Below are 116,908 nucleotides of genomic sequence, written 5' to 3'. Positions count from 1 at the left end.
CTTCCGAGAGCCGGCTCCTCCCCCACCCGCTCCCTCCCGGCGCGGGGACGTGGGACGCCGACCCCGGCTCGGCGCGCGGCCACGGTCGGCGGAGCCCCGGGAGCGTGTTTGTGTTTGGTCCGGTCTTTTGTGTGATGCTCTCCGCGCAGTGGCTCCTCGCGGGAGACCTGTTCGCGGTTTTGCCTTCCGTTTGGATTTGACAATTTGTAGCAACCCTCCTTTAACCCGAAAATGGTTGGCGCTCTTAGGCTGTTCAAGAATGGGCTGTTTATTGCCAGAAGGTAGTGTTTGTTTAGGTAACTTGGGTTCGGTCTGATGGGTATTGTTGTCAGTGGCCGGATTTGCTGTCTTTACCCCATTCTTTTGTAATTCGAAAATTCCCGTGATCTGCCCGGTACTGAAACTAATGAATGGGTGCTCCCCTGTTCTTCTTCTTTAGGTCTTTTTGGACTGTATCGCAAGTTTAAGCTCTTAACTCCAAGTGATGTAGAGTCCAGAGCTTGGAAAGTTGGGGCAACATTGGAAGCTGTAATACAGATACAGTATTTGTGATTGGGTTGTGGGGTCCTGTCTTTCTGACGTCTGAATTAGATTTTAACAGTACCTCCCAATACAATCTAGATTTGATGTTATTTGATGTCATTCAGTTAGGTGACAGAACATTTCTTCTCTAGATTTAATGCTGCAGACATATATGACAATTCTCAGTCAAAGTTTGAGAGCAAATCTGGTAGGGATACTTAAAAAAAAAAAGGGTTTAGGTATATAGTCTTAGGCCCAAGAGTGGACGAGGAGAATGAAGTTGCTGTTTGATACAGTTTTGTTTCGCAACTTGTATCGTCAGAGTTGCCTAAGGTGTTCATGGTCATAGGAAGAGGACTGGTTTGTAGAAAGGCGCTACTTTTGGCAGTCGTTTCCACCTCCACTCCCCAATCCCACGGCGATATTTGACCTATATATTATATACACAATAATTCATGGAGGAAAAGACATACATAATCAGGAGACAGAGAGAAAGGAAGTTTCCAGAGCCACCAGAAATGTGGGGCCTTCAGGTACTTCTCAGCCACAATATGAATAAGTAGAAGGATGATCATCTCTTGTTATTCTTTATTCTTCAGCCATTCCTAGATAGATACAGCTAAGGCTCTTAACTCTGTGAAGCTTTCTGGATATTCGTTTGGTCATTGACGATATATAATAGAAGTTCCCTCAAACTAGCATCCTGATATTGGTTTGTGGCAAAACAGGACATTATGGGGAAAATGGTAAAAAGTGGCCCGTCCGAGGAAGACATGTCTCTTTGTGTGCATCAGGGACATATGGAAACATCCACTTACAGGCACAGCCTTCCTTTGTCATGCATGTAGAAGTGTGTAGCAGCATGTGTAATCCACAAACGGATCTGATCACTTTCAGAGTCTGTTTAACTTAGTAGGTACTATCTTCCTGGCATTACTTACTTTAAAGAACCTGGCCTGGAAATGTAGTCCTTGCTCCATTTGCCTGTAAGATTCTCAACAAGGATATTGTTTCAGTAACTACATTTTTCTTCCTTTATGGGATGATATATAAACTCTTTGAGGGTAGTTACTGGGTCCTATATTTCCTTTGTAACTTTCTAGAGTACCTAATTCAGTGCTAAGTCAGTTAACATTGTCGACTGATTGAGGATGAGTAAACTAATGGATTCAGTTTTATGCTCCAGAGGAAGAAAAGGTGTCATGTAAATTGAAGGTGGGGGTATTTTGGTGGTAAGAGGAAATCTAAATTTCCAATTTAATTAATTTTCCTCCAATTTTATATACATAGAAATAAAGAAGAATACCATGAACAACAAGGTATATTCTTCAGAAGTTAGAGCTATTTTTAAACCACTTTTTAAAAAAAGACAGCAGAGGAAATTTTATTTCACTTAGTTTGAGAATTAGTTCAATCTGACTTATGTGTTTGAAAGAGGATAACTTAAAGAAGTAAACTAGCTAGGCAGATTTGAAGTGAAATTATGGAATATGTTTTGTATTTGCTGTTCAGTGAATAGGACTATTTGTTGGTAAAGTAGACGTGTATGTCTTTATCCTTTTGGATACAAATTTGAGGAAGATTTTTCTCTTTGTACTTGCGATTAGAATTACAAAAAGGCAAAGTGTGTGGGTATTTAAACAGTGCTGTATAGTAAACCACATTTTTTATTTTGGAATGACATGGGAATATATAGTGTTAGGTTAAGTCTATTTTTAAATTTATTTTTTGATTATAGCTTGCATTCAACATTTTTTGTGTTCCAGATGTACAGCACAGCGGATACATATTCATATAGGTTACCAGCTTAAATCTTAAATTTAAATGTGTTAAGTTTCTCTGTAGCAGTTTTGTAGCAGTTCACTTACAAAATGTAAAGGCATTATAGTTACCTTTAAATAATTTCAACTGATACTTTCAATTTGACTACTCCATCATATGCCAACAAATTAAAAATCTATGTACAAACTGTAGTAAAACTAGGTACAGACTATGGATTAGTTCACAGCTTTTTCTTAATCAATTTGGCCATTATTTTGAAGGTGTGTGTTCTGTGGGGGATTTTTCCTTCTTTTTAACACTCTCAGATGAGTCATGTTTTTTTAAAAGGTCAAGTACCTAGTAGGCCCACTGTTAAACAGTAGGTGTAATAGTAATGGTGGGATAGTAGAATCCTGGTGTGTGTGGGGGGTATGTTTGTGTGGGTGTAATTTAGTAGTTCTAGTTAATGGAAAAAAATATATAGTTTAGGGGAAAGGAAAAATACACTGTGGACTGTTTTAATAGATGGAGGAGTAGCAAGAGAAGGTACTCTCTAGTTAGTATTTAAAGAGAGAAGACATGCAACTGCGGTACGTGCCCTTGATGGGGAATTGAACCCATGACTTTTGAGAGTAATTTTAAAATACTTGGTGTATTTTGGGCTGAAATGTTGTATTTAGAAGTTTTAGATGGAGACATTGGTTCCTTAGGAGTTTATTAGTGCTGTGCATAGTTTTTCTTAGTTTTGTTGTTGTAAGTTTAAAAAAAAACTTTCTAATTTGTGAAATTTCAAACATGCACAGAAGTAGAGAGACTAGTATGATGTTCCATGTATGATCACTCAGCTTGAACTATCTTTTGGGGGTGTGTCACTGGGTTTGGGATACTGGCATATTTTAGCAAATCCCAGACACTATGCCATTTTTCTTTAATACTTCAATGTATGTCTCTGATAAGGACTTAAAAATAGAAAAAAATAAAATAAAACTAGAGGTCCAGATGGTTAGAGCATCTTCCCAATACACCAAGGTTGCTGGTTTGATCCTCGGTCAGGGCACATGCAAGAATCAACCAATGGCCCTGCCAGTGTTGCTCAGTAGAGTGTGGGCCCACGGACTCAAGGGCCATGGGTTCAATTCCCTGTCAAGGGCACGTACCGCGGTTGCAGGTTCCCCAGCTCCAGTAGGGGTGTGTGCAGGAGGCAACCAATTGATGTTTCTCTCTCTCTCTTCCTCCCCCACTCCTACTTCAATTGCATTCTCTCTAGAAATGGGAAAAATATCCTCAGGTGAGGATTAAAAAAAGAAGAAAGAAAACCTAGAACCTAAGTGTTATTTTTAGTAGTAAAAAGCATCATGCCCAGCCAGCGTGGCTCAGTTGTTGAGCATCGACCTATGATCCAGGAGGTCACGGTTCGATTCCTGGTCAGGGCACATGCCCAGGTTGTGTGCTCGATCCCCAGTGTGGGGCATGTAGGAGGCAGCTGATCAGTTATTCTCTGTCATCATTGATGTTTCTATCTCTCTCTCCCGTCCTCTCTGAAATAAAATAAAAATATTATTTTCTAAAAAAGCATAATGTGCCCTGGCCCATGCTGCTCAGTGGTTAGAACATCAGCCTGTGCACCAAAGGGTCTCAGATTCGATTCCAGGTCAAGGGCGCATAACTGGATTTCAGGTTGGCTCCTCACCCCCACCCTTACCCCCTGTCGGGGTGCGAGCAGGAGGCAACCAGTTGATGTATCTCTCTTATATCAATGTTCCTCTCTCTCTCTCTCTCTCTCTCTCTCTCTATCTCTATCTCTATCTCTATCTCTATCTCTATCTCTATCTCTCTTTTTCCTCTCCCTCTTTGCCTCCCTCCCACTCTCTCTGAAAAGCAATGGAAAAAATATTCTCCGGTGAGGATTAGCAAAAAAAAAATAGAGAGAGAGAGAAAGAGAGAGAGAGAGCACATTATGAAATATTTCTTTTGAATTTCTTGGTATCTTCCCTTGATATATCAATTTCAGATTATAATGTTTGTGGACCACTATGTCTAACTTATGCACAGAGTGTAAATATTTATTGGAGATGAACTATTTGATATATTGAACAGGAGTTAACATTTCAACATTATAAACTATAAACCCACTTTCAAACTCATAGATGAACATTTTTCTTACACTATTCTTAACCATCCACTTAACTATGTCCTAAGATAGTATACCACACTATTTGTGTTATCTCATTTAATACTTTTGATAGCCCTGGGAGGTGGATAGTATTATCTTGGTTGAGAAACAAGGCTCAGAGAGATGAAGCAATTTGTCCAACATAACATCCTGAGTGGCAGTGCTTGTATTCAGGAAGTTCTTTGTAACTTCAAAGACCATCCTTTTTCCAGTCTACCATGGTTGGCTGCAGCTGGGAAAATTAGTATGTGACTGTTGAGAATGCCAAGGGTTCATAAATGGACACAAAATAAAAAGGGTCACCTGGAATTAGAATCTTCTTTTCTTCATTACCAAAAACAGTTGGATTGCAACAGCTCCTATGCATTGAATTATTGTGGATTTCTTAGGCAGATAGGCCAGCATTATTAGACAAAGCTAATTCAATCACTAGTCTGAGTCTATGATGAGCAGACTTTCTGCTTAATGAAAAGATTTTTAAATTCCATCTTGCCTTAAGCAGGATTTGTGCTACTATAACGTAAGAATTGAGATAGGTCCTTCTACTCTATCTATTGAATCCATGGAACGGCACAAAGAGTAAATGAGAACTGGAGCTGGCATTGTCATTCACTAATTGTGTGGCTGTGGCAAGTCATTTTATCACTCTGAGTCTCGGTTTCCCTGTGTTAAATGAGAGATTTGGGTAATAGTACAATTTTAAGATCCCTGTTATTTAATCTGAGTTTTCCCCTGTATTATATTCTCTGTTTGTACCTCGGAGATATTGCGGGTTTGGTTCCAGACTACCACAATAAAGAGAGTGGTAATTTTTTTTGCTGGTGGAGGGTCTTGTTCTCAATTTGTAAAAAATGCAACATTTGTGAAGTGCAGTAAAAAAGGTGTGCCTGTAGTTTCTAGGATTTATGTGTGTACCATCTCCTGATTCCTTATTCATTCATGGGAGGAAATAAGTGATATGAATAATGCAAACAGCAATTAATCCAAACATTGTTTGGCTTCAGGATATGTTATGATTGCTATGTTTGAGCCATAGGAATTTCCTCCTATGCTAACTATCTCTCAGTGGTTGGAAATAGTCTAACCACATAATCAAGGCATTATTGATCTCCTATTCTGCACCTATTATTGTGGAGGAACACTTTAGACACCACCATTGCTTACAGTTGGTTTGATAAATGAGACTGTGATCAAGAAACAGTTATGTAAGAGAGTGTTAATCACTTGGTGTCATACAAACAGTAAGTTCTTTGGAGCAGCGGTTGCCAACTGGTGGTCCGCGGACCACTGGTGGTCTGTGAGGTCCGAAAGGTTGGCGACTGCTGCTTTAGAGCAATGAAAATAGCACAAAGTTAAGAGTTACACATGGGTGAAACTCAGCTCTACCACTCAGCTTAAAAATCATATCACTTTTTCATTCTTACATAGGGACTGTCTACTTTAGTCCTGTTGTAAGTGAAGATAATCCATGAATTCTTGAGCTTGTTGTATTGTTTTTCTAATGTATATTAAACAAAATATATGGCTATTGAAGTGCACAATTCTAACGCATACCATCTGAAATCATCTTGTTTACCACCTATAGTACATGCTTTGGAAAATACTAAGGCTGGATTGATTATCTCTTTAAAAAAATTATTATTATTACTAGAGGCCTGATGCACGAAATTCATGTGGAGGTGGGGGTGTCCCCTCAGCCCAGCCTGAACCCTCTCCAATCTGGGACCCCTTGGTGGATGTCCGACTGCCGGTTTAGGCCCTATCCCAGGGATTGGGCCTAAACCAGCAGTTGGACATCCCTCTCACAATCTGGGACCACTGGCTCCTAACTGATCACCTGCCTGATCGCCCCTAACTGCCCCCCCTCTGCTGGCCTGGTTGCCCGCCTGTCGCCACATGCAGCCTGCTGTCGTTTGGTCGTCGCTCACTAACCCCCCTGCCAGCCTGGTCGTCCCATGCAGCCTGCTGTTCAGTCGTTTGGTCATCCCTCATTAACCCCCCTACCGGCCTGGTCGCTTCACTCAGCCTGCTGTTTGGTCGTTACTGTGACAGCGTCCTGGACAATTTGCATATTCCTTTATTATTAGTATAGACTAGAGGCCCGGTGCACAAAAATTTGTGCACTCGGGGGGGAGGTGGGGGTCCCTCAGCCCGTCCTGTGTGCCCTCTCGCAGTCTGGGACCCCTCAGGAGATAATGACCTGCTGGCTAAGGCCTGCTCCCGGGTGGCAGAGGGCAGGCCCAATCCCTAGGTGCAGCCCCTGGTCAGGCTCAGAGCAGGGCGGATCGGGAGGTTGCGATGCCACCCCTAGTCACGCTCAGGTTACAGCCGATTGGGGGGTTGGGGCACCGCCCCCCTGTCACACACAGAGCAGGGTCGATAGGGAAGTTGCGGCGTTGCCCCCTGTCATGCACAGAGCAGGGCCCATCAGGGGGGTTGGGGCTCTGTACCCTGTCACACACAGAGCAGGGCCGATCAGGGGGTTGAGGAGCTCCCCCCTGTCACGCACAGAGCAGGGCCGATCAGGGGGTTGAGGAGCTCCCCCCTGTCACTCACAGAGTAGGGCCGATAGGGGAGTTGGGGCACCGCCCCCTGTCACACACAGAGCAGGGCGGATCAGGGGGTTGGGGCTGAGGGCCGTTTTCAGGCTGGCGGGTGACTGAAGCTCCCAACCGCTCCTTTTTTTCTTTTTCTTTTTTTATTCTGGGCCAGCTTTAGCTCTGAGGCCTCGGCTGCTGAAAGCAGGTTTCTGGACTTTGTTTACCTTCTGTATTTGATACAATGTTTCGGTCCGGCTGGCTGAAGCCCGGCTGAGGAACGCAGGTTTCTGGGGTTTTGTTTAGCTTCTATATTTGCAACATAGTTGCTTAGAGAGCAGCTGAGAGGCTGGCAAGTCAGGTGGGGAACATTGGAGTCCGCAGTCACTGGAGCAAGCAAGCCTCCCTGTTCGCTTCAGTGCATGGCTGCCGGCCGCCATCTTGGCTGGCAGTTAATTTGCATATCGCCCTGATTAGCCAATGGGAAGGGTAGCGGATGTACGGCTAATTACCATGTTTCTCTTTTATTAGATAGGATTTTTAGAGAGAGTGGAAGGGAGAGGGAGAGAGAAGGAGGGAAGAGGAAAGGAGGGAGAAACATCGGTTTGCCTCCTGCATGCACCCAGACTGGGGATCAAACCTGCAACCTGGGCATGTGCCCTGACTGGGAATCAAACTGGTGCATGAGGAGATGCTCAACCAACTGAGCCACAGCGGCCAGGGCTGGATTATCTCTTAAGATGTTTCCAGCTCTGGTACTTTGTGATTCTGTGACCTGTAGAAATACGAAACATTGCAATGGAATCATAAGCACAAGTGTAAAAGGAAGATGTTTATGATTAAGTATGATGAAGTTAAGGGAGCTATACTGACTAAAGTAGAGTTTGAGAATTTTTTCAGAGTCCAGATTATAAAGGGTCTTACATGCACCACTGGCTGGTTCTCTACGTAAAACCCAGAGATAGGATGTGTTTTTATCCCAACCTGAGATAAAAATATTCCTGCAGATAATTGAGAGTTACCTATAAAATAGTGCTGTCATTTATGGCAAATACTTTTTAACCAGCCGCTTGATAAAAAGTGCTTTACAGCATATAGTTGCTTAATAATTCATTGTTCTTTGGAAGAAAATAAAATACTTGAACAGTCCAAAAGATGAAATGGTATATTATTCTTTTGTACCATTTCTCCTAATATGTTCAAAACAAATTTAGTCAGCAACAATTGAAAAAGATCTTCTGTCTTTTTGAGATATTATATAGTATTTTTAAAAGAATAAGTTAAAATGACTTATAGGATGTCATGCAAATTAATTTTTCTTCAGCAAACATTTATTAAGTAACTACTATTTACAAAACACTGTGTTTAGTGTTAGAGGATACAAATATATGATAATAACTTTCTGTGTGCCTTTTCATAAGAGATCAGATGTTTTCTAGGCATTATATTGTATTTAATCTTATGAGATTTAATTGTATTATTATTTTTTTTGAAATATTTATTTTCATGAGGAATTTTCCTAGGGCAAGTAAGTAGTGGAATTAAGATTCAAAAGTAAGTCTGTCCAGCTGTAAAATAGCTGGACATTCCCCCTCTCCCTATTCCTGTAGTCGTCCAGTGTGGTAGTCACCAGCTAAATGTAGCTATTAAACAGTTAAAAATAGGTTATCTGAATTGAGATCTGCTGTAAGTGTAAAATATACACTTGATTGGGAAGACTTAGCATTCCTCCCATGCAAATGCAGAGTATTTCATTAATATTTATATTGATTACATGTTTAAATGCCAATATTTTGGATATATTAGGTTTTATTTGTTAATGTGACTACTAGAAAACATAAAATAATATATCTGGCTCACATTATATTTCTGTTGGACAGCACTGGCCTACAAGAAAAAGATATTTTAACTAAAAACCATAATGCAAGTTATAAAATAGTAAGTACTATAAGAGAAGGACAAATTAAATGCTATGGGCATACGGTAGAGGAAATGGTTGGGAGGATTAGAAATAAAAGCTCTTTAATACTTTTTATTCTTCTTAAGTTGGTGGCTCATATGAATTTCTTAATTTAGTTACCTTAAGATGCCTCCCAATCTGGTTAATGCATGGATTTCATCTTCAGCATGCCTAATTTATGAGGTATAATGGATTCTGTAGCTCGCTTTTTCAACTTGAGAGGAGCAATATTCTTATGAAACTGGAAGTCATAAGTGACTCATCTTTATTTGGTTGAATTAGATAAATTTGAAACTTAAGAAAGAATCTCAAGGATGGCCTTCAGAACTGTGCCAGTACTAACCCTTGTATCTGCATTAAAATAGTTTGTGGAGGAACAAGCAGTGTGGACTGGAATCTAAAAACAATGGATTAAAAGAACCAAGCATTTGTTTTAATTCACCTTTAATAACTGCTGAAATTAGAAAATTATGTTAGATTGAATAGATGGTATTTACAGAACCTATAAATTCTCCTATTGAAGGCTTGAATAACATGTATAACTCTTTATAGGGAGAGTCATGGTGAAAATAGGTGCTGACTTAAATTCCTGTATTTGTACACCTGTAAAACAGGACCACACTCTTAAAATGGTTTGAGGTTCCTTTGAAAAAATAATAAATGTGACATATATTTAAAATAATAAGTAAGGTAAACAGTGAAGTGAATGTGAATATAAGTTATAAATCAATTCAAATGCAAAGTTACAAAAAAGAAAAGAACCAAAGAAAATCATATTTAAAGAAATGTTCTGGTATCTAGGAAGGTTTCATTTGTAAATTAAGTTTAAATTAGCCTGTAAGTCTCTTAACAGAACTTCCAAAGTTCCTGCACTGACCAAATTAGCTCTGTAATATGATAAACAACATGAAGTGGACAAAACCTACAGGGAGCTGGGAGGGGATGTAATAGAGAGTTATAATCATGAACAAAACCTGCCACCTGTTAATTAGTGCCATCTACTGAGCACACCTATTACTATGAAATAAAAATCAGAAGAGGTAAGGTCCTATAATCATGTGGAGCCCATAGTGGTGAGTGGAAAAATAGAGTGGGCTTTGGAACTCTAATGTGCATAGATAAAAATCTATGTGTAGATAAAACTGTGTGTAGATAAAATCCTAGCTCACTTAATACTTACTGTGATCTTGCACAAGTTAATCTCTTTAATTTTCTTATTTATAAAACTAGTGACCCAGTGCATGAAATTCATGCACATTAGAAGGGAATTAGAGGAAATATTTTAATATTGCTATTTGCCCTTTCTCTATAATAGAAGTGTCAGAGATGAAAGAAAATTAGTAAAATGTATATGAAAATCTTTCTCCTGTCAGAGTCTGGAACACACCACGGGACCCAGAGTCAAGTCCCCGCCACCTGTGTGCGCCTCGAAATCGCGAGAGACCCAGACCCGGCTGGCCCCACCCGCATTGGGTGAGATCCAGACCCAGTCAGCCCCACCCCCATCAAGCCCCTGGGTGGGGGGGCGCAACCTCAAGTCCCCTGGCCCAGTGCTGGGCGGGGGGCGCAGCCTCAGGTCCCCCAGCCCGGCGCTGGGGCGGGGGCGCGGCCTGAGGTCCCTCGTCAAGCTCCGCTGGGTGGGGGGGCACGGCCTGAGATCCCCTGTCAAGCCTCGCTGGGGTGGGGGGCGCAGCCTCAGGTCCCCCACCCCGGTGCCACACAGCCTCAGGTCCCTGCTGATCGCTCGTTATGGCTCATTACCGGAACCCCGCCTCCGCTGTGGGCGCAGCCATCTTGTGTTGGTGTGATGGAGTGAGGGTCAATTTGCATATTGCTGTTTTATTATATAGGATTGAGGTATGAAATCTACTCCCAGCAGGGTTATGGAGTAGATGAAAACATTTTAAAATACAGGGTGTCCCAAAAATATGAAGATGTATACACACTTCGAATAATTATAAAGGCAGTGTTAATAAAGTACATTTCGATGTTTCTAACTCTCTATACCTCTTCCTTCCTCTCTGTAAAAAATCAATAAAACATATTTAAAAAAAAAAAACTTTAGTTGAACTTACTCAAAGAGTAAGATCAAAAACATTCATATAGTTTTACCAGGTATTTAAAATGTGTATACTTTCAGATTATGGAGTATAACGGGGTGAATTCTCTGGGTAAAAGAATTCAGTTCTACCAAATGTTTTTTAGTTCTTTTGGCCTACATAATGCCTAAATTTAGGCTACACTGCCTGTCAGACAAAGGGAAACTCCATTTTCTCGTATAAGAGGGAAAAAATAGTTTTTACATTCTGGGACTGCACTACATAAAACAGATCCTCCCTCCATTGAATGCAATGACTAAGAACATAGCTATTTTATCAGCTGAGAAAGAGCAGGCATTGATTGTATCTTTTTTGCCCTTTGTAAAACCACATAAATCTAAAAATTGTTGACGTAAGAAATGTCCAAACCTGTAGAGATATTTTAGGTTTATTTGAGCCAATGGACAATTGCTGAGAAGCAAAATCTCAGTCATTTAAGACAATGCTCCAAAGAATGGAATTCTTTAAGAGTGTGTCCTGTTTTACATGAAATTCATTGGTGGTAGATTAGGAAGATTGTATAAGGAGTATAAGGGAGAGATACATACTTCTTTTACATTGGTGGGTATAGAATAGTTAACATTTGCAGCACATGGGAAACAAGCTAACAATGAGGGTTCTGAGATTTCATGCTCTGGTGGGAGGTGCACCCAGTGGGATCCAGAAAAGGGGGATTACTCTGACATTCCAAGGTATGTTTACTTAGATGCCAAAAGACAATACACAGACTCTTAAGTTAAAGATTGACTTTTATCAAGGAAGCTACAGACCTAGGATGTGCCTACCTGCCATGACCCACTTTTACTTAGGAATTTTTATGTTCAGACAATCCTATGTGGTTACTTTTGGTCTCTGAGTTTGTAGGGCCTGCCATGCAGGCCTCCCTTGAACTTGTCAGGTTTAATATGTGGCCCTTTTCATCCAAAAAAATCACTGAAGTTTCCCCAAAAGTTGGCAGTTTTTCAGAGGAAAAGTAATGTGTAAAAGATTTTTATTCTTATATTGCTAAGATTGGGACATGTTCTGTCTTATGAAGCAGTCTGTATCAGAGTATAAATAAGTTTATGTATTAAGGACAGCACAAAATATTTTCAGTATGTAAGCCTTGTTTCTGAGTTAATTAGGTAGCAAAGTTAGTTTTAAAAATATATATATATTTTATTGATTTTTTACAGAGAGGAAGGGAGAGGGATAGAGAGTTAGAAACATCAATGAGAGAGAAGCATTGATCAGCTGCCTCCTGCACAGCCCCTATTGGGGATGTGCCCGCAACCAAGGTACATGCCCTTGACTGGAATCGAACTTGGTACCCTTCAGTCCCCAGGCCAATGCTCTATCCAGTGAGCCAAACCAGCCAGGGCTAGTTTTTAACAGTTTTGAAACAGTTAAAATTCTATAATCATATTAAATCTTAAATTTGATAGATTTATTAGGACCTGGCTATTATGTATGTAGATAAGAACTTTTGTCTGGTTGTTTTGTTTTTTTTTTAAAATTATTTATTGCTTAAAGTATTACAAAGAGTATTACATATGTCTCCTTTTTTTTCCTGCCCTTGACAATCCCCTGGCCTCCCCTACCCCCCAGTGTTTTATGTCCATTGGTTATGCTTATATTGTCTGGTTGTTTTTGTGTATTTTTTTCATTATGAGAAGTTTCAAGGATTTTTACTAGTGTGTGTGTGTGTGTATGCATATAATATATATATAATACATTTTTATTGATTTCAGAGAGGAAGGGAGAGGGAGAGAGAGATAGAAACATCAGTGATAAGAGAGAATCATTGATTGGCTGCCTCCTGCACACCCCCCACTGGGAATTGAGCCCACAACCCTGGGAATCAAACAGACCTTCTGATTCATAGGTCAATGCTCAACCACTGAGCCACGCTGGCTGGGCCTATTGTGTATTGATTTTTATCTTTATAGTGTACCTGAAATAGGAGAAATAAGGGCAGTGAAAGCAGATGTCAGAATAGATTGGTGTGGTTCTCTTCCTCTTACGGAAAAAAATTCACATTTTTAAGCTTTAGGGTCTCATCCTACATCTCCAACTCTGCAGTACTTCCCACTAGCTCTTTACACAACATCCTGCTTTCCCACCCCCACAGACACAGGAAGGAAGTACTGGTGTGGGCTTCCAGAGGGTACCGAGTTGCAGCATTTGAGTTTACAGGGTTTGTATGTAAATAGTAGTTGTTGGTAAAGATTTTAAATTTGAGAATTTTCTGCACCAAAATATTGTTCAATAGCTTTCCCTTTGTACAGCCCACTGCCCTTCTCCCCACTATCCTTTAAGCATTGTTTTCAGGCTTTCTTGCTTTTATTAGATTGAACCATAAGAAATTACCAATATTTGATTATGTTTGACCTATACAAGCAGCAGTTTCATATGGTTCAACCTGATTGTTCAGATTTTGAGTAAATAGTATCTCCTTTCCAGCAATTTTTTTGCTGCCTTTTATATCATCTTGAAAAATCTACAGTTATGAACTAGCAGATAGGAGAAATTAGTCATTTTAGTGTGGGGTTCTCACCTTGGGGGTCTTCCTGAAATTTTTTTTCCAGTTTCTCATGTGGCTTATTTGTCCCCAGGACCAACAGAAGAGAAGCAGTTACTTTTATACTTTTTACTTAACTCCTTTACAATAGGGGAAATGTAGGACCAGGTGTAAATATCAGAGAGAAACTCCAGTGGAACCCTTTGTATCTCATTTGCAGCTCTTGATATTGGTATGTAGTAGATAGGACAGATATCAGCCTTATTTCACAGATTTAAAAAAATGAATCAGATGGGTTGTGATTTGCATAAGTATTAAGAAACAGCTTAGACTCCAACCCAAGTCTTTTTAAATTCAAAGCCTCAGTTATTCCATGTACCAAATTGCTTTTCTTAAAACTTTTACATTTTATGTATAATGTAGTTTCTTTTTTTTATTATATACTAGAGGCCTGGTGCACAAAAATTTGTGCACTCGGGGGGGGGGGGTCCCTCAGCCCAGCCTATGCCCTCTTGCAGTCTGGGACCCCTCAGAGGATGTCCACCTGCTGGCTTAGGCCCACTCCCTGGGGGATCGGGCCCAAGCTGGCAGTCAGACATCCCTCTGGCAGCCCGGCAGCCCTCGGGGGATGTCCACTTGCCAGCAGGGAGCAGACCTAAGCTGCAGTCGGACATCCTTAGCACTGCTGAGGAGGCAGGAGAGGCTCTGCCACCACTGCTGTGCTGGCAGCCATCAGCCTGGCTTGTGGCTGAGCAGAGCTCCCCCTGTGGGAGCACACTGACCACCAGGGGGCAGCTCCTGCATTGAGCATCTGCCCCCTGGTGGTCAGTGTGTGTCATAGTGACCAGTCATTCCCAGTCGTTCTGCTGTTAGGGTCAATTTGCATATTACCCCTTTATTATATAGAATAGAGGCCTGGTGCACAGGTGGGGGCTGACTGGTTTGCCCTGAAGGGTGTCCTGGATCAGGGTGGGGGTCCTGCTGGAGTGCCTGGCCAGCCTGGGTGAGGGACTGAGAGCTCTTTTCAGGCTGCCCAAACCCCCTTCAGGGTGGGGGTCCCCACTGGGGTGCCTGGCCAGCCTGGGTAAGGGGCTGATGACTGTTTTCAGACTGAGCAAGCCCCCCAGCGACTGAAGCTCCCAGCTTTTCCTTTTTTTGTTTTTGTTTTTTATTTGCTCCAGCTCCGTGGCCATGGCGACTGGAAGCAGGTATCTGGGGTTTATTTATCTTCTATAATTGAAACTTTGTTGCCTTAAGAGGAGGCAGCAGCCGGCCTGGAAGCTTGGCTTCTTCTATCGCCAGGGCAACCAAGCCTCCTGCTTGCTCCAGCTCCGTGGCTGCCGGCCGCCATCTTGGTTGGTTTAATTTGCATATAATCACTCTGATTGGTGGGCATGGCTTGACTTAGCGAAGGTACGGTCAATTTGCATGTTTTTCTATTAGGTAAGATATGTGTATATATATATACACACACACATATTTTCTTACTGTTTTTCATATTTTTATATCTTTAGCTGTTTTGTTTTTGTTTGTTAATTTCAGAGAGGAAAGGAGAGAGAGAGAGAGAGAGAGAGAGAGAGAGAGAGAGAGAGAGAGAGAGGAAGAAAGAAACATCAATGATGAGAGAGAATCATCGAATGACTGCCCCTTGCATGCCCCACCCTGGGTATCGAGCCCTTAACCCAGATGTATATCCTGGACCAGGGAATCCAACTGTGACCTCCCTGCTCAGTAGGTGATGCTCAACCACTGAGCCATTCCAGCTGGGTGCAGAAAATTTTATGTTGTTACTCTTCACCCGAGGATATTTTTTCCATTGATTTTTTTAAGAGAATGGGAGGGAGGGGGAGAGACAGAGGAGAGAGAGAAAAACACATTGATTGCCTCCAGCATGCACCCTCAACTGGGCTCAGGATTGAGCCTGCAACTGAGGAAGGTACCTTTGACTGGAATTGAACCCGAGACCCTTCAGTCTGCAGGCCGGCGCTCATAACTACTGAGCCAAACCAGATAGGGCCTAGGATATTTTTTTCCATTGCTTTTTAGAGTAGGAGGGAGGGAGGGAAGTAAAGACATTGATGTGAGGGAGACACATTGATTTGTTGCCTCCCACATGCACCCTGGGGCCTGGGATGGAACTTGCATCCCAGGTACCTGTTCTTGGAATCGAACCTGAGACCCTTCTGTACTAGGGCCAACGTTCTAACCACTGAGCTGCATCAGCCAGGGCCCCTTTTGCATTTTTATATAAATCTGTCAACATATTTGAACACATACTGGGTGTCCATCATTTCTTCAAATATATATATATTTTCTTGTTTCTTCTCTCCTGGGCTCTAACCTTATATAGATTAAGTTGCTTGCTATGGACTCACAAATCATGAGGCTCTGTTCTTCACCCTCCTCTCCTCCCAAAAGTAGTTGCCCCACCCCCACCCCATCGACATTTCATTTTGGGTAATTACCACTGCTGTATCTTTATGTTCACTGATCTTTTCTTCTATAGTTTTCAGTCTGCTATTAATGCCATTCAATGTATTTTTAGATATTCTGTTTTTTCATCTGTAGAAGTTTGATTTAAATAATACGTTCCATTTCTCTCTTCATTATGTTCATGTTTTCCTTTACATCCTTGAATGTATTTGTAATAGCTTTTTTAAGGTCTTCATCTGCTAATTCTTTCATTGGTCATTTCTTGTTTTTTTCCTACTCATTAATTTTTCTTCTGGTGCTCACATTCACCATTTGAGTACATCTTTTGAGTACTGAAAATTTTGAATTCCTTTAGAGTGTTGTATTTTGTCTGGTACACAGATCAGTTTGATCCTTAAATGAACTGTTCCTTGCCTTGTGTGAGCTTCAGGAATTATTTGGCCTGTTGGCATTTGTGTTTCATTTTCCACTACACATACATAGGATAGGATTTGACTCAAAGGAATCTCTGAGATTTTTGTGCAGCTCTCTTTTCCAGGTCTCTGTCTTGCAAATTTTAGCATAGTTCCCCTGAACTTTGATTTCTCTCTTCTACTCTGCAAGAATACCATTTTCTGTTTGGGTTCTCCCTCCCTGTGCTATAGCCTAGAAACCTGTTTCCAGACTGGGGTAATCATCAGGTTCACCTTGTTTATTTCCCTTCTTTCAGGATTCATAGTCCTAGGCTGCCTGTTGTCCAATGACTGAAAATTATTTCTTATATTTTATCTAGTTAATTACTATGAGGACAATTTCTGTAATAATCCTTCATAAGTGGAAGTAGAAGTCACCATCTCTTGAATTTTAACTTATGTCATATCAAATGGAAATTACTGGGGAGAAATTGTTAGAAAAGGAGATTGAGAATTATTTATGAAAATTGCAGATATATGTATATATCCTTTGACCCAATAGTCCTACTTCTGAAAATGTATACATAACAGTATGATGAATATATCGGAGGTGTTTTATTGAAGCATTTTTTTGGTAATAGCAAATAATTGGAACAACCCAACATCCTTCAGTAAGGGAGTAAATAAATTATTGTGCACCTATACAATGAACTATTCTATAGTTAAATAAATTATAGTGCATCCATACAATAAACTATTATATTGCTGTGGAAAAGAAGCTCTTTGTGTCAGGTATGGAAAGATCTTCAAGATCTCTTTTACCACTCAATATAGTATACTGTCTTTTGTGTAATCAAGGAGGAAAATAAGAAAAAAATACTTTTTAATATTGAATATTCTGCATGGCTGCAGAAGAAACTAGGATAATGGAGGAATAAAGTAGGTGGGAGCCTGGCTGGTGTGGCGCAGTGGTTGAGCATTGACCCATGAACCAAGAGGTGGCTGGTTTGGTTCTTGGTCAGGTCACATGCCCTGGTTGGGGGCAGGAGCTACGGAGAGATCTGCAGGTTCCTCTTCCTTGTTTGGGTTTTGGAGGTGCCCAGATGAGGCCCAGCTGTGAAGCAATGCAAGCTGCTGTGGGGCCTTGGGCCTTCTTTTGGATGTTCTGGGTCTTTCTGACCCAGCTGCAGTTTGTTAGGTAATTTTAAATCTCAAAGGGCCAGGGCATTCATATGCAAAAGCCTCTGCGCACAGCTTGGATGGGGCGGGGTCTCAGGGAATCAACAGGGCGGAGCAAACAGCTATGGCTGATCCTCAGTCCTGCCCTAAGAGGTCCTGTGTCTCAGTGTCCTGGTAATCGCTGCAAACACCTCTGAGAGAAAGCTGCCCTCGAGTTCCGCCCGCTGCCAGACAGTCCAGTTTCTCCCCGTATGAGTCTGGGTCCCCAGAGACTCGCCCGGAACTGGAGTCAGGGCCGTCGGGAGCTTGTGCCTCCCTCCCGATTGCAAAAGACACCGGCGTCCTCTGTTGCCAGCCCCTTTCCGCGCGCGCTGGAGCCTCCATACCTCTGCACTTTACTTCCGCACCTCCTCTTGAGTCTCATTGTGCTTTTCTCTATCCTTCTCGTTGTAGAATTTCCACTCAGCCAGCCTTCCTGTGGTTCTGGATGATGTCTGTTTTGTCTTTTAGTTGTATTTTTGAAGTGGTTGTGCGAGGCAGCAATTTCAGGTGTTTACCTATGCCGCCATCTTGGTTTCTCCTATTATAGATTTTCCATACAAAAACTGTAAACCTCCTTTTGCCCCACCCACTATTTATATAACATATAATATTTCCCCTAGAATGGTTACTTATTTTTCTCGTAACACTTGAGAATTCATCAAATCTTTAGCAGAGAAAAAGAAAGAAGGCAGCCCTAGCTGGTTTGGCTCAGTGGATAGAGCGTTGGCCTGCAGACTGAAGGGTCTGGGGTTTGATTCTAGTCAAGGGCACATGCCCGGGTTGTGGGCTCCATCCCCAGTAGGGGGTGTGAAGGAGGCAGCCAATCAATGATTTTCTCTCATCACTGATGTTTCTCACTCTCCCTCTCCCTTCCTCTCTGAAATCAATAAAAACATATTTAAAAAAAAGAAAGAAAGAAAGCAAATTCAACCAAGGTGAATTTTTGCTATCAGCACGGAAACAGATTATTCTAGAAATAGTTGTGTGTATATTTTTTGCAGCAAAATTCGGTCATTTTGCACATATTAAAAGTGGTGATGCCTTACATTATCTAGTGTTTATATGTATTTGTGTTTTTTATTTTTCCCCAGCAAATTGAATAATTGCTGAGCAAACACTTAAAATTATTCACTGAAATGGACTCTTAATATCCAATTCTGGTGTCATACAACCTAGTTTAGAAAATTACTGCTTGTTCAGGCTGATATGCCTGTTCTGCTAGTGGTGCCTTATTTGTTGATGAAGTAAAGGAGCATAAATAGTAACATTGACAAGATGGTGTTCTTCAGGGAACTTAGAAAAAGGAGAGTCAAAGAGAAGACTCAGTGTATTTTAAAGTCATGGCTAAGGAGAGGCTGCCCAGAGTAGCTGACATTAATGTTCTTGGCAAATAGAGTTCTTTAGTGAAATGTCTAAACATTAGCTTAGATTTATTTTGGGGGGAAATAGGAAGTCACTGAAGATTATTGGGTAGGAGAATGGCATGGTAAAGTAATTAAGGAAATTATTCTTGTGGCAATGTGGAATGAAGTAAGGAAAATCTGAAGGAGCTTATTAAGTAAAATGCTTTTGTGATCAAACTGTGAAGTAAACATCTGAACTACAGTGGGCTAGTAGGAGTGGAGATGGAAATGGGATTGGTGGAAGATGCACTACCTAGGAAAAATTTGGAGTGTTTTTATTCATTCATTTGATAAGTTTTGGGTAAATATTATTTAATATATGTCTAAAACTTAATGGTAGGTGCTGGGGATATGGTAATTATCATACCCTTCACCTCCCGCTACTAAAGGACATGCCCAGTTCTCTCATTGACCCTGCCATCCATCTAGTGAAAAAGGTAGCCATTAAAGCAGTGATTCTCAACCTCTGGCCCTTTAAATACAGTTCCTCATGTTGTGACCCAACCATAAAATTATTTTCATTGCTACTTCATAACTGTAATGTTGCTACTGTTATAAATCGTAATGTAAATATCTGATATGCAGGATGGTCTTAGGCGACCCCTGTGAAAGGGTCGTTCGACCGCCAAAGGGGTCGCGACCCATAGGTTGAGAACCGCTGCATTAAAGAATCAGAAAATAAATGGAAAATTATAGCTCTGATAAGTGCTGTGAAAGAGAGGTGCATGGGCATTTGGCTAATTAGATTGTCAAGAAATTCCTTGAGAAAATGATGCTTGAGCTGAAGGAATGGTAGAACTTAACCAGGTGAAGAGAATTCAAAGTTGAACTGTTAGGCTACCTCTAGACATGTATAATCTTAGCTTGTGTGGAATTCTAAATGACAGCCAGGCACTTCGAGCAATTTCCTGTAAGATGATGTAAATTTGGAACTGAATCTTGAACCGAATCTAAATTTTAGAGTAATCCAGCTTAAGAGGCTATAGTTGGAGGTATGAAAATGGTTGAGCCCTCTTAAAGAATGTGTAAATAGAAGAGTATGATTCCAAGGATTGAGCCCTGGGGAATGCTCAAAATTAAGGGTTGGAAAGAGGCTTGTTGAGGAAATTACAGGGAACATGAGTGGTTGAAAGTTAAAAGAAGATTTAGAGGAGTTTAGTTGTGGAAGCCAAGGAGGAAAATTTTAGCTGTGGGAGCCCAGGAAAGGGAAATTTGAAAGGAGGTGGTAGTGATCACTAGAGTAAATAGAATAACACAGTTAAAGTTAATGACTGAGTAAAGAGAATGGTTTTTGGTAAATTAGTGGTAGAACAGTTTTTATAGAACCCAGATTTTGAGACTATTTTAGTGACTTGTCACTCTCAGAAGTTTGATAGTGTCAAGAGGTAAGACTATTTGGAAGGAAGCACATCCCAGTTAAAGGTTTGTTAAGATTAAGGAAATCTATTTTAATTTAAAGGCAAAGAGAAAGCAACTCAGGCGAGGGTGAAAGATTGGAGATGCTGGAGAGGAATAGGGTGAATATAAATGCTCATAAAGAAAGAAAGGAGGAGGAGATTCAAATCATGTCAGACATATGATTTATAATTTTTTATGTACTTTAAGGCCATAGCCATGTTTGTTTGTTTTTAAATCTTTCAGTTCCCAAGAGAGTTGCTTGTTCTCTCAGGTTTCACTTAAGATTCACAGAGTAAAGATGCTCTGCTTTTCTTCTTTTTTCCTTCCCTCAGAACCTTTTCTGAAGTTAAATTTCAGTAAAAGTAAATATAGATGTTGAGCCTAAATTGTCACCATGTTAGTTAATTTTGAGGTAGAGCCAAACCCTTAGGACCTTTAGTGAGCCTGGGAGGCCTCAAGGAAAGTAGACCAGAAATGGTTTATTTTTTTTAATTTTTTTTTTTTATAATAATTTTTATTTCTTAAAGTATAGCTACTTTAAAGAAGAATTGTAGCTTTAAGAATGCAGGATGTCAAGATCACAAAGAGTGAACATTTTGGATCCAGCTAGAAGTTTTTCAATAAATTGTGTAATACCTAAACTTTATTCAGTGTGTCATCTAATATTGTGTTTGTGTAGGAACAACGTGTCTCTTGGGCTCTGAGTATATAAGCATGCTTAGAGCAACACATTATATTTCCAGTTCCTAACCTAAGTGCCTCTTATGTGCTCAATAAATCCTTGATGAAAAAAACAAAGTAGCTTTCTACTGACTGAGTAATTAGAAACTTAATTACTTTAAGTTTCTCTGTTACCAGTGCAGACAAGGAGAATCTGGTTTTGATAGCTTGTTTTCAAACGTGGCATCTACCGCACTCTTTGTTTTGTTTTATTATTTTCCTAGAGGCCTGGCACAGGAAATTCATGCACGGGTCCCTAGGCCTGGCCAGCTATCAGGGCCGACTGGGGCCTTCCTTCGTTCCGCACCGCCCCTGGTGGTCAGCACATGTCATAGCGAGCGATTGAACTCTGGGTCTCCCGGTCGAACTCCTGAGAGGACACTTTGCATATTAGCCTTTTGTATATATAGATTACCAGCAGCATACAAGTTCAAAAACAACACAAAACTTATGCCATCCATTTTTTTCTTATTCTTTTTTTTTTTATTGTGGTAAAATATGCATAATACAGAATTTGCTATTTTAACTTTTTTTTTTTCACCTGAGGATATTTTTTCTATTGGTTTTTAGAGAGCGTGGAAGGGAGGAACGGAGTGGCCGGTGGGTAAGGGAGGGGGAGCAGAGACAGAGAGAAAGAGAGAAACATTTATGTGAGATAGACACATCGATAGGCTGTGGGGGCAGGAGTGAACCCGCAATCGAGGTACGGCATGACCTTAACTGGGACTCGAACCCTTGGCCCTTTGGTGCACAGGCCAATCAATGCTCTAACCACTGAGCAATGCAAGCCAGTGCTACTTTAACCTTTTTTAGGTGTACAGCAAGCATGTCAAACTCAAAGGCTAACACGGTTCAAATAAACAAGGTTTAAGTTTATGTAGGCCTCAAAAAAACAAAAGCTTCAATTGTCATAGAAATGTAGGTTTATTTCAATAGAGACATGCTGAATAAAAGGGCTGAAATAAATGAGTAATCATTAACAGAAAATAATAGAACATTTTAATAAAAATTAATATTTTTTCTTGAACATTAACTTATCAGACACTGAATAACTGCACAATTTAATAAGTGTAACGCAAATAAACCTACTTTTCTTGTTCTCCGAAAGCAAAATATTTCCTGTTGCGCACACCAAACAAGTCAGTACAAGACTAATGATGTGGCAATCAGCTGCTAAAATATTCACTGCTAGTATTAGTGGAGGACATGGTGCGCCTGAGTGTAAGGCATGTAAGGGAAATGAATGCAACACAATTATAGTAATCAGTCAGCGAACGTTGTAGTTCATTATTAATAATTATGTATAACAGGATATTGTAAAAATGAAGTTATGAAATTTTTTTTTTTTAAATATATTTTATTGATTTTTCACAGAGAGGAAGGGAGAGAGAGATAGAGAGTTAGAAACATCGATGAGAGAGAAACATCGATCAGCTGCCTCCATTCACATTGTTGTAAAAGCATGTAAGGGAAATGAATGCAACACAATTATAGTAATCAGTCAGCGAACGTTGTAGTTCATTATTAATAATTATGTATAACAGGATATTGTAAAAATGAAGTTATGAAATTTTTATTAAAACGTTTCCTACATACTGTTATATTGTCTGGGCCACAAAAATATTCGTTGTGGGCTGTGAGTTTGACATGCTTGGTGTACAGTTTGGAATGAATTGAGTACATTCACATTGTTGTAAAACCATAACCACCATCCATCTCCAGTAATTCTCATGATCCCAAACTGAAATTCTATGTACATAAAAAAAATAGCTCCCCATTCTCCCTCTCCCCAGCTCCTAGCAACCACCATTCTAATTTGTACCTCTAACTATGACTACTCAACTACCTCAGAGAAGTGGAATCATGCTATATATGTCCTTTTGTGTCTGGCATAGTCACTTAGAGTAATGTCTTCAAGGTTCATCCATGTGGTAGCATGTAGCAGAATCTAATTCCTTTAAAAGGCTGAATAATATATACCATTACATATAGGATATACTCCCATTTTGTTTATTCATTCATTGATGGACATTTGGGTTGTTTTTACCTTTGGGCTATTGTGAATATTGCTGCTGTGAACATAGATGTACAAATATCTAAGACCTTGCTTTTAATTCTTTTGGGTAAACTCAGAAATGGAATTTCTAGATCATATGGTAAATCTATTTTTAATATTTTGAGGAACCGCCATACTGTTTTCCACAGCGGCTGCATAATTTTACCTTCCCAACAGTGCACAATCTCAATTTCTCCATTTCTTCTCCAACACTTATTATTTTCTGTGTGTTTTTTGTTTTAATGGATGTAAAGTGGTATCTCCTTGTGGTTTTGATTTACATTTGTGTGTTTTTTGTTTTAATGGATGTAAAGTGGTATCTCCTTGTGGTTTTGATTTACATTTCCCTAATGAACATCAGTTTTCATGTGCTTATTACTACTCATTTGTAAACCTTCTTTGGAGAAATGTCTAAGTCCTCTGCCCATTTTTTAATCAGGTGGTGTTTGGTGGTGGTGGTGTTGAATTGTAGGCGTTCTTAATATATTCTGGATATTAACCTCTTATCAGATAAGTGATTGGTAGATATTTTCTCCCATTCCATGGGTTGCTTTTCACTCTGATGATTGTGTCCTAGGATGCATAATTTTTAATTTTGCCAAAATTCAGTGTCATGAAGTTTTCCCCAATGGCTTTAGGCCATTGGTCCATTTTTTAGTTAATTTTGTACATGCTGTGTAGATAAGGATCCAACTTTATTCTTTTACATGCGAATATTCAATTTTTCCAGCACTATTTGTTGAAAAGACTGTTCTTTCCTCATTTAATGGTCTTGGCACCCTTGTGAAAAATCACTTGACCATATACAGGGTGGGGCAAAAGTAGGTTTATAGTTCAAATAAATTCTGTTTGGGTGCTCGTAACTGTAAACTTACTTTTGCCCCACCCTGTATATGCCAACGTTTATTTCTGGGCTCTTTATTGTATATCATTTGCCTGTATGTTTGTGTTTATGCCAGTACCATATGTTTTGATTATTGTAGCTTTGTAATAAGTTTTGAAATCAATAAATATGAGACCCCAAACATTGTTTAAGATTAATGCCAATCTACACTAATAAAAGAGAAACATGCAAATTGGTGTCACTCCGCTATGCCCACCAGCCAATCAGAGCGACTGCAAATTAACCAAACAAAGATGACAGTTAATTTGCATATGCAGGCGCAGAGCGAAGACTGAAGAGGCTTGGTTTCTCCACTGCGGCTGCAGTGGAGAAGCCAAGCCTCGCTGCAGCTAGAGCAAAGGCCTGGGTCCCAGGTGCCGGAGGAAAACCGATGCCAGCAGCCAGGGGAAGGAAGGCCTATTGCGTGAATCTTCGTGCAACGGGCTTCTAGTTTTATATATATACAGGTATACGTTTTTTATTTAAATCAGTGGTGTAAACCTAGTTATATCAAGGTAGGGTGATTTTTATAGATAGATAGATGATAGATAGATAGATGTCTATATATGTATATCTGTATATATATAGAGATATAGATAGATAGATATATTTTTTAATTGATTTCAGAGAGGAAAGGAGGGTTAGAGAAAGAGATAGAAACGTCAATGATGAGAGAGAATCATGGATCAGCTGCCTCCTGCACACCCCACACTGGGGATCAAGCCTGCAACCCGGGCATGTGCCCTGACTGGGAAACAAACCCTGACCTCCTGGTTCATAGGTCGATGCTCAACCACTGAGCCACGCCAGCCGGGCAAGGTAGGGTGATTTTTAAAAAAACATCAATACCTAGGTGCCTCAGGTAAATTAAATCAGAATATCTGGGAGTGGTTGCTGGCATTGAATATTCTTAATTATTTAAGGTACTATTATTATTGTATTGCAAAAACAATGTTTTTATAGATTTATCCACATACTTCGCTCTTTTCTCCTCATACCTTCTTGCATCTTTGATCTTCCTGGTGGGATCCCTTCTGCCTATAATACAGTCTCTAGAATTTCTTTTAGTGAGGGTCTCCTGGTGGCCAGCTGTCAGGCTTTGTTTGTCTGGAAATGTCTGTTATATTCTATTTTTTAAAGATATTTTTGCTGGATCTAGGTATCACTTATCTATTTCTGGGTAACAAACCATCCCACACTTCGTGACACAAAAACACTGTGTGCCCATGAATCTGTGGGTCAGCAATTTGGGCAAGGCTCAATGGAATTACTTTTCTCTGGTCTGCATGGTATCAGCTGGGCTCATTCATACATCTATAGTCACTTGTCAAGTCAGATGGGGCTGGACAGTCCCAGATGGCCTTACATATATTACTGGTGGTTTACTAGAGTGAGAGAGGAAACTGGGCAACATATCTGTCATAATTCAGCTTAAACTTCTTCACATGGTGACTGGGTTCAAAAAGCAGAATAGAAATGCCAAGCCCCAGTGCACAAACACTCTGCCATCCTATTTGCAAAGCACTTCAGCTGTCCAACCTCAAATTCCAAAGTGTGGAGAAATGAGGCGTCATCTGTTGATGGGAAGAATGACAATGTCATATTCAAAGGGTGTGCATACAAAGTGGGGGAATTTGTGGCCTTAAAAATCTATCACAGTATTAAATTTTAGGTTGGAATATTTTTTTCTTCAAGCACATTTTCTTCTTTCCACTGTCTTTTGATTTACACTGATGCTATTGAGTACTTAGCAAATTCTCATTGCTTTTTAAATTTTCTGTCTTTGTGTTCTCTCATTCACTACAATATGTCTAGGTGTGAACTTACTTTTATTTGTCTGGCTTGGGCTTTATTGAATATCCTTGACTTGTTATCTTTTATCCTTTCTAGGAAATTCTCAGCCATTATCTGCCTCTGCCCCCACTCTATCTCTTCTTCTAGAACTTCAATTAAGTTAGATTTTTTGCTGTTTTTCCATGTCTATATTTTTTTGTGTAAAGGTTTTATTATGTACAGAGTGGGAAGGGTGGGGACTCAGTTCTGGGCAACTGCTTTCCTCTTGGCAGCCAGGGCATTACTCAGCTCCTCTTGCTTCCTCTTGGCATGAATGTGTGTGTCCTCTTTCATTTCTTGATGAATTTGGCCTGTTTGTCCTTGGAGATCTTGAGCAGCTCCAGAGCACCGTGCTTGTATGAAGCAAAGCTGCATACCTCTCAGATTATGTCCTACACAAACTTGCTGTGCTTGGTGAGGCATTCACAGCAATGCTCAGCTTGCTCATGTTCTTGGTTACTTTGTGGCCCTTGTTGAGGGCCATAGCCATGGGGCAGTGCAGAGCCGTGGCTCCTGCTTTTCATTGGCTACTGCGTTGGAAGGCTCCATTTCTATTAACCTCTTCTAAATGCTACATTCTGGATAATTTATTTCTATTTATCTTCCAGTTTACTAATTTTCTCTTCAGTTATGCTTAGCTGCTTAACTCTTCTACTTTTTTTTTATCCAAATTAACCATAGATCATAATTTTTTTCTTTTTTTTAGAACTAAGGTACAATTCACATGCAATAAAATTTGCTTTTTTTTTTTTAACTTGGTGTGCAGTATATGAATTTTAACACATGTATAGATTTGAAAGGTTTGGAGTGGACCAGCGTCGTCGTGCACCTATGACATGAGGCTGTAATATGTACCAAGGAAATTTTTATTTCCGTCTTGGTGCAGATGGGCTGAGACCAAAAAAGGAATCAGCGTTGACAGAAAAGGGGGGAAGGCTTTTATCAGCTCTTGCTGGCAGTTTCTGCTGGCGTAAGGGTCCTCTGGTTATCTAAGCTATGCTGTACTCAAGGCTGCAAGCTTTCTGCAAGATTCCTGCTAAACACAGCTAAGTTTCCTCTGCCCCATTTTATTCTCTTTAACCCTTTTAAGATTCATTCCTTTTGTGTGTGTGTGTGTGTGTGTGTGTGTGTGTGTGTGTGTGTCGTTAATTAATATACACACAAATATAACATATATATATTATATGCTTTCATCAATATCACTCTTAATTAGTGTTGTTTTATAGTAAGTCTTGAAATCAGGAAGTATGAATCTTCTAATTTTCTTTTTCAAAGTTGTTATGATCTTCTAGTTCTAATCTGCTAGATCACTTTTTATATTTTCCCGTTCCCTGAAGATTTTTTTTCAAGTTTGTCTCATTTCTTTAACTTTTGTACCATGGGATTCAGCTTTAGTTTTTGAGTTTCTTTCTTGAACAATATTTGTGAAGATTGATATGTCATGGCTATCATTCTTTTTTAGAAATTTTTCAAACAACAAAGAAAACTTACTTTTTTAGTCTTGCAGTTATATAGATGCATTGAATCCTTTTGTAATTCTAAGAGACCATCTTTGTAGTTTAAGCTTTCATTGAACACAGTTGAAAATTCAAAATTTTTCATTTTCTGCCCTTCCTGGCAGAAAGGAGAACACTGACAGAAGAAAATATTTCATGATGATATGGATTAGAAGATAAATGTAAAGAGACAACTAGCAGCATCTTAGTCTTAATGCTTTCCAGTATGGTAGCTATCAACCATCTGTAGTTATGGAGCACTTAAAAAGTAGACTTGTTATGTGGTATAAATATAAAGTATACGTGGGTTTCAAAGATTTGGAACGAGAAAAGAAATTTACAATAGCTCAATTTTTAAAATTTTGATTACATTGTTGAAATAACATTATATATTTTGGGTTAAATAAGATATATTTAAATTAATTGTACCTGTTTCTTTTTACTTTTTTAATGTAGCTACTAGGAAATGTAAAATTACATATGTTGCTCATCTTAAATTTCTTTGGGGCAGCATTGGTCTATACAACATCTCCTTTTGCTAGGAAAGAATGTGACAGTGTTTGTACATCTTATATGATGTTTTTGAACCAAAATTTATTAAACAAATGGACAGATACTGAAGTTAAGTGTATATACAAAGGTGACTAGAAGGAAATAGATGATGTAGAAATGAAAATATTCTTTGAATTTATTCCAGTTTTTTTTTTTTTTTTTAATAATCTGAAAATCCTGGCCAGTATTTACTCAGTGGTTGAGTGTCGATCAATGAACCAGGAGGTCATGGTACAATTCCCGTTCAAGGCACATGCCTGGGTTGCGGGCTCCATCTCAAAGTGGGTGTGCAGGAGGCTGCCAATCTCTCATCAGTGTTTCTATCTCTCTTTCCCTGTCCCTTTCTCTCTCTCTAAAAAAATCAATAAAAATATTTGTGTGTTTTTTAAAGGAGGATCTGTTATGGGTTTAGCAAGGACTTTCAAAGGAAAAGTGAGCTCTTGAGCTCTCCTATTATCTGGACACCCCTTTCCTTCAGCTTTGGCTTGGTAATGCCTACAGTATTGTTAGCTTTTTGTTGTTTTTAAGAGACTTTTTTTATCTTTTAACATTTTCAGTTATTTATATTTTGAGGGTTATTCCAATAATCTAACCCACCCTTACCGGAAATGGATTACTACATCTTTTTTTGGCTTCCCTATTCACATGCACACAAGATTTAGGATACTATTGACTAAGCACTTTGCAAATAGAAGATAATATGTAGAACTATAAAAATTAAATAGGTGAAGAGTCACATTTTAGGAGGTAGAACCTGAGTTAAGTCAGTAGGCACTGTCCATTTCAATTTAAACACACACAACAGACAAAAACTTGCTTTTCTTAAGTTAATAAAAGGATGAAACAAAATATTTTTTGTTATCATTGGGGCTTTTGAGTTGGCCAGATCTGATTGTGGTTGTCATAAGGTTGAGTGCTTACCAATATGGAAAATTCAGGCTTGGTATGAAAAAAAAGTGGTTACCAAAACACTTACTGAGGGCTGTAGTAGGGCCTGGATGACAGATCACCCACTCCATACTCATGAGTTGTGGCATGTCTAGTGGAAGTTAAAACTTTTACATCAACCTGAAGGTAGAGGAATTCAGTAATTTATTTATTTTATGGTTCAATTCTTTTACAATGAGCTGTTTTTCTAAGCTACCTTATGTGTATGTGGCAAAGCAAATGTAATTTGACATTCTCCAGTTTAAATCTACAGGTGAGATATAAAAGATATCTTCGAATTATTTTGTTTCCTAAATATTTGTTTCCTTCCACTAGAACAAATCTTTCTTACCCAGTTATTTTTAATACATTCACACACTGCTATAGCTAAGGAAATTCTCATTTTTCTTAATAGTTAATAAGTGCCTTTACTTGCCAGTCTTCTTTAAGGATGTGGTTTACTATGTTTCTCTGGGCTACACAAACTAGGAAGATCAGATATTTTGATAATTTATAGTAGGCTGTTGCTGTGATTCTTGGATCTTGAGGTTAGCTGTTTCAAATTAGATATGTTTTTTCTTGAATAGCAAACAAACGTTTTAGAGCAGTGTGTCAGCGACATGGCAGAGGTGAATCACATTGGTGTGCTGGTGAATGAATGCCTAATAACTGGTACTTTTGTCCCCACTTATATTTAATCTTGTAGTTGATAAGGCAAAAGAAGAAATATATTAATAAATGTAGATGTGCCGTAAAGAACGAAATTTTTGCCCCTTATGTGATTTGACAACTGTGTGTGCCTTTTTGTATGCATTAAAATCAGCACTAATGTTTACATTTTGTGCAGTGAATTATGTCTAGGATCATTATCATCTGAGATAGTCACTATAAAGTCAAACTGGAGTTATTCCAAGTGTTAAATAGTTCAAAATGCTTTGAATTGCAAAATTGAGCGTGTTAATATTTACCAGTCTGTAAACATTTACCACATTTTTACATCAGCATTCTAGCCGCTTTGTTGTGAAAACATGAGCAAATTCTCTTCCTACACTTGTCTTTTTGTTTAATGCACTTTTTTTTTCTTTCTGTTTTCTCTCTTGACTCTTGTATCCTCATAGTAATTGTAGCAGCAACTACTACAGATCAACAGCCACAAAACTCTTTTTTGGTTGGTTTTGTTTCAGACCTATCTCTGAGATGACAAACAGGATGCCTTCTTTCTAGGACTGCTTAAAGTCATCATCAGCTTCTGGGTCTTCCAAAGAGGCAGGCGTTTTATTTTTAACTAGAGGCCTGGTGCATGAAAATTTGTGCACTCTGGGGGGGAGGGCATGTACCTTGGTTGCCCTCTCGCAGTCCGGGAGCCCTCAGGAGATGTCCGATTGATGGCTTAGGGAGCGGGTCTAAGCCTCTGTCTGGCCTCCCTCTTCGGGAGGCGACCGGCAGGCTGGGGGACGGATGGCGCCAGCAGGTGAATGGTAGGACCTGGCCCCAATCGCTCCGCTGCCCCCGCTTGTGGCTTCCCTCTGTGGGAGGTGACCAGTGGGGTGATGAGGGAGGGGGAGGACAGTACCCCCCCAATTGCCCCTCCGCTGCCGCCGCAGGTCGCTGCCACCCCCCATCACTGTCCCCTCCCTCTCTCTGCTGGCACCGATCTTGGCTGGCCTGGCGCCAGCCCCGCCCCCCACCAACCAGTCATTCCACTGTTTGGTCGATTTGCATATTAGGCTTTTTTTATATAGGATAGTTCCACAAAGCTCCTGTTTGACTTGTTCTGTTGTGAGACCATCATTGAAATCCCCTTTAGGGTTTCAGCATACTGTAGCTGCAGCCAGGGATCTGATAATAGAATTTAATACTGAGATATAAACTCAAGTTCCATCTACTCATTAAAAAAACAAAGTGAAATAAAGAAGTGAAAAATTAGTAACTCTTCTAAGCCTTATTAAAAGATGGGATTTAGGCCCCACTGGGTGTGGCTCAGCAGTTGAACCAAGAGGTCACCAGTTTGATTCCCGGTCAGGGTATATGCCCAGATTGCAGCCTCGATCCCCAGTGGGGGGCGTGCAGGAGGCAGCCAATCAATGATTCTCTCTCATCATTGATGTTTCTATCTCTCCCTCTCCCTTCCTCTCGGAAATCAATAAAAATATTAAAAAGAAGGGATTGCCCTGATTGGTTTGGCTCAATGGATAGAGCGTCAGCCTGCGGACTGAAGGGTCCCAGGTTCGATTCCAGTCAAGGGCTTGTACCTTGGTTGCGGGCACATCCCCAGTGGGAGGTGTGCAGGAGGCAGCTGATCGATGTTTCTCTCTCATCGATGTTTCTAACTATCTCTCTCCCTTCCTCTTTGTAAAAAATCAATAAAATATATTTAAAAAATAAAAATAAAAAGAAGATTTAGGAGGCTGACAAATCCCATTGAGATTAGGTAATGTAGGATATGAAAGTGTGTCATGTTACTTTTGGAGAATATTAGAAGTTGCTGTCAAACGTGCTTCGGAATTAAACAGGCCCGTTTGCCAGAGTATGGAATAATTAGCTTTGGTGTTTTTAAAAATATGTTCTCTTTTCCCATATCTCCTTAAATTTGGGTGACTTCATTGCATTTAGTATATAGTGTGCATAATACCATTAGATTTCTTTAAAAGAAAAAAGACCTAGTTACTGTGTTATTGGAACCTTAAATAAACATGGGCTAGATTAAAGAGTAAAATTATTCTAATGTTTCTTTCACCTTGGTTTTATCAGAGTAAGCTTTAAGTACAGGTATATGTTCCTCACTATATTTAGGAGATATAATTCTATTGAAGTCCTATCCAAACTAGCTTAAGCTAAAAGAGAATTTGTTTCATATGGCTTTGGGCGTAGCTAGATATTGGGGGGCTCAACCTCTTAGTTGAAATGATTTCTCCTTAACATCTGCTTCTGGCTGACTTCTTTCACAGCCTCCACGGGATGGCAAGGTGGTCAAAGTAGCTCTTACCCCCACGTAGCCATTTGTGCCAGCATTATTTGTAAATGTTTTATTTGTCATTGTCACAGTCCCTGAATCATTTAGGAATGCTATATGTGTATGATTGGAGTCATTTGCTGTACCCCTCTCTCAGGAATGAAGTCCCACCTAAAGCACTTAACCAAGAATAGGACTAAGAGTAGACTTTGTCTCTGGGGAGAGACAAAAGTTCACCACTTCTTTCATTAGAATAAAGACATACCTGTCAATTTGCTCATTTCACATTCTAAAGAGCTGGCATCACAAATTTTACTGATACTACTGTGAGCCAGGCTAGAGCTGAGGAAAATGTTCACAACACAGGTAACTGAACTTAATGTGTTCCTCCTACCAAAAACAAAAGGAGATCCTCTCCCTCCCTCCCTCGCTCATCCTCTCATCTTAGAGGTCAGTGCCCATGTTTCATAGCCTGAACTACAGATTCCACTTTATCATAGTCAAGTTTTGCTGATTTAAACAATTCTCAACATTAGGTTTAATCAGCAAAACAAAACTTCATTATTAAAAAGTTCTCAAGGTTATTGATGAGGACAAACAAAATGGAATCTATGGACAGTAATTTGGTAAAGGCCAAGGAAAGGGGAGAGGTAGGGGGAGGTGGGGGTGGCAATGGGGGGGGGGAATTCTGCAATAATATCAACATAAAAATTTTTAATAAAAACATAATGATTTTAAACCTTTCCTAGTCAGAAATGTTATTAGCATTCTGTGAAAGCAGAGAAAAGTAAATGATATTTAGGAAACTCACATTTTATTTCATCAACAAAGTAAGATATGCCCCTCACCCCCTTTGCCACTGTCCTACCATTCTTTATTTCTTATCTATAATAATAAAAGCATAATATGCTAATTAGACTGGACGTCCTTCCAGACATCCTTCTGGATGACCTTCTGGATGAAGGTGGGGCTGTGAGGGAAGCCCAGGTCCCGGGTGCCTGCCGGCAGCTAGAGGGAAGTCCGGGTCCCGGGTGCCAGAGGGAAGCCGGTGCCAGCAGCTGGGGGAAGGAAGGCCTAAACTTGCATGAATTTCGTGCATCGGGCCTCTAGTACAGTGGTTCTCAACCTTCTGGCCCTTTAAATACAGTTCCTCATGTTGTGACCCCAACCATAAAATTATTTTCGTTACTACTTCATAACTGTAATTTTGCTACTGTTATGAATCGTAATGTAAATATCTGATATGCAAGATGGTCTTAGGCGACCCCTGTGAAAGGATTGTTTGACTGCCAAAGGGGTCGCAACCCACAGGTTGAGAACAGCTGCTCTAGTATTAAATAGTTGGAAAAGCTATATACCACATTATCTCCCACTCATAGATCAAGAGACAGGATTGGATTCCTATGGTATAACATATGTAGTTTTAGTCAAGATTTTTTACTATAAAAAGTTCAAAAACACCAAAAATTTTGTGGAGAGAAGTCCTTTTCTTCTAGAAAAAAACTTTAAACTTTCTAGTAAAAGAACTTCTAGTATTCAAAATCAAGGTTTATAAAATGATGAAATAACCTATAGGCTCTTATTGTTGCTTGTTTCCATCTTTTCTCCTTTTGGATTGCTTTTGCTTTCTTATAGCAAAAGCAAAAGGGATTTTTTGTGATTTAGGAGAATTAACTCTTACTGCAATATAAAATTAAGTAGGTGAATTATCACTAGTTTATAATTGTCCCTGTATGAATTAGTGACTATTTTGTTGTTGTTAATTATTACCCAAGGATATTTTTCCATTCCTTTTTAGAGAGTAGTAGGGAGGGAGAAAGGGGAAGGGAGACGTAGAAATATCAATGAGAGAGAGACACATTGATTGGTTGCCTCCGCCCTGATCAGGGCCAGGTGTCGAACCTGCAACCCAAGTACATGCCCTTGACCAGGAATAGAACCCTCGACCCTTCGATGCGTGGGCGGATGTTCTAACCACTGAGAAACACTGCCCATTAGTGACTTTTTTCACATAAATGTTTTAAATCCTTGACTAATTGTTGCTGAGCCATTGGCCAACTTGTATTCAGGAATGGGAGCACATGCTAATAATTAGCTCAAGGGAAACAAAGTTAAATCTGTTGCCAATCCATATGTTTTGGAACATCTGATGTTCCAAAGCAAAATTCAAGAATGGGTTTATATATTCAAAACCAAGTTCCTTAGTTAGCAGAAATAAGTGAGAGAACTCCTGGGAATGATCCTTGTTCTTGCCATTGAAGGAAGAGTTAGCAGGAGACTTTTCTGCCATTCTCTGCAGCCTGTGAAAATTTTGCCACTGCTGCACTATATTACAGAAACTGATTAACACACAGTTATTAACAGTTGCCTTGGTGTTTTATGCCTGGTTATTTTACACAGAAACACAAAAATAGTTGCAAGTCATTCTTTGGAGAATGGAATCACTTTTAAAAAAAAATTTTATTGATTTCAGAAAGAGGAAGGAAGAAGGAGAGAGAGTTAGAAACATCAATGATGAGAGAGAATAATTGATCAGCTGCCTCCTGAATGCTTCCTACTGGGGATGGAACCCGAAACCCAAGCATGTACCCTGACCCAGAATTAAATCGTGACCTCTTGGTACATAGGTCCATGCTCAACCACTGAGCCACACCCTCTATCTGAAATCACATTTTAAATGTACTGATGGACTTGATGGTTTAAATAAAAGTTGTGTTACGTTTAAGCTTTTTGTTTGTTTGTTTTTTTATAGTGGATCCTTTCATGGCATGAATAATTGATCTATTTTATGTTTTGTTAATTTGGAACAAAGCCACTAAAAAAGGACAAGATTATGATTTGGGGAGTTTGGTGACCTGATTCAGTTTTCAAAGAAAGAAAAATTAAAATTTGTGAACATTTAAAAAACCACCACAGTGGTCATTTGATCAGTTTGTGAGAATAGTCCATCTAGTTGGTATTTTCAAGCAAGCTATAACTCATTTTTTAAAAAGTTTTTATTGATTTTTTTCCCATTTTACCACAAAAATTTTATAAATTAAACAAAGATTTTTTTTCTTTTTATATTAGCATCTCTTCTTTATTTGGGTATTTATCAGGGCTTGCTTAAAAACCTTTTGCTGAAGAAGTTATCAGTCTGGGGTATGACTACATAACATGACCTGCCCAATTAGGAATTTATGATTTATTAAAGCTCCCCCTTTTTGTCCACAAATTGTTTAACACTGAGTTAGTGTAAGAGAATCTGAGAGTTGATGTCACAAAGAGTGTTTTGCCCTAGCTGGTTTGGCTTAATGGATAGAGTGCCGGTCTGTGGACTGAAAGGTCCTGGGTTAGATTCTGGTCAAGGGCACATGCCTGGGTTGTGGGTTCAACCCCCCATAGGGGGTGTGCAGGAGGCAGCCAATCAATGATTCTCTCCTATTATTGAAGTTTCTATCTCTCCCTCTCCCTTCCTCTCTAAAATCAATAAAAATATAAAAACAAACAAACAGAAAACAAAGAGTGCTTTGTTTGGGGCAAATTATGCTCAGAAAATAAAATTGTCTTTGCCAGTAATTTATTTAACACAGGTTCACTGTGGGATTTACAATTTATGATAATTTACAAATCAATAACCTAGGATAATGTCTCTTAATAAGTCAATAAATAAATAAATAACACACTCCAAGTGATAGATTAATGATATCATTGTTCCAGGCCAACAGGAGATTAAAGAAATAAGGTTCAAATTTAGTTGAGGTGCACCTTCCTACAGATTGGTTCTTGGTAAAATCAATCCTTCCGGCTGGTGGCTTAGGTCTCTCGCCTTCTGGGGCACATAGCTAGCAAGTGAACGCACCAGCGTTGGCCGTCAAGGTGAGCTGCTTTGAAGGTTATTACTGCAGGACTTTACATGGCTTGCACCACCGCCTACAAGTAGTAACCTGGCCAAGGCAGGAACATGTCCCTTCTCTTCCAGTAATGATCTGTATTTAGCATACTTTGTCTTTCTCATACCAAAGGCCCAAGTACTCTTACTTCAGTGGTTCTTGAACTTGAGCATCCATCAGATCACTTGGAAGCCTTGTGAGAACACAAGATTCTCAGTAGCTTAAGTGTGGCGTCCAAGAATTTGCAGATGCTGATATTGACGCACTTTGAGAACCACAGGAGCTTGTGTGAATGATTTTACATATTTGCATTGTCCAGGCCAAAGCCCTCCATATTTTAATGTTATTTGAGTTTACAATTCACCTTACTCTACATACTTTATGTTTATTGTGTACAAGGTATTGGGTGGGCAAGAAAATGGAGGAAGGGAGAAGGAAAGAGAGGAGCATCAATGTGAGAGTGAAACATAGATCGATTGCCTCCTGCATATGTATCAAGAGGCTGCCAGTTTGATTCCTGGTCAGGGCACATGCCCGGGTTGTGAGCTCCATCCCCAGCAGGGGGTGTGCAGAGACAGCCAGTTGGTGTTTGTCTTTCACACCCATGTTTCTCTCTCTCTCCCTCTCCTTTCCTCTCACTAAAATCAATAATAAAAACATATCAAATCTTTGTCTTATCACAAAGACAGAACTATTACCCAGTTGAGCCATGAATTATAAAAGTACAATCTTTTTGAAACCTTAAAATTAAAAAAGACTTTTTTAATTTAGAAAATTTGTATGTTTTAAATTTGGGATTTATCACGTTTCATGGCCCAAAATAGCACATGTGATTTTTGGCAGCTTCTGTCCTGCTCATGCCAATGAAAGCAGCACCATATGGTATGACTGCTGTTACATTAGGAAACGCACACCCTTTGGAGACATTGCCTGGCATAAAGCAGAGCCACTGCTCCTCATATGCTTAACCTTTCAAGCCAAAATATTGACCAAGATATATTAAGATTTTAGGATATCACGGTATCCTATCAGCTGAGTCTTACAACTCTTTTTCCTACTAGCTTTAACATTTAGCCGCATTATGAAAACACATACTCAGAACTTCATGGAGTCTCTTACCCAATCTCAGAAAGAAGCTTTTGAATGATTATTGCAAGAAAAGAAAGTATGTACCTTTCAGAATGCAACCAATAGTGTTTTCCCTTTACAAAAGAGTAAAGTTCCTTTTTATTCACTGATTTAGTAGCAAATTTTAGTTGAATAGAGAAAATTTAAGTTTTATGCAGAATCTTTGTTGACTTAGACTTTCATTTGTTATTTTAGGGACATAATCACCTTTGCTGTTTTGTTCGGATTTCTTTTTCTTCACTTTTTCAGTTCCTCTCCCCTTTCAACATTTCTTCCCTCCCAGCAAACCTAAGAAAAATGCAGGTCCTTTGTGCTCCTTATATGAGGTTGACTGATACTCATCCATGGTCACTGCCATGCACCTCACCACCACTGCCCAGGATACTTATCTTCTAACTTTCTTAAATAGGTGCTTAAAGAAAAATGAAGCAGACCGAGATTTCACATGAAACGGATTGATTTATGAAGCAGAGAGTTACCTTTATATATGTTATAACCAGCTCCTATCTAATTTTTAGAAATTCTTTAAAGATTGTCTTTGGGGGCAGGGGGAGTTTAAAGAGACAAAGTTGGTCCCAGGTTGCAAGGCACCCTTCCACCAGCAGCCTCCGGAGAGGACGGGTGTAAATGGAGCAGTAGCTTGCCCGGCCGCCTCTCTCCGCTTTGGGGCCCAGCAGACTGAAGAAAACAAGAAAAAAAGATTTTTTGAGTTGTTTTTTTTTAAACCTGAAAATGCTTTAAAATCTGAAAAGAAAATAAAAAAAGGAAAAGCAAATCCTCCTTACAGAACCCACAGGGAAGGGACTTTTGCAAGCTTCCAGCCTTCCCTTGCCTGCCACCACCACTGCCTCATTTGGGCGTCTGTTGGTCCTATTGGTCCAGCAGTCATGTGGTGAGCTGCCCGTCATCCACATGCCTCCTCTCTGGCTGTGGGAGCCCCTCTGCGTGGCAGCCCCGCCCCCTCCTCCTGTGTTCTACCCCTGGGGTGGAGCTTAGAGTCGGCACTGACAAATATTTACTATTTCTCTCTTCCCCTGGCTGCTGTGATCTTAAACCATCAGAAGCCCATGGCCAGTATTTATAGAGAAATGCATGTCCTGAGGCTGTGTGGATACTGTTTGGTTGCTTCTTGAAGAATTATTTAATATGAAAGGGAGTCCCCATTTAATAATTAAAAAAAAAATTTTTTTTTGAAATTTGGAGGTTTGGAACAGGACAGCTGAAAATTACAAACTCCCTGGGAGAGTCATATTGTTTTTGAGAGTCTTTTGTCTACTGTCTTGCAGTCTGGAATAAGCCATCCCTGAACTCCTCTGCCTGCTCCTCTGTCTCTAAGTCTGTGCCAGCTGCTCTCATCTTTTTTTAAAAATATATTTTTATTGATTTCAAAGAGGAAGGAAGAGGGAGAGACAGATAGAAACATCAACGGTGAGACAATCCTTGATCGCTGCCTCCTGCACGCCCCCTGCTGGGGATCAAGCCCGCAACCCAGACATGTGCCCTTGACCGGAATCGAACCTGGGACTATTCAGTCCATAGGCCGATGCTCTGTCCACTGAGCCAAACCAGTTAGGGCGCTTCTCTCATCTTCACCCTGCCATCTGTGAGCCCTGGTGCCGAGAAGAGCCCCCTTCTGTCCTGTGTGGCCTCTTACAAAAAGCCCTCCTGGTGGACTCAGGTGGTGGGGACTGATGAGATGAACACTGCAGCCAGCTTGTGTTTGTTCTTTGTTGTTTTATGTACTAAAAATATTATTTGTGTAGAAAGCAGGCGCATAGAACATCTACTAAAGGAAAAACATAAACTCTGGAAAGCAATCCACCAGATGCTTCACAGCGTTGTGGCCGGGTGGGGTGACAGATGACCTGGTTTCTTTATTGTATTTTTTGTGCTTTCCATAATAAACATGTGTTGTTTTCACAATCTAAGTACATACCATGCACTCTCCACCCAGGAAATTGGGAATAATCTCTATCAATGTAATCAGCAGGCCTCCAGGACCCTGACAGTCATCCCCCCCATAAATAAGGAATTTCCTTCTGTTGTCATCAATGAATGGACAGACCAGTGTCCAGAGGGTGGGAAACACCTGGGGAGTCACAGTCTAGTCTTGGGGTAGTTGGCATCCACCACCTTGATGATGCACAGCAGGGCCTTGATGCCAGTTCTCCACAAGTTGAATGCCTGCTTACAACTGTTTGGCCCAGTAACATTGAGGCAGTTTTTATTAAGTATAAGGCAATACCAGTATGTATTCCTGATTTACTATTTTTAAAAGCAGTACATCTTAGTTTAGACATTGACTTCTCAATGCCAGTGTTGCCTCCCAAGTCAGTGTGATAAGCAAGTGTCTCTTCACATTTCCTGCACTCGCATGTCACCAAGGCCGAGCGATATGAAAAGTTCAGTCCTGCAGAGCCTGTGCTGTTTGTCCCCGTCTGCTGAGACAGGATCCCCTGCAGCTCCTGGGCTTTACCTATGTCAACTTCCAGCAGCTGGCTGACGCTGAGCAGGCCTTGAATACCATGAACTTTGATGTGATTAGGGAGCCCCATCATGTCGTCTCAGAGGGATATCTCTTTGAGAAAGTCTGATGTGGGAAACATCTTCATCAAGAACCTGGACAGACCTATAGATAACAACGCACTTTGTGTGACTTTTTCTGCTTTTGGAAACATACTGTTCTTCAACGTGGTATGTGATGAGAATGGCTGGGGGGTTATGCCTTTATTCACTTCAGGACCAAAGAGGCTGCTGGACAAGGCCATGGAGAAGATGAATGGCATGCTCCTCGATGACCTCAAAGTGTTTGTGGGCAGATTCAAGTCTCAAAAGAGCAGGAAGAGTGTGGAGCCAAAGCCAAGGAGTTTACCACTATGTATATCAGAAACTTTGGGAAAGAGGTAGATGATGAGAATCTGAAAGCTGTTCAGCCAGTTTGGTCAGACTCTAAGTGCCAAGGTGATGACAGAGCCCAGTGGGAAATCCAAAGGCTTTGGCTTTGTGAGTTACTAAAAACGTAAGGACGCCAATAAGGCCATGGAAGAGACCTTATTGGTCTCTTTAAGAAAAGCCAACCCCCTGTGGATTTTCATGGAAAGAAAATCAGTGGGAAAGTCATTTTTGTAGGCCATGCACAGAAGAAAGTGGAGCAATAGGCTGAGTTAAAACAGAAATTTGAAGAGCTGAAAGAAGAGAGAATAGTTGATACCAGGCAGAGGAATCTCTACATTAAGAACTTGGATGACACCATTGATGATCAGAATTCAAGGAGTTTTCTCCTTTTGGATCCATCATCAGTGCTAAGGTAATGCTGGAGGATGGGAGAAGCAAGGGGTTTGGCTTTGTCTGCTTCTCATCTCCTGAAGCAACCAAAGCAGTTACCGAGATGAACGGATGCATCATGAGCTCCAAGCCTCTATGTTGCCTTGGCCCGTAGGAAGGGAAAAGGCTCTGCATACCTGACCAACCAGGATATGCAGTGGGTGGCCGGAAAAAGAGCACTCCCTGCTAGGCCCATCTTAAATCAGTTCCAGCCTGCAGCTGGTGGCTACTTTGTGCCAGCAGTTCCACAGGCTTAGGGAAGGCCTTATTATACACCTAACCAGTTAGCACAGATGAGGCCTATTCCCTGCTGCCAGTAAGGTGGGAGACCTCAAAGCCTCCAAGGAATGCCAAGTGCTATATGCCAGCCTGGGCCTTGTCCAACTCTTCACCACCTAGCTCCAACTGGTAATGCTCTGGCCTCTCGTGGCTTACCTCTCAGAGAATCAGTGCCCCCACAGGTGTGCAGAATTTAGCATCTAATGCTGCTGTTGCCTCCGCGGTCCGCAGCCCTCACTCTGCCTGCCATTCAGCCTGCTGTCCATGTGCAGGGGCAGATGCTGGGAGAACGTTTGCTTCTGCTCGTCAAAACCATGCATTAGAACCTGGCAGAAAATATGGGAATGCTGCTGGAGATCAACAACATTGGGCTGCTGCACATGCTAGAGTTCCCTGAGTCTATGCTCTGTGGTGGATAAAGCTGTCTATGCGGTTCTACAGGCTCATCATGCCAAGAAAAGAAGCTGTGCAGAAGGTGGGTGCTGTTGCTGCTGCTACCTCTCAGACAAGGAAAAACCTATTCAAAAGCCAAATAGCCAACCCCCTGTGGAATTCAGCTCAAGGTTTGAAGGTTTCCCAGCTTGTTCTATGGACCGCAACACCAAGAACCACAAATTGCAAATTTAATAGGTTATTTTGTATCAAAAAGTCAATTATGAAGCACCTAGAAATTTTCAATTAAAAAACTGTTTTACTCTGGGTTCTGTTATGTCCCAGACAGTGTTAAGTTTTACTTTTTCTATTGTGGGTGTTGTCTCCCCATCCCAGAAATTGGTTTTATTTTATGTACCCAAGTCTTACGTTTCTCAATTTAGAAAAACAACTTCATTTAAAAAAAGAGAGATAAAGTTGTCCTCATAAGACAACTAGGCTTGTAACTTCATTCAGAAGTTCTCTCTTTTTCCCTTCAGGTCTAATTTATTGGTACTTATTTGTAATGAGCAGTTTCTCCTGGGGGAATTGGATTTGAATAAATAATGGTGATGAATTCCTTTAGAGGTGTGCAGAGGAACTCCTGAAATATAATTCTTGATAATCCTTTTCTCCATCATAGTTCTTTTTCATCAAAAACCAAAATAGTAGATCGCTTCTCAGCCCTTTGGCTATGATCAGGTGTAAAATAGTGGACTTAATTTTCTGAGACTAGTGCTCTTTGACATCTGTATATAGTAATTTCTTGTCCTATCAGCTTGAAGTCATTGCACAATTTTGATCTTAATTTGGGACTATTTTAGAGAATTAATGTTAAAAGGAAAAATTCAGGAGAAGCTGTTTATTTCATTGTGACCCCAGTGACTGACAATTTGCCTTTGGAAACCTAGAGATCAGATAGAATTTCTGTCAACCAAATAACAAATGTGTATAGAATGCCAGTGTGTGTGTGTCTTGTATTGTGATAGCCCAACTTGTGATTACTGCCTTTCGGGAACTTCCCTAAATGTATCGTAGGAAGAAAAATTCTGCCCAGAGACTAGGGGATTTTTGTGATCTACCAAGAATTTATTTCATTAGTATTCTAATATTTTTAAGAAGAATTTCAAGATATATGTAAATTGGAGCCAAATTTATGTTAACAAAATTAGTTGTGCCGTTGCCTGCTCTGTGACGTCATGGTTGCACCAACTAAGAATTAATTAAGAACATAGATTTGAAATTCTTACTCAATTTCAGGTTGAATAAAGTGTCCCTTGTGAGATATTTTTAGAATGGTAGAACTGCTAAAGGACTTGCTGTGTGAGTCAGGTTCTCATTCAGAAACTGGTATTGAATATCAACTTTCAAACTTTGCATTTTTCATTCTGAATTAATTATTCTTCTTTTCTGAAAATGCAAGTTTAAGTTGTCATCCGTGGATTAAATAAATTCTTTATATGTATCACAAGAATACAAGTTTTGATATCAGGCCATTTAAATGATCCCTCTGTTTAAAAGTGGATTTTTTCACAGATGTAAACTGTTGTGAGTTGGTAATTATGCTGTTGGAATTGTCAGAGAGCTTCAGAAAGATACGGCTCTAATTTTTATGAAAAAGGTTTGAAAAAATGTGTTTTTCTTTTTTCATCATAGTTCAAATTCAGAGCATTCTAATGACAGAGGATGGGATTCATGATTGACTATGATGAACAATTGCATAGTCTTACCCAGTCAGTTAGTTGCTTTCTTCATTATGCAGAAAGAAAGCTAATTATGAAAAAATGTTTGAATTTTGTCATAAATGGAAATGGTAGCCTGAAGTCAATACACAGATGCAAGACACTTTTGTTGTATCTTATCTATTTTGGTGGTAATTAATTATGTAATCCCTGTGTACTTAATCTTAAATTCTAAGGCAATGGTGATTAGTCATCTTTAGAAAAGAATCTTCTGTTCATTTTTTCTGTTTCTGTTTTTCTGATATTTTTAGAGAGTATTATAATTATAACTAAATTATTGGTGAAATAGGAAACAGCTTGAGGAGGTAACTTACATTTATAGGAATTGCTTTTGTTTTTTGTCTTTTTGTTGTTGTCAATCCTTACCCGAGGATATTTTTCCACTGATTTTTAGAGACAGTGGAAGGGATGGGGAGGGACAGAGAGAGAGAAACATTGACTGGTTGCCTCCTGCACATGCCCTGACCAAGAATGGGATTGAGTTTGCAACCGAGATATGTGCCCTTGACCGGAATCGAACTCGTGACCCTTCAGTCCATGGTTTAATGCTCTCTCCAGTGAGCCAAACTGGCTAGGACTTGATTTTAAAAAAATATATTTTTATTGATTTTAGAGAGGAAGGGAGCGGGAGAGAGAAATAGAAACATCAATGATGACAGAGAATCTGATCGGCTGCCTCCTGCACATCCCCAACTGGGGATGGAGCCCACAACCCAGGCATGTGCCCCTGCCCCCTGACCTGAATCGAGCCCATTACTCTTCAGTTCACAGGCCGACGCTCTATCCACTGAACCAAACCAGCTAGGGCTGCTTTTTTTTTAATTGAGGCACCACCACCTCTAGGGGGCAGGGGGGACAAAATAAAACTAGAAAAACGTAGACATTTTTAATAGCCCCAAAATGAACTAATAAAGAGGCAGTTTTAAAGCAGGGAAGTCAACTTTCTTTTTTTTTTTTTTTAATTTTATTGATTTCTTACAGAGAGGAAGGGAGAGAGAGAGAGAAAGTTAGAAACATCGATGAGAGAGAAACATCCATCAGCTGCCTCCTGCACATCTCCTACTGGGGATGTGCCCGCAACCCAGGTACATGCCCTTGACCGGAATCGAACCCGGGACCCTTCAGTCCGCAGGCCGATGCTCTATCCACTGAGCCAAACCGGTTTCGGCAAGTCAACTTTCTTATACACTAATTCTTTGTTCTGAAAGCAGGGACAATTTTTAGTAACCAGTTGAATAATTATTTTGTAAGTCATGGATATTGAAATCATTTGTTCAGTTTCAAATCTTTAGAAAGGAAGTATTAATATATTTACTTCTCTTTCTTTACAAACTTTATTCACTTGCGTTTAGCCAAAAATTCCCCTATATTATTTTATGTTCTAAAATGTGTATTTGGTAATTTTTAGATAAAGTTTAAAAATTAAAATCTGGCCCTAGCCAGATTGACTTAGTGGATAGAGCTTTGACCTGCAGACCGAAGGATCCCAGGTTCGATTCTGGTCACCTTGGTTGCAGGCTCCCCCCCAGCCTGGGCCCTGGTCAGGGCATGTGCAGGAGGCAACCAATCGATGTGTTTCTCTCACATTGATATTTCTCTCTGTCTTTCCCTCTCTTCCACTCTCTCTAAAAATCAATGGGAAAACATCCTGGGTGAGGATTTAAAAAGAAATTTGACTAAGGTTTTTTTTTTAGTAAGTTACTTAATTAGATAAAATATCTGTGTGAGTTATGTCCTAAATTTTTATTTTTAAAAATCTGTCAGGAATTACATACATTGACTTGGATATATGCTTCTGAATTTTTCGTCAATAGTATAGCTAGCCTCCCACATTCATAATATTGTAAGAGTTCTCACCAGACAAATGACTCAGAGTAGACATATACATGTACACGGTACTATTTACTAACCCTTTTACTTTATTAGAATTAAAGGGCAGTGAGGGTATTTTCATTTTAAAGGTATAAGACAGGGAAGTCTTGACCTCACCATAGCCCGAACCCTGCCCTGCACTTACCTGAGACTGTCTAAGAACCAGGGATAAATGGGCCCTGGTTTGTGGGGGTCTTGCCTATCGTCTTTTACCCTTTTAAAACTCAACATGTTCCTGTAGAAGTAACCGTACATTATGCTTGGCATTGAGTTTTGGGCTGCTCCTCAGAGCTGTGCCTAAAGTAGTATCCCAGTCAGTAGTGTGCTCCAGCACCTGGGACTGAGAGGAATATGACAGTAGTAAGAAGCCCCTCCATGTTTACTACTGTGTGCAGCCAGATGGTCCTGGTGCTTGAGCAAAAGGAGTCTGCAAGAGCTGGCTGAAACGAACCAAGAAAGATGCAGGGGACCTTGACTGGCAACCAGCTGAAATGATCGGAACCTTTCTCTGAACCCAGACCAGAGGCAAATATTTAGATCAGGAGGAAAAAGGATTTTTTCTTGACTACAGGACTGGTTCCTTCCTTTATGTCCCAGCAAAAAGCTTTGCATTGCTTCCCATTGATTCTTCTACATTCAGTGAGATCTTTGAGTCCTGCTTTCTAGAGATGGATTTTTCCAAATCTTTCTGTGTTTAGGTATTTTGTATTATTTTTGGTCCAGTTAGTGTAAATTTCTTCAGCCTTTAGAAGATCAGTACTTTATAGTTTCTGAAGTAGCTGTTCTTATTCCTTCTTTAAATTAATAAATATTTAAAGATTTCAAAAAAGAAGATGTAACTATACAGTATTTCCCAGCTGTTACCCCACCACTCCCTGGGGAAGCCCATAGGTAAATAACAGTAAATGAAATCACCACACTCTGTACTATGTTTAGCATAACATTAATTTGGATTATGGGAAATCATTATTGGGCCAGTGTTCAGATTTTATTAAAACTTTGTAGGTACCCCATCACATATTAGGAGATGCCAAATATGTAAACCTAAGAATGGTCACCATAGGGTTCCTCACTATTTATCTCATTCAAGTCTCTGCTCTCTGCCCAGAATGTGCCTTTCCAACGCTTACCCCCGTCTCATCTTCCACAACATACACGAAGCATCACAGCATCAAATCACAACCTCCTTTTAAGGCTCAACTGAAATGTGCCCTCCTCCATTCGACTTACTGATTTCCTTTCTATCTTACTCGTGGGGTTGGTGTTACTTTTTTCATGCTTTAAAATAGCAGGCCCTTCCCTACCCCTACAATCTCCATGCTCTGCTTTGTATGATGGTAGGTACAGATTTGTGCTTTTTCTCTTCTACCACACTAATTTACTAGCATCTGTAACCTTTTTTTAATCTCCCACTGGTCCTGATAGTAAATCCTTTTTGAAAAGATGTATGAATGTTAAAGAATCATACAAAAGAACAACTCTTCAGTGAATCAGAACATAAAGCCTTTGTTGATCGCTGACATTTTGGAAAAAACTATACCTGGATACAAACAGGAAAAATTAATCCTGAGCCTAGAATAAGGCACTAAGAAGAACTTAATTATGAATCTGAGTAAGATTCAGTGTATACTTAGTGAAAGTTTATCAAGACTAAAAGACTGGGTTTATCTAACATTACTAACTATATTATATTGAATTTGCTCTATTGATGGGTAGAAGTGGGTGGTTTGGACCAAGTTAATAAATGGATTGCTTATATGGTTTCTTATAAATAAACTCCCAGGAGAATTTATTTACTACTGCAGTAGAATGTCTCATCAGAAGGAGGCATCTGGTTGTTGCCCAGCCTTCAGATTTTGTCAAGACCATGAAAGCACTGACACTATTAGCATTTTTTTGGTTTGTTTTCTCCCAGGTGATTAATAAGCAGAGTTTATTGTCACTTAATTGAGTGCCAGGTATGATCTGCTGGGTAGTTCAACTTCAGTGTATGTAACTTTAGAATGTTCCATATTTTAAGACACAATCCAACTCCCAAGCAGAAACAGACAACATCCAAGTTAGTTTTGTGAATCTTTAATATCTCCTGCCAAACTCATTAACTCAGCCTGCTTACCTTGGGGAAATCATAGTTCCAGACTTGTACTTTCTGTAAAAACCATCCTCTTAAATGAATGTGATGGTTGAACATTCAGACTCGAACTTTTCAGTCGTGTATTCTGAAACCTGTTTGCTGTGACTTTGACCAGCAGAGAATGATTAAGATGAAGAAGGAAACCAAAATCATAATATGCAAATGATCAGCATTAAAGGATGTGGAATTCAGTAATATTTCTACTTTTATATTCCACACCTCAGATTTTATAGACTCATAAAGCTAGAAAGAATCTCAACCATCTTAAACCAATATTTCTTCATCTTTTCTTGTCTTGGATTTTTTTGAGATTATGATGATGACTGTGGATCTCTTGTCAAAAAAAATGTACTCACATATAAAAGTGTATATTTAGATTTAAGACATTTTCTCTCCTAAAGTCTGTTAATAGCTCCTAAGTGGAAGAAATCCCTTTTCTAGTCCAATGTTCTCAGGGGTCTGGAGAAGTTAAGTGACCCACCCAAAATCAAACTGCTTCTCTCCTGACTACTTCAGTTAGCCGGTCATTCTTCCACCATTCTGTTCCTTTCCTTAAAACCAATTCTGTCCCTGGCCGTTGAGTGTAATCCTGTGCAACAAAAGGTTGCCAGTTCCATTCCTGGTAGGGCACATGCCCCGGTGTGTGCAGGTAGCAGCCAATTCACATAGATGTTTCTCTCTCTCCTTTTCCCTCCTTTCTCTAAAAAAAAATCAATTTAAAAATCTTAAAACAAAACAAAAATACCAATTCTGAATTTACAAAACTTAAAGGAAGGACTGGGGATGTTAAGCTTTAAAATCAACTGTTTCAGCTTTGGCTTACTCAACTAGGAGATTAAAGTACTGTAATTAATACCCAAAACATTTAAATCATTGATTTAGAAAAGCCAAATGAAGTTAGCACAGTTGTTCTTTTTAAAAAAATCCTCACCCAAGGGTCTGTTTTTACTGATTTTAGAGAGATAGGAAGGGAGAGAGGGAGATAAAAACATCAATTGATTGCCTCCCAGGGACCAAACCCGCAACCCATGTATGTGCCCTGACTGGGAGTTGAACCCAAAACCTTCCAATTTACGGTACAACACTCCAACCAACTGAGCCAGACTGGCCAGGTAGGAAAAGTTTTTTATAACTTGCTGTGGTTATTCAAAGGCTAATCCAGAATTTCTAATTGATCTAATTATTCCACCAGTTTCTTACCTGGGCTACCTACATCTAAATTCATCATATATCTGTCAAATCACTCCAGAGCAGTGATTTTCAACCTTTTTCATCTCATGGCACACATAAACTACTAAAATTCTCGGACAGCTATTGTGTTGCCTGTTGTCATATTTTTTATTTGACAATCTAAGGGAAAAGAGGTTGGTGCCCTTGACTAACAAGCATTACATGTTTTAAAAATTCTTGCAGTACACTGGTTGGAAATTGCTGTTCTAGAGCACTAGTTCTGTTTATTCATCATGTCTGCCTTTCTTTTTCTTGTAACTCCCAAAGGCCCCCAGCTCCCCATCACTGTGCTTAACCTGACCTACCGAGCCTTTTGGAGGAGGTACCAAACTGAAAGCATAAATCCAGTTTTATCTCCTAGGAGTGTGCCTTTCATCACATTACTCAGTTTCTCTGTATTGCAATATCTTCACCTGTAAAATTGAACACATTACCACTTATCTTCCAGCCTGTCACGTTGTAAGAAATAAATGTAGCCCCTAGCTCAGTTAGTTGACAGCTTTCACTATTTCTTACTATAACCATCACATTCTTCATTGGAGTCAGGTAGGTGTCTCCCTTTCTCCCTTCCTCTCTCTAAAGACAATAAGTTAAAAAATGACAACAGCCAAAAACAATAGCTATTCAGTGCGAATGAATCAAAATTATACCCTTTTGTCAGATGGGCAAAAAACATTATATATTTCTTGGTGTGCTGAAGAATTTTAGTAATTAGTTTATGTGTGCCAAGAGATGGAAAAATTTGAAAATCACTGTTCTGAACCAATATTATGTCCTTTGATTGTAAAAGCCCTTTTAAATTCCTAAGATTAATTATTTGCCATTATACTTAGAAATTCTTCATAGCTCTTTAGTTCTATGAATATCAATGGCTTAACATCATAACCTTGTTCTTAAAGTATTTCTATGTTGTCATCTTCTCGTTCTGAATCTAGAATGAAAGAAAAATAAGAAAAGTTGATTGTTGATTGCAAATCAAAGCAACAAAAGCGATGAAAGCCAAACACCGGTCTCCAAATTTGCAGTTCATTTGTCTCTGTGGATTAGGTCATTCCTTCATCAAAAGTACAGTACTCTGTAATTAATAAAGAAATTCATTAAATTAGATCATAATTGTTACCAATTGCAATTTAAAGGTTTTGGAATTTGCTTGATAGGTATATTAGTCACTTTTTTCTTTAAAATTTCAAGGGCTTCTAATGACAAAGGTTTATTTTTCTTGCTCATGGTGGGTCAGTTAGCATGGCTCTGCTCCGGGCTCCTGGTTGGATTTAGGTCTGCTCCGCGTGTCTCCTTGTACTAGCAGCATCCTGGACATGTTCTTCTCAGGAATGTGAGAGCACAATTCAACCACCCAAGCACATTTAAAGTTTATGCTCATAATATCTCCTTAGCTAAAGCAAGTCCTAGCCTAACGTCAGTAGAGCAGGGTGTGTGTGCCAAGTCCACAGCAGGAGGCTGTGCAGTTACAGGGTAAAGGATCCAGATATCAAATCCTATAAAGAGTGACAACTGAGGAAAATAACTCAGTCTACCACTATATAGGGAAGCAAGTCATTAAAACAATCATATATTTGCTATTATAGGTTCCTTTGGACTGTAAACATGACAACAGTTTTTTTCCCATGGTAGCTCACATGTTATTTGACTAGGTTATTTTGAAAATTCCCCAATGCTCTGAATTTTTTTCAAGAATGCCCCTTTAATATAAAGTTATTTAGTAGAAATGAATAGGAGTAAAAATTTATAGTGATATTAATTGCCTTCCACGTTTTGTTTGAGAAAGAACTAGGATTGCTGATTGGTTGAAAAATCTAAAGGAGGGATAAAGTAGAAAACGGCCTAAACTAAAAGCATTCTTGCCTGGCCAGAGTGGCTCAGTGGTTGAGCATCAACCTACGAATCAGGAGGTCACAGTTTGATCCCGGTTAAGGCACATGCCTGGGTTGCAGGCCTGATCCCCAGTGGAGGGTGTGCAGGAGGTGGCCGATTGATGGTCCTCTCTCATCATTGATGTTTCTATCTCTCTCTCCCTCTCTGAAATAATATATATATATACATATATATATATTTTAAGTTAAAAATAAAATAGATAAAGGAGATGTGTATTTCAAAGCTATACAATATTAGGCATAACCTAGTCCAGCTTTTTTGTCATGAAATCGGAAGTGTATTTTATCTCTGGTACATGTACCTGGCTTTACAAAACAGATGTATTCATGGGAATATACTAGTATATATAATTTCTGTTTTTTTTAACTTTCTATTTTTAATTATAAACTTGCAAGATTATAGATGTTACAAGATTATAGAAGGTACAAACATAGTACACAGAGCTCCTGTGTACCCATCACCCAGCTTCCCCTAATAGTGACAGGAGACTAATTTTTAAATCATTGATGGACCTCCTTTGCTCTCTTAAATAAGCCTGTTTTCTTAGATATTTAATTTTCTTTAAAGAAAGGACATCCTTATTGTGCCTGATCCTCTTTAGCTTTCAGAATTATGAAATGTCACATAAGGACTCTATGTCACTATTGCTTTATCTCTAGTACATTCTTCTTCAGTTTCCCCGTTTTCAGATTGTACCATTGGTTGGGAAAGGATTATATCTCACCTACTTTTCTGTTGTATTTTTCAGTAAAAGCCCCATTTTACTCCTTATTTTGAAGAAACATATTTAGTTGAATATTCAAACTTCTTGTTTTGAGTTTATTTTGGTGGTGTTTGAAAACTTGAGATTTGAGATTTTTTAAAAACATCATCTCTCCTTTTTTCCTTTTAGCCTGAAAATGAAATTTCTTCAGATTGTAATCATGTAAGTATGACTTTTCATAATTCACCATATGTGCTTTATATATATGATGAGAAAATTTGGGATGCTTTCCCTGATGTTTTAGGAAGCATTATGTTTTTCTTAATTCTCTTAATCTTAAAAAAAGGCTGATAAACCTGTATAAGGGCCATGATAAATTTATAAATATCCCTCCTCTGTAGAAACCAACAAGTTCTGCCAAATAATATTTCTGTACTTGAACTTAAAATTTTTTACAGCTACCATATGAAATAATTGTTTCTGTGTTTATCAAGTTTACAAGTTAGATTTCTGTATTTTAAAGTTGTTTCATTTAGTCATTATAAAGTCATCCAGTAGTTGCAGAAGTGACTATAGGTTCCTCAAAGCCTAAAATATTTACTTTCTGGCTCTTTGCAGAAAAAGTTTGCTAAACACTGCTCTGGCCTATGGATAGAAATATAAATTTTAAAAACTTAAAAAAAAAAACACCAGTCATCTTAAAATGCATATATGCTTTATTTCAGCATTTCTACTTCTAGGGATTTATGTGTAGTTAGTTATAATTAAAAGAATGGATTAAAAATGTGTCTATAAAAGGCTATTTGTTATGGCATTATATATAAAGCAAAAGATTGGGGGGGGAAAACCTCAAAATTCATCTGTAGACTCAATTTGGCAGAGGGGAAGCCCAAAAAGAAGCTGATACGTGCCTTAGAACCCCAAGGGCTGGAGAATAGTAAGTATATGAAAGGAAAACAGGGACAAATAGTGTACAGAAAACAGGAGAATTGATGTCATAAAAGGAGAAGATTAGGACCCAGACACAGAGGGAAGAATGTGAATATTTAAGGAGAAGATGGCCGGCCTTCTACAAGAGGAGAGAGGCCTCAGAAAAAAATCAGTACTATTGACACCTTGTTCTCAGACTTCTAGACTCCAGAATTGTGATAAAAATAAATGTCTGTGTTTAAGACACTCAGTCTGTAGTATAGTGTTATGACAGACCTGGCAATCTAATAAAACACGTGGGTTGGCATTATAATTTTCCCCATTATTGGTAACGGAACAAATTTTTAAAATTGAATAACTTTCTACCTAGTAGAGAGTTCAGGGATAAATTAATGTCATTAAAGCAAGAGATAAGATAGTTATGAACAATTTTTTTGGCCAGTGAAATTGAAAATGTTGATGCAATGGACAAATTCCTAGAAAAACAAACTTACTAAAACTAACATAAGTTGAATATCTGAATAACCCAATGTTTATTTTAAATCAATAAAGAAAAAAAAGATTATGATACCAAAAAAAAAAAAATTGGATCTGTAAATAAAAATCTTCCCAAAAATGAAACTTCCAGGACCAGATGGATTTATTGGTTAATTTTTACACACCAGTCTTTCAGACAGTAAAAACGTGGAAACATTTTCCTGTTTGTTACAAGGCTATCATAACCTTAATATCTCCTAACAAGTATATATCAAGAAAAGAAGCACAGGCCAATGTCAGTCATGAGTTATAGATGAGACAATGCTAAGCAAGTTAGTAGCAAACTGAATCCAGTAAAATATAAGGAGGGAAATACATCAAGACTGAATTGGTTTTACTCTATAATTGAGGTTAAGTTTAATATTTGAAAAATAATCACAGTGAAGAAGAAAAATAATGTTAAATCTCAATAGACACATTAAAAAGCATTTGGTTAAATTCAATACTAGTTTTTTAAGCTTTTATTATGGGAAATTTTCTAAAATGCATAATTAGATTAAGGATTTCATGGATAGGTTAATTTACAAAAATCAGTTGTATGTTCTGTTGACCAGCAATGAATAATTGAAAATGAAATTAAGAAAACAATTTCATTTATAATAGCATCAAAAAGAATCTAATACTGAGGAATAAAGTGTAATAAAAGGAGTGTAAAGTCAACCTTATGGTGTCAAGGGTTTTAAAGGAATGAAGACAGATATATCTGGAAACTAGACTCTCGGTGACTCTCCTTCATCAACTGATTTATGAAAGTTCTGTTGATTGTGAAATCTGTGACTAAACCCCAAAATCTCAGCTTTTGGATTAGAGTTTTTGGGCTTAAGCAGAATTTAGCTTATACTACCTATTTATATTTTCTCTGAAAACTACAGCAGGGATTTTGGTTTTAGTTTTTTTCTTGACTTAAAAAAAAATGTTTAGTAAAAAAAAAATATCTGAATGGTAGTTTTATTTTGTCTGTACCTTTTTCCCTTTGTATCTACAAATGCAGTGGCATTTTGTTCCCCTTTTCTGTTCGTTAACTGAAGTCTGAATATGCTTTATCTGACTCTGTACAATGAACTTTTATCATTTATTTGTGTCATAATTTATCATAAATCACTTATATTTATGAAATTGATGGTAAATTTCATACAAGTCTAACTGAAGTTTGTTTCTTCTCTTGTACCTAGTTGTTGTGGAATTATAAGCTGAACCTAACTACAGATCCCAAATTTGAATCTGTGGCCAGAGAGGTTTGCAAATCTACCATATCAGAGGTAGGTTGTAAAAGAATTTTGTGGGTGTTTAATGACATAGAAGAGAAAATTACATCTCTATCAGACTAGTCATTAAGGGAGGAATGACTCATTCAGTTACTTTACTTTTCTTGGAATTCACATCTGTATTGGTTGAGAGATAGGCCAAGGCCAGTGTAATTAGACTTCTTTTTGTTAATGTTCACCTACACTTACAGTAGGATGCTGTTGATTCAGGCAAGCTGATAATCAGGCTCTGTTGGTACCCAGAGAATACAACTGCTTCTGTCTTCAGCTCTGCTCTCACACTTTCACAGTCTGCTTATGTCTGAGGCATACCAAAATGGTTTCCCCAGGAGGCTTATAAATATTCCTAAGTATTTTGGCTATATAGTTGGATCAATGGAACCACAGAGGCATATGCTTCAAATAATAGGAGTTAGCCTTAAAAATATGTATAAAAAGATTATGTCAATTGTTATAAATGGATGTTGAGACTAAAGACAAAAATAATGAAAATGTGTAGTATTGTATGGATGTTAATTGGGGAAATTTTTCAATTCTCTTGGCTTAATGTGAACAAATAATATTAGTGAAAATTGCGATATAGAAATTCTTATTTCATTTTTTGTAATCAGTAATAGAAATTCCAGAAAGCCAGAGATTTCTGTATATTGAAATATACAGAGCACACAGTTGCTATTTTTCCACCTCAAACATAATTATCATAGATCTTGCAACATGTAGATCTATCCTCAAACTACCCTATTTGGTGACTTAAGTCGGGAACATTTTCTCCTGAGCTTTTAAGGAAGACCCTGCTCCAACAATTAAGCCTTCAGCTTGTGTTCCTCACTTAAGTCATTATGGGATTTTGTAGAACCTGTTTCTTCCTCAAACCTTCTAATCTTGGATCAGATATGTTTTATTCTTTTATAGCAGTGACCTTTCTTCATATTTACTCTTAGGCTTCAGAATAGAATGACCTATCTTTGAAACATTGATCTTCAGCTTCTAGCTTCAATATTCTTCTTATCACATTCCCTTAGGTAGCGACAGAGCTATACATACCAGTTTGATTGCCATGTGGAAATTTAGCTTAGAGTATATGCAGATACATCAGAATGATTTCACTGTGCTTGCTTATTTTATATATATATTCAAAGGTTTTAAAGGAAGAAGATCGCTGGAAACTAGACTCTGGAATCACACACACACACACACACACACACACACACACACTTTTTAATAATGTGTATGTAATGATGGCCCTCTTGTAACCTTTGGGGGGTGCTTTGATTCTGTAAAAGATTCAGGTGACACGGACACTTCTCCTTTCCTTGAGGGAGATTATATCAGAGTCAAGAAAATTAAATATCAGGAAAAACATAGTTGCCAACTAAATATTTTATCCTACATCTCCTTCCTGTCTTTCTTAATTTTGGAATCCTACTTCCAAGGAGAAAAACAATATCCCAAGAATACCTGCAAATTACAAACCAAATTTTTAATATACCCCCATGATTGAGCCAAATACTGCTTGCTTTCCCCAAGCCTTCATGTCAGCAACAGAGTGGATCTGCGCCCCAGCCACTTCAGAGTTAACGCCCACCCATAAATATATTGATGATTTAATGCTGTTTTTTGCTCTTAATCTTAGAAATTTTCCTTCTGTCATATTAAACTTTTATCCAATAGAATGGTTGAAGAAAAGTATAAACTTCTAATTCAAATACTAAACATCCTATTGGAATTGGCAGTGAACTGAAATACAAATAGGTATTACATCTCTGTGTTTCAGTAAAATCTCAAGTGATTAAAAGTAAATATACGTTTAATTTCTTCTTAGGGTTCAATTCAAACTGTGCTCTTGTTCTTTCTTCAGATTTGTAAACCTGCTGATTTCCCAGCATTAGAGCCTATCTGAATATTTCTACTTCGTTAAATTTTCAAACCCAGGTGTCTACCACTACCCTGTTGTGTGTGTTTTTAATACATGTTTTTTTCAGGAAGGGAGAGGGAGAGGGAGATACAAACATATTGATGCAAGAGAATCATTGATCAGCTGCCTCCTGCACGCCCTATACTGGGGATCAACCCTGCAACTGGGTCATATGACCTCCTGGTTCATAGGTCGACACTCAACCACTGAACTACACCAGCCCAGTGAGATTTTCAAGGAGCTATTCCTCCTTTACTTTTGAAACTGAACACTGTTTTGCTCACACAAAAAATATCCTTTTCCTGGGAATAGTATTGATGGCCATCTTTTTAGGCATCATAAAAAAAGAATTCCAGGTTAGACTGAAAGAATTACATTCATCTTGACTGTTGAAGAACTATGCTCCCTCTTAAAGCCAGTGTGAGACTGTTTACTTAAATTCCAAAGTTTGCTTTTTTAAAAGTAAACACAACTTTCTGTCTTGAACTGAGTCTTTGACTTGCTCTGGAGTTAGACATAGAGAGACCCAGTGGCCTATAGGATAATAAGTGTATGGTATGTCCTTCACCCAGCACCTTTTGGGAAAGAGATTGTATTTGTTTTGCCCTATGTACATATTTACAGTAAGTGGTGTAATAGTGGAGAATGGTCTCCATAGGCTTATAAAAACCAATACAACCAAAATATTCCCTTCTCATTTCTTTTCAGAATAGATATTTACATTTATCTCCTTCCTCTTGTCAAAACTACCATTTTTGTTTGCTTTTTTATTTCTTTAAATGTAATAATAGGCTTTTCCCAAACAATCTTCTTTGCTTTATAATTCAAGCTTGTAGCCCTATAAGTAGATTTCGCTTTTTTATGCCTGAATTTCAGCATTTTTTGGCTAGTTTGCTTCCGTGGCATTTGTGGTTTGGTATGCACTTTGCAGGCCACTAGCCATGTGGAATCATTGTGTGCTTGATCCGCTAGATCATATATCTAAACCTCCCAAATTAAGTTTACAGTGGCCTCCCCTTCCCAGACTTCTTGCCAAGCTGCACTGTACATCCTTTTAAACATGATTCCAGTCCAGACCATAGTGGTAAAGTTGAGATTTTACTAAATTCAAAAACACATGTCCACATTTATAGTTAGTTCAGAACTCATTAACGTCATGTCAAGAAGTAATATTATGCCTTTCCTCCTTCCTTTGACCATTAGGTTTACTTAATGGTAATAGTTTGCTGTGTAGCTTGGCTTGGGACATGCAACCTGACTTCAGTTCTACACCTGTTTTCCAGACTTATTCTCTAGATTAATCTCCTTACATCTATTGCATTCTTTGCATGCATAAAGGGATTTCTCAGTAGAACCATTTAGAATATTTAAAGCTCCTTTTAATTATATGTCAATAAAGGTGAAATATGTCAATAAAGCTCTTTTTACTCCATTTGGACATGAGTTCTATTTAGCATTTGTATGTCTGTATTTTCTTACGAAACACATTAATCAGGTATTTCCTAGAGGGCACAAACAGTATGAGTAGGCATGACACACTATCAACAGGAAAATATCATTCTTTCTTTCTTAAAAGCTGTTTGATGTGAGAATAGAATACTGTGTAAAACAGCCACTGTCTTTTGAGCAGATTAAAGAATGTGCTGATGAACCAGTAGGAAAAGGTTACTTGGTTTCCTGCTTGGTGGATCACAGAGGCAACATCACTGAGTACCAATGTCACCAATACATCACCAAGATGACGGCCATCATTTTCAGTGATTACCGTCTAATCTGTGGCTTCATGGATGACTGCAAAAATGACATCAACATTCTGAAATGTGGCAGCATTCGGCTTGGAGAAAAGGTATGTACTACACTGGTTTCATCAGGGGTTTTAGGAACTTGAGAAATGAAAAGCTTTGTATAACTAGCATGCAAAAAATTTAGGGCTAGAGGTGACCTTAAAGTTGAAGTCCAGACAGCCCCAAGGTCTAAGGCTTGTTGACCTGTGAGTGCATTTTATCTGTTTGTGACAAAATGTTCCAAAAGTATGGAAAGTAGGGGAATTAATATCTGCTAAGAGTAGTGTTACCTTCAAAATACTAAAACACTTGCTGGTTCCCTGTAACATTCTCTGGCAAAGCATTTTGTGGGAATAGTAGTTGGGTTAGGAGAGACTTGAATTCTCAAAACTTTCTCTGCATATACCTCACTGTTGCCATAAAAAAATCACTCAGGCCCAGCCAGTGTAGCTCCGTGATTGAGCATCAATCCATGAACCAAGAGGTCACTGGTTTGCTTCCTGGTTAGGTCACATGCCTCGATTCCTGGCTCAATCCCCAGTGAGGGTGTGCAGGGGCAGCCAACCGATGTTTCTGTCTCATCGACGTTTCTATCTCTCTGTCCCTCTCCCTTCCTCTCTCTCTGAAAATCAATGAAAACATTTTTTAAAAAGTCACTCAGCACACCAGTACAAAAGACAATATTTACTTATCTATCTATTTATTTATGTATTTTTAAATATTAGAAGATTTTAAGATATATGAAAGTACTTCTAGCTTGTCATAAGAAAGGTACTCTACAAATGTGATATATTACCTTCTCAGAAGAACTAGTTTTAGTAAAGACAGGAAAGAAAACTACCTAGCTGGTTTTTTCTTCCTTAATTATAGCTGAACTTATTTTTGTCCTTATTGGTCTCTTGTCTAGAAGGTCAAAATGGAGGTTTGACCAGGTTTATTCTGAATTTGTTTGCTCAGAAAAAATGAAAGAAACTCCTGAAAAGTAACAGAATGCCAGTGGGAGAGGTAGTCTGGGGCGGGTATGTCATCAGCTATTAATTGCCACTATTCATTAATCGGCTGTTTAGGAAATGTGAAGAAAAATAAAGTCCATTTGTCTCTTTGCCCCTATTTGTTTAGTGCACCAGGCCTTGCAGGCTTCTCTCACGGAGGGAAGGGGCATAGTATTGTATGCCAGAAGGTTTTAGTGCTGGTTCTTGTCTGGCTGTCACCGAGTAACCTTTCTTTCATGCCAGCACAGGGCTCTGGCCCTTTCACAGGGCACCTCTGAGTCTATCCTGAGAGCACTGTGAACTTGGCAGGCAGCTAAAAAAAGGCCGGTTTAATAAAGAAGGCAGATTTCTTTCCCTTTCCCAGCAGATTCTAGAAGTGGCACAAAAGCACTAAGTCACCCTGATAATGCAGGGTATTGCATCGGGTATTGGAGATTATATCCAATTCCAACCCTCACTCTTTACTATCTTCACCTACGTGTTCCAAACACACTGTTCAGGAATCAGTGATGACACTTCTTTATATTTGTGATTAGTTGGCCATGCGGTAGAGTGGACCATTACAATTCACCTCTCTTTGTAGTAGTTCTTCCCTGTTGACTCCAAGAGAATCACTAGTTAGCTTCCCACTAGCAATTGGAATTGTCAATATAAAACCTCCTTTCAATGGCATGTACGAATTAAGTCTGCAGTGACTGAAATGACTGCAGAAAATGCTAGAGCCCAAAGACATGATAGTGAGGGCTGTTTTTAGCTTTGTTAAAATAACAAAAGATGTTTCTATGAACCATCAGCATGCATATTTTGGTCATTTTTATCTTTTGCTATAGTGACCAGTTAGGTGAATTTCTGTTTATACCAGACACCCCAACTCTGGCATCAAAGACTTGCTTGTATTTTGGGGACAGTAAGATGACTCATGCCTGCACTTCTGAAAACATGTTCTTTCCTATATAATCCACTCTGGTGCTACTGCCAAATTTAAAAAAGGAGGCATGTCCTCAGCCCTTTTCTGCCTTTCTAACTATAGTTTACTTCTATGTAGCTGGTTATTTAGATCTGAAAATTATCCTGGAAAATTAATGCGTCAGTTTCTGACCACAGAAGAGAACAGGCTCATCAATTTCAAATTTGTTGCCATCGAAGCTTGCAAACTCCTCTGTGACTGGCTTTGAACTGACCTGCTCTAAAAGTCAGAAAAAGGGTCATGGTTAACCTGTTTGTACCCTTCTTTGTATGAACATATAAATGTCATGATTTCAAAATTATGATAATGTTTTCAAATGTTAATATATATAAAATTTAGAACAAAGACTATATATTAAGATCTTTAGAATTTTCTAAATAAATATTGTAAAAATGAAAGTGCAGATCTCTAAAAGTAAAATGTAAATGATTTCCATTGTCTGCAGAGAAAGTGGAATGTGGCATCCCATACAGGAACTTAATATAGACATGTGCCATATTATTACTATTATACTTTTTACTCAGTAGTTGAGCATTCCCTGCTTTTAACCAATTACTTTGAATAATTCAGACATTCTTTTCTTCTTTGAGAAATGATGTAGATCACAAAAGACACCAGAAACATTGAAATAGAGAATTCATAGCAGAGATGAAAGCTGAGTTCTTGCCTACTTTTTCTTTTTAATCCTCACCCAAGGAAATGTTTCTATTGATTTTAGAGAGAGTGAGAGAGAGGTGGGGAGAGAGGAAGGGAGAGGGAGGGGAAGAGAGAGAGAGAACGGAAAAGAAAAAGAAAGAAACATCGATCGGTTTCCTCTCGTACGGACCTCAATAGGGAATCGAACATGCAAACTGTCGGTCTCGGGATGATGCTGTATATAATACTTATGTACTGTATATAATAAGTGCCTGATATGTTTCTGTCCAACTCTGTGTGATCATTGGTTTGTTTTTCCTTTGGGAGGAGGAAATGGTTAGGCCTTGCCTAAGTGGGTCATAGACAGACTTGACTGTCACTCATAAAGTAGGAATTAAAAATAAGCCTTACTCCAGATTTCTGGGGTTTGTGTTCATTTTTCTCCCTGTTGTTATCTTTTTGTCTCTTGTCCCTGAGAGTTTTATCTGTTCAGAATTAATCTTCAAAAATATTTTTGATCATCTCAGGTTTGTAAACATTACATAGAATCATAAAGGAAGTTCCATAGAACCCCAAGGTCTTAACTAGGCACCTTACATTCTGCAACTCGCATGAGTTGATAAACCCTCTAAGCCTCTGTTTGCTCATCTGCCCAATAGATACACCACTCTTATCCCCTCTTCACAGGTGTGTTAGGAGAGAACATGAACATTTCATGCAGCTACTTGGAAAGTAGTGTGTTATGGAACAAACTCTGTCAAACAAATAGAAAAAATACTATACTCTTTTTGTTGAATTGAAATTTTACTTAAAGTAGATATTCCCCTATCTGGTTTAAGGGGTCTTTTTATTATGTACAGATGATTTCATAGACCTGATATCTTACTATAACAAGATTTTATGTGTGTGAATGTGTAAATAAGTGATAGCACTATATTTTCTTCTGCTTTCACTTACTGTATTAATGGTTATACCTCTCAAGTTATTGAAGCATATCTTTTGAGTATAGAAGATTAGGATGCTTGAATAGAAAATATTTAGGGGAAATTTCTCATATTTTGAATGAATGAATGCTTGTGGATGCAATGTACAAGTAAAGGTAATTGGATGGCTTTAGGAAAGCTCTCAAAAGCAGTTTGAATAAAGGGTGGTAATCTTGTTAAGATTGCAATAAGATTAATTCAAAACATCAAAGTGAATATTATACTACAGATTGTATATATTTGCATCTTTGTGGGCAGTGTAGAATAGAAAAAAGGAGAAACAGGATCTCTATAATATATTTTCTCAATGGATTCTGTGACTTGTTTTCGTAACTTGACTAAAAGCACTATTACTTGGGAAATACCCTTCCGAGATAAATGAACAGAGATTTCTGCAATGTTATTTCAGTATGGACATCAGCTATGATTGAGCATTGGGCTAATGTGATTCTTTTAAATGTTTCTGACATTTTAAACTTTAAAAACTCAGGTTTCTATTTCCAGTGCTAACTAAATTATACTTAATTTCCCAGGATCTCTGTTTCCATTTGTACCATGCAAGTATTATATTCTAACCAAAGATTATTGAGGACATTTTCTATAATATGTGGTTGGTTCCCACCTCATTTCTCAATAGAACATCAATAAGCTAACTATATGTTGAAGTGTGTTGTTGTTTTTAACCAAATGATGTTTAGTAGAAAGTCATTGTGGTGAGAGTTTTAAAATTAGTATCCTCACTATTTTAGGATGCACATTCACAAGGTGAGGTGGTATCATGTTTGGAGAAAGGCCTGGTGAAAGAAGCAGAAGAAGGAGATCCCAAGATTCAAGTCTCTGAAGTTTGCAAGAAAGCCATTCTCCGCGTGGCTGAGCTGTCCTCAGATGACTTTCATTTAGATCGGCATTTATACTTTGCTTGCCGAGATGATCGGGAGCGTTTTTGTGAAAATGTAAGTCAGTTCAGAAACTGTTCTTTTCTTCCTTTTCTTTTTAAATATTTTTAAATACTCTATTCCAGGAAACAAACAAACAAAAACTTAACACAAACATCACATGTAGAAAAGCTACTAAAACTGGAAGGTGGAGTTGGTCTCAGGGTAACAGAAAATGATGCTGGATGCTCAGCTTTGATTTAACATCCAGTTAACATTTGGCTTCTGACAATCTCCACCTTATTTTTTCTACTTTATCTAACTTCTCATCAGTTCTTGGGAGTTTATTTTATCTATAGGAATCCTAGTTTACCAGGGAATTCCATTCACATCTATTCCATGACTAAAACTTTGCCGTGTTACATGTTTATGTTTCTGGCCAAGATTTTAAAAAAAACAACACAGCACCACACAGGTTAAACCAAATCCCTTATTGCTACCCACAGACCCTACAGAACAACTCTCTAACACTGTAAATAGAAGAATCTCCATCTTTACATCGAAGAACTGAGCATGACTTGTGTACATTCCCACTCTGCCTGCTATTTTGATATAACAGCTTTCACCATCAAAGCCATTAATTATAAGTTTTACGTTGTAAAAAGGAAGGCTCATTGCCACTTCTCTTGATTCCCTAATTAACAGTATATCTGGGACTAAATGACAATAGTCAAGACATCTAGGAAACATATTTTTATCTTTTCTGCAGGCACTATTTTCTTTTAAAGGCTACTAAATTTTATAAATGGCTGAGCCATTTGTTCAAATGTACTCACATTATATTAATTTAACAGAAAGTTCTATATAGGATTATGGATACTGTCTAGCATAACTACTTACCTAATAATCATAACAATGGGTATGTTTCACCTTGTAGACACAAGCTGGTGAAGGCAGAGTATATAAGTGCCTCTTCAACCATAAATTTGAAGAATCCATGAGTGAAAAGGTAAGTATTACTTTAAAACAGACCAATATTTTATTCATTTCTTTTATACACACACACACACACACACACACACTAGAGGCCTGATGCACAAAATTAGTGCAAGAGTAGGCCTTCCTTCCCAAGGCTGCTGGCACCGGCTTCCCTCCAGCACCCAGGACCTGGGCTTCCCTCAAAGGGCCTCCCTCTGTGGGGCGATCATGGGGCAATGGCCAGGCCCCTGATCAATTGCATTGCACCCACCTTGGCTGGCCTGGCACCATAGCATGGTCCCGGATGGTCGTTCCACTGTTCAGCCGTTTGATCAATTTGCATATTATGCTTTTATTATATAGGATATTTTTTATTGATTTCAGAGAGGAAGGGTGAGGGGGCAGGGAGAGAGAGAGAGAGAGAGAGAGAGAAAGAGAGAGAGAGAGAGAGAGACCTCAATGATGAGGGAGAATCATTGATTGGCTGCTTCCTGCACGCCCCTACTGGGGATCGAGCTCGTCATTTGGGCATGTGCCCTTGACCAGAATCAAACCCAGGACCCTTCAGTCTGCAGGCAGACGCTCTGTCCATTGAGCCAAACTAGCTAGGACTTATTCATTCTTAAAAGCTTTCTCAAATCATCTCAAATAATATTCTTATAAACTGATATCAAAATAAATGACTGGTAAAGCTAACCCTTTTCAGAGGCGAGACACTGGCTTTTAGTAGGGAACCAAAGCATATTTTGCTTAAGCCAAGAAAATGAAGCGTTATTTGTGATATCTGGACATTTGAAAGCCAATTTGGAATCAGTTTGGGGAGTAAAATTGAAAAAAAAATTTTTAAGTGATTTTTTAAATTTTAGTGATTTTTTTTAGAGAGTGAGGAAGGGAGAGGGAGAGAGAGAAACATTGATGTGAGAACAAAACTTCAATTGGCTGCTTCCTGTACCGTCCCTACTGGGGACTGAGCCCAAAACCCAAGCATGTGCCCTGACCGGGAATTGAACCAGCAACTCTCTGGTGCATGGGCCAATGCCCAACCAACTGAGTCTCACCAGCCAGGGCAAAATGGAGAATTTTATATCAGAATTACACTGAAGTCAGTCTTACATACTCAGGAAGTTTAGGCTAACCAAACCAATGTGCTTCATAGGTAATTAGCTATTTAATTTTTCAGCAGATGTTTCATTAAGCATTTTCATTACTCTTAGTATTCTGTTCCTGGATGAATGCAAAAAAAAATTTATTACCTTTAAAAGTAATTATTTTTGTGTGTGTTTTTTTTAATTCTGTCATTTTCTGTGCAGCTGAAAAAATGTTTTTCATTTTCAGTTCCTTTACTATTGAGTAATTATATTTAAAAAGTATAGAATGGAACTTCTGAAGTATTATGTTAGTTTCTACTTTGATTCTGGTGAAATTTACTTTAGGAATATTGTTAAGTAGAAAAAGAATACTTTGTCAAGATCTTGTATTAGAATCTACCAAATATGTATGTGTTTAGGACAGCTATTGCAGCAACCATCAGCAGTTCACTGTAGAAATCTAGGGGTCCCCACCCATTTACCTCTGCCTCTTGTCACGCTAGTTTAGCATGCTTGTGTTAAATTTTAACCAAGCTTAAAAGAGGCATCTTGGTAACAACGGCTGTTGTTGTTGACATGTACTTGGCCATGAGAGGTACATGGGAACAGCTGAACCACTTGAGCAGTCTTACAACTCTCTCGCTGCCTTCTTTACTCAGTGTCGAGAAGCACTAACAACCCGCCAGAAGCTGATTGCCCAAGATTATAAGGTCAGTTATTCATTGGCCAAATCCTGTAAGAGTGACTTAAAAAAATACCGGTGCAATGTGGAGAACCTTCCCCGGTCCCGGGAAGCCAGGCTCTCCTACCTTCTGATGTGTCTAGAGTCAGCTGTGCATAGAGGTGAGAGTTTATTTCTTTTTATCCTTTTAATTCCTTTTTGGATTTACATTTTAAAGCTTCATGTACTGTTACTGTTCGCCTATATTTGCTCTTTTGAGTACACCTGTGCCTTGTTATTTAAGAGTCTTTTTTTAGGTATTGAAGGGTTGGCATCCCTACACCTTGTTGAAGGCCCTTCCTCTTAGCTCATTAATCTCCAGTTTTGTTTTTCTTTATATCTCTGCTTGCTTCTTCTTCTTTTTTTTTACAAAGTAAAGAATATTTCTCAAATTCAAATATTTTAGTATTTTAAAATACCTACAGGGTGTGGCAAAAAATAGGTTCACAGTTGTTTGTATGGAAAAATAATATAATAATTAACAAATAAGCCCTGGCCAGTGTGGCGCAGTTGGTTGGAGCACCATACCCCAAAAGCTTGCCAGGTAGATTCCCAGTCAGAGCACACACCCAGCTTGCTGGTTCAATCCCCGTTGGGGTGCACACGGGAGGCAACCAATAGAAGTTTCTCTCTCACATTGATATTTCTCTGTCTCTTTCTCTCTCCCTTACTTCCTCTCTAAAATCAATTAACATACACTCAGGTGAGAATTTAAAAGTAATATAAATAAATAAATAACAATACAAGAATGAACTCTGTTTTGCATACTCACAACTGTAAACCTACTTTTGCCACACCCTGTACTGTACCACATTTTTAGGACAGAGTAGTATAATGGTTTACAGCGGTTCTCAACCTGTGGGTTTCGACCCTTTTGGGGGTCGAACGACCCTTTCACAGGGGTCGCCTAAGACCATCGGAAAACACATATGTAATTACATATTATTTTTGTGATTAATCACTATGCTTTAATTATGTTCAATTTGTAACAATGAAATTGGGGGGTCATCACAAGAGGAACTGTATTAAAGGGTCGAGGCATTAGGAAGGTTGAGAACCACTGGTTTAGCAGATGAGCTTGGGTCAGAGAGAGATGACTTCCAAGTTATGGCTCTATCACCAAACTAACTGGCTAGGTGTCCATTGTTTCCATTTTTTAATTTCTCTAAACCTCATTTTTCTTATCTATAAAAAATAATATTACCTATGTTCCTATGTTGAGTTCATATGAGGATTGAATGAGGCTATTTGGCATAGCACTTAGTATATAATAAGTGATAGGTAATGTTATTATTATTATAACAATGATGATGTTAAGAAATTAAACAGTAAAAGATGAAAGGATTATCCCCCGTAGAGTCAGACTCATGGTCTGTTTAGTCCAAATGTCAACCCCTGACAGAGGATCCAAGAAGGATGTATGAAAAGCCAGGGTTGTCTTTAATACTCGCTATAGACTACAAAAATTAAATTTCTTCCTCTCATTGAATAAATGGTGCTGGGAGAGTTGGTTAGTGATTAAAAAGTTAAGTGGGGGAAAAATCAGTCATTAAAGAAAACTCAGAACTTTTTGGTAAATTTTTTTTCATATCTGGATGTTTGAAAGCAATGAAATAGCAACTAGAGGCAATGCATGGTCTTGGACTGAATACCAAACAAAGGGCATTTTGGAGACAGCTGGGGAATATTGATTATGGTCTGCATATTAGGTGAATCCTAAAATGAAAAGTAGAGATTATTGACTAGTAAAGGCATATTATAAAACAGTATGCATAATGTAATCTAATTTTGGTATTTGAAAAATAGAGAGTTAATGTCCTTAAACTGCAAATTGATAAGAAACACAAAAAAGACTCAGTAAATAAATGGCCAGAGGATATGAACAGATAATTCAGAGAAGTTATACAGATTGCTAAAAAAAGACTGATCATATTAAGTGTTGACAAGAATATGGAAAAACTGGAACTATTGTACATTGCTGATGAGAATTTCAAGTGGTACAACCACTTGGGAAAATAGTTTGCCAGTTTCTTAAGAAGTTAAACATACATCTCCCATATGACCCGGACATATGAAAGCGAATGTCCATGTAAACTCTTACATGTGAATACTAATAATAGCTCTATATGTACCAGTAATAGCCCCAAACTGGAAATAACCCAAATGTTCATCCGTAGTTGAAAGGGATAAACAAATTGTAGCATATCTATATCACGGAATAGTATTACTTAGCAATAAAAAGGAATGAATTGTCAATACATGGATAAATCTTAAAATAGTTATGCTGAGTAGAAGTCAAACAAAAAAGAGTCCATATGATATGATTCTATTTATATAGACTTCTAAAAATTACAAACTATTAAACTAATCTGTAGTCACAGAAAGCAAGTCAATGGTTGACTGGGGTTGAGGTTGGGGGCGTGGATAGGAAAGGAAGGGAGGGATTACAAGAGAGCATAGGGAAACTTTTGGAGTTGATAAGTGTGATCAGTATCTTGATTGTGGTGATGGTTTCACCAATGTATATGTATATGAAACTTACCCAGTTGTATACTTTGAAAGTATAGTTTCTTACATGTCAACTGTACGTCAATAAAGCTGTGTTTTAAAACATTACTTAAGTTTTCCCAGTTGGCATTTATAGCTGAAGGAAGGTGGGAAGCTATAGTGAATATTTAAATGGTAGTCTTTCCACAAGCTTTTACTGTGGGCCAATAGAGATTGTTCTAGGCTTTCGTTTTTACGCACATAGTTATCTTGTTGATAAGACTTTCATTGGTAAAACATTTGCATGATTAGTTTAGTAGTATAAAATCTGTATAATGCAGGACACTGACAGGATAAACCCTAGTCTCTGGAGTCTTAAACTCATTTTATGCTGATAAAGTTTTTGCTAAATTCTAAGCTTTTCAGTCTGGATAATAATGTGACTGGTTTATTCTGGGGGGAAATGTGTACTTTTCATATGTGGTGATACTTGATCCTAATGCTCACCATAATGTTATGGCTTAAATCCTAACTTAGGGCGACAAGTGAGCAGTGAGTGCCAGGGGGAGATGTTGGATTACCGACGCATGTTGATGGAAGACTTTTCTTTGAGCCCTGAGATCATCCTGAGCTGTCGGGGGGAGATTGAACACCACTGTTCTGGATTACATCGAAAAGGCCGAACCCTGCATTGTCTGATGAAAGTAGTTCGAGGGGAGAAAGGGAACCTTGGAATTAACTGCCAGCAGGCGGTAAGGAAAATTTTTCTACTGCCATTTTGAATGTCACATTTTATCAGCTGAAGAGCCTCTTCCTGACACTGTCCCAACTGTATCTGGATCATTTATGATATCACAGTGAGTATCAGACATGGAATATTGTTTCTTCAGGCATTTCATTGTAAGAATGTGGATTTTGCTGCAGAGCAGAAGTTTGAGCTCATCTATAATAATAAAAGCATAATATAGACCAGACATCTTTCCGGATGAAGCCAGGGCTATGAGGGAAGCCCGGGTCCCAGGTGCCTGCTGGTGGCCAAAGGGAGGCTTGGATCCCAGGTCCTGGAGGGAAGCCAGTACCGGCAGCCAGGGGAAGGAAGGGCTACTCTTGCACGAATTTCGTGCATCGGGCCTCTAGTAATCAATAAAAAGAGCTGTATACTTAAAGAAATAGATAAAATGCATTGTTTGCTAGAATTTTTTTAAGGTAACTTGCTAGATTGGATTGACTAAACTCATAATCAAGGCAAACCAACTTCTAGTACCTCAGCAAAGGTCCTCCACCAAAAGAGAATTTTCCTGTCTCAGTGCGTTTAATTTAGTTGAGGCTGAAAGAGATCTGAAATGAATTGGAATTTTCTGTTTCTTTTTATTGCTGATGTATGACAGGTCATGAATTCCAGGCCTGAAGGATCAAAAAAGCATGTTGTTTTCACATTATACTACCTTTTCTTGTTAGACTAGGGCCGTGGTCGGCAAACTGTGGCTCGCGAGCCACATGCGGCTCTTTGGCCGCTTGAGTGTGGCTCTTCCTAAGCCTTAGGAGTACCCTAATTAAGTTAATAACAATGTACCTACCTATATAGTTTAAGTTTAAAAAATTTGGCTCTCAAAAGAAATTTCAGTCGTTGTACTATTAATATTTGGCTCTGTTGACTAATGAGTTTGCCAACCACCGCACTAGGGTAACTGTATGTGGAAGGGCCTTTCTTTTTACCTCCAAACTCTACAATCAGTTCTGTAAAGATAGTTAGAAAAAACTAGCATACTTGGCTTGAGGAGATAAAGTTATTCTTGTGCAGGATTCATAAGCAGTTAATAACTAGAATTCCAGTACATAATGCAAAGTTAAGCCCTAGCCAGTAAGTAGTTCAGTTAGTTAGAGCGTCTTCCCGATATGCCCAGGATGTGGATCCGATTCCTGGTTAGGGCACATATAAGAATCAACCAATGAATGCATAAATAAGTGGGACAACAAATTGATGTTTCTCTCTCTTTCTAAAATGAATAAAAATTTTAAAAATAATAATAAAGTTTTAAAATATTATAAATACAGTGCCTCTGTTTCTGTTTCATTAAATTCAAAAGTTGAGGCTTTGTCCTCAGAGAAACTTTAAAAAACCATAATTCAATAGTCTTATTTTTCTGTTTGCATTTTTATTAAAAATTGAATATTACTTGTATTTTTCTGCTAATCATTAAAATCACAATTTTTAGTCCAAAACGCCAAATTTCCATAGAATTTTGATTTGGAATAAAATTTCACCTTAGCTCCTATTACCATGACCCAGAGTAGACTGTAATTGTACCTCCCATGGTGGGAAAAGTAGACAAATGTAGTCTCTTCCCCCAAATACCAAGCCTAGCGAGACAGAAAGCTAGCTTCTGGATATAATTCCTCAGAAGCAGTCCTTGCTGGTGATTGTCCGAGGAAAGAAATCTCTGTGACAGTGTATGTGCCTGGGCCCCAGACCAAGAATTGATCAAGATACCCTATATTTGCATTTTATCCTTAATGCTGCATGGGAAGGGGAGGGGGTGGTTAGGAATAAACCTATATATTCTTTACTTGTACTAAGGTGTACAGAAAAAAGAAAATAGATTGGTTAGACTTTATTTCAAAGCACCTAACTAACCTCCAGGGATTTCTGAAATTTAGCTTGATGAAAGAGCTAGTGAGTGACTCAGCACCTGGAGGATAAGTAAGCACGCCTGCCTCGTCCTGTGCCCAGAATAAACGTGCTTTCCCAGCCCAGCGCTCAAGCCTTCACTAGTGAGGTAGTGGCTTTGCCCACATTACGTTTAGCCAAGTGGGAAACAAACACTTTATTTGGGTTTTTATGGACTCGTGGTTTTTAGGAATTGAAGGAAAAGGAATAATTTTTTCTTCGTTTTCCACCACATTATCCATCCTCAGTCATAGGGAGGAATGCTTTGAAATAATATATTTTGGATGGGTTTCTTTCTTTTTCGAAGTTTTGTTCCCTGATACAGTAGACTTTTATACCTGTCTGTGGTTAACCATTGATTTTCCCTATTCTGTGCTTTGATTTAGTGATCTCTTAACAAATAGTAAACTGTGAAGCATAAAAGCAAGTGTTACCTTAATGAGTACATACTTTGCCAAATGCACCATAATCATGAGCTTACTAAACTCTCTGTGGTTATGGCTGAGTGAGTCTGGGCCCAGTCTCTCCCAGGCCAAAGGTGACTGTCCAGTCTGTTCTCTAGACTAATCATTTCCCAGAAGCACTTCCCCAGGTTTTTCCTTAGCAATCAGGTGCTGGAGTAGATGTATAATTATGTAGAAATTTACATTCTTAGCGTTAATTTCCCACACTGTTGTCACTGGATTCCAGAGTGCAGTGATCTCTTGAGTCCTTAGCCTACTAGAATCTGTAGGGCATTCATTGCCTCCTTTTAGTAGCTGCAATCTGGTGCATTCATTGTGAATTCTCCAGGTTTGTCTGTCAGTCATGAATCATAGATATTTAATACAGTTCTTGCAGAGACTTTCAGACTCCCATGATGCTTATAATTTCCCTCAGAAAAAGATAAAAATATTTGTTCTTTGTCAATAAATGTCATTACTAAAATCAATAATCCTTTGACAGTAATCTTCCTACCAACTACCCACAGCATTTTGTAGCTTTTCTAAATTGCCACCAAGAATTGGTATAAATAACTTTCATCCCAGAATACTGGAAATCTTTCATATATCGCTCATCTTGAGTATTGACTTATTTTAGAATAGATAGGATGGGGTTTTCTTTGTTCATTTCCTTTTGTTCTGTGTTCTGATCAATATGTGATGGGGTTAGTACTTTCCTAGAGCCCCTATGGTATTATAGGTCAAATGTATGGGGATCAGAGAAAGCTCCTACAGAGAAAGGCTAAATCTGTGACACAAAAAGGGCTCCAGGTCTTTAACTTGGAAAAAAGGAACCCAAACCAGGATTATAGTTTTCAGATGTGCTCTCTGTTATTCAAGATTCCCACCCCAAAACACCATCTGCTACCCATCTGTAGTAATAATGATCTTTTATACCTGTCAAATGCTTGCAGTTTATATAACCTTCTATATATTCTTATAATCCTCTGCAGTTAAATAAACTGAAACTTAAAGGTTAATCAACGTGCCCACGTTCTCAACACTAATATCTGGCAGAGCCAGAGCTATTAATAGAACTCAGGTCTCTGTTCCTTAATTTAGAACTGTTTCTTCTGCACCCCAACTGCTTTTTCCTCAAAGAGAGGGGAAAAATCCAGGGCACATCTCATACTTTTGATTTATTTCATGATAAAGCATGGACCAAGCAAAAGTAAATGTTAAAGACTGTACTCTCATTTTCAGTTGCATAATGACAAATATTTTTCTGTATACTTATTAGCTCTGGATTACCCCTTTGTTATATAAATGAGAGTTGAGGAAAAACAAGAGATCATAAGTATTATATTCTTTTTTTTGGTAATGAATATTTCTTGCAAGCTAAGTGAAATCTCACATCTATCTTTAATAAAGCAGAGTATGCTTGTTGTAATGCCAGTGTCTTTGCAGCAAAATTTAAATTTTAGATTCTTGGGGCCAAAGTAGGTTTCTAACTGGAAATTATTTACTCTTCACTCAATTCTTGCTTGGCCTCTAAGTGTCAGATTTAGTCATCTGATTACTACATAGGCAGATATAAGGGAAAGGGTAGCCTTTATATTGTAAAGACCTTTGGTTTTGCAAATGTCCATTGATGATTCAGACTGGTAGGCAAGTAATCCTTACAATTGCTTAAACAGGAAAACTCGATCAACGAGGTAGAGAAACCAGTTGGAAAGGATTGGGCAAGAGCTCTTTTACTTGGCCAGTGACACTTGTAGGACCTTGTGATATGCCAGGCTTAGTAACTGATTGTATGAAGCGGTAACATTGCTCTTCCCTGATGTGTAAGTGACTTACTTTCTTCCTTCTTCTTCTTCTTCTTCTTTTTTTTTTTTAATCCAGCTTCAAACACTGATTCAGGAGACTGACCCTGGTGCAGATTACCGCATTGATAGAGCTTTGAATGAAGCTTGTGAATCTGTAATACAGACCGCCTGCAAACACATACGATCAGGAGACCCAATGTAGGTTATGTGGTTTGTGGTATTTATCCATATTGTATTTTATTTGGCAGTGTAGCACAGGGAACGTTCCCTCAACATCATAACTGGAATTTTGTTAAACAGCAACACATACCAACCTTTGTTAAAACTAGTATGGGAATTAAGACGTCAGCTGTGCCTCGTCCGTGATGTGGAGGCCCCTAAACCCAGCATTGTGATGATATTGTTGACAGTGACTGAGCATAGGTGGGCCTGTACGTTAGGTCACTCTATACTTTTCATCCTGTTTGTATATTGGCTACTTGATCACCATCAGAGAGTATTTAATTTTCATTGAAATATAAAACAAAATGTGGCGGTTGGGTAGGGGAATCATGGGCAAAATGAACTCTGAGGTTGTGTACAAGACCTAGGAAAGCTGTAAAATTCTATAATGAAATATTTAAATCACATGCATTCGTTTTCTTCCATATGATATGCAAAGAGCTCTTAAAAGCAGGTTGCAAGTGAGAACAGGTTTCCCATTCTTAAAAAAACTTTATACCCTACAACGGGCAGTTCCCAACAGTAAAATGAATGCAGACCTGTTGTCATTGTCCTGCTGTGCATGCACTCCTGCTGTGCGTGCTGTGGGAGGGGATTAAAACAAGATAATCTTCTGTAAAGGTTTTTGTGTGGTTGGAGAAGATAGACAAACACACTTAAGACTAGTTAAGCATATTTACCAATATAAAAATAATTGCATTAACTATACAGGGGGCAAGGGAGAGGGAGGAAGAAGTAAACTACTGCAGATTAAAATAGATTTAAGATACTATCAATTAAATCCAATGTGTGGACCTTTTCTGCGTCCTGATTTGAATGAACATGTAGAAAGGAATGAAATAATTGGAAATTTTTAAAAATTAATTTATTTTGGTAGGTAATGCTATTACATTCTCATTATAGAGAAACATGCTAAAGTTACAATGGAATGATTTGCTTCAAAATATCAGCAAGGGAGGACAGTTAAAACAACCTGGGCCATAGGAAGATAAAGCTATGCGAAGGAAAGGTGTGTGTGTTGGAAAATGTTCATAATCAACAGTTAAAAATAAAGCAGCTGCACATGGATCTTGTGCAGGCTGAGTCCTAAGTGCTAAGTGACTCAAGCTGATAGAAGGCTTAATCTCTGTCAGGGCGAGTAAGTGCCTGATTGCCCTAGGAAATGGCAGAATGGCTTTTCCTAGACCAAGGGAATACTAATGTGAGAATTCTGCACATACTGTCAGAACTCTTCTGTCTCATGTTGCAATTTCACCCTGTTTTATGCCCAGGATCCTCTCGTGCCTGATGGAACATTTATATACAGAGAAAATGGTAGAAGACTGTGAACACCGTCTGTTAGAGCTACAGTATTTTATCTCCCGAGATTGGAAGTGAGTATTTTGAAACCAGTGTAAGTGTAAAATCTCAGCCTGTTCTCCTGTGTAGTCAATATCCCTTGTATTTTTTTTTTTAATAATCAATAGGAATTTGTTTATGTTAATTTCTGTGATAGCCAACAACTTTAATCCCCGAAAAACCTCTTTCTTACTTTCAGAACAGTATCTAAAAACAGAGGCAGCCCCTGCAGTTTGTCCCTAAGTGTCCCCATTCACTGCTACTTTGTGTTTTGTTTTTTTAATACATTTTTATTGATTTCAGAGAGGAAGGGAGAGGGAGAGAGAGATAGAAACATCAATGATGAGAGAGAATCATTGATCGGCTGCCTCCTGCAGGCCCCACATGGGATTGAGCCTGTGCCCTGATCAGGAATCATACCATGACCTCCTGGTTCATAGGTCGACACTCAACCACTGAGCCATGCTGACTGGGCTTCACTGCCACTTGGGAAGTCAGGATCAGATGTTTCTGATACCACAGACATCATCTATCCAGAGAGAACTTGGGCACTTTGGGGCAGCAATAGTGTCTTCAGATATGTTTCCAAGTAGACAATAGTAACATTTTTATTTTTATTGATTTGTACCTGGTATGGGAATTTGCTTTTATTTCTTTAGCTATTCAAAGTTATTGAATTTCTTCTATCTTAAGAGGCTCTTATCAATAAGTAACAACTTGATTCTCTTCTGATCCTGTTAGCCAAAAAATAGGGGGAAGAGATGAGATAGAAGAAGGATCTATTACCATCAGAACCACTATAATTTATTGGCTGCAATTCCCTCCTCTCTCCAGGTCTTATTCTCCCTTCCCACCTCCAGAGCAGCCAGTAGGATCAGGCTGCTTCTGCTTCCCACGTTCAGCTGCTTCCTGATCCAGTTGTTTAAGCCACTGTACTTTGGTCATTAACTTTTTCTGGGGATTAATGGATGCTTTACCCACATGCTTTACTAGAAAGACTATTTGAAAATTCAGTGTGTTTCTGTTTCTGTTTCCTGAAATTTGCTCTGGAAAATACTACAGAAAGCTGGGTGGGAATTCCTTGTGCTTACTCAGGCCATCTAAACTGAAAGAGCAGAGTTTACTGAGTTTACTACCTTAACAAAATCATGTTTTTTCCTCTTTTGTAATTCCTTCAGCCATGGTCAAAAGATGTTTCATAGTCATAAAAGCTGCTCATTAAATATTATTAGCCTTTTTCCTTCCATTAAGTAGCACTCCCTCAAAATTGACTTTATGACGTGGACAGAATTAAGCATTCATTGATCTCAGTCGGAGAAGCAGCAGGCTCATTGCCTAATGCACTGTCTCCAGAGTCCAAGTTAAATGTCAAGTTTTTTTTAATTGATAAGCATATTCAGGTAAACTAAATTTTAATGGCCTTACCTTGCATAGGGAATAGAAGAACAGTTTTACTAGAAAGGAAGTTGAATGAGAGATTCTGTTTATCTTACCATTTCCTGCTCTTACCAAATCTAGTATATCAGGTAGGATTGAACTTCATGTACGCTTAGAAAAAAGTATTGAGTAAAAAGTTGTGGGTTGCCTGCTGACAGCTACAACCCTTATTTTCTCATTTTAGCCAGGGCATGTTAGAGCTGAGTCTGTTACTGAAATGTGTGCCTTTCATAGCCAAGATAACCTCTTTGAGGTAGAACTTAAATCTTCTGTACTAAGGTTAACAAACTTCTGTATATTGACCACTGTGTGTTCACAAAGAACAAATTCAAGAATATACTTTTGCTTACCTGATGTTTCCGCTACCCTGGAGATGATTATTAAAATTATTATTTTTTTAATCCTCGCCCGAAGATATGTTTTTATTAATTTTAGAGAGGAAAGAAGAGAGAGAGACATTGATCAGTTGCCTCCCATATGCACCCCGACCAAGATCAGACCTGCAACCTTTCAGTGTATGGGACAGTGCTCCAACCAACTGAGCCACCCGGCCAGGGCTGGAGGTGATTATTAATGCGCATACAAGCACATTGTAAGAGCCTTAGCATGTGCTAGAAGGAAGGGTATAGTAAGAGTGGTTATCTTTTAACTCTTAACTCTACAGACTGGACCCTGTCTTATACCGCAAGTGCCAGGGAGATGCATCTCGTCTCTGCCACACCCACGGCTGGAACGAAACCAGTGAGTTTATGCCTCCTGGAGCTGTGTTCTCTTGCCTGTACAGACATGCCTACCGCACGGAGGAGCAGGGCAGGAGGGTATGTGTCACTATTGACTTCATTTCTTCTTCTTGTCATTTGTTTTTTAATTAGTTTGCTATATATTGTTCTGATTTCTGGCATCCTAGGAAAACTTCGTTATTCGTGTATCTGGGGGGAGGGGTTGCTACACTACCCAAAACTTCTTCATTCAGTGAGTGCACACAGAGTGTCCTACCAGCTTCTTTCTGCCTGATTTTATGTTTTTAACAAAGTGAGTCAGGATATTTCCAGTTTTTTCTTTAGATTACCAAAATCTAAATCACAAATACACACTTAAGTTCTGCTGCCCCCAACATTATTTAGCTTTAAAGATCCATTAGAAGCTCTTAGCCAAGATACAAATTGTTTTTCGTCTCCTGCTCTTGGCATGAGAACACATATCGCCTATATTAATAGGCCTCTCTCCTAGCACACTGGTTGTGTGGAGCAGAAACCGCCATAGCCCAGGCTCCTGGTATTTGTCTGCCCTGGATGCCACCTCTTGTTGGGGTATTTGTGTGGGTTTGGCTCTCGGGCAACGTTTACTGCCTTCTGGTGCCACTTGACGTGCTGCTTGCTCTCCCAGGTGACCTTTTAAAGCCATCTGAGGTACTGATTGCATTTCAGTCCTGCATTTGTTACAGGAAGTAGAGATGGTATTATTTCACATGCATGTTAACAAATACCCCTTCTGGGCTTAATGCAGAAGTCTGACTAAGTGCAGGATTCAGAATGAGGAGACCCAGGTAGAAAGAAAGGTTGTACTTCAGTTAACTGCAGTCTTAACCCAGCTTTTATACTGCTGTGTAAGAAAATATGGGAATTGTTGTTACCTTTTTCTTCATATGATGAGCTTGTCATTAATCACAGGAGCTGGCATGTTGGTAGTCACTATAGAAGGAGGTACCTGTCTTACAAACAAAGGGTTGGAAGATGTCTTTTTAAAATATATATTTCTTTTAAAAATTGAGGTGAAATTCATCTAACATAAAATGAACCATTTTAAAGAGAACAACTCTTTAGTATTTAGTATATTGACAAAGTTGTGCAACCACAATATCTAATTCCAAAACATTTCCATGTCCCCAAAAAGAAATCCATGCCCATTAAGCAGTTACTCTCCATCTCTCCCCCGCCACCCCCGGCACATGGCCCTTTTAGGAAGAGAGAATATCTTTACCTGTCAATAACCGCTTTCTCACAACCTTTCCAAAAATACTAGTTTTCATCTGTTTCACCCTCTTCTAATTCTAACTCATCTGGAAGAGTCTGATTCTAACCTGTGGTGACTGTTGGTTCTGCTGTTATCTGCTTGTCTGAGTTTAGGTAAATTTGAACTCAGTTCTCCTAACCTGTGTGTTTTCCCTCCTGAATTGGACCCAACATTCTCTACATTCTTGGAGTCATAGCAAATTAATCTTGCTGAACAGAAACTTCCTAATGTAACCTAAACAAATTCAGTTCACTTTTTATTAGGATATTCTGAAAAAAGGATGTTGTTTCATATAATATATAGAATAGGCCCAATGTATAATCTCATTCCAAAAAGGGTAGGTTTTTAGAAACCTCCTAGAACATTTAATTATTATTCTGGAAAAGATTTAAGATATAAAGTTATTTGTCAGTTTCCTGGCATTATCAGGTGTGTTGGTTTTGGTACCTTTAGAATGCTTTGCTTGTTCTTACGTAGCTCTCACGGGAGTGCCGAGCTGAAGTCCAGAGGATCCTACACCAGCGTGCCATGGATGTTAAGCTGGATCCTGCGCTCCAGGATAAGTGCCTGATTGACCTGGGCAAATGGTGCAGTGAGAAAACAGAGACCGGACAGGTAGGTGACATCATCATCATCATCATCTTCATCATCATCATCTTCATGATTACCATGTTATATAGAGTACAAACCCCCGAAAAATCCATTTCTCTTTACTTCATGGACATAATTTGTTAAATTACTTAATGATCTCTCTATAAGAAATCCTTGGGAAAATTTTCTGTTTGGTCTCTGTAATCAAGAATAACTATACTTTTCCTAAGCATTTAGTTTGTTTTTATATTACTTTGTAATTGATTGTTTTCCCTCTTTGTGTTGCCTCTTAAAAAGCCTAGAGTCAAAGAAAGGTATGGCCTGCCTCTAGCAATATATAAGATTTTGTGGTAGGCGTCTTACGTACTAACTTACTACTTGCTCCATCCTACTTTCTTTAACATAATTTCCTCTCCTTTCCTCTTTTTTAAAAAAAATATATTTTATTGATTTTCCACAGAGAAGAAGGGAGAGGGACAGAGAGCTAGAAACATCGATGAGAGAGATTGATCAGCTGCCTCCTGCACGCCCCCCACTGGGGATGTGCCCGCAACCAAGGTACATGCCCTTGACCGGAATCGAACCTGGGACCCTTCAGTCCGCAGGCCGGTGCTCTATCCACTGAGCCAAACCGGTTCGGCATCCTTTCCTCTTTTTTGACTCATTTTTATTCATTTTATTTTGTGGTTTTTCCCCCCTCATTTTTACAAGCCACATTAAGCCTTTTGGAGGGAGGAATACATGTAAATATTTGTATGCATGAATAGTGTGTGTGCCCTACAACAGTCCTACAGGATATGTAGGAATGGACTTTCTCCATCGAGTAATTGATGAAATTGAGGCTCAGAGAAGTGAAGTATATTGACTCAGGTCTATTCCTAGCCAGGCATTTGTTTCATTATATTATAACCGCCTTCCATAAGGAAGTATAGAGAAGGAGCAGCCCCCAAGAATTACATGCATGCTGTAAATGGTTCCTTAGGGTTTTGTGCCTAGTTAAAGAAAAGAGGTACATTATTACATTCTGTCAAATTACGTGGGAAAGTGGCTTGTCTTTTATCTCAATGCAGGGAATCCAGGCAGTGAGGAATAGCTCCTTGTTTAAAGCCCCATTGGTACTTGAACAAGGCGTGAACCCAGGTCTCCAGGTCCATTTGCACCACTCCAGAACACTCTCTGGGATTAAACTGGTGCAGGAATTAGACGTTTTTAGGAAGCAGTGGCTGCTTACACAGATCTGTTGAGCCTGGGAATGTCATTTTTAGCAGTTTGCTTTCTGGGCCTACTATAGCTCTGTCTAGTTTATTGTTAGAAAATGCTTTTTGTTTGCTTTCTGCTGCCTCTGTCTAATGAAACAAGGGATATAGTCATACCGAATCCCAGGAAACAGTTTCCTTTCTTACTGCCTGTAAAGTAACATTGAGAAAGCTGCATTGTGAAGCTAAACTTAGGACATGGTTCCATGAATGGGATTTTTCCCTTAGCCATTTATTTTACTCCCAAAAGTATTATGCATTTTCCTTTAGGGTTGTATAATTCCTACAGCCCTTCTCCTTCCTTCCCATTCTAATTTCAAAGTCGAGATTCTTGCAAAATAGTAAGTTAAACTTGGTCCTTTAACTGAGAAATAGCTGTTGGTGTGCTTTGAAAAAATGAGCTGGTGTTATACTTAACAGCCTCTAAATTTCTAAGAGAAATGGTAATAGATTGATGCTACAAGGTGGTTCCAGCTCAGTTTCCAAAGCCCAGACAAGACAGCTTTTAGAGACCCAAGCCCTAGTGTGCTCACTTGTTTGGCACTTTCCCTCAGGGGGTCCCTTATGTGGGCTAGAGTTAGAATCCCAGACTTGCAGGAACTTCCAGCTCTTTGTTGTGTTGAAGATGCTGGGTCTCAACGTACTTTGCCCATAAAGAGCCTTAAAATAGTTCATGTCTTTCACTGTGAATTTATTGTCCAATGATCATAATCAAAACACAGAAATAAATGGAATGACAGGGTGTTGATGGAATGGAATAAAGGCCTGATAAGATTTTTAGACTCTGAGGACACCTGAACATTGATTCTTGCTGGTTGTCTCGATCTGGCCTTCTGGAGGATTCACATGGCTGACCCCTCTTCACCACCCTGTTACATCAAGTAGTTATCTTTCCAACCATCCCAATTTGGGAACTAAGTAAAACTTTAGTGTTCTGTTCAGTGAAGTAGTTTTAAAACAAAAAGAAAAGAAGGACCACTGAAAAGGAAGTAGACACTGATATCTCAGCTTCCCTTGATCATTTATGTAATTGACAAACCCCAAGGGATTGCCTTTTTGTTTCCAGGAGCTTGAATGCCTCCAGGATCATCTGGATGACTTGGCTGTAGAGTGCAGAGACCTGGTCGGCAACCTCACCGAGTTAGAATCGGAGGTAAGCAGTTTGCAGCTCTTAGAAGGAAAGTGCCCTGTCAGCAGCCTTTCCTTTGTTCTTGGTCCTACTGTTTCTAGAGTCTTGAGAATACAGATTCTCTGGAAAACAAAAGAAACCTGTCACTTTCTGTTTGCTTTATAGCGAAGAATATTGTGATGCTTCCTGAACTTCACCCTTTCCTCATTTCTCCAGAAAAACTCTATCTGTTTAGCTCTTTGGTTTACTTCATAAATTCAATTTATCACTGTGATTAGACCAATCTTTTCTTTCCCCTCTAAGAAAAGATAGCTATATTTGAAATCTCTTAATCATATTCAAGAAGAGTATAACATTCCTGTTATCTTCAGCTCTTTCAATTAGGTCATTTGCTAATGTTTGTGTGTTTAATAAAATTAAAGCCTGGGATTTACAGTTAAACATGGAGGATTGAATACATATGTTTATCCCTGTTCCATCCTGAAATCCACTAAAATAGACAAAATAAAATTTAAACCTCATAAGCTTAGGTATATTATTTAAAATTCATAGCTTATTACTGGGGAGGGAGGCAGCTAAAAATGTTTAAATTGTTTTGTGGGGCAGAGACCCAGGAAACAGAAAACTGCTTTTTTTTTTTAATTTTTAAAATTTTTTTCAGAGAGGAAGGGAGAGGGAGAGCGAGATAGAAACATCAATGATGAGAGAGAATCCTTGATTGGCTGCCTTCTGCACGCCCCACACTGGAGATAGAGCTCACAACCGGGCATATGCCCCGACCGGGAATCGAACCAGTGACCCCTTGGTTCCTGGGTCGACACTAAACCGCTGAGCCACACCCAGCTGGGCAAAAACTGCTTTTAAAAACAAACCCAAAAAAAACAAGCCTTTTAGAATTATTTAAATGGTCAATACATAAAATTAGACATTTCTCAACTAGTCTTTTTTCTTTCTATTTTTCAAAGGTTTATTGCTTTCTTTCATGTTCTGACAACTCCTCTCCCATTCACATTGTTCTTGTGGGCTTATGAGGACATTCTGGGGTGTGTAACTTTAAAGGAAGCTGTTATTTCAGCAGCTAGTACTGTACAGTGCTTACTCTCTGCTTAAGGGCATTGAGTGTGTGTTCCAAGAGGCAGTGGTTTATCACTTGGTTTGAGGACAGTGATCTGGTTCAGGAGCTCATAAACTAAAGATAGGTGTCAGTTGCCCTTGTTTTCATTTTGAACTGCTTAGCTTTTTGGAAAAACTTGAAAGCTTTATCTACTCTAGTATTATTATTAAATGCCTTTTTTCTCCTCTCTTCTTAATTCTGCTTCTAGCAAACTTGCCTTTCAATGTATAATGGAGGTGCAGTTAGTTCTATCTATGCTGGGGCTCTCTAACTTAAAGACTAAAATAGTCTCCAAATGCACATAACAGATTATTTGCCCATCAGATGCTACTAAATTCAGAGAAAGAAACTGCTCCTTTTCCACCCCTGGTTCTTCCTAAGGCAGAATTAATATATTTAATCTTCTACAGGATATTCAAATAGAAGCCTTGCTGATGAGAGCCTGCGAGCCCATAATTCAGAACTTTTGCCACGTAAGTGATGTCTGGAGAATCAAGGGTTAGAAACAGAACTGAATTCACTAGGACTCTGGCCCCCAAGTGTATTGTATCATCTCTGTCTTCAGCATATGTTACTCCTGAGTGGCCAACTTTGAGAAGTTGAAGATGTAAACAAAATCAAGAGGGGATGCCACCATCCTGGGAAGCCTTACTTGGTCATCCTTTGTAGGTGTCCAGATATGTGCCTCGCAGCAGATGTTGGGTTGCCCTTTAGAGAGGGACCGGGAAGGCCCCGTGGGCATGGCTGAGTTGCTTCCAGTACATCAGTGCAGGACTTGTTAGCAGTAACAGTGGCTTCCCCTTCCAACTGTCTTCTTGTACCTGGATATTGAGCAAATTCTGTTACTTTATTACTTTATTCAAGTATTAGATTATCTAATTGTGGGAGCAAAACACACCCAGGAACCATGAGGACCTGACAACCAGGAAGCAAAGGAGTAAAAGCATTGACAGCGTAGTGCATGTTCTTGTTGGAGCTTCGTGCAGGGCCGCTTGCTGTGTGAATTTTATTCCCTAGATGTTTGTCCCTTGTAACTTCTCAGGCTTATTTTGACATAATTTAATATATACCTTGTTTGCATTTTTTATGGACTAGACTATAAGATGTGTTTATTAATTTGTTACAAATGAAGTGTAAATGTGCACTGCCTTTTCAGGATGTGGCAGATAACCAGATAGACTCCGGGGACCTGATGGAGTGTCTGATACAAAACAAACACCAGAAGGACATGAATGAGAAGTGCGCCATTGGCGTCACCCACTTCCAGCTGGTCAGTAACACTGGGCAGAGCCTTCTTGCCTTGACTGCTCTTGTGAAAAATTGTTTTCTCCAAATACATGCCCTATTTTGACTTGTTTTCAATAAATGTGTTTTTTTCCTGCTATGGCCAGATGCTTTGTTAGGCTCCTGAAAATTCAGTGATAAATACAATGGAACCTCAGTTCTCGAACTTAATGCATTCCTGAAGGCTGTTCGAGAAATGATTTGTCAAAAACCAAATCATTTCCTCCCAGTAGAAAAAATATAAATTGAATTAATCCATTCCAGACCCTCCAATAATTCCCTGCTTTAACCTTTCTTATATATAGTACATGTCTAATGTACTGTTTAATCTTTAAAAAAAACACTTATTTTCTTAAATTTATCGAACCATCCCCTATTAGCTTTGAATGAATCACTTTAGCATTCATTCCAGTGGTGTCTTTCCAGTCAGCATGCAGCATCTTTGTTTGTTCATATATTACTGCCTCAGAAATGGTTGTCACTGGCTAACTGCTTTTTGTTTATCAAAATCAACAACAGTTTTTCTACCTCTCCAGTTGTCTGTGATCATTGTTTCTTTCACACCATTAGCAATATTAGCACTCTTGATGGTCTCTTTATGTTTTAAAACTGTGCTAATCATTGCTTTCCCCAGCAACAAAAGCATTCTCTCCTTTGTTTGTTGCCTGAGAGACGCTTTTTGTCATGCGGAGGTATCAGCATAAAGGGTTGTCAGTTTGACAACAAAGACATTTTTTCTATAAACAACTTGGTAGAGAACTGAGAAGGAGAATTTCCAGAAATGAGGTTTGACTATATACAGTTGGTACCCTTAGGGAGTGTGTAATCCATTGGGGATAGAGACAGTAAGGAGGCATTTCCTGCCTCAGTCACATTCCTTGCTTTCATGATGTATTTTAGCCTTTCCTTGAACAGTCTCAGTGAGACCTGCTGTTTTGGGTCACTGTTCATTGCAGCAGCCCAAATATGTATCAATACACTGGACTCTAAGCCTTTTTTCCCCCCCTTAATCATGTTATCCAGATCTGTCATAATAAGAAGGTTAAGTCATGCTCTTCTTTGTTACCACATGTCTAACGGAAGTGTTTCTGGTAAAGCAAGCATTTTCTTGCCAGGAGGATGCAATCCAAGCATCTGTGTAAAATTCCCCTCTTCTGGGGCATATAGTCTTTGACAAATGGGTTCAGGGCCTCTGGGGTGGAACACACAAACCCTGTCCTGTGGACTATGTTCTAGTAAGAGGAAGACACAGATAGAATCAGGTGAGCCTATGAAGAAAAATAATGCATGAAAGGGTTGGAGGATGAAGGAGACAAGGGACTGTAGAAGGAGGTAGTTGAATAGAAATGCCAAGGCAGTGACAGGAAACCAGGGGGAGATCTGGGAGAAGGGTCCTTTTGGCCGAGGGAACAGCATGTGTGTGACTGGAATGGCAGGGGACTGCTGTGCGTGCAGCAGAGGGAGGAATGGGGAGGTTAGCAGTTCACAGAGCCTGTGGAGACAAGGACAAGTCATGCAGAGGCCGGAAGGCTGGCTTCTGCAAACTACGAACACAGTGTCACCCAGCACTGCTGGTTAGGACTTGCTTCCAAGCTTCTGACTTTCTTTTTCATTGTTGTTTTTAGGTGCAGATGAAGGATTTTCGGTTCTCCTACAAGTTTAAAATGGCCTGCAAAGAGGATGTGCTGAAACTTTGCCCCAACATAAAGAAGAAGTAATGTAGTTTTTAATTGATTCATTCTGCTTCTCTGAAATGCTTCTTAGCTCCTGAATGAATATCCAAGCTGTCAGGCAGCCTCCCGCTGTCTGGTAGCCCAGGAGGCCTCCTGCTCACCCTCCGAAAGTGTGGCCAAACACTGCCTTGTCTGGACATCATCCTTATAGCTGCTGAGCCACCACTGGTGGTGGTAGTTCTGATGTGGGAACCTCGTAGACTAAGGAAGCATTTTTAATTTTCCCAGTTGGGGCTATGTCACTGGTGGAGCAGATGGAGGTTGTGTACTTGGGATCAAGTAGCACTGTGACGACGAGGTTAGCTGACTTCCTCCCAACATAACTCCACTCAGTCGTGTCTTCAGGGAAGGAGTGGCTTTACTGAGTTAGAGATATAGTGAAAAACAAAACCTTATTCATTTAGGAATTACATCTTAATGAGGAGAGTGATGCGTTTGTGGAGCATGACTACCTGAATCCTTCCCTGTCACTCTTTGCAAAGGCACATTTCTATTTCTATTTCCCCTCATATAAACCAATTTCCCATTTTGCTCCGGTTTCTATACTTTTCAGGAATCAGTTTCACAGGACGTACATCAAAGCCATGGTTCAAGTTAAGAGCAGCCTTCCTCTCTGATCACATGTTTTTTAACAAAACAAGTGTTGAACTGTCCTCGCCTCTGTGGCCTCCCTGCCACTCAGGAATATGGTCAGCATTTGGGCTGTGGCCCAACTTTTATGACATATACAGTCAAATTGTTGCTTTTAGAGTTCTGAGAACACAGACTTAAAGGAAAGGCATTCAAAACATGGTAAAAGGGTCATGAGTTCTGGGAGGGGGTGTTGTGCTGGCCCGGCCCAGCTCTCAGCCGCCTGCCCTTGGGTGGCTCCAGCCAGTCCCAGGCCTCCTCCTTCCCTTGGCAGGGTGGACGTGGTGATCTGCCTGAGCACCACCGTGCGCAACGACACTCTGCAGGAAGCCAAAGAACACAGGGTGTCCCTGAAGTGCCGCAAGCAGCTGCGGGTGGAGGAGCTGGAGATGGTAATGCCTCAACCAGATCCGCAGACCCAGAAGCCCTGGGGCAGGGGAGAGGAAGTGGGTGAGGGGTGAGGGCTAATTGAAAGGTTTTAGCCACTATCGGGCTAAAGTTTTACCATATGACAGCTTCTTGTTTTACCTTGTATTTGAATGAGAAAATACTTTTACTGTGTGAAACAAAGTCCAGAGCAAGACACAGCTGTAAGCATGCAATACTGTCATTGCATAGTAATGCCCGCGGGATCAAAGGTCTCTCCTTTCACCTGCTGTTCTTGCCCCAGCTTTGCCAAAGGCTGCTTTCCCTCATGATGGCTGCCTGCAACCCTGGGCCACCTGCCCCAAATTTATCTCCAGCAGGAAAATAAAAACAAGAGAAACCTCCCCCAGCATGAAAAAAAGATCTTTCCCTTCAATTTGATAGTGTCAGTTTGAGGTCTGTGCCCAACCCCTGGACAACAGCCGTCTCCGGGGGAGTGCCAGGCACTGATCACCAAGGTGAAGTGGAAGTCAACCACAGTGTGCGCTATAAAAGGAAAATTCTATTGTGCAAAGAAAGTCCAAGGCCACGCAGCTAGTTAGTGGCAGACCTGAAACTAAATCCCCGTTCTCCTGCCACTTTGCTGTGTAGAAGTTGTGGTTACCAGACAGGATCCAATCAAAAATATGTAGAACATTTGACATCTCCAGCTCAGAGTAACCTCCCTTTTCCATGCTGGTTCCCGCTCCTGCAGACAGAGGACATCCGTTTGGAACCAGATCTGTATGAAGCCTGCAAGAGTGACATCAAGAACTACTGTTCCACGGTGCAATATGGCAACGCCCAGGTAACTTTTTGTTGTTTTTTAACTGCAAAAGTAATGTGAAGGTGACATTTTACTTTATTTATTTTGTGTGTGTGTGTGAAGGCGATATTTTAAAAATTAATTCTTTAGTGGGATAGGCCTCATCACATCCTATCCAACCTAATCATCCTCTCACAAGTTACGCCAGACTTTTCCCAAAGTTTCTCTTTGTCTCCTGTTTATTCTCTTTCCTCTTTCAGTTTCCATGTCTGCCTAATACTCTCTTAATGATCCTGCATATGCCTCCTCCTCTCTCTCGCTTTCCCAGCACTCTGCACCTCTGTAGTTAGTTATTCCCTCACCATGTTCCCCTTGCAGTGCCTCACTAAAGGCCACACAAGTATCACCTAAGAAACTTTTTAAAAAATACGTGGAAACAGGGACCTACCCAGAATCATCAGGAATGTGGTGCAAGCAAATAATTTTTTTTAAGAATAGTCCAAGGATTTACTTTATTTTTTTCCATCACCATGTATCTCCTTTATGCCCTCTTCCACCTCCGCCCTCTGCCCCTTGCAATCACCACACTGTTGTCCATGTCCTTGAGTTCTCTCTCTCTTTTTCCTTTTTTGTTCAATCCCTCTGATTTTTTTTTTTTTCATGTTCTCCCAGTAACTCAACTGCCCCTTCTAGTTCAGGGCATCGCCATGGAGCTTTCCTTTGAGATAGTGGCTTCATTGTCTTCTTGTCCCTGGTGTTGTTGACGCAAAGTCTTAGGGCAATCTGATTCTCACTTCTATTAGTTAATCTGCCTCTGAGTTTTCTCTTTATCTTTAATAATCTGTATTTTCACTGTGATATAATTAGGCATTCTTTTTTTTTTTACTTCCTTATTCTGGTTGGCTTTTTCAGTCTCAGAATTCATGCCATTCTGCTGTTTTCATTCCCAAGATCTGCAGTTGGTTCTTTTCATAACCTGTTCTTGCTTATCATTTAGCATTTCCTTCTGTGTTGTTCTGAGGCTATTAAACAATATGTTTTGATTGTGCTGTTACCTTTTCCCTCAGTTATTTGATGATTCTTGGTTGTGCCTTGAGAATTTCACAGAAGTCTCGTGACTTTATACTACAGTCCTGGCTACTCCATCTGCTTCTCTTCTGCATCGTTCACAGAAGATAGAGGGAAGGAGTCAGGATATACTTACTTAATTCACTACCGTAAATCCATCCTGTGCTACTCCATGCACCCGCTCTTCCCTCTGGCCATCACCTCACTGTTGTTTGTGTCTGTGGGTTACTCATATGTGTTCTTTGGCTAATCTCTTCACCTTCTTTCATCCAGTTCCCCCTCTGACAGCTGTCAGTCTGTTCCATGTAGTTATGCCTCTGACTCTAGTTTATTTGTCAGTTTATTTTGTTCGTTAGAGTCCACATATAAGTGAGATCTTATTTTTCTTTCTCTGACTGACTTATTTCACTTAGCATCATATACTTTATGCTTTTATGTTAATCCACTCGTCTTTTTTCTGTACTTGTTTGTTTATATAAAGTTTGCCCTGTGTGGGGTAAGAATTGGGTCTAATTTATACCTGGCATCTAATGCTCTATTCTCTTGTGGTAAGTGGTGAGTTGAACTGAACCTCCTGGCTTGTGCCTGCAGTCTAGTCAGGGTTATTGCTCTAGAGAAAGCCAGAGAGCCTCCTGTTTGCTTCAGAAGGAATCTTAACGAAGATCAGCTTGAGAAGGCAAAAGAAGCCAAGGATCCTGAGTGGGTTTCCTTCCCTTTAGAGCTCAGTGCAGCCTGCTATTCGTTATTTTTATATGGTTGGTTTACTATGAGCTCTGAAGTTATACATCTATAAATATAATTCTCCTTGGTAAGGAAACCCTGATTCCTATTACCTAGGAATTAGACATGGAAGGTACTTGGATAGAAAGGGGGATGTACTAAGATCTGAATGCTTCAGTCGGAAGACGTGGATTATCAATCCTGGTGCACCCCTTAACTTGACCATTACTCTACGCCCTAGATTATTGAATGTCTGAAAGAAAACAAGAAGCAGCTAAGTACCCGTTGCCACCAGAAAGTTTTTAAGCTGCAGGAGACAGAGATGATGGACCCAGAACTAGATTATACACTCATGAGGGTCTGCAAGCAGATGATAAAGGTAAGAGGTCCAAAACCAAGCACTAAGCACAGGGTGAGTAAAAATGACAGCATAAACCTCTTTAAATGTCAGAGGAAATTCATATGATATTCCCGTTTTCATTGTTTATACAGCTAAGACGTGGTTCTCAAAGTCTGGTCCCAGACCAGCAACATCAGCATCCCCGGGGAATCTGCAGATTCTTGGGCCCCACCCAGATCTGCTGAATCAGAAACTGGGAGTGGAGCGTCTGGTTTAAAGCTCTCCAGACGATTCTGATGTACGTCAAGTTAAAAAAAAAAACCCTGAGCTAAGATAACAGACCTCACTTAGACCTGAGCCACGAGTAACTAGAGGTCCAATGAATATATGATTGGTTTTGGGGGCGATTCATGGTGGTATACTGAGAAAGCCACCTTCAAAATGTCCTGACATTAATCCACCACCATGGAAAGGCTTTTCCATTTGACAAGTTTTTTGGTTCATTTACTTCTGCAGTGAACATTCTCTACAGCAGGGCTGACTTGAGAACCTAGACATCAGTTCCTGGATCTATCCATATATACAGAGATTAAACTTAAGGTTCTGACCACTTACTTCCGCTTCCCTTTAAGATAAAATGCTACTTTTCAACCTAGCAAATAAATTCCAAAGAGAATTGTGAAAGTTAGAAGTCTTTTGGTAGGCCTGGTAGAATTGAGTCCTCTGTAAAAATGGAAATATCAGGGTTGGGTTTGCAGAAACTTGATATTACTTTTATAAAGATCAGTCAGCAGTTCACATCCCCATATTCAGATGTCATCCCCATACTAGAATTAGCAGGTAGAGATGGAATTTTCTACTAGTCCAAAATGGAGCTCTGACTTCAAGGACACTCACCAGTGAATAGGGACTGGCCCTGTAGTTAAGAGATAAACCAGATGGGTCCTTTCCACACATCCCTGTTCACATTGGTTACTGGGTAATTCCTGAGTTTCCCATTGGAATTGGGTAGATATTTGGCCACCTGGTACAATTAAATTCATGCTTAATAATACTTACGCTCATGAGGTGCCACGTAATGTAACAGCCATGAGGGTAGGGAATCAATCCTATGTAAACTAGGAGACACTGAGGTAGGAGAAAGAAATGTGAGAGCTACAGTAGAAAGTAGGTACAGAATAGGGCTTGAGGCTGAATGCTTATTCACGCTTAGTCATTTCTCTTGTACCAAGTGATACCTGCAGGCTGCTTCTGTCATAAGCTTCTCAACAGATGTTTGAGTAATACAGGTGATGCAGATGGTGTTAATTGCCATGTTTGAATAGCTGTTTTTATAAAACTTTGATTCTTTGCAGAGATTCTGTCCAGAAGCAGATTCCAAAACCATGTTGCAGTGCTTGAAACAAAATAAAAACAGTGAATTGATGGATCCCAAATGCAAACAGATGATAACCAAGCGCCAGATCACCCAGAACACAGGTAACATCCTGGCTTGGCTTTCTGGCCCGCACTTAATGGAACTGAGTGGGCGGGTCCATGCCTCATAAAACTGTAGGTGCTTTGTTGCTTGGGAATTTTCAGGGAGAGCTTGGATGTAAGCAAAAGGGCTTAATCCTCCCTTGAATAGTATCCAGGAAAACAGAACAAAAGCCATGGGAAAGAAGAGGCTGAAAAAATAGAAAACTGCCTTTGAAGGGCTTACAAAAGAAATCAGGGCTAGATTTCTTGAAAAGTCTAGAGATTTAATAAAACTTCACGCATGTGGCAGGTGAGTATATGGGTCATTCATTTTAGAGCAGAGAAATTTCATCCCTGAGTTACCTTGTAACTAAATGGCCAAGGTGAGTTGGATATTCTGTTCTCAGTATTTTCAAAGCTAACTGTATGGGGAAGGTTGATGTTTGTGAGGACTGCTCAGAAGATCAGTCTCAGACTCTGAGCAGCTGCTGTCCCGTAGAGGGATTCCTGGTTTGTATTTCTGACTAAAAACAAATAGAGCTCAGTATATATACATTCATTGAATAAATACATCAATGGTTTATTTGTGGTCATTGATATAATATGTCCCTTTTTGGCAGGTGGCTCTAAAAATTTGTGAATCCAGTTGGAATATTTTATCATGTTCTTAACACTTTTTGCTCTAGATTACCGCCTAAACCCCGTGTTAAGGAAAGCCTGTAAAGCCGACATTCCTAAATTCTGTCACGGTATCCTGACTAAGGCCAAGGAGGATTCGGAACTGGAAGGCCAAGTCATCTCTTGCCTCAAGCTGAGATATGCTGACCAGGTAAATTGGCCCGGGCTCTCCACAGAGGTGTGTTCATGGAGCCGCCTCTGTTCCTGGCACTGGTTCTCGTGGGAAGGCCTCACTCGCTCCTACTGCCCCAGGACCTTTTTACACCTTCCCCACATCAGGGGCCAAGTAAAAGCTGAAGTTGTCTAACAGCCTGACATGTTCTCCCGTTGTCACATGTAGCGCCTCTCTTCAGACTGCGAAGACCAGATCCGGATTATTATTCAGGAGTCTGCTCTGGATTACCGACTCGATCCTCAGCTGCAGCTACACTGCTCGGATGAGGTAGGATTGGGGATGAAACCGGTTGTGAACAGAGCTGGTCAGAGAAGTTTCATTGGAGCAAAGTTCTTTACTCTCTTTCCCTGAGCCCTGGCTCCAGGGTGAGTTGAAGGGACACCTTTAGGCTCTCCATGGTCCAAGTTCCTGGTTCTCTGTAACTCGGAATTAGTCCTGTCACTATGCAGGGCTGATTCTGTAGTTCTCCATTAAACAAAATCATTCTGCTATTATGTCTCTACATACAGTTTACTCTTCCCTTCTCCTGGTTCTGATAAGGAACCCAGAACACCCCAAGACTTGGCAGAAAGATAGACGTGCTCCTATAATAGCTCTAAAGAAGTGCCAGTCCTTGGAAATCATTTGATTTCCTAGCTAGAAAGGGCCGAGTGGAGAACCTTGTTCAATGTATGTGAACTTGAGGGGGGTCGTAGCTAAAAATACTTCGAACAGCTTACTCAAAGCTGTCCAAAAAAGATTAAGTTTTTAATCTGTGCTGCAGGCTATGTTCCCGGATATCTCTCTCTCTCTCTCCCTCTCTGTGTGTGTTTGAGTTGTGAGTCTGGGTTGACCCTGAACCTCTGGAAATGTGAAGCACTTGCTTTTAGTATGAACTTGGCTGCACGACCTTCCTCCTGTGGAATCAGGGAGTATGTTTGATGCTAGTCCTTGAGCAGTCCTGGGACAGTCTCTCAGGTCTTAGGGTTGACGAAGGAAAAGGAAAAGCCAGTAAAATTGGATACAAAGGGAAAGCCAGTCCTTGTGAAGGAAAACAAAAAACGGAGCTTGGTATCTCGTTCTGGAGGGAGGGGAGGAGGAGGAATCCGTTTGAGTGGAGCTCTGGGCACGTGTGTGGGAGGATCGCCAGATCTGCACATTTCAGAGACCGAGGTTTCTGGTGAGAGTGGGGCGGCCTTGTTTTGTGTGTCTCCTGGACAGATCTCCAATCTGTGTGCCGAGGAAGCAGCAGCCCAGGAGCAGACTGGTCAGGTGGAGGAGTGCCTCAAAGTGAACCTGCTCAAAATCAAAACAGACATGTGCAAAAGGGTAACCGCCATCATCACTCCCCCCACTTGCTTTTCTCTCCTCCTCCCCCTTTTTCCTTTAATGCTATATTCTGCACGTTTTACTGATAAAATCTAAACCTTCCTTCCCAGAATGCTGTGCTGTTCTCTCTTACCAAACTTTAATTTGATTCTTGACCATCAATGGCCTATAACTTAAATATTCTGTCACATGTACTAATTATTTGTGAATGTCTCATTTCCATGACTAGGCCATTGTTTAAAGGGCACTCTGAGTGGAATACCAGAGCAAAATGTCAATTCCAATATATCAGTAAGTGCATTGCATTCATAAAAATCAAACTAAAAATTAATTCATTTCAGAAACATCACATAAAAACAAATTTATCAAAATATGACTAAGCATACAGTATACTACAAAATTGAAAATTTGACCATTTTTTTAAAAAGCATTATCTTTTTTTAAAAGTGCTTCAGTGGCCTGCTGGTTTGGCTCAGTGGATAGAGGGTTGGCCTGCAGACTGAAGGGTCCCGGGCTCAATTCCAGTCAAGGGCACATGCCTGGGTTGCAGGCTTGACCCCCAGTGTGGGGACTTGAGTTTTATTTTTGGGTTTTTGTTTTTATTGTTGTTTTACAGGAACCACGGTCTTTATTGAGAGCAAACTAATTTTTATTTAACAAATCATTTCCAGCCTGTCCTTACCTCCTATAATTTCATCATATATAATTGGAGGGTTTGCAGAGTTGATTTTACTTCTATTATGCTTATATGTCTCTTGTTCAAAACTTCTTTAAACTCAAATAAGAATTATTGTTGCAGTAGCATTATGCTTTGTGAATTAATTTTTTCCTTTTGAGGATAATGGAGGTAAAGTGAAACATTTTGCAGACACCTACTTTTGTTTGGGAATTTTCGTATAGCGTATTACTCTGATTTTCAGAATTCACATTTTCTGACTTCTTAAAGTAACAAAATAATTGTATTACATCAATATGAATACTAGCATTTAGTATTTAATAATAATGTCAAAAATACAAATCTGATCTTACAATCTCCTGCTTTGTTTAGCAAACAGCTTTTCATTCACTAGGTAGGTCCCCAAGTATATTTGTTGAATTAAATTTTTTGTTGGATGCTAAAATGCCCTGGCAGTGTGGCTCGATTGGGCATTGTCCTGTGCACCAGGAGGTTGTTGGTTCAATTCCCTGTCAGGGCATATGCCCAGGTTGCGAGTTGATCCCCGGTAAGGGGTGTGCAGGAGGAAGCAGATTGATGTTACACTCTCACATTGATGTTTCTCTCTCCCCCTCTCCCTCCCTCTCTCTCTCAGAATCAATAAACTATTCTTTTTAAAAAATTGGATACTAGAAATCTGCACTCTCTGCATCATCACCACATTGCCGCCTGTCTCAGCTTTCTCTCCTTGACTTCTTTGTACCTAAAGTATTTGCAGACAGCAGATCTGATGTATTGTCTCCACAAAAGCTCTCTCTGCAATGCTCTTCCCTTTCCAGGAGGTGTTAAACATGCTGAAGGAAAGCAAAGCAGACATCTTTGTGGACCCAGTTCTTCACACAGCTTGTGCCCTGGACATCAAACACCACTGCGCAGCCATCACCCCTGGCCGCGGGCGTCGTAAGTCCCTGTACACGCTGACCCTGTCTGAACTGTCTTGGGAGGAGCAAAGACTCCCCCTGAGACATTAGGTGCAGCTACTCTGTTCTGTAGCTGCAGCTCAACCACAGACGACATCCTCTGAGAGCCTTTGTGGCAAAATGAACTTTGAAGTAAATCTGCAGTGTGAACGGACCTCGCTGCGAGAGTTGAGTTTGGGGAAGCATAAGTCAGGCCACCATCATGGATCTCTTTCCCATCTTGTCCAGCTTCAGCTTCGTCAGTTTCCCCAGTGGCCACATTAGGCTCAGTGCACAGGTTTTGTGTGAGGTAGAACCAGGGCAGGTGGGGAGTTGTTTCTGTGCCATGTGTGCCCAGTAAATATAAGAGGTTTTAGGAGAGACTGGACAGTCCATGTGGGAATGAAATATCATCATTCTCCATGTTACATCTTGGGTCAGGTTTCCTAGAATGGATTTAACTTTGTTCACCCAACAGATCTGAAGTCTCTGGTGGTTAGATAGCCTTCCCCCCAACCTTACCGAAATCTCTCAGTTCTGTAGGTTTCAGACTGTTCTTATCCCTTTCCTTCCACAGAAATGTCCTGCCTCATGGAGGCCCTGGAGGACAAGCGGGTGAGGTTACAACCGGAGTGCAAGAAACGCCTCAATGATCGGATTGAGATGTGGAGTTACGCAGCGAAGGTAATGACCAAGAGCATCTGCTGAAGTGGCCATCTGTTCTGTCAGTTTCCAGTCTCTTCAAGGCACTTCACTGGTTTTCTAGTCCTTGTGAGGCCAGCAGTATGAGTATTAGAAAAATCTGTCAGGGTACCTTTGAGCCTCCTTGGCTGTCCATGAGCCTGGAACCGTCTTGCTTTGCATTGGGCTGTGTCTGCTAGGGTTTGCCAGGGCTGTTACTTCTGCCCTCAGGGGCCCACAGTCCACCACTGAAAAGTGAGTCACCCGAAGGAAGGATGTGACTTAAGCCAGCTGTGCAAAGAGAAACTAGACATCATGCCCATGAAAAAAGAAAGGTATCCAGCCACTCCTGCTGTAGCTTGTTTTTCTGATTTTGCACAGTCTATAGGAGCAAAATACGGATGTGAGACTGGCCCTCGGCTAGCCTGGAACACGGAGCTCATAGGATGGAGAGAGACAGTAGGACAGCGGTGAAAGTGTATGGTACCCAGGCGGACTTGGCCGGGGGGGATTTTTCCTACAAAAACTCAGACTCAGTGAGAGAATGATAACAGTTCTTCTCATGTATACATTGCCTTGTAGTTCACAGATCACTTTGATGGATATATTACCTCATTTAAAACTTGAAACCTATGAGGTCAGTGGAATGATTATTCTCTCATTTTATGGTGGAGGGAACTTCGACTTCCTAAATTATGACTTGCCCAAGGCGAAAAGGTCAGGTTTCTAGATCCACGCTCTTTCTATCTCCCTCGCTGCGATAGATGATCCTGAGATCGAGAGAGAGGACTTCCCGTTACCCATGTGCTTAAAGCTCAAGGGTAACAGGCAAGCGGGAAAGACCACAGGAAGTTTTCATACGTAGATATAAGGGACTATAACTGTCAAAATAGCAAGGGATTAAGCACCCCTTACTCCTTCTCCTGAGGGAACATCAGCTTTGACGTCCTTGGTTAGTTGAGGCAGTAGAGATGAAGTTTCCCTTTTCTTTCCGCACTGGTTTCCACTTTCGAGCTGCTAAGAATTGCCACTGTTTGCTTTGGATTGACAAGTATTGGCGCTCAGATTACATTAATCTGAAGCCTCCTGCTCTGTTTTGTGTACATGGGCTGAGCAAAGAAGCAGCCCAGACACCTCGGGGCCAGCCCTTTTCAGGCACCCAGCTAAGGTGAGACTCAAAAGAACAGTTTGTGCCTGGGAGCCTTCCGGTTCTGATTCTGCCGTAGCAGCTACTAGAGGCGCATTTGAGAACGCAGTGAGGAAAACTGAGGGTGAAGATTGGTTACATGGCAGTGCCCACAATGGGGAAGTGGGGAAGTATATTCAGTCCTTGTCCATCATGTTTGCATGTTACTTTTTTTTTTTTTAATATATTTTATTGATTTTTTACAGAGAGGAAGGGAGAGGGATAGAGAGTTAGAAACATCGATGAGAGAGAAACATCGACCAGCTGCCTCCTGCACACCTCCTACTGGGGATGTGCCCGCAACCAAGGTACATGCCCTTGACCGGAATCCAACCTGGGACCTTTTAGTCCGCAAGCCGACGCTCTATCCACTGAGCCAAACCGGTTTAACTGCATGTTACTTTTGATGTGGGGGAGTGCTTAAGATATAATGGTGAGTGCAAACAAGTCAAGATAAAGAATTGGCATATAACACAATTTGAATTGTTTTCTAAAAGGCAGCAAACATGATGAATAAAATGAATCAGAATACATAAGAACCTGTGACCTTTTGCAAGTCACTAAACCACCACCTAGTCCTTGGGCCTCCAAGTCCCCATCTGTAATATGGGATAATAAAACCCACTTGCGAGGTGGTGTGAGGGCTGACTGGTTGCAAACATGCTGAGCCCTTTCCAAGGCCCAGCACGTCGCCCAGTCCTCAGTGGGCTGTTATTTTGTTGGGGGTAGAGATTGCTGTGATGAGACTCCCCCTCTTTGGATTTGGCTGTATTTTCTAATCTTTATGTTCTTAACAGATCCTTTATTTTTATTTTTATTTTTAAATAGAATTTATTGGGGTGACATTGGTTCATAAAACCATACAAGTTTCAAGTGTACAACTTAACAAAACATCACCTGCACACTGCGTTGTACACCCGTTCCCAAAGTAGTGTCTCTTTCCGTCCCATTTATCCCCCCTCTATCCACCTCCATCTGCTCCCACCTCCCTTTCCCTCTGGCTATTACACTGTTGTCTGTGTCTGTGTGTTATATATGTGTGTGGGGGTTTTTTGCTTAATCACTGCACCTTCTTTCATCCAGTTCCCCAGCGCCCTCCCCTCTGACAGGTGTCAGTCTGTTCCATGTATCCATGCCTCTGTTTCTATTTTGTTCTTCAGTTTATTTTGTTCATTAGAGTCCACATATAAGTGAGATCATATGGTATTACTCTGACTGGCTAATTTCACTTACATAATCATCTCCAGGTCCATCTAACCTTACATAGTAGATACATACAATATTATGATCAGAAAAAAGAGTTGTAGCTCTTGTCCCTTGCCCTTGCTCCTCAAAAGAAATGACATAAATTAAACTAGGAATCAAGGTAGGGCAAGTTAGAGCTAGCACCACCCCAGCCCGGTTCTCTCAGAGGGTGATGCTGTCATATGTTACTCCAGGTGGCCCCCGCGGATGGCTTCTCTGACCTCGCCATGCAGGTGATGACATCCCCGTCAAAGAACTACATTCTCTCCGTGATCAGTGGGAGCATCTGTATATTGTTCCTGATTGGCCTGATGTGTGGACGTATCACCAAACGAGTGACACGAGAGCTCAAGGACAGGTAGAGCCACCTTGACCACCAAAGGAACTGTCTGTCCAGTACCTAGTTTGTACAGCCCTCCTGTATAGCGTACCCACTCACCTCGTTCTTCTCAGAGGTGCCACCAACAAACACCCATGTTAGAGCAGCAGCAGGTACCACTGCATTGTCCCATCTCAGACTTCACCCGTGTCATGGTGTCCCTCCTTCCGACCATCTGCGCAGCATCAGCCGCTGGCCACTTGGTTATCGCCATTGTTGGCAGACTTAGGTTTACCTGTAGACAAGTGTAGACAAGTCTCTCATACCAATGGAACCACAGGTACTTCCAGAACCAACTCATCTGACCTGCAACTCAAATGATTTCTTAAAAAAAAAAAACCACACACACACAAAAAAAAGGAAATAAGTTTTTAAAGAAAGGAAAAAATGTATATAGTAGCACACCTCCTCCAAGCTTGATTTGGGCAGTGGGTTCTTTCTTCTGTGTGACTGTGTATAATGAAGACAGGACGTTAAAGGGGAAACACTCCACCCAATATGCTTCAGCTGGGATGTCTTGCTCATTTCTCAAAAGCACCTTTGGGCCATGTCAGGGCCATGGACTTCACCAAGTGGTGGGAAACCACTAACCAGCCAACTTCGGATCCTGTTTTCTTCTGCTGAAACAGTGATGCCTTCCAGTTTCCACCCTAAAGAGCCACTGCTGGTCAAGACCCCCATGGCCATATGTATTCCTACGATCTCCTCACCTCAGTGAAGTAAAGCCGGAGCCTCCCTAGGCCAGAGGCAAATGGATTGGGGAGAAGATCAAAACTCTGTGATGCTGATCTGCACTGAGAGGCGGGACCCGGGTCCCCAGGCAGCAGAATCCCAGTGCCCTCCCTCCTCCAGGCTAGTGCAGGGCTCGGCTGCCTGGGGATTGCCCTGCTGGGCGGCAGGTGCTGGAAGCAGCACACGTGGGGGAGGGGCTGGGGGAGGAAGGAGGAGCCAGGGCTTGATTCACTTTGCTTTATTTTTCAGGCAACGTTGCAGGTCAGGGTAATGGCTTAGAAAGATGTAGCATGGTCTCAGGTGTGACTGCAGTCCAGCCTGACCTTTTTGCAGGCTCTGAGCCACCTTCCTAGACAGCTCCTTTATGCCTCTACATGCAGGGGGGTGGAAAGTTCTCACATTAAAAGATGGAGGCTTTCTCCATTCTTTTCCTTTCTGTCCGTTTGCTGCATACACCCACGGTAGAAGGCATTGGCTAAATGTACTTTGGGGATTCGTCAGTCTTTTCAGAATCTGAGCTTAATGGGAGCAATATTCCTGGCCACCCTCCCTCACCCCGAGGTGTGGAGGTGACAGGTTGGAGCGTACAGAGGGAGGACGCAGGCATCATGGTTCTACCCAGCACGGCTGGCTTGACTTGGGGCATGGAGTCACAGTGGCTGCCTAGAGGGCGGCGTGTACAGTAGGAGATATATTTATATAATATATATTTTATTAACCTGTTAGACGTCCACAAAGTGTTATAAATCATGTGCCTAAAACTGTCTGCATAGACCATGGCGCCCTTCCCCCGCCCCCTTGGCCACCGTCCATGTGTGCCGTGGACCTTCACATTCGTCTCCCCTGAGATGTGTTCAGTGCAGAGTGGGTCAGTTTATGGGTCAGTTGGTCCACGTTGCTCCTGCTCTGACCTGACTGGCGTGTATTTGATACTGTGGTCTTCTTTTTCTTTCATTTCTCCTTGCGACCTTTCCTGGAGGCAGTGGGTTCCAGAAGTCAGCTGTGTGTTGCCCCTGCCTGGGCTGACAAGTCACCAAGGGAGCCACACAGCGGCTTGGCTCCCTCAGTCCTGCTCTTAGGTCTTCCTGATGCTCAGCAACTGAGACTCTTCCGTCTCATAAAACTTGAAACTCTGGGAGTCTGAGCAACACCCCTACCACCTCCACTGTTGGACCAAATTGAGCTGGTCCCAACCATTTCCCCAGGGGTTCCCGCTTGGGTGGTGGAGGTTGCTGAGGCTTGGGATCGAGAAGTGGGGTGTCCTCTAAATGCAGGCCCCCTGACGTGTCTGGTGTTGTTTACAGGATTGGATTGATGTTCACCATTTGGAGGGGCTGGTACCATTCTCATCTCTGCAGTCTCCCTCCCTATACATGTCAGACATCTCCATAATTTAATGCCTCGAGATTTCTGTTCTTTCTGAGCTGGGGCCATCTCCTTCATTGTCTGCAACAGATCAGGAAGTTTGAGGAGTTTGATTCTTGAAACTTTTGTCGCCTTTAGAGACGGTCGGAATAGAAGGGGGACTCTGCCTGTGTCTGCAGTGGCTCGTAAGAGAGCATTTCCCCAGCCTCCCGGAGCAGTCTGATGTGATGGTTCTGGGGGCTCCAGGCGGATTTCCACGCCCAGCACCACCTGCACCTGCAGCTGCACCTCTGCTGCTCTGCACTTGGTGTCACAAAACATACACAGGCACCTCTGGTTGCCAGCCTCCGGTCAGTAGAGGGTAAGTCACCTAGCCTAGAATTAGCCAAGGAGGAACCATGGCCCTAGCGAGGAGCTGATGATAGACCTTGTCATTTATCTCTTCTGATGTCAGCCCCTGAACAATAACATAAGCAGCAGGTGGGGGTTTGGCCAAGGCCAAGGCTCCTGGCAATTGTTGAAAATGACAGTAGCCAGGTAACTCCCCTGCCTTACCAGCGCGCTCCAGTGTCTCAGGGACTCATACCTGGTGTGCTCCACGATGTTCCAGAGGCACCAGGAGGGCAGCCTCCTGGGCGGGAGGCACTGCGTACAGGCGGAAATCAGAAATCTGGGCAAGATGTCAAGAACAAGACGAATGCCCTCTACTGGAGCATCTCCCGCAGAGGGTGGCTCCAGGAGGAGACCACCTGGTGCCCCCCTGGCCCTCCACTATTCCTGCTGCCCCAAGAGAAGCTGCTAGCAAGGTGTGCCGAGATGGGCGTCCTTGCAAAGGCTCCAGATCTCTGCCTTCCCCGGATGCGTCTGCCAGCACTCCCAGCCCCAGTTCTGTGGGTCCAGTCAGCTCGTTCGGAGCCTGTGCATCCTTAGAAGCCAGGGGAGCTCTAGTGTTCAGTGAGCAGGTGTTGACCTCATTGCCAGCCTTCAGGGCTCTCCATCCTGCACTTTTCTGGGGGACAGCAGTGCTGCTGGCGGGGGGAGAGCTGCTTTCCTGGACGAGGTGACAGAACATTCCTGAGACCCCCATCTCTTCCCATTTCCCGAGGTCACAGGATAGAGGGTGGATGTTCTGGCCTCACAGGTCGTAGTGTCCATTTACAGCTGTGTCAGCTGTGTGCTGACTTCCCTACTTTCTCCCAAGAGAAGAGTCCCTCATATGAGTGTGACTTCCGAAATTGTCTCCCATCCTCCCTGCCCCCAGGCTGTGGTACTACTTCTAGCCCCAAGTCCCCACCTCAGCGATTCACCAGGGAGGGTAGATTGCTTCCTGGGCTCCTTTTAGCTGACCTCCAAGGCCTTCACTTCCCATTTCTTCCTCTCCCTCACATATAACTCACACTAAGCAAGCAGATGTGGAGAAGGAAGCTAGAATAGGTACCCCTGGAAGCAAGCCAGCCCAGTCTGACACGTTCAACCAAAATTTTGGCCATAGAACAAAAATAATATGGCTTTTAAATGATGTTTATTTGTATTTCAGGTTCTTGTAAATTTGAAAAACCTCAAGGATCCCTTTTATATTTCCCACCATGTGTGCAGCACCAAAGTAGTTTTGTGAAATGCAGCACCCCAGTGCCCTGGCTTTCCGGGACACTCCTCCGCATTGGTCTTTGACTCCCCAGGCCCTGGGCCAGAGGGAAGTTCTCTCATTTGTCTGATTGGCTGCTCCTCTAACTGCACTGCTCGTCGTCCTCCTCCTCTCCACTAGGCAATCAAGAATCACATTTTAGGGCAACCACGTCAGCAGATAAGTCATGACTCTTCAGTGACCGGTTCCCCCAGCCATCTAGTGAGGTCACCGGAGACCCAGGTGGTGGTCTGCTCGGGCTGGTGGTGACAGGATCCTGACGGTGGTTTCCTCCCCTTCCCCCTTCCCAAAATCTATTGCGTTTCACAGGTAGGGATGTTGGGATACGTGCAGTAGAGAACTCTCCCTGGGCAAGGAGAAAATTCAGATAGTGCCTCTATATTCTGTTTGCCTTCCCCCAACGTAGAATTGACACCTGGACCCAGAGCCCAGCAGGCCCTATGCAGACATGCTGGGGGGTGGAGGTCAGACTGCAGTGCCCTGGACAGAGTGGCTCCTCCCAACAGTGCTCCCAGGTCAGTCCGAGCAGGAAAGCAGACTGTGCAGCACATGCTGTGTGAGATCTTAGGCCTTTACCTTTTTTTTTTTAAGAAAGAAAGAAAAGTAAAATGAACAAGCCTCTTTTGTAAATGGTTTTCCTTTCTATGTATAAAATCCCTGCAGTTCCTTGTTTTTACATGTTCTTGCTGTGTAATTTTGAGATGTTACTGAGATTCTGAACATAATGTGCATTTTTTTTCTGTACAGATGAAATGGGAGAATTTAATAAAGAGTTTGCAGGTTTTTACTTGTTAAATCTTCTCTGTGGTGACTGGGAAGACTCTCCAACCACCCGCTCCGCCTGTAGAAGCCCGTGGAGCCATGAGCACCAACTGTGAACTTGTCACTGATGCTCACAGACCTTGCTCTTAGGTTCCTAGTATTCGTGGTTCAGTCAAGCAGAGTAAGACCATGGACGTTTAGAGGAGAGATGGACGTCAGATCCGGGTTTTTGTGACTCTCAGGCCGATGTGTCCAGAATTATTCATCCTAATGATGTGCTTAAGCCATAGCCTGAGGCTCCTTCCTGGGAAGGGCACCTGCCTGGACCCTCTCCTTACAGATACGGCACATGGGTGCCACCTGGTCTAATGGCCACCTTCCAGGTGAGGTCCAGAGCTGGGCCGGACTTGCTGCCTGTGCCCTGCCCAGTTCTGGGGTCTGACCGCTGTGCCATCCTTGCTGGGCCTTTTCTTTGACCTCTTCATTCAGCAAAGCTGATTTGCATCTGGGTGTTTTCAAAGTAATAGCTTAATGAATTTGCACGGTAGCAAAGATGTCTTAAAGCCGTAATGGCCATACTAGGATTCGAGTAACGGGATGTTCAGTGAGAAAGGAATGGGTAACCCGGGACACAAGTTTCTTCTTAGAACTTCCAATCCATCTCTGCAGCTGTCACCGAGGAGGTGGTGGGCCTGGGTATGAGTGGAGGCCGGGAGAAGGTGAAGAGTGGAAGGAATCCCAGCTGCAGATAGTCCTCTACATAGGGAGCTCTGGGCAGCCATCAGCCCCGAATGGGAGCAGCCTAGTACCTGGTGCTCTTCAGTGTCCTAGAGAAGCCGCCTGCTTTGCTGTGAGTGCGGGAATTGAGATGCAGGGTTCAAGCTCTCTGTCCCAGGCCCCACAAGGGAGAAGAGGCGCACCTGGCCCAGCTGCACTCAGCCCCTCAAAGAGATGCTCAGCGGTGATAGGGAACATGCTGCCAGCCGGAGCCTCAGCCGTCTCAGGATCATCACCCACCCCAAATGTTGCATGTTTGGTTTTTCTGGTAGAAGATGCTTGAGCTCCCGCCCTGCCAGCCGTCCACTCGTCAGAGCCCTCCTCTTCTGCATCACCACCAACCAAAGCTTCCTCCAAGGGGCTCCATCATCTCCACCTTTCTTCCCAAGCCACTGCCACCTGCTCCATTGCCGTCCTACACATCAGGGGTCCTCAGACTCCCTGATAGAGCAGATGGGTACCTTCCCAAAGATACACAGGCCTGAAAACATGGCACAGTAGTAGGTGTCCTCATCAGCAGGGCTGGCATTGCCCACGGTAATGTATGTGGCATTCTGGGCCAGGTCTATGCCAGGAAGCAGGGTTCACAGCCCTTTCTCACTGACTCGGCCAGAAACCGACCCATCCATTGCTGGTACCAAGACAAGACATGGTCCAGGCAGCACTGCCCTGCACCACACACCAAATCTGCGGGTGGGTTACCTCGTCCACTCATCACAGAAGGCTGAGGCCGGAGGCACCTGAAGGGGCAGAGAGAATAGTGACCATTCGAAATTACTCATGGTCATTTATGAGTCATTTACTCTCAGCTCAGATGGATGTGAGGGCTTTCTAGAGAGCCACTTGGCAATACCTGTGAAAATTGTAATTCATCGTACCCTCTGATCTAGCAATTCTATTTTCATATTAACCTGTAAAAATAGTCGAACTCAGGTATATTGGCATGCCTACAAGGGTATTATAATAATCTTTATAGTAATGAGAAACTAAACAACTATAAATAGAGCAGAGGTTAAATTTTAAAGTGAGACACCCATATCATGCAATACTATGCAGCCCCCAAAAATGAAAGTGTAGGACTTGTATTTCTGGTAGGATGGAGTATTTTGTAGCTGAAAGATTCTCCCCGTGAGAACAACTAGAAAAGCTAGTGAAACTGGTGATTTTTATGGCTTAAGGGAGTTGCAGAAGCAACAGTAACCCAAGGAAGTGAAGATTATAGAGAGGCTGGTGCAGCTACTGTGGAAAACTATGGAGCTTCCTTAAAAAATTAAATATGGAACTGCCATTTGACCCAGTGGTCCCACTTCTAGGAATATATCCTAAGAAACCCGAAACACTCATCAGAAAGGATACATGTGCCCCTATGTTCATAGCAGCACAGTTTACAATAGCTAAGACTTGGAAACAGCCTAAGTGCCCATCAGCAGACGAGTGGATTAAAAAACTGTGGTACATTTACACCATGGGATACTATGCGACAATAAAAACAAAGAACTCTTACTATTTGCCACAGCATGGAAGGACCTGGAGAGTATTATACAGAATGAAATAAGCCAGTCAGAGAAAGATAAGTATCACATGGTCTCACTTATATGTGGAATCTAATGAACCAAACAAACTGATGGTCAAAAATAGACCCAGAGACATAGAAGCATGAACAGACTGTTGAACCTCAGAGGAAAGGCAGGGGAGGCTGGTTGGGAAGAGAGAAACCAATGAACTTTATGCATATACACATAAGCCCTGGACACAGTGGGGTGGTGAGGGCCTGGGGGGTCGGGGGGACGGGAGTGGGCTGGAAGAGGGTAATGGGGGGGGGGGACGACCTATGTAATACTTTCAACAACAAAGATTTTTTTAAAAAGAAAAGACTGCAGAGAGAAGAGAACCATGGAGAGACAAGTTGACAATCTGCAGCCACTTGCATTTGCCAATTCTGGCAGGAGGCCGAGGATCCAGGTTTTCCCCAGGCACAAGACTTCAGGTGGAACAAGAGAAATTAACAGTTTTTTAAAGTCTTGCAGCCTAGAGTGACAAAATTGACGGCTTCTGGGACCTTAAAAATAGGTTCAGGTCTCCCTCCATTTACTGAAGTCTGAAATATTACAAGATGGGAACCTACAAAGCTAAACCCGAACTTCTGTAAAGCAGGCCAGAATTTTGCAGAATCAGTGCCAAGAAGATAAAGATCAGAGCTCAAGACTGCTCAAAAGCAGACTCCCTAGTGGATACACCAGGATTTCAGTTGAAAGCCCTAAAGAACCAAACCCTGGGGACCATTTGACAACCACCATAGTAATAACTGCTCAGGTGAAAAGCATCAATAGGCAATAAAAACTTGGTAAACGTTTTGGTGTGTGTGTGTGTGTGTGTGTGTGATGAGAACAGGTTACTCAAATATTCTCAAAGCACCTCCCCCAAAATTAGTTATCTATATATAGAGAGAAAAAAAATAGTAACTTATGGAAAAACCTGGCTGGCTCAGCTTAACCATATAGAATGGGACAAATAGACATTATGTGCCCTGTGCTAGAATACATTAAGGACACAACATCCCTTTTGTGGTAATCCTGTCAAAAATGCATAGCCTGAATCTAATCTTGAGGAAACACCAGACAAGCCCAAACTGAGGGACATTCTATAAGATAACTGGCCTGCATTCCATCATGAAAGATAAAGACTATGAAACTGTTCCAGATGGAAGGAAACTTAAAGAGACGTGATAACTAAACGCAGTGTGTGATCACGGACCGGATCCTGGACCAGAAATTTTTTTAAAATCTTGCTCTAAAGAATATTGGTGGGAGAATTGGTGAAATTTGAATAAGATTTGTAGATTAAATAATATTTTATGGTTCATTTCCTGATCTTGATCATTGTACTGTGTTAAACTAAGACTGATGTTTGTTTGATTTCCCATCAGAAATGATGGAAGGCCCTAGCTGGTTTGGCTCAGTGGATAGAGCGTCAGCCTGTGGACTGAAGGGTCCCAGGTTCAATTCCAGCCAAGGGCACATGCCTGGGTTGCAGGCTCGATCCCCACTGGGGGGCGTGCAGGAGGCAGCCATCAATGATTCTCTCTCATCATTGATGTTTCTATCTCTCCATCCTTCTCCCTTCCTCTCTAAAATCAATAAAAATATTTAAAAAAAAAAAAAAGAAATGATGGAAGCCAGAAGACGATGAAAAGACATATTGTGGTGTGAAAAAACTGCCAATGTAGAATTTTTTTACCTAATGAAAATAGCCTTTAAAATAAAGGTGCTTTCAGATAAAAGCTGAAAGAATTTGTCACCATCAGTCTTGTACAAAAAGAATCCTAAACAGCTGAAACCGGTTTGGCTCAGTGGATAGAGCGTCGGCCTGCGGACTGAGAGGTCCCAGGTTCGATTCCGGTCAGGGGCATGTACCTGGGTTGCGGGCACATCCCCAGTAGGAGGTGTGCAGGAGGCAGCTAATCGATGTTTCTCTCTCATTGATGTTTCTAGCTCTCTATCTCTCTCCCTTCCTCTCTGTAAAAAATCAATAAAATATATTTAAAAAAAAAAGAATCCTAAACAAAAATCCAGGGAAAGGAGAAATTATCCTAGTTGAAAATATGGAAATACATGAAGAGTACTAGAAAGGGTAGTGGTTAAACAAAAATAAATGTTATCTGTACAAAGATATAGAAATGTCTTTTTAAATGAAGGAGAGAGAAAAAGGAGAAAAAAAGGAGAGAGAGAAACATCAATGATGAGAATCATTGATCGGCTGCCTCCTGCACCCCACCCCACCCCCGATTGGGGATCGAGCCCACAACACAGGCATGTGCCCTTGACTGGAATCAAACTCGAGACCCTTCAGTCTGCAGGCCAACGCTCTATCCACTAAGCCAAACAGACTAGGGCAACATTTTTTAAATAATCCAAAAGAAGACAAGAAATAAGTAATACAGTAGGTATAAATATAAATATATTAGTAATTACACTAAATGTAAGTGGACTAGATTCTACAATTAAAAGACCAAGATAGTTAGAATGGATTAAAAATTTTAAATATATTCTGCAGTTATTTATTAGCCTTGGAGATGAGAAATGAGACTGTGGATTAAAATGTAACAACTTTATGCCACTAACAAAAGACACATTTTAAATATTAGCACATCAAAAGATTGTAAGTAAAAATATGAGTAATTAATTAGTGTAGCTAACTAAAATCAGACTTAGTAGACTTTATTTTTTTTTAAATATATTTTATTGATTTTTTACAGAGAGGAAGGGAGAGAAATAGAGAGTCAGAAACATCGATCAGCTGCCTCCTGCACATCTCCTACTGGGGATGTGCCCGCAACCCTGGTACATGCCCTTGACCAGAATCGAACCTGGGACCTTTCAGTCCACAGGCCAACGCTCTATCCACTGAGCCAAACCGGTTTCGGCCAGACTTAGTAGACTTTAAGGCAAGAAACATTACTATAGATAAAGATGTACACTTAATGATGTAAAGGCGAATCTATAGGAAGACATAAACCTAACCATACCAATGATCATATTAAAAGTAAATTATCTAAATGCCTCCAAAAGGTCTGGTTGGGTTAAAAACAACAACAAAAAAAGGATCCAACTGTATTTCACCCACAAGAAACTCAAAGACAAAAATAGTTGAGAAAAAGGATGGAAATGCTATACCATGCTACTATGAATTTTTTTAAAAAACTGAAATGGCAGTATCAAAATCAAATAAAGTAGATTTCAAGGCAAAGAATATTACTGACTGAAAAAAGGTTTGTTTCATGTTAAAAGAGTTCAATTAATCAATAAAGTGTAATAATCGGAAACATTTATGTACATAACAAGAGTCTCAAAATAAAAGAAGCCAAAGTAATAGAACTGTGTGAAAAGACGGATTAATCTAAAATAACAACCAGCGATTTCAGTGCCCATCTTTCAATATTTGATAGAAGTAGACAGAAAATCGCCGAGCACACAGGTGACTTTAATAATACTATTAGCCAATTTGTACTAAGTGGTACTTATAGAACGCTCCACCCAACAACTGTCAAATGTACTTGGCTTTTCAAATGCCCATGGAACATTTATCAACTTAGACAATACTCTAAGCCATAAAACAAGTCTCAATACATTTGAAAAGATTCAATTCACACAACTATGTTCTTTGTTTACGATGAAATTAAATTAGAAGTCAGTAGCAAAGATATTTGGAAAATAAATAGCATACTTCTAAATAACCTATGGGCCAAAGAATCGATTGGGAAGTAAATTGGTATTTTGACCTGAATGAAAATAACACGGTGTGTCAGAAAATGTGTGGATGCTGCTGAGGCTGTCACTGTAAACAGGCACAGGGATATTATTCAGGTGATAAAATGTTCTAACTAGATTATGGTGATAGTTGCACAATTTGGTAAATTTACTAAAAACAAATTGTACACTTAAAATTAGTGAACTTTATGCCTTTTATATTTCTTTATTTTTCTTTATTGATTAAGGCATTACATATGTGTCCTTATCGCCCCATTGCCCCCCCCCCCACCTCCCCACTCATGCCCTCACCCCCTGGTGTCTGTGTCCATTGGTTAGGCTTATATGCATGCATACAAGTCCTTTGGTTGATCTCTCCCCCTTACCCCCACCCTCCCCTACCTTCCCTCTGAGGTTTGACGGTCTGATCAATGCTTCTCTGTCTCTGGATCTGTTTTTGTTCATCAGTTTATGTTGTTCATTATCTTCCACAAATGAGTGCGGTCATGTGATATTTATCTTTCTCTGACTGGCTTATTTCACTTAGCATAATGCTCTCCAGTTCCATCCATGCTGTTGCAAATGGTAAGAATTCCTTCTTTTTCTTTTTTTACAGCAGCATAGTATTCCATTGTGTAGATGTACCACAGTTTTTTAATCCACTCATCTACTGATGGGCACTTAGGCTGTTTCCAAATCTTAGCTATGGTGAATTGTGCTGCTATGAACATAGGGGTGCGTATATCCTTTCTGATTGGTGTTTCTAGTTTCTTGGGATATAATCCTAGAAGTGGGATCACTGGGTCAAATGGGAGTTCCATTTTTAGTTTTTTTGAGGAAACTCCATACTGTTCTCCACAGTGGCTGCACCAGTCTGCATTCCCACCAGCAGTGCACGAGGGTTCCTTTTTCTCCGAATCCTCGCCAGCACTTGTCATTTGTTGATTTGTTGATGATAACCATTCTGACAGGTGAGATGGTACCTCACAGTCGTTTTGATTTGCATCTCTCAGGTGATTAGTGACTTTGAGCATGTTTTCATATGTCTCTTGGCTTTCTGAAATGTCCTCTTTTGAAAAGTATCTATCTGGTCTGTTGCCCATTTTTTGATTGGGTTGTTTATCTTCCTTTTGTTAAGTTGTATGAGTTCCATGTAAATGTTGGAGATTAAACCCTTATTGGAGATAACATTGGCAAATATGTTCTCCCATGCAGTGGGCTTTCTTGTTGTTTTGTTGATGGTTTCTTTTGCTGTGCAGAAGCTTTTAATTTTGATATAGTCCCATTTGCTTATTTTCTCTTTAGTTTCCATTGCCCTGAGAGCTGTATTGGTAAAGATATTGCTTTGGCATATGTCTGAGATTTTGCTGCCTGTAGATTCCTCTAATATTTTTATGGTTTCCCATCTTATGTTTAAGTCCTTTATCCATTTTTAGTTTATTTTTGTATAGGGTGTAAGTTGGTGGTCTAGTTTCATTTTTTTGCATGTATTTGTCCAATTTTCCCAACACCATTTATTGAAGAGACTGTCTTAACTCCATTGTATGCTCTTGCCTCCTTTGTCAAATATTAATTGAGCATAGTGGTTTGGGTTGATTTCTGGGTTCTCTATTCTATTCTATTGGTCTATATGTCTGTTCTTGTGCCAGTACCAGGCAGTTTTGAGAACTGTGGCTTTGTAACAGCTTGATATCTGGTATTGAGATCCCTCCTACTTTGGTCTTCTTTCTCAGGATTGCTGCAGCTATTCGGGGTCTTTTTTTATTCCAAATGAATTTTTGGAGAGTTCGTTCTAGGTCTGTGAAATATGCCGTGGGTATTTTGATGAGGAGTGTATTGAATTTATAGATTGCTTTGGGTAGTATGGACATTTTAATGATGTTGATTCTACCAATCCGTGGACACGGTATGTTCTTCCATCTGTTTATGTCTTCTTCTATCTCTTTTTTTCAGTGTCCTGTAATTTTCTGAGTAGAGGTCTTTTACCTCCTTAGTTAAGTTTATTCCTAGGTATCTTAATTTTTTTGGTGCAATGGTAAATGGGATTGTTTCTTTAATCTCTCTTCTGTAAGTTCACTATTGGTGTATTAAAATGCCATAGATTTCTTGTACGCCTTTTATATTTCAAAAAAGGTTGTTTTTAAAAACACATACTACTAGAAAGAAAGAAAACTTTCATTATTTATAGACAACCTGGTGGTGTATGTATAGTAAATTTTAAAATGGATCAACTATTAGAATTAATAAATGAGTTTAGCAAGCTCACTGGATATTGAAAATAAATTGTATTTCTGCATATCATCTACAAATAGACAAAACAAAAAAATATTCATGATAGCATCAAAAAATGTCAAATACCTAGAGATAAATCTAACAAAATATATGGAAATCCTCCATAATGAAATCTACATTATGAAACAAATTAAAGAAAATGTAAATAAATGGAGGGATATACTATATGCATGCATTAGAAAAATCAGTATTTTTTAAAATATATTTTTATTGATTTCAGAGAGGAAGGGAGAGAGAGAGATAGAAACATCAGTGGTTTAGCACTGACCTATGAACCAGGAGGTCACGGTTCCATTCCAGGTAGGGGCACATGCCCTGGTTACGGGCTCAATCCCTGGTGTGGGGCATCCAGGAGGCAGCCGATCAATGATTCTCTCTCATCATTGATGTTTCTGTCTCTCCGTCTCCCTTCCTCTCTAAAATCAATAAAATATATATGTATTGTTTAAAAATAACAGGTTACTCAGGAGAACAAGAGTGGAGGGTGACTTTTCAATGTATATTTTTTTAATTTCAATTTTTTTGTATTATCTCAATTGTTTCAAACTAAAATTAAGCAGAAATTGACCAACCAGGACAGACTTTCCCTGGGACGCAGTGAGGATTGAGAGCCAGTGGTGAGGGAAGGGAGAGTGTGGTGATATTGGAGTCTTCCTGAAGAGGTTAGTGCAGCCGCTTAGCGGAGCTTGGTAAGAGACACAGGAAACAGACAGAATCCCCCTCTACCCCTGACGTCAGAGCTCAGTGTGGGCTTCCCGAGAGACACCGTGAAGAAAGCAAACACGTACAAGCTAAGGAGAGAGGCCTCGCCACAGACCAACCCTGACAACGCCTTGATCCTGGACATCTGTGAAAAAATAAATGTCTGCTGTTTTAAGCCAAAAAAAAAAAAAAGCTCAGTGTGGGGCATCCGGTTGTCTGGTGAGGGCGGAACAGATTGTGTTCGATGACACAGCATCAACATAACCCTAGAAGGTCCCAAAGTACTCACAGGAGCAGCAGTGCAATGGATTCGATTACACTTTGAAGGGAAAAGAAGATTCTGAGAAGTGAGCACTGCCGGGTGTGGCACCGGAAACCACAGCCAGGAGGGCTGTTCTAACAGATCCACCGCAGATAGCAGCCAGTGGCTTCACCTCAACACCCCTCACAGGCTGTCATTAGAGAGCGTAAACCCTGACCCCCAGGAAAGGCGGGGAGGAAAAGCAAGAGGTTTTATCTTTTAAAAGGGCAAAATGTAAAAGCATTGCTTTAAAGATACAGCACGTCTGGGCTGTGTGGCCAGACTGCTACACTCAGCCGCAGCGCTTGGGGTAGCTCCCGGGGTCACCGTGCTCCTCGAAACAATCAAATCAACCTTGAGTGACTGGTAATGTGCGCGGTTTCCTGTGTCCCTTGCACCTGCTTACTCTGCCCCCACACTGAGCCCCAGTGACAATGGATCCGCTTTCCCTGCCCCTCTAGGGAGTCTGTGTTAACATGGGCTGCTGCGAGTAATCGTCACATTCCGTTCCTCCCGTCGCACCGTACTGTGATCTGGCATGAAGAGAATCTGTAATGGAAGTAAAGCCCACCCCCTACCAGTGTCCGGCTTTGGGTCTGCATTAAACCTGTAATCCATGTTCATGTGAAAAAAAAAAAAAAAGAATAAAGCACACCCCGGCCAGTGTGCTCAGTGGTTGAGCGTTGACCTATGAACCAGCAAGTCACGGTTCAGTTGCTGGTCCTGACACAGGCCCAGGTTGCGGGCTCCATCCCCAGAGCAGATCCTCATTGATGTTTCTCTCTCTCTCTTCCTTCCTCTCTGAAATCTATAGTAATAAAAGCATAATATGCTAATAGTTCGGACATCCTTCCTGACCAGAGGGAAGCCGGTGCTGGCCGGCAGCTGGGGGAAGGAAGGCCTACTCTTGCAGGAATTTCGTGCATCGGGCCTCTAGTCAATAATAAAAATATATATTTTTTAAAAATAATAAAGCACACATATGTCACTATGTCCTCAAAAAATTGTATAAAAAAGGAAATGGAACATGCATGTTTTTCATTATAAGTAAATTTTACCAAAAGAGAAAAAACACCTTTAAATAAACATCGAACTCTAGCTAATGCTACATAAGCAGACTTATTTGGGGCTGGTTGGGGGGCGGGGCGGGGGTGGTGGTGGTCAACTTCCATTATGGAGGAGAAAGTGCCTAACATGAATCTTTCCACAAATAACCATTATTACACTTTGGATAAAATACAGAAAACAACCACCTGAGAGCTCTGGAGGCTGAACAAAAGCAGGCAGTTTGGGGTTATCTCCTCTCAGGGGAGATTTGATTAGTCTGACATAGGTTTGTAATGAACCCTGACATCCTGCACGCGGTAGGAGGGGCCCTGTGAACCCAGGAAACCTTAATTCATATGCCACAGCGCCACCTACTGGTCAGTTAATATGGCCAAAGGCGGTAAATAAATCCTATTTGATCACTAGGGCCTTAGCCCCATTTCACAGATGAGCTTTTGCTTTCCACTTTTTCCAATTCATTTGATAACCTAAAAATAAAAAAATGCCTTTCAAAATGAGAGGCAACAAACATTTTTTTAAATAAAATTTTTTAAAATAAAAATGAATAACTATTTGGGATACATTGATTCAGGCAGACGCTCTAAGTTTTCTTTTTAGGAAGCAAAGGTAATGTGTATTTACGAGAGGGGAAGGGGAATAATTACATCAATAGAAGACAGAAATTTTTATTGGTGCAGATAACATAACAGTGATATTCATTCTAAATAATGTCTTAAATTTACAGTCCACTAGTCATAATGACTGCTTTCTTGTTATGTTTGCAAATAATTATTTGGAAAGCAAGGTTACTTTAGGCCCAGTCCAAAGGTTACTTTGCCCTGTTTTAACATTCCAAGTTTCGTTTTGTTAATCCTCACCTGAGGATATTTTTTCCATTGGTTTTTAGAGAGAGTGGAAGAGAGGGAGGAAAGGAGAGGGAGAGAGAGAAACGTTGATGTGAGAGAGATATATTGATTGGTTGTCTCCCACATGTACCCCAGGGTCAGGATCAAACCTGCAACCCAGGTACATGCCCTTGACCGGGAATTGTACCTGTGACCCTTCGGTGCATGGGCCAACATGCTAACCACCTAGCCACACTGAGCTTTGAGACATAAGACATGCCATGTAGTTCCTCTAGCATGACAGGATGTCAAATCCAGTGGCAGCAGCAGCAGTGGTAACTTAAGAAGAAGGAACAGAGGCTTTCTCTCTCCACCCAGGCCACCACTGCATAATGCCTGTATCTACTTTATCTAGGTTTCCAAATTCTCTTTTACACTTGGTAACACAAGTTTTTTTAAAATATATTTTTATTGATTTCAGAGAGGGAGAGATAGAAACATCAATGATGAGAGAGAATCACTGATTGGCTGCCTCCTGCACACCCCCTATTGGGGATTGAGCCCGCAACCCAGGCATATGCCCTTGACTGGAATTGAACCCGGGACCCTTCAGTCTGCAGGCCGACGTTCTCTCCACTGAGCCAAACTGGCTAGGGCAACACAAGTTTTATATATCATGTCTATCTTTTGTGATGGCAAACACATACAGATGACTATTTCATGGACATGGTAAGAGTCATTAAAGTCTCTGTTTATTCGTTTATAAACCTGGTAATATGAAAAGAAAAACTTAACTGAAATCCGGCTTGATAATACCGTGTTCATGGAGGCAGAAAGGCTCGGTCACCCTGTGCCTGTCACCAGGGCCCTTGAGAGAAGATCCCGTTTACCTAAGTGCCTCAAATGGCTTCAGGACCACATGCTTACGCTACACAACAAAGGGACAGGAAGGGGCGGGACAGACTGCACAGTTATAGGTGCGGATAATGAGCTAATGCACTTGACAATCATTGCAGTGGCGCTTTGACACATCCCGAGAGTTGACCGGAGAGGAAGGTGTGAGTGTGCTGCTGGAGAACCCTCACTGAGACGAGCTGGGGCAGCCTCTACCCACACCCACCTGCTCTGGGGAAGGAGAGGTGAGCGGGTGAAGGAACCCTCAGCCTGAAATGGAGTTACCTTTGCCTCCCTCCTGTCTCCACCCACCACGGGACACTCTGGAGTGTAAGGCACGAGAACTGGCGTGGAGAAAAGATGTGGTCCAAGCCCCAGTTCTTGGTGTGCAAAGGGATTCCTGGCTTAGATCTTTTGAAACAGGTGCTAAAAATATCCTTCCCACCTCTTGTAATTTCTGTCCTTAAGAGACAGAAAAGAGAAGGCAGAAGGATTGCAAAGGATAAAAATAACTACATCTAAATACCATGAGAAAAATGGCCCATGAGAAATGTGTAATTTTGCTCTGGGAAGTCAAGAATCACCCAAGGAATAATTCTGACATTTTATGGAAAAAGAAAAGCCTAAAACACTCATCTTCTTGAAAAAAAAAGAGCACTGGTGCTTATGGGAGCCTACAAAGTACAAGTCAACAATGACAAGGAAAGGAGCTTTTGGCCTTAGCATTTTAAAGCGGAGGCCCAAAAGGTGACAGGCGAGGAAGCAGGCAGAAATCCATACAGCTTGTTCACAGCCTTCTGCATGCAAACAGAATGTAATTAGCACATGAAATATCACTTCACTTCACCCACCATTTCCTACAGCCAGGTTTTCCCCAGATTCCTGTGCCTGGACACGGCATGGGCCAAATGACTGATTCATCAAGAAAACCTGTGAAGTTCTTTTTTACTGAAATGGCCACATCTGGGCATCAGGAAAGGCTTCCCCAAGAGCATACCTCAGATTTGTAAGTTTAACACCTCTTCTTTTTTGGGGGGCCAGGTAGGTGACCCCAAGCTTTAAGTCTTTAGCTAAAGTGCATATAAAGTATGCAGATTGTGGGCTGGCATGGTACACAGGGGTCCTGGAACTGTACTGCCACTCCCTAAAGGCAGAAGCCCTGTTTCTTGTGCACTGCTGATCCCTATCCCCTAACAGCGCACATGGCCGCTAGATGACATCGATAAAACAAGACTGGCTTGTGGTGAGAGGGGCTTGACTCCAAAGCACTGAACTTGTGTGTATGGCCCAATACTCAGGGTCAGCTACCCATTCAGTCAGGCTGGTTAGGTTCGGTGGATAGAGCATCAGTCTGTGGATTGAAGAGTCCTGGGTTCGATTCTGGTCAAAGGCACAAGCCCAGGTTGCAGGCTCCATCCCTAATTGGGGGCATGCAGGAAGCAGCTGATCAATGATTCTCTCTCATTGATGTTTCTCTCTTTCCTCTCTGAAATCGATAAAAAATATTTTTTAAAAATGCTATCCATTCAAAGAAATATTTACTGGGCAATGGCCCAAACACTGTTCTAAATGTTGAGAATACCGCCGTGCATTAGATTAAGGTTCTGCCGTGAGAGGGCAGGGCTTGCACGCAGTGGGAAATACAGTCAGAAACACAGATACTTTACATCCTAAGTAATACAAGCATAATATGCTGTGTCCAACTGATTGGTCCACTGCTCAACCAGTCGCCATGACATGCACTGACCACCAGGGGGCAGACACTCCCATCGGTAGGTTAGCTTGCTGCTGGGGTCTGGCAGATCCTGGGCGAGATGGCCCCCATCGGCCCCCATTGCTGGCCAGGCCCGAGGGACCCCACTCCTACAGGAATTCGTGCACGGGCCTCCAGTAGTTCTATAAAGGGAAGAAATGGGGCCACGTGATAGTAAGGGAGCGGTAGGGGGGATACTTCTCAGAAGATCCTGTGGTGATGGATCCCTTTTCCTCTGGCCCAGACAAGCTGGATCGGTGCAGAGTAAAATGCGGCCAGGGCCCTAGCTGGTTTGGCTCAATGGGTAGAGCGTCGGCCTGTGGACTGAGGGGTCTCGGGTTCGATTCTGGCCAAGGGCACATGCCTGGGTTGGGGGCTCGATCCCCAGGGGTGTGTGTGGGCGTGCAGGAGGCAGCCAATCAATGATTCTCTCTCATCATTGATGTTTCTCTCTCCCCCTCCTTTCCTCTCTAAAATCAATAAAATATATTTAATAAATAAATAAATAAAATGCGGCCTGGAACTCGGGTCCTCTGATCCTGCCTTCCAGGGAGTCAGCACAGCCAACCAGATTTCCGATCAGCTCAGCTAGAGCCTCGCCCTGGAAGACCCGAAAGACTTCCAAGAAAAAAGGCGACTGTCAGTCCAAGAAGCCTCTTTAACGCCTTGGATTAGAGTGGTTTGGGGTTCCAGACCCAGGAGGGGCCAGACCTACACACACCCTCGAGGGTGGAGAGAACCCCGCCTCCCACACTCCAGCGGGGCTGCCGCCACCTCGGCCGTCCCGGTTGCACTTGCAGAAATTAGCAGCGTCTGAGGCTGCGGTTCCAAAGGGGCCTGGAGAGGAGACGCCTCCGAACCGCCTTCACCTGGGCTGAGGCAGAGGCGGGGCACAGCGAGGCCCAACAAGCCCACGTGCAGGGGCGGGGCCGCGGCGGTGACGTCATGGCGCGCGTGCGCGGGGGAGGTCACGCGCGGCGTCCCCTCGCTCGGGGCCGTAAAGCGCGGAAGGTCGCCGCCCGCTTCCCAGGAGCCCCTCAGGCCCTCTGCCCCACCCCCTCCCGTTCCCGGCCCCCCACCCCCTTCCCGGCCCCGAACCGGTGACCGTGGAGGCTGCTGCGGGTCCCCCGCCGGGGGCTGCTGAGCGCGGAGCCCGTGGGGCCGTGAGGTGAGGAGACGGCGGCGGGCGCTCTGACGTCCCCGTCCGCGCGTCCTTAGCCCCCGGGACCCCGGCGCCTCTTTCCGCTCTGGTCTGGCTCAGGGCTGTTCCCCGCGGCCCCTCGTTTCCCGTCGGTCCTGCCGGGTTCTCCCGGGAAGCCGCGGGCCCGGGCGAGAGGGGGTCCGCCTGGTCTCGCTCGGTCTCCGCGGCGGTGCTCGGGCCGGTGGAGCTTGTCCCGGCCTCGGGGACCCGTCAGCGGCTGCCGCGCACCCGCTCCCCGCGTGCGGGGTGACCTCGCTGCTGGCTCCCCGCCTCGGGCTCGCACCGCCCCGCCGCGCAGAGGAGGCGTCCAGCCGGGTCTTCCCGCTGCAGGTGGCGGCGTGGTCCCGCGTGGGACGTGCGGTCCCCTGGGCTTGGCTCGCAGGTCGGACTCTGCAGCGCCCTGCGGGGCAGGCACCTGGGGACGCCGAGGTCGGCGGCGGCTCCTGTTGGTCCCCTCGGGTCTGATGCGGGTGGCGCTCGGGTTTGATCCCCGAATCTTCAAGTCCATGTTGCCCCGGCCTGTGAGCCCGACGCCGAGGAGGCAGCGGGGCTCGGGGGTCGGGTGAGGCGGCCCAAGGGGCACCCTTTTCCGGTGCCAGGGATTTATACTGATTTCTTAAACTTGCCTGATCACCTGGCTCACTCGTTTGAGAAACACAGCGCCCCGAACCAGGAGGCTCAGACCCTCCAGAGGGGGAGCGGGGGAGTGTGTGTGTGTGTGTGTGTGAGTGTGAGTGTGAGTGTGAGTGTGTGTGTGTGTGTAAGGAGTGTCCCAGGTGGCTCCTGTGCGGAGGCAGGTGTGGGAAATGCTCCCCGGGCCTCCGTGGGGCCCGCAGCGCCGTGTGCACGAGGCTGTGTCCCAGGAACAGCTCAGAGGGAGTTGGAGCTCTTGTTGGTGTGAGCAGATCTGAACCAGCCCAGTACGGAAGTTGTTTAGCAGAAATTACTCCTCTCAGCAGAAAGTATTATACAGTCAGTTTATATTTTGATAGAGTGTAACTTATTTTAAAGGTGATTATATGTTTACTTACCTTCAGTTCTTCTCTGCTGGCCTTACCTCCTCTGCTATCAAGCTTTCCTACCAAACCTACTAGA

At 40.9% G+C, this 116,908-nt stretch overlaps 1 protein-coding gene and 1 pseudogene across 1 annotated transcript; both read left to right on the top strand.

Annotated features, from left to right (window-relative positions):
* Positions 1-29,486: 29,486 nt before the first annotated feature.
* On the top strand, positions 29,487-41,104 carry LOC102433271 (annotated as a pseudogene).
* A 7,699-nt stretch (positions 41,105-48,803) lies between these two features.
* GLG1 (golgi glycoprotein 1) lies at positions 48,804-96,585 on the top strand. Its single transcript, XM_023756099.1, has 26 exons — positions 48,804-48,881; positions 50,597-50,629; positions 53,047-53,133; positions 56,685-56,900; positions 61,166-61,369; positions 62,229-62,300; positions 64,017-64,200; positions 67,103-67,317; positions 71,558-71,679; positions 72,975-73,076; positions 75,143-75,296; positions 76,969-77,106; positions 79,405-79,491; positions 80,992-81,054; positions 81,738-81,851; positions 83,491-83,579; positions 84,503-84,620; positions 85,349-85,441; positions 87,429-87,566; positions 88,883-89,006; positions 89,672-89,814; positions 90,004-90,105; positions 91,039-91,146; positions 92,641-92,761; positions 93,338-93,444; positions 96,067-96,585. Exons 1-26 carry the CDS (start codon positions 48,804-48,806, stop codon positions 96,232-96,234), a joined length of 3,180 nt encoding a protein of 1,059 aa, XP_023611867.1. The 3' UTR covers positions 96,235-96,585.
* The last annotated feature ends 20,323 nt before the right edge of the window (positions 96,586-116,908 follow it).

The sequence above is a fragment of the Myotis lucifugus genome, unplaced genomic scaffold, assembly GCF_000147115.1.
Source record: "Myotis lucifugus unplaced genomic scaffold, Myoluc2.0 scaffold_88, whole genome shotgun sequence".
NCBI lineage: Eukaryota > Metazoa > Chordata > Mammalia > Chiroptera > Vespertilionidae > Myotis > Myotis lucifugus.
The sequence above is the reverse complement of the archived record's forward strand: the minus strand, read 5'-3'. Positions and strand labels throughout refer to the sequence as shown.

Excerpts from the sequence above, each read along its gene's own strand:
- GLG1 (XM_023756099.1), top strand. The coding sequence starts at position 48,804 with ATGAAAGCCAAACACCGGTCTCCAAATTTGCAGTTCATTTGTCTCTGT. Across the intron at positions 62,301-64,016 it reads AAGAATCCATGAGTGAAAAG|TGTCGAGAAGCACTAACAAC; the intron begins GTAAGTATTACT and ends TTCTTTACTCAG. Across the intron at positions 73,077-75,142 it reads TTTATCTCCCGAGATTGGAA|ACTGGACCCTGTCTTATACC; the intron begins GTGAGTATTTTG and ends TTAACTCTACAG.